Source organism: Asterias rubens, chromosome 1, assembly GCF_902459465.1.
Source record: "Asterias rubens chromosome 1, eAstRub1.3, whole genome shotgun sequence".
Classification (NCBI taxonomy): Eukaryota; Metazoa; Echinodermata; class Asteroidea; order Forcipulatida; family Asteriidae; genus Asterias; species Asterias rubens.
The window spans coordinates 28,978,918-29,085,960 of NC_047062.1; the positions used below are offsets into that span (position 1 = coordinate 28,978,918).

General features: G+C 39.3%; 2 protein-coding genes across 4 annotated transcripts; both read left to right on the forward strand.

The window, feature by feature from the left end:
- The first annotated feature begins 444 nt into the window (after positions 1–444).
- On the forward strand, positions 445–16,763 carry LOC117306942 (L-lactate dehydrogenase-like). 3 transcript variants are annotated; one of them, XM_033791529.1, is made up of 10 exons: positions 445–755; positions 3,143–3,293; positions 4,307–4,424; positions 5,092–5,202; positions 6,091–6,327; positions 8,120–8,237; positions 8,990–9,022; positions 13,157–13,228; positions 15,150–15,273; positions 15,882–16,763. In XM_033791529.1, the coding sequence occupies exons 2-10, from the start codon at positions 3,162–3,164 to the stop codon at positions 16,062–16,064; spliced, it is 1,128 nt and encodes a 375-aa protein (XP_033647420.1). In that variant the 5' UTR covers positions 445–755; positions 3,143–3,161; the 3' UTR covers positions 16,065–16,763. The 3 variants fall into 3 exon arrangements, with proteins under 3 accessions (XP_033647420.1, XP_033647438.1, XP_033647429.1); XM_033791538.1 differs by lacking the exon at positions 8,990–9,022 and having other exon boundaries at positions 446–755; XM_033791547.1 differs by lacking the exons at positions 8,990–9,022; positions 13,157–13,228.
- Positions 16,764–21,287: 4,524 nt separating this feature from the next.
- On the forward strand, positions 21,288–101,763 carry LOC117306956 (microtubule-associated protein futsch-like). Its single transcript, XM_033791559.1, has 34 exons — positions 21,288–21,403; positions 22,240–22,309; positions 23,819–23,929; positions 41,858–41,974; positions 42,769–42,860; positions 43,165–43,274; positions 46,191–46,333; positions 48,754–48,821; positions 49,174–49,271; positions 51,051–51,074; positions 55,294–55,467; positions 55,956–56,053; positions 56,934–57,011; positions 58,082–58,210; positions 59,276–59,395; positions 59,629–59,680; positions 66,702–66,839; positions 67,351–67,433; positions 69,223–69,261; positions 71,767–71,811; positions 79,708–79,850; positions 80,211–80,264; positions 80,521–80,741; positions 81,646–93,728; positions 94,455–94,759; positions 94,962–95,266; positions 95,914–95,975; positions 97,627–97,691; positions 97,923–97,988; positions 98,345–98,441; positions 99,157–99,279; positions 100,387–100,464; positions 100,886–100,963; positions 101,435–101,763. Exons 1-34 carry the CDS (start codon positions 21,357–21,359, stop codon positions 101,540–101,542), a joined length of 15,624 nt encoding a protein of 5,207 aa, XP_033647450.1. The 5' UTR covers positions 21,288–21,356; the 3' UTR covers positions 101,543–101,763.
- Positions 101,764–107,043: the final 5,280 nt, after the last annotated feature.

The following is a 107,043-nucleotide window of genomic DNA, read 5'->3' on the forward strand; positions in this document are numbered from 1 at the left end:
TACTCCACAAAATCCATTTAACCATCCAATGACCTTTCGGGCTATGGCCTTTATGTCATATTGGAGGACATTATTTATCGTATGATAATATAATTTGCTGAGAATTTTTAGGATGTCTTAGTGCGTCGCCGCACGCACAACAAGTGCCTACGTGCAGTTTTCCGAAGCCCAGTTTTAGACTTTACTCAGGCATACACAGTATTCATACAAAGTGTCCAATAAGTTGGTCGACACTGGTTAAAGCATTTTTCCTCTTGCAACTCACTTTTTTATTCTTAGAAAACATGTATAATATACAATTATTAAATCAACAAAAGTATTATTTTAATTGTTTATTTCGGTCGGCAATTGCAAGAAGGGAAATAGACCATTGAAAGGACTTGCTCAAATTTAGCCGGTGTCACAGTTAAAAAACATAAACAGTGCATACAGTTTAGGTTGGTCTAATTTCACGTTGTGTATGTAGGCTTCATCCAGGGTCTAGGTTTGGCTGATGTGAACAGATGTATGCCCATCCACTGTGACAAGCGTGTGTAGCACCATATGCATTACCACTTTTCATTCGATGGTCCATCGTTCTCATCAAAATTTCACTAAAACTGTGTAGTGGTGGTGGTCAGCTGGCTGGAACATCAATTGTGAATTGCATGCTGCATTCAATTTCAATCCAAGTTCCTATACGAATACGGTGGTTATATTTTGTCAGCTGCCGCAACCTCGGATCGCCTGGTCAAGTTTCATTTGTTAGCTAGTGTGTGAGTATTTATATGTGATTAACTTAATGTCTTTAATGACGAATCATGATGTTAAAGCCATTATCCACTTTCGGTACAGAAACAAAAAAGTTCACAGATTTACAAATAACTTACACTTTACAGGGTTTACAGAAGGTAATGGTGAAAATGAAAGACTTCCCTTGAAATATTGTTCCATGAAATGCTTTACTTTTTGAGAAAACATTAAAACAATATCAATTCTCGATAGCGAGAATTACGAAATTATTTTGAACACATGTCATGACACGAGGAAACGTGCGAAAACAAGGGTGGGTTTTCCCGTTATTTTCTCCCGACTCCGATGACCGATTGAGCCTAAATTTCACTGGTTTGTTATTTTATATAGAAGTTGTGGTACACGAAGTGTGGGCCTTGGACAATACTGTTTACTGAAAGTGTCCAACGGCTTTAACATAGATTGCCACAACAATTTACTGAATAGGTAACAACAGGTGGCAATATTACCACGTGACTTTATCACGGTTGAATAGTTCGCTCCCATCCATAGAGCTGAGCTATAAGGCTCCCCCATGAGGAGCCGGTGCCTTATAGTTTCTAAAAGAAGGTCCCGTGCCGTGCCCCTTTTAATAAGGGAATCAATGTGTGGTGAAGAGGTTTTCAACTGTGGCTTAAACCCGCCGAGGCTTGGTTCTTGATAATTTTACCGAGACGAAGTCGTTGCTCTCGACCAATAGGAATGAAGAAAAGTCTGTCATATAAGCACAGGTGCAAGCTCGCGTGTCACGCCCATGTTTCAACACTTTTTACTGGTGTTATATCATATGTTCAAACACCCCCACGTGATGCCCTTTCGACCATCAGAATGGATCCGATTTGTCTTAGGCATTTATGAATGATGTTCTCATTCAACCAACATTAGTTCTTCAATTGTGCGGTCTGCGCTCCCATCAACATTGACCGGGGGACGAGGGACAGAATGTTTATTGGCAGGGGGGAGGGCACAGGGAGTTTGTTATTGTCATGTTCCGAATGGGTGGCCCAAGCCTTTTAGCCAGTATTTTAGTGCTTAGGCTAGGTTTAGTTTGCATTTAAATCTGAATCCAAATTATACAGTCGGCAAATCATCATATGAAAAATCGCAAGCGTGTGGGAGGATTCTCCCCATAGATATTTTAGGGTAAACATAGTTTTCCCTAAATTGCAGAGTGCGAAAGTTGGGTGCCATCAATGACTAGAGGTGGGAAACAGATCAAGTCTCTGATTGTTCTTTGAAACTGTTATTCATAAATACCCCAGACAGTTTCTCTACTCCTATTGGTGGAGAGCGCGTCACTTGGGGATGTTTAAATGGTTGATAATGACCAGTTTTTATGACCGGCTGGCTTCCGCGTGTCAGGCGCACAAGATTATCACGCGGAACGCAATTCATAGCTATTAGTTACAGAAAGTAATCTATTTCTAAGCGCCCGCGCGTAATCTTGTATGCGCGCGCGCATACACACAACCCACGCGCAACAGACTTTTCACAAAGTTTTTGAAAGAAATTTTTCAAACCTCAAATTTTCAATTGTCAAAGTGTCTGTAATTATTTTGTTTTTATTGACATTTAAAACAAAAAAAAGGCATTTATGAATGGGAATAAAAAAGAGTAGTGACTCGTTCTCAAACGTCCGTTTAAAACCTTGCAGGGTCGTTGCCGTGCGCTAAAGGCCCTCAGCCCTCGCCTTCGGCTAGGGCCTTTATCACACAGCAATTTGACCCTGCCAGCTTTAAATGGCCGTGTAAGAACTGGTCGCTACCCTTTTATTCCCTTATTAAAAACTGTTAACAAAAAATACTAGTTCTGTAGGGCATCTGCACAAGTTGCACGTAGAACAATTACATTTTATTTTAGAAATCAGATATCATTCTACGATTCTGTCGAGAATTTTGTACATTATGATTAGTATGCTGACTTTTCGCCCAGTTTCCAATGTCAGCAATATGGGGACTCTATCTATTGGGAATGGATGCCTCACAAATTAGAATTCACCTTGGAACCCGTATTTAAGGAAGGGAGTTAGAAGTTAACACAGTCTCCACCCAACCCAATCCCTATCCTTTTGAATTGGACTATGAATGACCTTCTCTGCATTGTAGTTTACAGTCAGTTTTGGGAAGGCAAGCCTATACAGTAGATCTATGTGTTACAAGGAAGTAATAGATGTTATCAGCTATGGCAAGATTTAGGAAGTACATGATGGCATCATTGAGAACTCTGTGTACAGTATGCATTCTTTTTGCTAACCTACTGTTTTCACTTTGTGTTAGCACCTTGTATACCTTCCTGAGTTTTGTGCAACAAAATCACAGGCATACTCTGGTGGGATTCTAACCCATGACAAAACTGTCTTTGTCCGTGGTAGATACCATTAAAAAGACAAGATGGCAACCCAGCTAGAGCAGCAGTTGATGCACCCTGTGTGTGAGGAGATGAGTGAGTTCTCCCAGACTAAAGTGACAGTGGTAGGAGTTGGTCAAGTCGGCATGGCTTGTGCCTTCAGCATCCTCACACAGGTAATTCAAACCCAGTCGCCTTCAAATGTTTCAAATCATATTACACCTTTGGTAATTACTCCAAAAATGTATGTAATGACCATAAAAGCTTACTTGGTACAGCACTAGAGACCCTTTGAAATAATGTAGTTTTAGAGGAAGAGGTTATTTTTCACCCCAAAATTTGAATCCGAGGCATCTAAAAGTACACATTACTAAATTTCATCACATTTTCCCTCATATTTTCTTGCATCTTTCAGCTCAAATTTCCCACAGGTTTGTATTTTTTTTTTTTATTTTTTTTTTTTTATAAACTTATACTAGTCTTTGACAAAGTGTATCACCTGCCTTTAACAGTGGTCCAATGACAAAGACATTACAAAATAGGGGATCCAGATGGCTTTTATAGTTGGTTGAGCACTGGTGCATTAATCATGAGGTCACAAGTTCAAATCCCCTCTGCTAAATTTATCTTTGTTCAACCAAAAATATTAGAAAAGGGACTTGAACTTCATTCACCTAAAGCCGTGTTCGCACTGGATTAATATTTTGGGTAACTTAACCATGACGCTGGGTAACATTCCGACGGGTTAACTTTCCCACCGTCCGCACTTGGATTTATTTGACTCTGGTAAACTTATCAAGACTTACCACGAATGACTGCCCAGGTTGTGCACTCCCAAGGGAGCTGAGAAACATTAAAAGGGATGTTATTGGCCCTATGACCAGGGCACCAATGTAAAGCGCATTGGTTATTATAAAATGCGCATAAGAACTGTTATTATTATTTAATATTATTATTTCCGCAAGTGCCCCTTGAGTCTGATTTCCTCAAATGCCCTTTGAGATTGTGTGTTTAAAACCTATTCAAGCTACGTTTCAAGAAATTGTATGTATTGTACCAGTGCAATTCAACCTATCAGTTGCCATACTGTACATTCGTTTCAATGATGTTTTTTATGAAAAAAACCCAATAAATTTACAGTCAAACAGCTGATAAAACCAAACTTGTTTTTATGATGTTACTTTCTCAGCATGTAGCCAGTGAGCTTGCCCTTGTGGATGTCGTAGCAGACAAACTACATGGAGAGGTGAAGGATCTGCAACATGGATTAGCTTTCACCAAAGGAATGATTGTCAAAGGTGACACTGGTACGTACCGCCATTAATTCAGCCTGTCAGTGAGTCCGACTACCAGACAGAAATTGCTGACCAAGAATTCTCAGCCTGAGGGACACTAAGTCAATCTCAACCAAATATAGATTATGTATGCAGGGATCTGTATATTTGTCTTGAACTGCTCCTTTGAACTAAGCACTTGGGATATAGGCATTTGCCATGATCCAATTTCTATAGCTGCTTGCAGGCCTGATATTGCACGGAGGCAACAAAGGAGATTGCATCCATTTCCCCTTCGGTGCCCTTGAAATGCTCCAGTATAGATTTTCAGGTTCCTCATAGGGTGCCCTTTACCAAGGAGAAAATGTCTTAGTGACCTTGCCCTTTCAAAACTGAATCATACAGGCCTGTACTCATATATGCTTTTTTTGTACAGTTTCTGCTTAGCAAACACGAGCAGGACACTAGTCACAAATGGTACATGTTATTTAGGTTGGTGACCTTAAGCAACTCCCTTGAACTAAAAATATAACTACAGCCCGAATGGTATCGTCTTCAGATTATTTTTTTGTTGCGACTGGTACCCCACTAATATTTTCTTTAGCAATACATTCTGCTTGGGATTGAATCTACAACCCTTGGCATGGAAAAGAGTCTAATAGTGTTAACAAATATATCTTTTTGGTTGAAATTCTGTTAGATTATAAAGTGTCTGCTGGTTCCAGACTGTGCATTGTGACAGCAGGAGTGAGACAGAGAGAAGGAGAAAGCCGTCTTAATCTGGTCCAGAGGAATGTCGCTATCTTTAAAGGTATTCTTTCTAAAAAATTATAATAATTTGGTGTTGAACAAAGACAAATATACTAGAAATAAGGTTGTCATGGCCGAGTGGTTTTAAAAGAGGGTTTAGTCATCGGATTGTGAGTTCGAATCTCAGTCGTGACTCTTGTGTCCTTGAGCAAAATACTTTATTATTATTGCTTCTCTTCATCTACGGGTATAAATGGGTACCTTTGAGGTTGATGTGTATACAAAAGCCATTGGAGCGCTGCGGTTGCCCAGGTTGTATACTCCCCGGGAGCTGAGAAAGATTTAAGGAATGTTATTGGTCCAATGACCAGGGCACTAATGAAAAGCTCAATGAGACGGTTATTGTGAAATGTGCTATCAATCAAAACAAAAAGTTTATTTATTTCTTATTTATAAAGCTGGATTTGAACAACCAAAACCTCTGCCCAACTGGGCCTTATGTAGGCAGTCAGTTAAGTGTAGCCCTTACCTTGAAGTGGCCGATCCACAACAAACCATTTTGGGTGGGGCACATTCATTATATGGCACTGTTTGGTTTGGGTAAATTTGTCTGTATACTCCCAAACCAAATAGTGCACTCATATAGTGTCCACCAAACCTCAAAAAGGCTAAAGGCCGAGTCACACTGCAGCGATAACGAAAACAATAATGATCACGACGCAAAGAGAACGCATTCTATTGGTTGAATTGCTCCACACAGAATACGCACACGCTCATTCAACCAATTGATATCGCTGCAGTGGGACCGGGCCTTAATGACATCCTTGTTATGTGTGAAAAATAGATCCCATACATTCATGGTTATTTCCTCTAATGGCATTTGAATCTGGCAGCTGATTTCAAATTTTGTAATCCCACTTTGCTTTTGTATTCTCTTTTCACTTCCTAGGGATAATCCCCAACCTTGTTAAGTATAGCCCAAACACCATCATTATGGTAGTCTCCAACCCAGTGGACATTTTGACGTATGTAGCATGGAGGCTAAGCGGTCTGCCAAAGAACAGGGTGTTTGGAAGTGGAACCAACCTGGACACGGCCAGATTCCGCTTCCTTATTGGAGAGAAACTTCAAATAGCCCCCTCTAGTGTCCATGGTTATATCATTGGTGAGCACGGAGATACAAGCGGTAGGTGTTCTTATTAATTTGATTCAATTGAAAGTGAAGGTGTTTAATTTAGTTCATGTCAACTTGTTTTCTTCCTCAAGCATTTGTCCACCATAAAGTATTTAAGTATTTTATTTAAGTGTTTTATTTTGAATTTTAGTTTCGCACAACAATTGTGACATTTGAAGATTTGTTCTCTTTTCAGAGACAACACTCCTCCAATAAAGACACATGATTGTACCCGCAAGTTTACTATAATAATAGATCCCTTTTTTAGGATTTCTTGCTGTTTTGTAGACATTGATTTGTTGGCGCTCTAAAAATGTGAATGAAAATCTTATTGCACAGCGGTCGCAATAGAAAGGTTGTATCAATGTGCAAAAAGGGGTAGGTTGTTAGTTAAACATTAATTAAAATTCCAACTCTGCTTGCTCAATACTGCAGTCGGTAAACAACATCCTTTTTATCCAAGATCATTTTATATTAGTGTTTTTTCATAAGGTCAATGGTAAAAAAATGGTTTGTTTTGCGTCCCTCCAAAAGTGCCATTGTCCTGTAACTATAATAAGCCATGGTTAATTGGTTGAAGAGTGAGATATAAAAACTTTTATTGAAATAATCTACTCCCCGCTGCTCTTCTCTTTTATTTGGGGGCGGTGGGGGTGGGGCAGGGTGGGGTTGTTCAACTGTTTAGACAATTGTTGCATTTCATAGGTAAAATACAGAACATCAAGCAATTTTAAAACTGGGAGGGGAAAGTAAAAGAATAATATTTTTACCTGGCCAAATCAAAACGGATATTTTACATGATAAGATAAGCATACAGACCTGCACGGGGATGTCAATACAAGATCAAGTGCATGGTTGTACTTTGATCCGATGTTGCAGTTTCTGTAACAGCCATTTTTGATAGTCAAAGATATGATTCTAAAGATCCAAAGTGTATACACTTGATTGACAAATGCCACGGATTGTGCAAACAAACTGACATCTAATATTTAATATCATATTAAGACCAAACAAACACCCCAACAAACAAACAATTGACTAGGCTTTTGTTGGTGTAAATTCAATGACTGCTTTGAAAATAATAATATTTATAATAGTAAAAATGAAACACATTTATATAGCGCCAAATCCATTTAAAAAATGCTCCCAGACACTATTACAAAAAGAAATACTGAAATATTTAACCACGAAAAGTAAAAGCTTGAAAAGGTGAAAAATAAGATCCACAAAATGTGACCATTAAAACAATGAAGGTTTTATATAATTTTTGAAATTAAAGGTAGGGTTATAGATTGTTAAAAAATTAATGTCCATAAAACTTACTTGTGTTAAAGACACTGGACACTATTGGTAATTGTCAAAGACTTTCTCAGTTGGTATATCTCAACATATGCATACAATTACAAACCTGTGAAAGTTCGAGCTCAATCGGTCGTCGGAGTTGCGAGATATCAATGAAAGAACAAAAACATCCTTGTCACACGTAGTTGTGTGCTTTCAGATGTTTGATTTCGAGACCTCAAATTCTTAATCTGAGGTCTCGAAATCAAATTCGGGAAAAATTACTTCTTTCACGAAAACTACGTCACTTCAGAGGGAGCTGTTTCTCACAATGTTTTATACTATCAACCTCTCCCCATCATCATAATCAAGAAAGATTTTATGCTAATAAATATTCTGAGTAATTTCCAACAGTGTCCATTGGCTTTAATTAATAGTTTTATTATATCAGTGCAATTGGGGCAATTTGTAGGATTTTAAAACACATATATAAACATTGTATTTTGTACACACTTTCTTGCAGTACCTGTATGGTCTGGCACTAGTATCGCTGGAGTGAGCCTGGTTGGATTGATTCCCCAAATTGGTACCGACAGGGACATGGACGAGTGGAAAGATCTCCATAAAGATGTGGTAGAAAGGTAAGAAATAATATGCAGATTTCAACATGAATATGCATGACGTGGGCGGGACATTGAATCATATAGAATGTCAAACACATGGTTTTTAGGTTACTGTTATTGTTGTTTGTTTTCTTTTAATAATACCAGTGTACAGTTTAATGTTCTGTATTAGTTGGTTGATTTATTGACTAATTTATTGACTGATTGGTGGATTTGTTAATTGCTTGTTTACAATAATATTTTTTATTTTGTCAACACGTGTAGCCTGCAGCCTATTTACCCCAATCTATGTAATGTGGCAGCCTACTACTACTCCTTTATATGTTATTTGTATGTGGTTTATATTTGTGAGTAAACAGTACCCTTTCTGCCACTCTGTGTTGTCTTTAAAAAAAAAATAATATGAACCCCTATTGAGGGATAACCAAAAAAAACATTTGGAAATAATTATTTAACCTTGTCTGATTGGTAAATGAACTCTTTAGCAGTGAAGTTGATGAGAAGTTCCCTCAATTCACTAAGTGAAAGTACACATTCTAGTAGTCTTGGCTTATTTCCTACCTTCGGCCCGGGTAGTAGTTAATAAGTAGGGGCTGACAGTTCTTTTCAGAACGGAGAAGTCTCCTTGGTAGAAACTCAAGACAAATCCTCAAAAGAACACAATCTTCACAGCAAGGTAGATTACCTGTTTATGTTAAATACTCCCTTCTTTAGTTTCCTCCCTTATGTATTATTTATTTTGTATGAATATTCATGGTATTTACTTGTAGCCCAAAGCAAGGCGAAGCAAAGGAGACCAAAGGGTAATTAGTTCTTCTTGATCTGCAGTAATCACCTTAAGAAAATACACCCTTCCAAAGGTTTAGCATTTGAGAAACACCTAGTGTTCTTTTGCTTTGTATTTTGGTGATGACTGCATGCACTGAATTTATTGTTTAGGAAAGTTTTAAAACAAAAAAGCTGTTTTCTTGCCAAAGGGTTGCTGTGGTTGCTGAAAAAGAATTTTTTAGTCTTTATGGTACTTGCTTGTGTGATGACTTTGCTGGTAAACCCGGTTTTCATAAGTAAAAACCCCAGTTTGCTTATTTATTCTCCTTGATTTTGAAGTCTTTGTTTTACAATCAAGTGCAATATTTTATGTCTCCTAATATTCGATGTCTCCTAACTACTCGATTTTGTTCACTATTGATTTGAAAGAAAAGTCACGTTTTTGTTTGTTTTGTTTTTTGGTTTTGTTGGTTTTTAATATGCAAGATATTGTTACCAATAGTTGTGTAAAGTACATGTGTATATGTACATCCAAATCACTTTGCATAATTGTTTTCACTATGGCTGCGTCTGAATTGAATTGACTTTATAGCTTCGGGTACTATTTCATAAAGCTGTATAAAAGCACATAGACTTACTTAGCACAGAAAAGAAAAGTATCTTAGCAAAAAACAGGTAACCTGCCAAAAATGTGATGTGATAGACACTATTTTGTGACTGGTACTCGACCCATTTTTGCTTAGAAAACTAACTTATAACAGCTATATGAAATTGGGCCCTCTGGCTACAGCTGCATAGCCTTTAAAAGCTATCAATTCAGACATAGTCTATAACTAACGTCATTAACTTTGATAATTCAAAGCATGGTTTAGCAAGGAACGATTATTTGACCAATTTTAGTCTTGGTCACATGTAGCTGTGATGAAGCCACATTACTGTATGCAGTGGTTTGGATGTTAATGTGTTTTGTGATAAGTAGGCCACTGGTTTTCTTTGATAACAGAAAATGAACAGAGTTTTCACCTGACTGAAGTTGATCAAAGCATACTGATGGAAACATCAAATTATTTCAACCACTGGTTGTTTTCAGCACCACAATTCTAAGAGAGATTTCACGCACAGATACAATGTTCAGGGTTCTCCACAGCGCCCGGACAAAATTCTGAAAATACCAAATGCGCCCGGACAAAAAATGCCACGCCCGGACAAAATCGTCATGCACCCGGACAAAAATATCGCGCCCGGACAAAAAAATTTGAAAAACACATCACGACGAACTCAAATCACCGTTCGATGCGCTGTATCACTTACCTTTTTGTATATAATAATAGTGTGCAAAGACTGGTACCCAGATCTCGGCTATTTCGTAACGGCATTACGCGTGCATTTTTCTCTGTGTCGCAGGGCATCCTGACTACCATTTGACAACAGCGTGGTACCAAATTTTACCCTGTGGAGAACCATGGATGTTACCACAAACATTAGGCCTATGAGATTGTATCTTCACCATGCAAAGTTTCAAATCCAAAAACTGTAAATAAACACTGGTGTTTATTGACAAGCTATCACTAGCACTTGGTTCACTAATCCTAACCCCCTTGACTATAAAGAATGATACATTTTGATTCCTGTGTCATTAAGAAAACTCCTTTTTAATTGAAAAACAGAATACTATTTGCCAGAAATAAAAAGATATTTGGTGAACAGAAAAATGCACTTTTCTGGAAGAGAAAACCATTGGCTCTACACAGGTTTTGTAGAGAGTAGACTTTTTGGTACATGTACTTTAATGTGGAAGAACTATTTTCACTAATTTTCAGTACCCGTTTAAGTTATTGTGAGTATTAGTTGTGATCACTCAGATGTAGTTAAATATTTGCTGTGTTGTGTTCTGAGCCAACAATTTCATGGCGATCTGCTTACCATAAGTAAAAAATGGGTGGTTATTGATGAAGCATAAGTTGCATGATTATTGTACTAAAACCTCACATGTAGAGTGTAAGCAAGGATGTTTTGCATAGTGCATGTGAGTACATGTACATCACGTTTATAGACATTCTTCGCTAACACAGCTAGCGCTGATAAATTCAGCTCTTAAACTGTAAGCACAGAATTCCACCGTAAGCAGAGCCATGAAATTGAGTCCTTAGATGTTATAGAAAATATTGTGGCATTTAAGATTTGATTAGTCTGTACAATCTAGATGTATTTTTTCCCCACCTTTTTGAAACAACCAACTTGTGTTTGCCTGCATCATAAATTACCACGCCTTGCTTTTTTTTCTTTTGGAAAATTTGCTGCTTGCAGATTTATCAAATTGCACAGCCCAGCAGTTACAATTTTGAAATTTTGCAGTAAGAAAAATTATTGAGCTGGTAAGCTGTTTCCTTCCTCCATGCTTGGAGTAAGCTTATCTGCTCTCAGCAAAATTAACAGGGACCAGTTAAAATCTATTCCACTTCCTAAAATCCCTTTCCACCAAGGACAAAAAAAACGCTAACAATTCTCTTAAGATTTACTGAGGTAGTTTTCTATGCTCTTTACGCGTTTGATGCTAGCTTAACTCTGGCTCTGCACGCACTCTAACCCCACTCAATCATTAAACCTTTCCTTTATTTCTTTTTTTGTGTGTTTACTGCTTTTTTATTTGTTTAATTTTCAAAAAATGGTACTCATCTCCACAAAAATTGTACTGATCTCCAAATATTTCTTTCTGCAAGAGGCAAAATAGTTGCATTCGTCTTTAGTGGTTGTTGGTGATTTCTTTTCACACCTCTCGCTTGAACAAATTGGTGTATCAAATTATCAGCTTTGACAAGCTCTCTCCTGGGCCAGCAAAACTACAATGTCACTTGTAAAAATTGTGACTGGTATCCTGCGTGTTTCTGCTTAGCAGACTATTTTTAAGCAATATTTTCTGCTTTTAAAAGCAGCTCTATGAAATTGGGCCCTGTGCCACCATGTTATCGTGTTTGTCTGTCATATCCTGCAAATTTTACAACTTAAGCTCAATTCATTTCCTAGGGCTTGTAATAATTGTTGGAATATCATAACAATGGAATTGTTCCACTCTTCCACACAAGTTAAAGAATAATATCTCTGCAAAAAAACCCAAAGACAAACAAAAAAGGCATTCTCACACCCTTTTCCAGCATTTTGCTTGTTACATTATTTTGTGTCACAAGAGACAAACAGTTCAGACGTCGATTTCACAAAACTCTTCCTAACTTAGGACTAATCTTAGGACTTAGGACGAGTCCCAACCCTGCACTGTAGCATGCAGACCTTAAGATTAATCCTAAGTTAGGAAGAGTTACTCGTCCTAACTCGAGATAAGACGAGTCCTAACTCTTTGTGAAATCGACGGCAGAATCTAAATCACCAACTTCATGAAGGAAAGTTCAGTGAGGTATCACTTTAGAGTTAATTTATCACTTCAGAGTTATTTGTTGCCGTTTTGGATTGAGCTTTCTGCTTGTTGACTCTCATAAACTCATAGCTGTATTTAAAAAGAAAAGAAAACATCAACAACATTTAGACTACAAAGATTGTGAATTGCAGGCTTGTGTGTGTAGAGAAATTAAACAGAAGTAGTGTAGATTCAAGAAGCATCATTTGTGCAGTCTTTACATGCACTCCTACAAATACAATGTTTAAAGTTAGTGAGTGAAGGACTTCAAAAACGAAAAACAAAAAAGAGATAATGAAATAAAGCTATAGAAGTCTGCGCAATATGTTAAGTTGTATCTGACATTTTAAATGCATATGACGTCGTTTAAGTAGGGCACTCTCGATGCCTATTGGCCAATCCTGTGCCCCGCATGCATTATGTACATTTCTGTTGTTTCACCATCGTTTTACCTCTAAAATGCGACAGTATGGCTTCATTGCATAAAGTTTGCTCCAAAAGCAATTCTGCATGCTCAAAAATATATCTATTTTTTTTCTCTTGAAATGTCATGTTGGGATTGCATAGATGATGTTTGTTGAAACATAATTAACGGATTATTTTGAATTTTGTTTAGCATAGAAAAGTTAAAATCACCTCTAATCAGAACACGCATTAAGCAAAACTGAGCATTATTTTAAGCAACAGGATTCATTTAATTTTATTTACGTGCTTCTCGTCGGTGATCGGCTGCCATCTTTGTTGCCATGGATACCATCAGAATTGGTCTGGAGGGGGAGTCATTGGGGTCTCTTGCTGACTGGAAAACCCTACACAAAAGGGTCGTTGACAGGTCTGTTCTTCTCTCTGTTTTTCTACATGCATGGTTTTGAAGTGTGTCCTTGAACTTGATGTACCCCAATTTAATAATTACGTACATGTACTGGCATTGTGAGCAGCTTCTTGGAGGTGGCAGCAAACTTACTTTTTCAAATACAGCCATTTTCAAACACTTTAGCAGGTTATTTTGCTAATGTGTGTGTTTCTTTTAGAGGACAGATGACATGTCAGCATGCTAATTTGGGTCTGCATACCGGGAGACGTGAATTTTGTATTTTTGTTTCAAATTTGTTAACTGGAACAAAGGCCGTACTATGGAGGGCGGGCACACAGCTCTCATTCACCATTCAACGCTTTGTCTCACCCAAGCAAAGATATTGACAAAATACTAGGTAGGAGACAGGCTTTCAATGAATGCTACTCCTGCAAACCAATGCCAAGTCAAATTAAACAGTAAGTTTGTTGCCACTTATGTATTTTAAGTTGTTTTTCAATGCCAAAGTCTATCAGTAGACAACAAATCTAATTTCCCATTCCAGCTCTACGTTGTAATTTTTGTTTTTGTCCAATGCGAAAATCCCTTTTGGTTACCCAAGTCTGTCGATATACATTTTAACTGTTATTTCTTAACATTCTCTTTCTGATCTGTCATTTACTTTGATAACTACTTCTATACTAAGCTTTGCTTGCTAGTTAACTCTCAAGATGTTATTTGTCTTTTTTTAGTAGAATGCTATAGTTAATATTTGTCTGGAATTATCCATAAACTATTTTGTTCTAAACTTTGTGTAATAATTGTTTGATGTATTGTGAGTAGTTTTTCTTTTTCGTAGTGTGGTACAAAAAACTTGTATTAATTAGACTAGTTTATAACTATTACAGATACACAAAAGCAAAGCAATAGTTAAATGAAGTTAAATTGAATGTCACTTGATTAGATTTGCTTTGTATCGGAAAATGTGTTGAGTATTAAGTGGCCATAAATAACCTTAGTCACGAAAGATACTGATGGTAAAATTTATAAGTTTGAAATTGACTTGTAATAACAGTAGGTTTGTATAAGGTGTTTTTTTATCAAAGCGTCTTAACAATCGCTCCTGTTTATTAGGCTGAAGGTATTTCTGAAATCATCTTAAAAGTATGCCGGCCCGGTGACCAACAAGTCGTGGACATTTACCTAATTTGTTACGACAAGCATCTCTACTCCTGGGTGATGAGAAGTGATTATGGTTCATTGCTAAAAGGACTCTGGTATCATGACTGGTCTGGTCTGTGATCCAACATAGTGATGATGTGGCCACTAGATCTTGAGTCTTCCCACTAGACCATTTGGCTACAGCCGCTTCATTGAGGCATTGAGGAAATTGTTGTCTTATGAGCTTTTTGGGCTCTTATCGTTTAACCCTATAAAGATTCCCTCAGACACTTGATGTCCTGTTAATTTTTCTCTTTAGTCAAGAAAAATGTGTGCAACAAGTAAAACACCCTTTTTTTTCTTTACAGTAGGATCAAGATGATAAAGCAGTAAGAAATTCATTTCAAGTTTCAAACCACAGAATATTAAAAACATTGGAAAAATAGAGAAAATAAAAATAGAATAGACAACATAGACACAGTGATGATTAAAAAAAACCAGAGTCTGCAAGCTGAGGCTTAAAGAGTTTGCCAGTAAACTTTAGAGTTTGTGAATCGTGCAACAAACTTTGTAAAGGGTCAATGAGTGAATAATTTGAAACAAATTGGGCTAAACTCATAAGATCATACGTGTACATGTATTAGTCATTAATTTGTTCCAACTGCTAGACATACATTTTGTGAAGCAAACTGAATGATACGTAAATCTTTCCACTTGCACACCCACTTATCACCATACTCCACCCTGGTTCTTAATGGTTGACTGAGTTATAACACCGGTGTGTAATATTTCTCTTCAGTGCGTATGAGATCATCAGGCTGAAGGGATACACATCATGGGCTATTGGCTTGAGTGTCAGCACGCTGGCACAGTCTGTACTCCGGAACCAGAACGCTGTCTTTGCTCTCACTACACTGGCACAGGTAAATATGAGTTTATCCCTGTGCCCTCTTCCAAGGTTGGAATTAAGGCTAACATTTGGCAGAGGAAGTCATCCTCCCCCTTCCCCTCCCCACCTAAAAAAGATCCTATACTCTTTCCCCTATTCAGTCGTTTCATGGCAAAACAGCCTAAGTCAAAAGATTACACTTTGAGAAAATCAAACACAAAGATCATAGGCTGTTTTGCCTTGAAAACAATTGAGGCGAAAATTTTAAAAGAGGCTAAGATAGGATTATTAAGAACTCACTCTGCTGAAGTGAAGTTTATAACGAGAAGTCCCCCCCCCCCTCGATCCACTAAGCAAAAGTAGTAGTCCTGGCATATTTCCTACGTTCCGCTCTTAATAGTAGTTAATAACCAGGACAGGGTTTTTTCTTCAGAAATAAGAATGCTCCCGTATTCCAACAAATTTACTCCTTGGTAGTAGAATATAATAAAAAGCATGACAAATTCTCAAATGAACATAATCTACCCAGCAAGTAGATATACATGTACACATGGTTTTATTGCAAACCAAATTCACATTATTATTATTATTATACCTAGATGTTCATACTAACATGTGATGCGTTGTCGCTTTTATTTAAAGGGTTACCATGGCATTGAAAAGGATGTGTTTCTGAGTCTCCCATGTGTGCTTGGAGAGCACGGAGTACGTCATGTCATTAAGCAACAACTTAACCCGCAGGAGGTACAGCAACTCAGAAACAGTGCAGAGACATTGGCGGATGTCATCAAGGAGCTTCAACTACCAGCTCCTACCTTGGAGTAAAGCCTAAGCCCTATGGAAATGAAGTGAGAATTAATTAGGGTGGTTCATCTTATTTGAAGGTACAATACTGGTTGTTACTATCGGCCCTTTTTTAATCCAAGGATTCGGCCGGCTCCAGATTCAGCTCAGGCTAGCTTGGCCCTGTGGATGCTTTGACAATGGACCCTTCCCATGAAGTATGCTAATTACATTCATGCATGCATACAGACCCTGTTGGTTGGCAAACGCCATAGAGTTGTGCTCTAAGCAGACGCGCAATCGTGTCTGCGTGACGCACCCGTTACCCGTGTACAAAACACGCAATGTTCCCTCAATTTGCAAACCAAAACGTTAGTGCGCACGCGCTATGTGCAATTTACATATTTTATGGGAAGGGTCTATTGCGCGTTTTCCACAGGCTCAGGGTTTTAGACTAGAGGACAGAGCTTGAAGCCAGAACCAAAGCCAAAGCCGTGGTTTCAAAATATTCTCAGTGCAAATCTACGGAATTATGAATCTGACGGTTGCTTTTAAGGTTTTTTAAATAAGAGATAGCCTTACATCACAGGTGGCTATTTCAAGAAGAGGCAACACTTCATCAAATTGGGCTATGACCCCTATCAACACTGCCAGCAGGGGCATGTTGTCACCTACTCCTGGGGCTGAAACAGGGTTACCCCCTTCACAGTCTATAAAGATGTATGCATGGGTATCATCTACTAGAAACCTGGTTGGTAGAGCAGAATGCTCTAGCTTCCCAACTTTTTACAAGGCAATTTTGGTTAAGTGCCTTGCTCAAGAGCGCAAGTATCATGACCGAGTTTCAAACCAACACTCTGCTGCTAACAACACCAGAGCTTGGGTCCCGTGAACGAAACTGCTCAGCCATGACATTCAATACTGTAGTCATCAATATGAATTTCTGGTAAAGAAAACCTAGAATGTCTGAAAATTCCTTGAATGAATTTCAGTGCTCATAATCTTTCAGAATGCTTTTACATTATTTTTGATTTAAATATTAATAATAAAAAAAATGACTTTTGTGGACAGAGGAAAAATATTTCTCAGGGTAATTAACACCAGTATCAACTTCAAACTGAAAATGATTATTTAAATTTTTGATAATTACCTCTTTTGTATTGTACCTTTAAGTATCTGGAGTGTTCCCAATTAATTTGGACGTCTTCTGTGATTGTGTGGGAAAAATAGTGGTGACCTATACAGAACTGTGTGTTGAGAGTTGCGACATTAAGGGACCAGTTTTCTTTGGTCATGTGGTTGCTGGAAGCCGTTTTGGCGGTCAAAATGTAGCATAGCCCAATAGTGTGCAGTCTAGTCTTGTGTCCTGTGTTGGCAAATGAGTTTTTTGACCGAAATATGGCTTCTGATTGCTAGGTGGGGTAGTTATCACAACCCTCTCAAATACACAGTTGTGGGCTTGATTTGGCGAAGAGTTAATATTGCTCTTGGGACGTGCACTCATCTTAATTGCCCATCAAAGTGTGTTGTCACACTTCAAATCATTGTGGCAATATTGTACAACTCATCTTAAGATGAATCTCAGTGCTTTGTGAAATCGAGTCCAAGGCAGACGTAGTCACTCCATTTTTCTGATTGTGGTTTTAGTTATTTAAGAGCGAAAATGCGTATGCAAGTTATAGTAATGATCAGGGCCCAATTTCATAAAGCTGTTAAGCAGAAAACACTGCTTGACAAATTTCTTTGCTAAGCAAAAATTGAGCTGGGCCCCAGCCACAACAATGCAAACTAAATGTAATTTGGGCTGGTAACCTGATTCTGCTAAGCAGTACTATTCTGTATTTAGCAATTTTTTGTTATTACAGGCTTTATGAAATTTGGTCCAGGTTATCACTGATGGCTTTCGGACTTATTCGTTACAGCACTAGGCCTATGTATTTCCTCATTACCCCCCCCCCCATCTCAATTGACTGCCCCACCCCTTCCTTCTTTTACTACCTATTGATTGAATATGTCTTCAGGTAGAATGTTTAAAGTCTTTCAACAGGACTTAGGAGCAATATGATTGTGGTGCTTGTAGTTTGTGTTTTGAAGTAATAATATTTAAAACAATATATGTTTCTATTCGATTTGCCGTTCTTTTTTTGTGTGTTTAGCATGTCACCAAAAAAGTACTTTGAGAACTAGTATATGAATTGAAGTATCTTCCTTTTATTGATTAAAAAAAAATTATCAACAAATTCAGTGTGGTTTATTCACACTATAAAGAATGTATCAGTTCTATTTTTAGTAAAATACATAGTAATTTTAATAAAGTATAATACAACAATCAACATTTTTCAACTTGTGTAGCCATATATCACAAAATCAAAGTTGTATCATGTATAATTAAAAAATATATAGAAAGTGTTGAATGTGTTCCACAGATGTCAGCTACCTTTTTGTCCTGTAGAGACAAGAGAGTAAAAACATTTCATCGTTGAATTTTACACAAATTGTCAGTATATCTCTAGGTTTAGATAGTTTCATCTTTGTAGACCAATCCATTGCTGATAACTAGAGATTTCCCTCCCTTACTTGGACACAGATAAGTCCAAAGTTTGTTTTCTTTACCATCGATTGATTATGTTGACGCAACAAGACGCAAGCCCGTCGCAAGTCAAATGCAAGCGTAGATAAGTCACAGCAAACAGTGGAACTCACAGGTACTTGGCTTGATTTCACAAAGAATTAGACTAGTCCTAACATAGGACTAGTCCTAACATAGGACTTGTCCTAACTTAGGACTAGTCCTAACTTAGGACTAGTCCTAACTTAGGACTAGTCCTTAGGAGATATTAAAAATTTAGTTAGGACAAGTCATCCTAAATCAACTCATCCTAAATTGAGATAAAACTTACCCTTTGAGAAATCCACACCAGGACAGATTAAATTCACCTCAAATGGATTGGTCGACATAATGTGTATTAGGAATAACTTTTTGATGTAAGCTCTTACACAGAGGAAACAAAGTTACCACCATTTCCTGCCAAGTTAGATCAAACTAAAGCATTTAGCAAACTTATATTAGTTACGTAACTTTTTGTTATGTCAAGATAAATCTATTTAACCAATTGTCATTGCCAAAGTATTTGCATTATTTACCAAAGAATTTATTAGAGTATTGATGTTTCATAATTGTCAGGCAAACAGGAATTAGTGAGCTTATTCAGGGCCTGAAGTTTGGGGAAACATTTAAAAAATAAAATGCAGGCTTGTAGCTCAACATTTTTGCTAGATCAGAAAATTTTTCACAAGACCAGAATCAAAATGAGGAAAAAATATCCACAGTGTTATGACTAAACTGTTTTTCTATGAACAACTTGAGTGCAACTTTCATTTACTGTTATTAAACTCAAAGTAACCATTTTATGATATTGTTTTATTATCCCTGCTAAAATTCAGGGGGGATAGCCTTAATTTAACAATCTTTTAATCCAATATAAATATTTTTTAAAGTTTTTGTTTATGGTTAATTATGTTTAACCCCGTTATTGGTTTTAAACAAAGGAAATATTTGTTTATTACAAATTAATGACAAACCCCTGGATGACAAAAGTGAAACTTTTTAAAGTTATTTTACTAATTATTGTCATTAAATGCACGGATCAGATGTGAAAGGTTTCAGCTTGTGTGTAAATGTTGCTTTGTAAACAAAAGAAAAAAAATTAAGGTTGTATTTATGGCATAGTTTATTTTTATAGTATCGCTTTGCATAGTTTTTAAAGCAGGGTAAGTTGAATTTTATTTGGTTGAAATATGTAGTTTTTTTGGCAGCAAATTTGTTTGTTAAAAATGACATTACTGGCTGGGAGTCAGTCACCATGCAGCTACTGTTTTGCACTATTTTGTTTATGTGTTTTTGCTAAGTGTATCTGATTTTGCTAAATTAGTTTGAGTTTATTAAGCAGGTCTTTGATGTTTTACTCATTATTTTCTATCTAATTTGATTTTTTATTATTTATTACTAATATTTTTTACTCTTTTTCTAAATTCCTTCTGTTTGAATTTTGTTTCAAATTAACTGCAAATGGAAAGCATATTAAAATTAAGTTAATAATTATTACAGACTTTTATTAAATTGAACAGCATTTGCCTGTCTGTATAGTGCTAATTTGAGATCGCTCTATGATTGATTGATTGATTGATTGATTGATTGATTGATTGATTGATTGCTAATTAGATTTAAACAATAAATACTTTTGTACTGGTGATAGAAATAGAGTAAAAGCCAGTGATTTATGAAAACATAAAACCTGTCTGAGTTGGTGTATTTGCTTAATTGATTGATTTTCTGTATTTTATGTAATAACATTTTGCAGCTTTTGGTACGGTTTTAACTCCAATTGTAGGCAACTGGATGTTTGTTCATTTTTCTGGGAAAGTTTCCGACCCCTGCTACCACTCTTTCATCCGTTTTGAAATAAAATTCTATATCATTCACTCATGAGATATTCTTTTTTTTATAAAAGCGAGTTAAAAAGTGGTGTCATGATACGGAAACGTTTTCCGTTTTGTTTCCTAGTTGTGTTGAACATCTTTGGCGTGTAAAAGTTACTTAAGATTGTTCAAACTTGCACTCTTTCTAATAAGAAGATGATACCCATCTCATCCACCGACTAATAGCACTCGAGAAAAACGGAAGGGCGCCCTCTTACTTCGCCACTCTCCCTGCAGTTAGTTGCAACAACGGATTGTCGTCTGCTATGAGTTTTTTGCACATAGTTACTAGAAATAAAAGCCACAATTTTACAAGTGAATTTACAATATTATCAGAAAATACGAATGAAAAAAAGGATTTAAGTCTTTCCATTCAAAATAATTATGACTAATTGTTTCTCAGGTTGTAATGTTCAAGAACTGGGGAAATTCTATAAAAATGAAAGCAAAACCCATCAGCAGAATGATCAAATTGAGAGAATTATACTTAAAATGCTGCATTTCCAACTATTCAAATGAATAACCTAGGTACACCTTTACAACGAGCAAAGCTTTCAGATTTTATTTTCAACTAAAATATTAATAAGCGTACATTTTAAATGGAAAAACGCGAGGGTCGCTTTTTGTATCGTTTGTCTTTTGTCCGTTGCTGTACCACGTGACACCAGGCTAGAAATCCCATACAATTTCAACGAAACCGTCCGTGTGGGTCGTCTGCACACAAAACGCGTGTGTTATTATATCTATCTGAGATGCATTTTACTGTGGAGATGCTATTGTCAACAGTGTCGTGAGAGAATATTCTGTGATTTTTACCACCGAAATGTCTGTAATTACCATTTTGGTGAACCTGCAATGGCGAACGTGAAGGTAGCTGTACGTGTGCGTCCACCCAGCAAAAAGTAAGTTGTATTTAGTGTGATAAATGGGTTGTGTTTTTGTAGTGAAAATGTCCGAGTAGCGGTTAGGTTTGTAAGCGTGTGTCGTGTGTTTGCTCGACCGACCGTGAACAGCCATTCCCAGCCGACTCATCCACAGTTCATACGCTACTCGCTCTCTGAGACATACAATGTATCTTTATATGGCTTGTTTGTGTGGTTATTCGTTTGTGCTCTATGGTTACTGAAGTAGGCTGACAATTAATTTCTCTTTTTAATATGTTTGTGGTAAATAATGAATAGTTAGTATTTTGGTGGAAAGGGTTAATTAAAGTTGGTTGGGTGGTTGGGCCACCTCCACATAAACTAGTTTGCCTGGAGCGGTGTGTGCCAAGAAAATAAACCTTTTGTGTGTACGCATGGGGAGGAAGGAACTAATAAAATAATAATATTTTCTTGGTGACAACAAACAACAGTGCAAAGGGCTCACCTAATTATCCGTAGAAAGACCAGTTGAAATTTGTGTGTGGTAAAAATATTTGTGTATGACCTCTTTCTCTAAAAAAAAAACCTTGATTATTTATATAGTTTGCAAAATCTGACAGTCCTGAAAAAATAGTTGCCGGCTCAACTATACAGACACAGATATTCATGGAGAATGTACAGATGGCCCCTAGACCAAGAATATAAAAAAGGGGAGTAACGTGCCCCAGTAACTGGGTCTAGTTGACCTACTCAATTAGTTTGTAACATTTCAAGTTCAACTTGAAATCATTTCCAACGGGTGCTTGTCAAATGAGCACTTATTGGTTGAAGAACAAATTTGTGAGATTTCTCCTTTTTCTTGTAAACAATTACAGAGAGGTGGACGCAGGAGCTACCAGTATTGTTGATGTCAATGCAGATGTCTTAAGCATTACAAACCTCAAGGTAAATATAAGGCCCTTCTCACCCTGACTTCATCATCTCCACTCCTTCCAAATAATTAATACTTGTATTGCTAAATAAAAAATGAAATTGATAAGCGCTTGATATCTAAAAGGTCAAGACAATGGGACATACCCACGGCACGATTTTGAGGGAAGAATCGAAAAGTAAAACTTTTCTTGGACCAGGATACATGTATTGTGTGCAAGACCAGAATCAAAATTACACTGTTGATTTCAGCAAGCACTTGAAAAATAGAATCTAATTTCTTTGCCTTTTTCGGTCAAGCACTTTGATGTTCAACAGATTGTAAGATATTATCAGACTCAAAATCAACATTTAAAAAAAGAATGTTACTCTTTGAGAAAAACACTTGGACCATTGGCTTACAGTGGTCCTGAGTTTACCGGCCCTATGCTAAAATTACAGGCCTCAAGTCACCAAAATCTTAAAATTTGTAACAAAGCATTTAAACACAAATTGTGAATTTAATGTTTTCTGACAGTTTAGTCTTTTACTTTAAAATTGGTGTACCGTTTCCGCCTCAAATGACCTTCCTTTTTATTTGTTTGCTTTGTGCGCATACAAATATTTATGCAAAATATTAGCACATGTGTGGATGAGTAATTAATAACAACAAAATCAACATCAAAAGTTATTTATAAATTCAATTTATCTGGTTTATTGATAGCAGAACCTTTTAATGTCATGCATGCCTTGTGTGTACTTACTGTGTAAAATACTCTGCATCACTTATTGGTGATTGTTAGTACAGTGTCAAAGAATTTGACTTGTTGGCTTCACTTATTCCCAACAAAGAGAGTGGCCCACTCAGACTGTGACACAAGGCCAAATAAATAAATACAATGGTTCTCATAATACATATTGAACGTATTGACACTACAGTGTACAGTATTTGAACAAAGCACATTGTCTAAAATATTGGGATTCCATGCCAATGTATGAAGTGTTCTTCTGCCTTAAAACATTAAATAATTATTTTGTAATGATTAACCATTAATAACGTAACAAAATAATAAAAACAACACTAGCTCTAATCATGGGTTCAAAGGGGGCCGCAGAGGTGTTGATTTGCCTAAAATTTTACAATTAAAACACACCAATTCCTGATACCAGGTAAAAAAAAAAAGTATCTTCTTGCTGTTGTCCAATTCTCCTAACTGTTTTGCCCAAATTTGGGAGGGCAGCTGCCGCCCCCCCTCCCTGATCGTAGTATAATTAGTATAATTAGTATAATTAGTAAGATATATTATACCTCTGTCCAAAAACGACTTTGGCAGCCACTACGTTTGTTATAAAATTGTTGATTTAACAAATGTTTCTAAATTCAGTTTGTAGAAAATGAGAATGGTAAATAAAAACAATTCTTTCATAAAAGATTGGTTTAAATTATAAATGGAAACCAATCACAAAGAAAGGTCTTTGTATGGTTAGACTTAAAGCAGTAATAAAGAGAGGGTTGCTCTAAATTGTACGTATGGAAATTCTCAGATCCACAGCTCCGAGGGTGACAGAAACAGGGAGCGAGTCAAGAACTACTCGTTTGATCATTGCTATAACTCGGTAGACAGACACTCAGATAACTATGCATCTCAGGAGCTGGTGAGTCATATTTTATATAGTACAGTGTTTTCCCTTTTGTCAGATTGATGCTTTATGTGGTTCTATGTCCAATAAGTTGTAGGCAAACCTATTATACAAACCGTCAAGGAATCATTTACAGAGCTTTTAGTTTCTTGTATAAATTGTTATTGATTACAAAGGCACTGTGCCTGTATCAAATTTGTAAAAGGTTAAGAAATTGGTTGGTTCAGTGCAATTAACATTGTTATACTGTACAAATAAGTCTTAAAATAGGATGGGAGTCAGATAATTATAAATCATTTAAAACCTTAATTGAAGGACATCTATAACCAACTTATCATATTTTGGGAGAGGAACTCTGCTTTGTTCATAGATGGCTTATTAAAAGTTATTTACTTTCTAGGCCTGCGATCAACCAGGCCCCAGGCACCAGTGTACAGTACACCATGAGAATGTGAACATCTTGTTTGCATGCTATCATACATCTCTAAATAGCATAGCTAATTACTGGGATTTACCTTCTGAGCACCGGGGGGGGGGGGGGGGGGGGGGGGGGGGGGGGGGGGGGGGTTTCCATCTTGATATAAGCTATCAGCTGGCATGTCCTGTCATTCAGGTAGTGATGGCATCTAAGGTTGGCTAAGTGCCAGTCTATGGTTTACAACTTCTGATGCCTAGTTCATCATTGTCACCAACCCCTGGTACCCCCTAGGGCTAGACAATTATTGTACCAGTAGATAACTTATAATTTTATTAATGTTGATCAGATGCTTGTACTAATCTAGTTTGTCATCAATACGTAGTGTTGGGAAGTGAGATTCTCATTCTGGAAATTTTAAACAAATATAAGGACTGTGTAGAGTTGTAGTTTTCCCTTTACTGAACTGAATTGCAGAACCCATTGTTCCTGTCGTCTTCATCATAGATCGAAGATGGCAGGCCTGATAACTTCACAGAAATTTTTTGCTAAGGTGCAAGCGTATTTCACAGGTTAGCAGAAAAATTGGGCGGCCATATTGCGCGTTCACTGTGGATTGGCATTGTGACGTCGTGCGGTAAGCGCCGGAAGGTTAGCATGCCTTTTCGTGTGCTTACGGTTAGCAGCGCTATGAAATGGAAATCGTGCAGTAAGTACAAAATCAGCCGCTAAGCAGCGCAATGAAATTGGACCCTGATTGTTTCACAGTGCCAAAATGTTGAATCCTAATCTAGTACCTTTGAGAGGCATGGTTTAAATTAGCCCAGATGTACCCACTTCATGCTAGAATCAACATTTTAGTAAAAAGGAGATAGGGCCTACAATTTCTTGCAACAAAAACATCAATACTGCATCACTTTATTGCTTTATTTCCCAAAGGTAAATTTTTATAAACAAAAAACCAACAGATTCACTGACACTGCATTCTTGAAGCCCATTGTAGCAATCACATTCATAATTTAAAATTCACCTTGATAAAGGGCACTCCATTAAAACAAATTGAAATTGCTGCATTGGGTCATTTAATATGTGTCAGGCAATGCCAGTTTGAAGTTCAAGGACTGTAAATTAAACGATCCCTAAATAAATATATTAGAGACTCTGTGGAGACTAGGGACAACACATGTGTTGCAAATTGGCAATCTTCAGAATACTAAAGAATGGATAACTTGTAATTTGAAAAGCTTAGAGCTGTTGTACGCCCTATGAATTGGTTAATTTTGTTCCTGAAAGTTAGTTCTTGAATGCTCTTATTTATGCAGGCATGATACTCTTCCTACTTTCATCTCACACTGATTCTTTTGCCCTCATACATGTAGATATCAGGTTAATTTTTGTTTTAGAATAAAAATACAAATCTACTATACCAATGTGTACATCTTATAGGCAAGCTCCTTTTCTCAATAAAAATGTTTTTCCTTTTTTCCAAAGGAGGACCAAATATTTTATACCTGTCTATATCTCGTAACTAGGCAATTTAAAGTGCTAAACACAATATGCATGACAATTCTGCACCCATTCAGTGAAATTTGTACAGGTTGTTTTAAAAGTTTTGTTTTGAACACTCTGACTTTTATTTTTACCAATGAAGCTTTGAAAAGAAACCTGGGTATATAACTGTACACATTATTTCAAGAGAAGAGCATGTCACACATGATTCAGCATGTTCTTTATGCATGTAAGCTCAAGATAACCCACTATGTACACATAATTGTTTAGCACTTTGCTAGTATGGTTAGATTCACTTCACTATGAGATTGCAAACAAAGTGTGTACAGTCGCTATGTATCTCTCATTCAGGTCACTGTGTCATTAGTCAATCCAATGTCACGAACCATCACTAACAAAGGTCTAGGTTAAATCCCATGTTTTTATCAGTGTAATCCGTTTGTAACTTCACAGAATCGTGTAGCCCCATGATACCATATGATAGATCAACATTTTATAGCAATGGAGACAAGTATCCAATTAATAGAACCAAAAGCGTGTCAACTATTACAAGCTTATCATTAAGCTGTTTGTTCCGTAACCACAGTAAGCAAGAGATTACTCAATATTTATTAGTTATGTAAATAAGTTAATTGGTTTACAATTGAAGTAGGAGCAGGTTGCTAACATGGGAGCCAATGACAAACCATGGAGGTCTACCGCCATGGACAAACCATGGTTGAAGATTGTATCATTGATGCTAAATTTTGATCTTGTTATAAAGTGCACAAGGCACAAAAATATACTTGGTGGGTTCGATGAACATCAGTATTTTTAAAACAAAATGCATCATTTGACTCTTTTGGGATAGTAGATGATACAATGACACAGTGAACCATTTTATTTCCATAGGCCTATTACCTTCATTTCTGAAAGAATAACATTACCTTCATGCCCCTGGTCATTGCCTCAATGCCCCTTGAAATGTTGCAAAAAAAGAAAGTATCCTCTTTAGAAGTGTCCTTTACTAAGGAAAAACTTACTTGCCCGACAAGAATGCGTATCAGCCCTGAAACTGTTTAATCCCATTTGTGGGAACATACAAATTGAGAAATTAACAGTTAAAAGCGATGGAAAAGGTTGATTCAAATTTATCAAAGATTGTTGAATTATGAAAATAGCACACTTTTGAAGGCCTGATACTTCATTGGGTTTGGGTGGATTTGTCCAGTAGAAATTTACAATTTCCTCATAGGGTGCCTTTTACCAAGGAGAAAATGCCTTGGTGCCCTATTCCCTTTCAAAACCGAAGCAAACATGTACAAGCCTGCTTTTAGTTTTCCCAAGAAGTATCCATTGGTACAATGTACGCTTGCCCTTCTTCCAAGAGCATTATGTATGCAGGGCTGTGTCCAGTCCACACAAAACAAATACTTGACTCTGTTTCAATTGCAAGTGCACACAAGGGTTGTGTAAATTTTGAAGGTCAAGCCCTAACGGTTTAATAGGACTGGACTTTAAATATGACTTGACAAACCAACGTTCAGTACTTGTACAAAAGGGGGCATTTTAAAGAGTGTTTACTGTTGCTATGGGTGCTGCAAAAGTCCTTTACAGAATTGCTGTTCGAAAAATGTTAAGTTTGGCATCTGAATCATTTATTGTCCTCATATTGGCTTGGTGGGGGTTAGCGATGATATTGCCTAAAATTCTTAAAGACTGCTTTTGCTACATCCCTCAAAAAGGATAAATTTTGATATGCTAGGGTGGCATTCTAAATGAGGCCTATGAATTTTAAAATATTTTTTTCTCATACATGTAGTACAATTTTTAAAAGTACATCAAAGGAATTCTAGATTTGAAAACATGAAAGGCCTACATACTGTAAAACCTTTGTGGACTGTGCATTTTGATCAATGAGTATTGTTGTCATTCACAATCTATCTGAAAATAAACACTGACAAAAAGCATCTGCTTCTTATTTATTTATAGTCCATTCATAAATGTTTTGAAATAACTGTGAGGAGCATCAAATTGGCTGGTCCAACCACATTAGAGTGGCCTGTTTCTTTGTTCAGAGAGTGGTAAACAGGCCTCCTGGCCATACATCCTGAATTATGAAGTCTCTATGAAATTCCATATGAATGCCCGGCACCATGCTGTGTTCAATTACATCAAGAGCACACTGGGCGGTCTGGGTCTCATTCCAGACTCCTCTCGTTCAAACAGATGAGAGCGGCGATCCATAGAACAGACACTTTGCCTCTGACAATGAAGATGAGTAGAGACTGGCTCCAGAAATATTACCATGTAGACAAGTCAGCCGTGGAGGAATAAACTTTCACCATGGTTCAACAGTCATTTTACAAATTAATGGCTCATTCACCCTTGAAAGAGATGAAATTATAAGAATTTCTCAGTTTTTCTCAGCAGTAACCCCCGTAAAAGTACTTTCAGAGAGGGCATTTACAAAAGTACATTGCCAAACACAATTCCCATGAGGTTGGCTTACCTACAGGTACCAATAACTCAGCGGTGTGTTGACAGTAACTCGTTAATCTCAGAGTAGCATTGAGTTTGATGGCCTGTATTTACTGTTAGTAAACATCTTCATTTTTTAGACTGTATTTTGCTTTGAGGAACTGTTGTGTGTACTCGCGAAATCAAAACCAGAGAGAGCAAAAACCGTTAACCCTGCAGGTGAATTTAGAAGAATATGGGTGGGTAGTAAGCTTTAACGATTTTAAGCATTTAAGAATGACCAATTGAGAGTGTTGAAGATCCATCCCATAAGCTTTAAATTTTAAAGTCTTTCTCCAGAAGTAGGGGATCTAGTTTGCTTCAGATGGTATCAGTTAAAAATCCCCTCTAAAGACAGCCTAACAGATGTTCAGTGTAGTGAGCGAGTGTGACTGACCGTTTTTTTCTTCTTCTGGGGAGCAGAATGAATCCCCTTGATCCAACCTCACCCTTTAGTTTGTCATCAGGAGTTGCCATTGTCAAAATGCACAGCTTGGAGCAGGCTTAAAAAAGGGGATTAGATTAGGAAGGGAGATAATGCAATTGGGAAAAAGGGAAATTAATTCAAGGTCTTTTAAAGAGTGGGTTTACTCAGATGTGCAAATAATGAGGGAGATGGAGAGTGAACTAATTTCTACCTTTCATATTGCGTCCCATCGCACTAGTCCTGTTCTTCTTGTTTTATTAGGTGTGTTTGCTGTTATTATGTCAGCCAAAACATAATAATAACAGTCACTGCTGTCTGAAAGTCCATGTCAGTGGTTAAGAGTCTCTAAACGCTGGAGGTCAACTGTTATTACTGCACTTACAGCTAATAAATTAAAAGGCTTTTTTTGAATAGTGACAGGTGTTTACGTTGTCATAGTGACAAGGTCAATGCGGTATACAGTTTGTGTGGAAACTAAAAACTGTTGAATAACGGATCCCGAAGCGTGAGTACCAGTACTGTGTGTGTAATTCCGGTTACGTACACACTGCTGTGAGTGGTACACTAACATAAAGGGAGCCGAGTTTTATTGGAGTACAATGCACTGATAAATCCATGGTGTACATATTTTATTAACTAGAGAAAATTCATACTGCAGTCCTTTCCATAGGGCAGCTGTTACATTACTTGACAGTGAAAATGTTAATTATCTTACAAATGTCTCACTCTGCATAGTGCAATAATAAGTGTTTGTGTTGTCGGCACTAGTCAATATGCACCAATCGATATTTCTATACTCAAACTTATTGATATTTGTACCGTTGTCTCCACTAAATGAACCAGGAATGAAGTAAACCCTGCTTATTTGATTGATGTTGATGGTTAGGTGTAGGAGTTATGACATGACAAAATAAGTGCATAAAATACACTATTAAACGCATTAATTTAAATTTATACTTTTGTGTCAATGCCATATAGCATATTATAAAAATCCTTGCTTGATATGGAATGTACCCCTGCACAATGTCAACAATTTCTGCCATTTGGGGAGTCAATTCCTTCGTGGGCATTAACTCCTATTCAGCGGGTTTCAGCCAAACATCAAAAATTTTGGTCCAGAATGGCCAATAGTTTTGATTAAAAAGTTCTTCCTGCTAAAGTCTTCTTTTTGTTGCTTTTATGGCCCTCACAAAAACCAGTAAAATTGTTGTTAAATTAGCCTGGAGAAACTAATTAAGGCTATAATATGTGTTGGCCCTTATGCTCAATACAATTTTGTTCCCAAAGGGTCAATAATGCCTGTTTTTAAATCAACCAATGGCTACCAATAATTAGCTTGACCACTTAGATAATAAAAACTGACCACTTAGAGGCCTGAAATAACAGACTGTGCTGAAGGATGTCACTTCTAAATTTGTGTTCTTAGGAAAACCAGTAATATATTGTCACTAAAGTAATAAATGTTGGCTATGATGATCTACATTGCATTACTTGTTATTATGAGACTGTCACACTTGATCATAAAGCAGTGACTCAAGCCTTTAAAATGCTATTTCTGAAATACAATTAAGAGATTAATATAAATATTGTAACAGGATAACAATTTATGACTGAAAAGCATTAGCCAATTCCATTAGATGGGTTCAGTCACCAGTGAGTGCTTTTCCCCCGATAAAAATATTATAAATTAATGCTCAGTTTATCTTGGATGACTTGACTCATAGTTGAATAGGTACCGGTATGTATTTTCCAATTTCGTTAGAAAAACTTTTTGTTACATTACAACCACGTTCTGACCAAGTATATGTCTAGACGGATTTTTCCTGATTTTCTCATTTCTGGAATTTTCTTGGAGAGCAAACCAAAGTAGTTATTTTTGTGTGTGTGTTTTTTTGTTTTTGTTGTCAATCCTTCAGGAGGCATTGGTTTTTTTCATTTATCAGGTGAAATGTCATGCATTGAAATCGTTTTATGTTATCCTCTTCTGTTTGTATAAAACTAATATCAAATTTAAATCATTATAATAAAATAAAGAATGGGAAGTTATCATGAAGGAATGCTGAAACTTTACCACCAGTTCCAAGTTAACCCCATTCCATCCAAAAATTAAATGCCACACATCTATACCCCTTTAAGCTGAATAACCAAAGTGCATTTGACCTGTGGAAGTACATCAAATCCACTTGTGAATGGTAGTTTGCTCTGTTGCTCTCACAATACGTAGTATTTACACAGATTGGTAATATTTAGTTAAAGAAATGTAGACCAGTAGCAAAAGTCCAAAGGATCAACTTAAATTGTCTTTTTTATCTCAATTTCTCAGATAAAAGCTGTTTCTGCATTTAACATGTATGTCAAATGCACAAAAATGCACACAAATGCATTATGTAACAGAGCAAATACACACCATTTTGGGGTTCACCATGACCCAAAAATCAGAGATTATTTCACCACTGCAGTGCATTTGTTTTTACAAATTCAAATTTGATTTTAAAGCTTTTAAATTCTTAAAAAATTTTGTTACATGACGTATGTGTTACTTTTAAAATTTTTATTTCACAAGCTCATGAATATTTTTGAGACTAACGCATTTTGCTTGATTTTTACCACACAGAACTGTACAAAAACATACCGAATTGTGGAATATGGGACGAGTTACATTGTACATGTAATTCCAGAGAGTACTCTCATAAGAATATTAAATTGAACTATGAAATTGCTGGTTATTATTTGTTATAACGGGTAGATCAGGATGCTTTTAAGATATTTTAAACAGATGGGATGGGAATCATTTTGTGATAATCCCATCGAGATCTAGTGTCATACACACTCCTCTTAGTTTCCTTCTCATCAATACTGTCATGTCATCAAACCCAACCTGGATGAAATCTACCCCCAACCAGTCCTCCTTATGTATAGTTGTTAAATGTCTGTCGCGGTGATAGCGTTTCGAATCTCCCCAGGATTCCCATGCAGTATTCTCGTGAGACTGCTGGCGAGCATAATGCTTCCACAACTACATTCCCATTATTAAAAGTCGGCAACCAACAATTCGCGCGAAGAGCAGTGATCTCGCGAGAGCACCGCCACAACTCGACTATCTCACCGCGGCAGACCATTAACGTCTTGTCCACAAGTCTACCTCATGTAGTAAATTATTTACCATCATGCCTATGCACACAGCTTCCAGGCACCGGGATAGCTCAATTACTTTCTCATCCAACCATCTTTGTGAAAGTTCACCGGATTTGTCATCATCGAGCTTGATGTATCTTCTTGAAAGAGATAAACAGTAGACCTTATTTGGTTGTGGAAGAGGCCCCAGTGTCATCAGTGTTGTCTCTGGTTTGTTTTGACAATGATTTTTTTCCCCAGCAATGAGGGAAATTGATGGAATAAGCCTTTTTGAGATATGGCGGACACAATGCTAGTTGTACAACACTATAAGGTTTGGGTAAATTTGTGTGTATACACCCAAACCAAACAGTGCACTCCTACATTTGTATCACGTCCGCCATACCTCAAAAATGCTTATTAGCTGAATCTTCCTCTGCCATCTGGGAACAAAGAAGGTCCTTGATATTTAAGCTTACTCAAAAAAGTGAAGAAGAATATAAAAAAAAGCCTGATAATCTTAAATACTCCTTTGCAGATTAAAAATGGCATTACCTTTTAAAGGTAAACCCAATTAATTAACTGGAACCCTGAGTGTGGTTTTCAGTTATTTTTTTTAATTTTCACTACATAAAATGTGGTGGTTTTAAAAACCATATATTTGTGGTGTAGCTTGGAAAAACATTTTTGTATACTATGTCTTTTTTTTTACAGTTCAAATAACAATAAAAATGAAAGCTCAAAGTTCTTTGTCTTTAATACTGATCAGTCTGTCATCATTTGGGATTTGAGGGGTGTTTTTATGTAGAACTAACATCCATGATCCGTTTTGAAATATAAATCCTGCTCAAAAAAGCAGGATTTAATTTCAGTGAGTCACAATTTTTCCAGACCTTGAGCTTTGACCGTGTTCATCATGCAATACCAGTCCCAGGCACCACTGTGAGCAGGCCCCATGAATGTTCCCATCAAGCCAGCCCTAGGCCCAAATTTGGAAATGTGAAGAATGAGCAGAGCTACCAATTTGTCCAAAAATGAAAGCTATTTGAAAGGTGTAATCGGTATCTTTTCTTTAATAGGCTCTTCTTGTCTCAATATCGAAGTATCAAAAAATGAAAAGGTTGAACTTGTAAAAGGGCAAAGAAGGAATCTGATACATATGACAGTGAAGCGATGAAGTATTTCAAACTGTCACAGACGGTGGTAATTCTGATTTAACAAGGGCTGATTTGTTTTAATTATTATCCCAAATTTGACTTTTGTACATTCTTGCATGGTGCATTTGGTCATACGCAACTAAGTAGTTTCTTCATGACTGACTTTAGTGAGAGTGAACAATCATTTGTAAACATATGTAATGTAGATGTGGGAGTAATTTGTGAAGTCTGATAGTGATATGCAAAGTGGAATATGGACTGGAATATGTACACAATTCGAAATCTTTGAGCACATTACGAGCTTGGATTTTGAGATGTTTGCTAAATGCCATTGACTAAACAGACAGTATCCTGTTTTTAAGAAGAAGATCCATGATCTTTCCACATGAAGAGTAATGTTTTCACCCATACAACATTATCATTATCAGTTTCCCTTGTGGTTTATATTGATAACATTATCATTAAACGGGAAACTGTAATACTTAGATTCTGAACTGGGGATGACATTTAATGATCAGATAATTTGGCAAAAAATGTTCAAATGGGAGACTTTTGGTCGATCCTTTTTCACAGTTCTCGCAAGTAGTGCACTTACTTGCTCAGAATTACTTGCGCAGCTGCAAAAAGGTCCATTATGCCTGCTGCCGCTAGCGGCTCAAAAGTCTCCTGTTGTGTTGTAACTTGTGTATTAGCGGAATAATTTGAACATCTATCTTGGTCACTTAGCCACCCTCTTCTCTTCAACTTTGATTTGTTCATAAGTTTCCCTTGTGTATATTACTTAATATAAAAAACCCATATAAACAACACATCAAGTTTTAAGTCTATCAGAAAGCACTGAGCATCCTCCTCATATAAACTTTTGTGTTATGTTTCGGCATTGTATACTCTTTGGTTTCACTTAAGTTTCAACAGCTGGTGTTTATACTGTGGTTTCTCACTACTGCTATGGCCTCATCATGTAACTGTATGCGCTACGTTGAGCCAAGTGTATCATCATGGAACATTTTCCCATGTCTAGTGAGAGGCTTTCAAAGCAAATATTAGTTGTGGAAAGACACACCTAAAGCAAATAGAGGGTTCATGTACCGGGTAATATTGCAATGGTAAAAGATTAATTTAAATTTGGCGCAATTCTTGTGTGAAACAATTTTTAACAAATACCTCTACAGCACTGAGAGTAACAATCAGGTGATGATTTGTTTACTTCAAAATCACACTATGGTCAGACAATTCTTAATTACTGATCTTTTTGTACATAGCTGTAAAGAGGAGTAAAATTTTAAAAAGTCCAGTTTAGTCTGTGGGGTGAGACTCTGAGAAGGCTTGAAATTTTAGGCCATTAACAACTTTTGCATTTACACTAAAAGTAATTTTGGTGGTAAGCAGTTTGCTTTGTATCTAATTCTGTTTTTCTTGTAATATTCTCACTAGTCCAATATGTTGGAAACCTTGAACTATGAAGTGTTATGCACATGAGACAGTATTTCTCCAGCAGAGCTTGACAGAAGGGCTCACATTTTCACTGAATAATGGATGCCAGCCTGTTAGTTGAGTCAACTCTCTGTTGTCATTTCACAGAGGTCCATAACCTTACAAGATGTAGTTCATACTTCACCCTACCACCCACTGGAGCCCAGGACCCCAACTTTAAGGTTTATTGATTTGCTGGGGTAATCAGCAGCCTATGAAAGCGCTCACATTGATTTACCTCCTAGGTTTCTACTGGGTAGCAAAAGCCTTTTGTAAAGCACCAACAATGAACGATGAAAGAGTTATATTCAGGACTGGAACAGTTGGTAATAGGTGGTTTAAACAACATTGATCCAGATGAAAACAATTCAAGAAAGGTCTCTGAAACTAGGACAGTCAAAGTCTGTCATCCTGTTTTCTTTATTGTGTTCCTTCTTCTGATGATCAATTGAAATAGAGGGCTAACTGATGAATGTTATTAGGCATGTGTCTTATGTCAGTTATTTGGTTTCCAGTTTCTAACTGTCTAAATGAAATCCAGGCTTGCTGTTTGACAGTACCAATATATGGAAATCACTCTCTCTTGTTGTTGAGAATCAAATATTGTCTTCCTTCATGCCATTAGACCAAGTCCAGGATGACATTTTCTGTCAGCCCTTGTAGGGAAAACTGATCCAAGACGGTTAGAGGTTAAAGGAAGTCAGGAGGAGTCCAACATTGTGTTTATTGTAGAGAAAACTAAATTTCATTTCAAGAGGAAACTTTATTCCAATTATCAATTTTTTTAAGACAATATTATGAAGGACTGGTACAACAATGGTTTTGGGATGAGCACTGTTTATACACTTATCCCAGTTCTTAGTTTTTATGGAATGTGTAAATAAAACTGTTGGGCTGAAATGTCATTAAAATTACTAAGTAGGCAGTACACCAATGGTTTCAGCTTTAGTGAAAAAACAAACCATGCATACATATTAATTGGTATTGTTAGGCACTTCCGTCCGAGCAAATTAAATGGGAATGTAATTTAAAAAAAAGCCTGGTTTCTTTTTTTCGGGTTTCAACAATGTTCTGACTGATATGTATGTATTTCTGGGCGTAATCAAAACAAGTACAAAATGATACGTTCCTTACAAGTAATAAATATTCCTTCGAAATAATTATATTCCTTACATATATTACATATTCCTTCCAATATACATGTGATACATTTTTACCAAATAATATTTTCCTTGCTCCATACCCAGCTAACAGAATGACAAATCTACTTGATATCATTGTTTTGATATCTTCGAAATTGTAATCTACATGTTTTTGAAACTTTTGTGATTCAAGAATTTGTTGAATGTTTACAACAGACAGTTAGAGTATTTAAACTAGTTGCGATAACATAACCCTCCTCGCCGTCGGGAGGAAGGTTACGTTATCGCAACTAATTTAAAACCAGAGAGGATATTTCTCAAGGGTCTGCTGAAGCAATCACATCTGTCGGATGATGCAGCCAAACCCATTCCATCTGTACATGTAGGAATGAGATGCATTTTCTTCATGTCTTATAGTCCTATTGAGGTCCTGCAAAAGATCTTAAAGACTCAAGTTTGAGGAAAACCCAAACGACCGCAGCCCTGATCTTGTGAAACAACATAACATACTCTGATCATTATCAGCGTCAGTATCTGTCCTGAATTTCTGCGCTAGCTGCTAGTGTCACACAATAAACGCTTATAACGATTCTAAGTACGAGGCTAATTGTATTAATCTACAAATACGTTCATTGCACAGTTTATATTTCCCAAATCCCAAATATATTCTCCTTTATAAAAACAAAAACTGCATTGCTTGTTTTGCTACCTTTCCTTGCAGAATAGTGGAGGGGGTAGTGACTATCACTGTTAATTTGCAACGAGTGTTCAAAATTCTGCTTGGCGCCATCAGTAATATGCCTTTCCAACCAGTTCTGCACTGGTAAATTATTTAGCTGTCAGTTGAAGTGATTGGACACTCTGCAAACACATCACTGATGCATGGGTATGGAGGTAAAAAGTGGTGTACAGTTTCAAATACATCTTTTACATGGAGCATCTAAATATCTTGGGGGAGATCAGTTTATGAAAGTTGAAAGTGACACCTTATTACGGAACGCTGTACAGCAACTTCATGTTCTAAAATTTAAAACCGTTGTTCACTAAAATTTGAAAATGTTTGCTTGTCCAGAGTGGCACCCATCAAATTGTCCACTGGTAATTGATTAACCAGTCTACTGAAGAGGCTGGACTGGGCAGAAACACAACTTAAACACATCACAGGTGCATTCTGCGTAGGCAGGTGAAGAAGTTTTTAAAAGTTGAGATACTGGACTGTTTTTTGTTTTGTGTTGAACCAATACTGGAGGATGATGTGCTGTCAGCGAAACAACTAATTGAACATTGAACTTGTATCAAGTAGCTGAACCAGGGTCAGCCTACTTAACACACATGGATTCTTGTATTGTAGGCTCTATTTGCCTTGTCAGGCATTAGCTCTTGGTGTTGTCATGGAGGAAGAATAGACTCTGTTTCAAGTCTGTCCATTGGCATAGAGACTACATGTTTAAGCCACATTAGAGGGCGCAATGCTTTAACGGGCTTGCTTTTAATCTTTTTCCATGTAAACACTACAATCTCCGACTTGGATGTTGGAGAACCAAGATTTTTTTCAAATTACGACTGATGGCCGATATTTTCAGCATTAGTGAGCAAATTAAACCCTATAGTTTGGGGGAATTGTATGGAGGTCCAAACAGAAAAACATGGGTCCACTTGGGGACACTTGGGGCCAACTTCATGAAGCTGCTAAAGCAGAAAACGCTGCTCAGCCATTTTCTTTGCTAATCAAAAGTTTGTTGGAATCTAGTTGAAACAATGAAAACTTTATGGAATTTTGGTCGCTAAACTGTTCCAGCTAAGCAAGATTGTTTCTGTGCTGAGCAAGTTTTTGCCCTTTGTACACGCTTTATGAAGTTGGGCCCTGATGTTTACACAATGAGTTGAAGAGTAGCAATGGCATGGTTAATATTACAAAGTTTTGACTGTACCTCTTCATGCCCAATTGATCAGTGCTTATTATGGGCAATGAGGCAGCAAGCCACCCACTGTACAGTAAAAAGTAACTGAATGAAGTTATACCTGCAGCCTGCACTGTACACATGTCTTACAATTTAACAGTGTGAGCTATTTACAGTGCACCCAAGAGTCAACTTGTCAATGCCTACCTCCATGGTGTCACCATGGAGGTAGAATTACATTAGGCTTCCGTGATGTCACATAAGTTTTACTTGAGTTCATTCACTTGTCAATGAACTAGAAACATGAATGGGCTAGAACTTTTGAGGCTAACTGATGAAATCATCATAGAAAGTGGGAAAGATGTGTCAAGCATTCTGCATCAATGCCTATTTTGCAATCCTTTAATAGTCTGTTAAAATTAAAAAATCATAGTTTGGTGTGGGTGTGTGTCAAGACAAATATATAAAAAAAGGTCAATTGTTTTTATGTTGATTGTTCTGAATGGCCCCTAAGCTGTGAGATGTCCCACTACGGTTACAAAAAGTGTTTTAAAAGCAACATCTACATGTAGATAAATATTTCCCATTTCCCTTATAGAAATGTTGTTCTTCTGAAAAGGACCCTAGAACACCATGTCAACAAATATATGTTTAAAAATGTATATTTAAAGCTAATGTAGGGCATACACTTGTAATTGTACATCATTGGTCTATAGTCCTAATTGGATGTTGAGTGGCTTCCTCCATGATTATTTTGTGATAGAACTATACAGACACTTTAAAGACCCTGAAGGGCCTGTACTCAAACCTTGTGAGACTCCCATTTGCCCAACTTGATACAATTTTCAGGCTTTTTGTGCCTTTTCATCACATACAGTGTAAACCCCTACAGCTATAACATCAAAAGGTCTTCCTGGTTTGTATGGTGAGACCATACGAGACCATGGTGAGACTCTTGAGGATATTTGGGCCAACTGGGAGTGATTATTATGTGATAAGTCCTAGGCTGATGAGCTTTGCCTGTAGGGGACATAGGTTCCTCCTTGTTGGCCTTGGGGTATTGATCTATTAAAACTGCCAAGCAGGTACTACATGTACAGTACACATTACAAATGTACAGTATATCACACCTAACAGTGTATCGGTTTCTCTTATTGTCTGCTTGTTGGAACAGCAACTTGTGGGTGCATATATTGATTTGTTGATATTTATTGCTCTATATGCTTGGTTTGGGTACTTTTGTACCATAAAAAACACAACGTCCACCGATTTACATTAAACTTTGGTTTGGAGATAATGATGATAGAAAGCTTTACTTAAATGCTGAGTTGTTGTAGTTTTCTACAAATGAGTAAAACAATGTCACAAACGTAATCTTTGTAGCAGGAGACAATTTCTTTTAGCATGTTGGCTAACAACGAGTTGAAACTACTCTCCTGATTTTTTTTCCTCAAAACTTGATGACTAATGAAGATGAAATTTCTACAGGTAAATTAAAGCACATCTTCATTCACAGTGAGTAGGGATTCATGTCATGGGAAAAAAGAAAGAAAAAAAGATCTACAAAAGATATCAAAACCTTTTTAGAACTGAAATGTGTTATTGGTAGGAAGGGTAACACCCAGCCACATTTACACATTACTGCCAGGGTTCCAAGAACAGTCCATTGATTTTTATCTTGCTGTTATAAAGGCCTACATTTACTGCATTATTTTTCCACCTTGACTGGGTAGAGCCTACAGGTGTAGACTTATCAAGGCCAACCTTCATACAGTTGTTTTTATGTTAAATCCTTGTGAAAACTTTATAGCTTTACCATGCTTTTACTAAGCAGATGATAGCTTTACCCCCTATATATTCAATTTGCTAGTTGATCATAAAAAAACCCATCAATTGTTTGGATCCACATTACTACTGCCCATTTATTTACTACTGTCTGTAGCCACCGCCTTTTTTATATATTGACCCAATTCACCTGACGTCATCATCAAATGAATCTTGGATGCGCCATTTTGGTGGTCAATGACAATGTGTGTTATTCAGAGTAGTGCGCATTTTAGGCGACGCGGCGTTAATACATAGACCTATTGACCACCAACATGGTGAGCGTGGCATCAGTCGCCGCGTGTGACGCGCGTGCAAGGGGTCAATAGTTGATATCACCACCTCATAAGATTTACCAATGGAATAAGTAACCAATAACTAGAAGCTGTCAACTAAAATACAAGCACTGTAAACTTTGATGTGAAGACAAAATCAATGCACCTTAATTTACTCAGTGCATGGTGAGGTTCCGCTGCTGCATAAACCGTGGCATCAAGGGGGCAGGTGGGTGGGATCCACCTACTTGGAACCCTTGCCCCCCTTGCTCCTCTCCCCCATCTTGCTTGCCCCCTTCTCCCATCTTGCCCTCAAAATTGTTGTTTTAATTGAACAAATGAGTGAATTTATAGGCTACATTAAATAGCCCTGCCTAGTAACATGAGGGGTGCTACCATGACCTACAATTCTTGGGAATTTTGTGCCATCAATAGGAGACTTTCCAACGCTAGGTGGCAGCAGACATACCGGGTAAATTTCCATTGTTTACGTAGTTCTGAACATGCGCATAATTGTGAGAACAATGGATTTACCCGGTAAGTCTGCTGCCCTCTATCGTCCCAGAAAGTCTCCCATTGTTGTGCCATGTTTTCACTGCTCATAGGCCTTTTTTGAAACCTTTGGGTTTGGCTCCAGCTTCGGCCCCTTCAGTAGTTTTGAAAGTGTTTCTTTTCGGTATGGAACTTTGACCTGGCAAATGGTTCCTGAGCCAGAGCCCAAGCCATGGTTTTGAAATGAAGTAGGATCGAGATCAACCGTTTTGTCAACTGCTTTCACTGGATTCTTAATCCTCATAATAAATCAAATGGAGCCCATATAACTGGATTGATATTTATTACACAAAGCTCCTTTTCAATGCAGGAGTTGACTTTTGTTCAGCAGGGGTCTTGCATTTCACTGTCACCCCCATCAGTAACCTTAACAGTTGTCATGACAACTGTATACAATTGTTGATACAACTCTTTCAGGGGGCCAAGTCAACCTAATTTATTTACTGGCAAGCAATGCCGGGACGATGCTGGGGGATGACTGTTATGCAAAGAAATTATCCCACTGTTTTGTACTTTTGTTAAATAAGTAGTGATGTGTAGTATTAGCAGGCACAGCAATGCTTTTTGAGCCTTGGCTTGCCATCCGAATGCAAAAGTAAAATCATTTTTTCCTGCTTCTAATAAATGTGTTGGAGGGTCTTATAACTATATATTGCCCTCAGTAGGCAATGTTTAACATTCTTCTTAAAAACAGATTGAATTAAGACATTTCCAGTGTTCTTTCTTGCCTGTGTTTGTAAAAAACTGAGGGCTGATGTAATTGGTAATCATTCACATTGCATTTGACTGTAATTTATACATTCTCGCAGGAGATCCAGCTAAAATATTTTGATACAACGCATTTACATTGTACATAAACAGTAAGCATTTATTCAAACAGTAAACACATTGTAGAGATAACTGTAAATATTATGCCAGCAGCATCTTGTGAAATCCTCTAAAATCCCAGTATATTGATTATGTTTGACACCCTCATTCCTCCACCATACCCCCAGGGTAATATTGATCAAGCATTCTCTGAATGCACCCTGCCACCATTCCATGTTGACATACCACATGTAGGGTACAAGCAGGTTATAAGAAATCCCTGTTTCTTTTGAGGGGAACATGGTAAAGGAAAGTGTGTGTTTGGTTTTGTCATTAAGAGATGGATTGTGTAGGGAAAGATGGCACTGTATTGACTTTGTGTTTGTGCTATGGAGACTGCCCATGTCATGCTATTGTAAATGTACTGAAGGCCTATCAATTACATCATTTTGTTCCGCTGGCCAAATGTCAGTAAAAAAGCCTGAGGATCAGTAAGAATTCTGTCAAACTTCTGTCCAACTGTTCTGGCCTAACCCTGGGTCCAATTTCATTGAGCAGAATATTTTGCTTCACAATTTTCTGCTTAGCAGAAACATTCTACCTCCATGGTAGAAATGAGCAGGATTCAGTCATAAATTGTACACGTAACATAGTTCGGCTGGTAAACTTGTTATAAATGGTGAGCCTAATTTTGTTGCAACTTTTTGTGCTTTAGCAACTTTATTTAATTCAAGGGCCCTGTTTGGAGAAAAAGGGGTGGGTAAATCATGAACATGGTGTTATAATTATTTTTTTTCTTTGGTACATATGTAATTTTGTATTTGTTTTCTCTTTATTCTATTATACAGATATATCAAGAGCTAGGAACAGAAGTTCTGAATGCGTCTTTTGGTGGATACAATGCCTGCCTGTTTGCTTATGGACAGACAGGGTCTGGGAAGACCTACACAATGATGGGCGATGAGGTACGTACAGTGACGGAAGATCCTTTCACTGTCAATATAAAGGCAGCTCCCGTACAGCTTACAAACATTGAAACCTCGTTTGATATTTGAATTGTGATAATGAGAAAACATAGCTTAGCACTGACCAGTGTTCCTTTATTCCGCAAATACATTTCATTCTAACAGGTATGAGCAGGTGCGTTCCCCCTCCCCTTCCCCAATGACATTGAATAAATGAGCCCTGTTCACACTACTCTATTCCACGGGAATAATGGCCAGTAGATCGCTTTACCCCTGATCTTACCCAGCAAATGGGCACACCCTGGGGAAAAGCTACCCCAGGAATTCAGAAGGGGTTAGTGGTTAAATCCTGGGCATTGCTAATTCTTGGGGAATAACTGCTAGAGAGGGGTTTTTCCATTACCCCTGGTGGACAGTGAAAGGTCAAATGGCAAAAGCTAAGATGAGGTCAAGGGATAAAAGATGCAGTGTAATTTTTTCCTTGGTGGGGGTTGGCACAGGGGAGTGGGAATCAGGAAAAATGCCCCCCCCCCACCTCATAGTTGTTCAGTGCCCAGGCTTTCACTGTTAACAAATCATGATGATGGTGCCCTTTAAAAACACATGGCCCCTGGGATGAACTCCCCCACTTGAATGCAATATCTGCAGTCTACAATTAAACTTCCAAGTACTTGATGGGGGTATACAACTGCAATTGTTAAGGGCACTATTGCGTACTATGACAACAATATGGAACACATGTTTTAATGTGCATTAATTAAATACAATGTTTCATATGGTATTGACAACCACAGGTGGATATAGGACTGATACCCAGGATCTGTGAGGGAATGTGCAGCAGGGTGGATGACCTAGAACACGGTGTTACCTTCAAGATTGAAGTCAGGTAGTGTACATTTATATTGGTTCTTCTTGTGTCTTGTAAGATGGTATCTTGATATGGGGGATGGAAGTTTGATCTTTACTTGGAGGATACAGACAGATTGGGGTCATTGTCCTGGCCCATGAACCTGCAAGCACTAACTATTAAAGGTAGGCTCATATGTGAAAGTTAGATTAAAACAACATAAGAAAAGGTTCACTGAATATAGTGTCTAAAAAATGCTGAGAAAACAGCTAAAAAAAAATGTCACCATATTTGTACAAGATGAATTAATCCATCATGTTTCTTCAACCTTTTTCTGCCACAGCTACTTAGAAATCTACAATGAGAGAGTGCGAGACCTTCTTGCCTTATCCAATACCACCAAGTACACATTGAAGGTTAGAGAACATCCAAAAGATGGTCCTTATGTACAAGGTTAGTATGAAGCATTCATGACAAGTCATATCAGTGTCTTATTAATGGTTTGTTTGACATTTAGCAATTGTGGGTTAAAAAAAAGACAAATTTACTGATTGAGACCTCCAGATAAACGTGCCACGCTCTACCATGCAGTTGAGATAAGTAGCCATATGTTGGTGGTCTCCCTATTTTGTCAAAAGTACTCTGAGAAACAGCATGGTAAGGGGATCACCTTAAAGGGGGGCTGTCATGTTGATAAAATTAGGTCTTTAGCCATACATCTCTAATCTAGAGACTGCACGTCCACACACACTGGCCATAGATATGGCCACTGATATGACCAGTGTGCGGCGTGTGTGCAGTAACTGAGTTCATAACTCAATGTACAGCCGTAGGCCTGCTATGATTACGATTACAGTCCCCCTTTATAAGGAGATGCAACTTTTGTCTTCGATCACCAACTAATATCCCTTGCGGTTTATCACTCACTACTTAACAGTTAAACATTTTGGCTTATACATTGCTCATTCAAATAGCATGTCGGAGCAGATTCAAGCAATTGTATCTCTTACCATTCCAACTGCCCCCCCCCCCTCTACTCCCTCTTAGGGCATCTCAGGGAATGAAATGGTTGTGGAATATGAGAGTGCCACTCGGTTCAAAAAGAAAAGAAAAAAAGATAATGTACCAATACAACTACATTTCGTGCTGCAAAGGCACAAAATTTCTTGGATTTGCTCGCAAATCTTTGTGCCTTCCGGCCAAAATTTAACTCATAATTTTTTATTGGTAACCAGAGTGAGTTATTCCAATCCAAAATATAGACATTCTTCAGCTTTTGAGTGATTTGAGAAAATTCTGTCTGTGGAAAGTCTCAGTTGTTATTGTCAATTTGAAGCAAGCAAGCCATCAGCTCTAATCTGTTAATTTCTAATTGCTAATAATAGATGCGTGAAATGAGGAGGAATTTAAACACATGTCTGAACTTTTGGCAATCATAATAATAATAATAACAACCATTCGTCCACCCTGCAAGAAAAAACCCAGATGTTATAGTCATGAGCCAGTTGCCCTGGATCTTCCCTTTCGGGGCTCAGTCTAGTTTCCATCAAGATAACTTATCAAGGCTTTTGACAAAAAAACTTGGTGTGGCGTAAACAGAATGGTTGGGTGCTCAAGCGTGGTGTGGGATAGATGATGAATTGATGCTGTATTGTTTCTGATGGTAATGACAACCATCTCTGCATGATCTAGCAGAATATAACTGATCGTAATTTGAACTCTATCTGAAAAGGATGGAACTGGAATGAATGTCCCTTGGAAATCAATTTGTCAGATAGTTTTGGGTGCTCTTGTGTCAGAAACATTTGATTGATTGGTCTTTACTTTGTTCAAACTGCGAAATATGTAATAATAATTTAACTTTATTTCAAGCCATTGGACACTTTCGGTAAACAGTATTGTTCAAAGGCCCACACTTCGTGTATCACAACTTATATATAAAATAACAAACCTGTGAAAATTTAGGCTCAATCGGTAATCGGAGGCGGGAGAAAATAACGGGAAAACCCACCCTTGTTTCCTCACGTTTCGCCGTGTCATGACATGTGTTTAAAATAAATCCGTAATTCTCGCTATCGAGAATTGATAATTGTTTTCTCAAAAAGTAAAGCATTTCATGGAATAATACTTAAAGAGAAGTTTTTCACCATTACCTTCTGTAAACCCTGTAAGTTATTTGTAAATCTGTGAACTTTTATTTTTGTCCTGTTCCGAAAGTGTATAATGGCTTTAAATTTATAATGGCCCGGTGTTGCTATCTCTAATTGGTAGTATCTTCCATGTATCAATGGACATGTCATATTTGGGGGAAATAAAAATATGTTGTACCTCCTAAAAAAAAGGAAAAATGATGGAGCTGGAATGAAATTGGAACCAATTTGTCAAAAACAATTTGATTGATTGGTCTTTACAAACAAAGATGTGCAATTATTTCAAAGAAAATAATGTTAGCAAGTTTTAATTTATGATTTGTTTATTATCATTACAAACAAAGTATCACAAGGCATCACATCTCTGAGCTCTGTTCACCATCACCTGTACAATTTGTTTAGATTAATGATTGAAACAGAAACAGTTGTTTATTTATGCATGAACAAGAAATTAATATATTTTAGAATGCAGGTGTCACAGATCTTTGACAGAAGGTGATAATTTTCCAATTGACTGATTGTTCAATGATATCAATGTTGATTTTAAAACTTGGAATTTATTATAATAGCAGTAACTCGTACAGGTACAGTTTTAGAGTTTGGATATGTACAAAGAGCTCCACTTTTCAAAAAACATATCAAGTAAAAAAACAAACTAATGGGTAAAAAAACAAAGTCTAAAAGGGTTTGAACAAAGAACAATTTTGTAGAGTGGGACTTGAACTAAGTCCTCCAGTTTAACGATCCAGTGCTCTACCAACTAAGCTATCCATCGTTACTGTTATGGCTTTTGACTGGCATTCCAAGCAGAGAAATTGACAAAAAAGGGAGACTGCCAACATAGGGCTACATGTAGATAACTCAGTTGGTGGAGCGCTGTCACGTTAAACCAGAGGTTGTTGGTTCAAATCCCGCTATAGTTAATTTTCTTTGGTCAAACCCAAGTTATAAAAAAACAAAAAACATACACACTTTTCTGTGAACATTTCATGGGATCATGGGAAAAAAAGTTTACGATAAAACAGCTTGTTATAAAAGCATGTTTAGTTAAATTGTCTTTTTTGGGGGGAGAGTTAAACAAAATTCCGGCAGGCCAAACTAAATCAAGACAAAGAAGTGTGGATTAAATAAAGAAATTCATGTTTGTTTTCATAATCCAGATGGTTGAATTTTTTCATTCCAAAAATTAAAAGATGACTTCCTTTTTCATTTGTCACAGATCTCACAAAACATATGGTGTCCGACTTCAACTCTGTCATGATGCTGGTAGCGCAGGGCAACCGGAACCGCACTACTGCTGAGACCCATATGCATGAAGCTAGCAGTCGGTCACACGCGATATTCACTCTCAACTTTGTACAGGTACTAAGCAGTATTTAATTAAATCATTCAAAATGATGTGTATTTATAGATCCCAAACAGACCCAGCTACCATGATTGTTATTTTGTGGGGCTCAGTATCTTGTAAAAGCTTGTGACGATACGTGCATCCCACTAAATGCAGAGAAAACAGGGTGTTGGCCTCATTAATAATTTTTAGTCTCTCAAAATTTTCTTTTATAGACAGACTTGAGAGTCCAAGAAAAGTCACCTAGTGTTAAAGTTTTACTCAATTGCGACATTGACGTTGTTGACTTCCAAATGTTGGCTCAATTGGTCATCGAAGTTGTAAGAAAATAATGAAATATACATGTAAAACACCCTTGTTGCATTGTTGCACCCTTGTTGTCCTTTCAGGCCATACATTCAAAACTTTGGGGGAAAAAACCTCTGTCGCTAAAACTATACATTACTTCAAAGAGGCGTTTCTTAATTCTACCAATGCTGTATTATATTAACAGCTCTCCAGTGCTCCAAGTTAGTTTTTATGATCTAATTCACGGAGTAACTACCAAAACCCTTCCCTAAGCTGACTTTGGTATAGTGTTTGTACGGGTACCAATACTGTACTTGATGTTTTTAAATTAACGCACTATGTCAAAAATCAAAAGTGTACCATCACTTTATGAAGATGATGACCAAGACTTGTCATTATTCTTCTGACCTACGTATAACCTGCTGAACAGAATTCAGATATTGAATGTCCGATCGGTTCAGTGGAATCAATATGTATGTAGGTAACATCTGGACCGTTCTACGTGTTAGGAAGTATATGATGAAATGGATGGTTGCTTTGGTAATATCAATTATACAATACAAAACTTATATGGTGTGTATATCCACCTGGATGCAGTCAGGGTTAACATACAAGGTCAGTAGTTGGGGTTCTTATACAAGGACAATAGTCAGGGTTCCAGACAAGGACCATAGTCAGGGTCAAGTTTGCGCAAGGATGGTTAACGAGTGGTTGTTAAGTGACTTATAGAGGGCATGCGCACAGAAGTTGAATTGGAACGACTCTTGTCATGTCTTCCCATGGCGATCGACAACTTAACGCACGTTAACACAACTTAACACAACTGGTCCACTCTGCACTGTTGCATGAAAACGGCTATTTGGGAACCAGCAATGGGACCATGCCTGGTTGGTTGGTTCCAAATAGTCGATTAGCGTAGTCCATTGTTGACTAGACAGAGTTCAGGCAAACTTAGTCAAACTATGGTCAACGATAGTCCTTGCGTGAACTTGGCCCAGGCTTCACATACAAGGATGGTCATTAAGTTTGAAACTTGACTTCTCTTGGCTTATTGGATGTCTCTTCAAACTAGCCCAACAGCCAAATACCTTGGTGTCACACACACTTTACTACATTAATGCTACATGCTGTAATGATATATCTCCTAGCATGTGTCCCCTAAACTGGCGGGGAATTCCAGTACTAATGAAATTAAGGGAGTCAATAGAGGACAGTCTATACATAAAATATGATTTAATTCATGGCTCTGTCTTCATTTGTGCCAACCATGTCGAAGTCTATGTCCTTTATAAGCATAGAATCAAATGGCCAATAACTAGAGGGGATCATGTTGGCATAGTGGTATCTTGCTTTGCCTTTTACTCCTCAGATCCTAGTCTGAATCCCAGCTTAGACAGCATGGCATGTGGATTGAATTTCGGTCTAATTCAGACATTGCCTTATAGGCACACACACTTTTACTGTTGTTATTCCTTCAAGGAACAAAAAGCAAGGAATCTTCAAAGGTGACTATTATAACACGGAATTAGTCTGGCTCTGAAGAGAGGACTTGATGAGTTAAGGCCCGGTCACACAGGCCTCGATAACGAGAATGAAAACGAGAATGTTAACAATACATGCCCTGAATAAGCTTGGGCATATTCTGCGTGAAGCCATTTAAAAATAGAATAGCTCTTTGTGTCGTGATTGTTATCGTTTTTCGTTATCGCTGCAGTGTGACTCGTTCTTAAGCAGGGAGTTTTAGATATTAGGGTTTCCCCTTCCCATATCTGAAACTGACTGTTTATCCGTCACTACATTTATGACTGCAATGTAAAGGCTATCCTGTTATTGATGTTATTGACAAAGTTTTTCTTTTGATGGTTTATGAAAAGAAAGTTAACAATTAGACTTGGCTTTTGTATACTATCTTCAAGTCTACATATTGAAAAGGTTCATTCATAAGAACTGCTTTTGAACATTGAAATGAGTGATTTTTGTTCAAATTACACGCAAACGTATGCCAGATTGGAAGTAAAGCTGGAAGTAGCGAAACCTTTGGGCCTGCAGACGATACGCATGGGTGTGCTGCAATGACTTACCAATAGGATAAACTTAATCAAAGCAAACCCTCCATTCTCCGTATCTGTACACATTCTATTTGCAGGCCAAGATGGTGAACAACTTGCCAAGTGAGATCGTTAGCAAAATTAACCTGGTGGACTTAGCTGGAAGGTATGAAAGTTCATTGTCATCTATTACTCAATGTCTTTTATCAAGCAATACACCACATGGGAGACTGACTGGGTAAATTTTAAACTAATGTTTTTTTTGTTGAATGAAAGAAACTATACTTGAGCGGGACATCTTATTTTAATCAATTTGTTTGAGTGACACAGGGTTAAAGTGTGGGTTTTGTCACTGTTATGAATCATAACGTCATTAAAAAACAAGTTCTCAAAGTAATACTTTAATATGATTGATGAGTCTAAAAGGGTATCAAAATACTTCAATATTTCAAGCATTTTTCTAAAAATAGTTGTGAATTTGTCAAAATATTTCCATACATTTTCTTTCCTCCACCCAGTGAGCGAGCCAATCTGAACTACAGCAAGGGTAGACTACAAGAAGGAGCCAACATTAATAAGTCACTTGTCACTCTGGGAAACTGCATCTCAGCACTAGGTTAGTAGTCTTGTTGCTTCCAAATTGTTTCCTTCATCTGGCCATATTTGAGTAGTAGAATTTCACGATCCTTCACCACATGATTTGGCAATCTCATTTACTAGAACAGCATTTTTTGGGGTCATTTGGAGTTGTTAAAGCATATACTCAAAAATTCCATTGAAAATAATCAATGGGATTAAATGGGATCCCATTGAAAATTTGAATGGGATTAATGGGATTCAATGGAATTGGTGTGGAATTTGGGACATATTCAATGGGATCCAATGGGATCCATGGAAGATCCCATTGAATCCCATTGAATCCCATTAAAACAATGGGATCTCATTGAATCCCATTCAAAATAATAATGGGACTCCAATGGGATTCAATGGGAATTTTTTCCTGAGCTAGATTGCATCTCTGACTGGTAGCAGTACATGCCTAGGCCCATCCAGCACTCACTACTGCATTACAATAAACAATAATTATTTACTGCCTTGCAAATGAACATACTCATCAAACGTTATACCATTGGAAAGAGTATATTGTTGTCTTTAATGTTCTGCCATGTTTCCCATCTCATGTCACTAGTAATGAGATTGTTAAGAAAGACACTTATAAGTGTGTCTTTTTCATATATGGATTTTCCTGTAGCACTAACAGTGTTTATGTGTTCTCCGAGAAACCCTGTATAACAGGGATCATCTTAGTTTTCATAAGAAAAAGTCATGAAGAATTTTTTTATTTCACAACAAAAATGATCAAAATCCATTGGGAGACAGAAATACACGGGGTGGATCCGGGATAGGGGACAAAATATGCATGGTGAAAAAGTAACAATAGACCGTATTGAATAACCCTTTTTTTGCGTTGAAAGCCATCATCTTGTAGGGCAAACCGTATGCGCGTCTTAATGCGTACATCAATGAGGCACGCAGCACGCAGCAGTCCCAGTTTGATTTCTACATGGCACATGTACGCACACCCTCATGCACACGCTCACAGACGCCATGTTGTAGGTCAGATTTGAATAGTGACGTCATATTCAATACGGTCTATAGCTCCTCCACTAACTACCACACTGTGCATTATAGGCTGGTAAACTGCTCAAAACAGTTTTAGACTGGAGATGTGGAAGGGGGTTAATTGCTGCTATTCGTCCCATGGATCTGCCTAAGAATGGTGATAGGCCATTATGAAGAAGATAGTAAAAGCCTATTATGAAGAGGGTCAACATTTTCAGTAGTTCCAGAAGGACGCCTGTAATGGTATCTTTTTGGACTTCATATAAGAAATGAATGAGTCTCACTCACCTTTGCTTCCCCCCAGAAATGTTGCTAACTTTGGAGAGTCCCTTCCCACATTCTCATCTAGGGCCAATTTCATAGAGCTGCATAACATATTGCTTAACAATTTTCTGCTGAGAAAAAATGAGCGGAACACCAGTCACAGATGGTAAGGGTGAAATGGTATTTTGGCTGGTTACTTTTACAAATTCTGGTAAGCATAACTTGTTGTGCTTGTCTACTTTTTATGCATTGGATAATTTTTCATTCGGACACGACCTTTACTTTGACCTCTTTATTTGAATGGAAGTAGGTCAAACCTTGGGCCGTTTGGGCCACTAAGGTCAATTTGCGGCCGTTTGTGGCCATCATGGTCTCTAAAGGGTGAAGCAGCTCTATGATATTTGGCCCTGACTCCATGGGGATATACAGTAGTGCTTCCGGCTTGAGAGCATGTGGTTGTGACTAACATGCATTGTGTGTCTTTGTTTCTGCTTGTAATTTTTGAAAGGCATGCCAGAAGAGGATGACGACGGTAAGACATGATATCAAAATCCATCCCTTGCATTGTTTGATTCATTCATCATGCATGCTGCGTTGTGTATGCTGGCTTAATATTAACTCATGTTGTGCTAACTATGAATGTATGTTCTTAAACTGACTCACCAAACCTGGTTTAGTTCTACCAATTCATCCCCAATAAAAAACAACAACATTTGAATGAATGTGATTGCGAAGCTAATTACGAAATCCTATGAGTGGTTGGTATCTAAAGGACAAAGTAAGCATTGTATGAAACATTTGATCTTTTTAAGAAGTTTGTTTTGACACACCCACCCAACCACCCTGAATTAGTTTAAACAATTATTAACATACTGTAAAATATTCAATTAGAATTTCATCCAACTGAAGAACAAAGTAATGCCTCAAGTTAACCAGATGTTTTAGAACAATGTTGTCCATGCTCAGTGTTTGCAATGCTTTTGCAATTGTTTGTCTTATCTGGCAAGCTGTATTTCAAACATGCTGTATGGCAGATATTTGATCTATAATGGAATGGTGCTAAATCAAGAAGGAAATTCATACTTTCTTTTCAAATGTATGATCGGAATTTTTTATCAAATCATTGACTTTATGCAAGCATTTTGTGCAGTAATCCCACTTTTACAACCTGATTGCTCAGCACCCCTCCATCGTCAGATATCCCTCGGCCTTGGTTCTCGAATCAAAGATTCTTGCCTTACTCCAGAAACAGACAATTTACCATGTCCCCAAGGAGGACTCGAACCGAGGGATTTGTCTCTCCTTTGTGCGCTTGGGCTGATCGGATGGGATTGGCATAGGCTGAGGGAGTTATGACGATGGTGGGGTGCTGTGTAAGCGTAGGTTTTACAGGGACTCCCAAATTACCTTTGATTTGGGGTAGTTTGTTAGAGATATTTCCATGGCGCTTACAAGCACAAGCACAAGTGCAACCTCCTCTCTTGGTCCGCAGCCTCACATCTTCTCTCAGAATGAGATATAGAGGGCACTCTTCATGCAAGCCATAGCTCGTCCAAATACTCTAGTGAAAAAATGTTTATAGCTTGTTTTGATGGCTTTTTCTAGCTGCACTTTTGCCATAGTAAACTGCGTTGCCTGATAATGTTCTCTTTGCTATTTCGTAACATAATGTAACTCACACCAAGATCATTTATGATGATGGAACATACATCATGTTGCACCGGTCTTAACAATAAACTGAACTAATAGTTTTGTATTGAACTCGACTCTAACAATAACAAATATAGAGTGCCTTTATTGTTCAATCAGAGGAATCTTACAGATGTTTAAAGGCACTGGACACTATTGGTAATTACTCAAAATAATTATTAGCATAAAACATTACTTGGTAACGAGTAATGGGGAGAGGTTGATAGTATATCATATTGTGAGAAACGGCTCCCTCTGAAGAAATGTAGTTTTTGAGAAAGAAGTAATTTTCCACGAATTTGATTTTGAGACCTCAGATTTAGAATTTGAGGTCTCGAAATCAAGCATCATCAACTTCATGTGACAAGGGTGTTTTTTCTTTCATAGTTATCTCCCAACTTGACGACCGATTGAGCTGAAATTTTCATAGGGTTGTTATTTTATGCACATGTTGAGATACACCAAGTGAGAAGACTGGTCTTTGACAATTACCAATTGTGTCCACTGTCTTTAAGTAGAAAAGTTTTACATTTATTCAAGCCCCATCAAAACAGGCTTGCTCCTCAAGCTTGGTGGTTCGTGTACAGAGAACCTGTGATGAAATTGTAAAACTTCAGAAAGCTAGAAAGTGTGTGTCAAAAGAAATGGTACAAACTGTATACTCATGAAGTCCTACGTAACAAAATGGGATGATGATTACATACCCACGTAAAAATACAATGTAGATGAGAACTCACTGAGTCATCCGCCAGAATTGAGTTTTATGCATACATTTTCCTTAGTTATGATAGGTGAAAATCACCCTTAATTAGGGATGTATTACTTTCACACAATGCTAAACTGATAAATTTCTTTGCATACTTCATATTTCTTTGCGTACTTTGTTATTATATTATCTTTCCATGTCAAAGCTTTTGTGTATTGATTTGAAATTTTCTTTTGTAAAGTAGATACACTTATCTTTGACTAAAGTGTTGTAATTTTAGTGAACTTTTTTACAACTATTTTTTACAGATAAGTTAAAAAGTATTTTAGTTTTCTCTATAGACAGATTATGTACATTTTTGTGTCACTGTTAATCATATCACTCATCCTTTCAGCTTTTGCACCAAGCACAGTCAATCTCTGTTTACAGATTATAAGGGTATAGGGGCATACTTTGGAAACGAAACGATCCTGCAAACAAATTATGTTTATCCGAAAAAATTTACTTGTTATTTTGATAGTAAGCATTGTTTGAAATTACTTCATCTGAAATGCTCTCACTGATCGATTAGAAATCAGTACAAATATTTGAATCTGAGAAAAAGTTCATGCATGAATTGTTTCTCAGATGTCTGAGGGTTGGTGCCTATCTGCACCCAGAGATGCAGTTTGTACACACTGTCACCTCGTTAAAGACACTGGACACTATTGGTAATTACTAAAAAATAATTTTTAGCATAAAACCTTACTTGGTAACGAGTAATGGGGAGAGGTTGATAGTATAAAACATTGTGAGAAACGACTCCTTCTGAAGTATTGTCATTTTCGAGAAAGAAGTAATTTTCGACGAATATGATTTTGAGACCTCAGAATTAGATTTTGAGGTTCCAAAATCAAGCATCTGAAAGCACACAACTTGTACAACAAGGGTGTTTTTTCTTCCATTATTATCTCGCAACTTCGGCGACCAATTGAGTTCAAATTTCACAGGTTTGTTATTTTGTGCATATGTTGAGATACACCAAGTGAGAAGACTGGTCTTTGACAATTACCAAAGGTGTCAAGGTCTTTAAACATGGTTGAATTATGCATTCATGTGGAAAAACCATGACAGTTGTTTTTGCTGTTTTCTTTTCAACACTGTATTCAGCTGAATTTTTCAAAGGATACTTTTATTGCATCTTTACTGATAATTTGCCCAACAAATCACCATTCTGTTGACTGAAACCAATCTATGACCCTACATTAAACAAAACATGTTTCATTTAAAACAGTTGTGCTTTTTTTTTAGTTCGGTAACACATCATTACCTCTGAAGTATTAACATTCTTAGGTCTTTACTGCATTGACACTTTGCTTTACTTTAGATAAGAATGGGCTTATGTGACCACAAGAGGGCAGCAGCTTGGGGTGTCTACTTTTAAATTTACTGATCTTGTTTTTAGGCATAATATAGTGTGATACATAAACTAATTAATTGTCTTACTTTAAAGGATGTCTTAACCTGGTTCAAAAGTGTTCAAACATTTTATCTTCCTTTTAACAATACTACTTGATTTTTTTTAACTGTAATGGAATAACAAGTTATTATCCCTGAATGTCTCTAATTTATTCTCCTTCTATCAGAAAATAATATCTAATAAAAATGGTGGAACCCTCAGCCCTTGACCAAGTCCCGTTCAGTTGAAAAAGAGTGTTGGAATTACCTTGGGTGTCCATTGCTACTTGCGGTTGTGTCCAATGCTGTTGCTGTGATGCCCAGTTCTAATGCCTAGGTGCCCTATGTCTTTGCCATGGTGCCCAATGCCATTGCTGTGGTACTCAGTTCTTGATGCCCAATGCCTTTGCCATGGTGCCAAGTGCTATTGGTGTTGTGCCTGTTGCTATTGCCTAGGTGCCCAATGCTACAGTCGTGATATGCCCTTTCCTAAGGTGCCCACCATGTGTTACTCAACACATTGTTGTGGTGCCCAACACTATTGCCATGGAGCCCTTTGTAAAGTTTCAACTGAAATGTATGCTCATTCATAAAAATGCCTTTTTACTTTGTAACTGTTGCTTTGGCCCTTCTGGAATGAAGCTCAAAACCCCTTTTAAAATCTGCTTTTATATTGTCCTTACGTTTTTAGGTAAAATCTGTGTTTTTATCAGAAATATTGCAAAATGGGGAATATCAGAAAAGTATTGTCTTTGGGATATGAAGGATACAACATTACAGTTCGGTGTGTGTAAATTGTGAACAAAGTGTATCTTTCCTTGTATTTCTTGTGTAGAAATAATGAACACTGTGCACTGTGAACAAAAGTCAGAACCATTGATCTATGTTTTCAAATGTTTCTTTCTCTTGGATTTAACAGCGGAGAGTTCAATGATGCTATCAGCAGCCAGTCTAGAAAGTTTAGCAATGAGTGAAGACGGAGAGGTATCAAGCCCCAAACGACGCCCTGGCTTTATTCCATATCGGAACTCGGTGCTTACGTGGCTCCTTAAAGACAGCTTGGGAGGGAACTCCAGGACTATTATGATTGCAAGTAAGACATCAATGCTGGGGGATGGCGTTAGTCTGGGTGACGCCAGATTTACAAAAATCAAAGAGGTTTTCTTGTAATTCTTGAGGGGTCTTTTGGAAGGAGTGCTGGCTCTGAGAAGTGCATTTCAGTTTAAGTGCCAAGGTTGTACATGCTTCTTGTACAATTTATTTTTTGTATTCTGAAAGCACCGTTATTGATATGTATGATCTCTTTTATGTACTCAAAAAGTGTCATCAATGACCCATAATGTACAAGTTATCACGAGAGGGCATTATCACTCAGAAATACTATTGACTTTGGGATGCACCAAGGCAACATAAATCAGCAAGATACATTTTGTTTGGTGAGAGAGACTTTTTAAAAACATTTTATATATAGCATTTTTAAGAGCCTAAAAAAGCTGGGCAATTTAAATAGCCTGTAAATCGTGGAAGGACTGCTGAAAAGCTTCTTTAGATATCAAATCTTGGCCCCTTTCTTCTTCACAGCAATATCTCCATCCAGTATCTACTTCAATGAAACAATGAGTACCCTCCGCTATGCCAGACGGGCGAAGAGAATCATCAACCAGCCTTTCATTAATGAGGTACGGTAGTAACAACTAGACTTTGAGCATATAAATTTTGGTTTTACCCTTGCACCGATGTGTTAGCACTGTATACTCAGTACTTTCCCAAGTTCTGTGAAAAAAGATCACAGGCATATTACTCGGGTGGGATTCAAACCCACAACCTTTGCAATTCTAGAGTAGTGTCTTACCAACTAGATCACCGAGATTGCCTGGTAGCTAGAGGCAGTTTGAGTCTTATGTTTTAGCAGTGGGTACCGCAACGATTTAATAGATGTTAGACTTTGAGCATAGTAGTTGAAAGAAATTATATTTTGGGTAGTGAAAGCTTTGAAAGGTTCATTTACAGAAAAATTACCACAATCTTATGATGATTTTACCCTGGCATGACTTTGTGCGTTGTAGATGAAGGGAGTAAAAGAATTGAAAGGTCCAGTTGCAGTAAAATTATCACAAGCTAGCGACTATTTTATCTTGTCTGGTTGTGACCTTTTTTTAGACCTTAAAGCATAAATATTTATCTCAGGGAACCAGTATGAATCTATTAGAGCCAATTCCTTCCTTTGCAGAACCAATGCGTCAGGTTTCTTTCCTCGCCTTCCACCTCTACGACCCCAGTTAGAATCACTACTTGGATTGGGTTTTCAGTCCCTACCTGACGGCGTGGGTTTTCCTTGGAACATTTCTCTGGGTTTTTTCTCCCAACTGAAACTACTTTCCTTGTCTTCTCTCCATTGGGTTCTTGGCTAGTACAATCATTAAGTTCGCTTTTCTAAGAGTCCTTGGCTTCACAACCAGAATAAATAAAATGAAATGTTTTTAATTGCTTGTGTACTATTGGTATTGTTTCGGTGTTTCTGCCTTTCATCATAATTTTGAATGTCTTTCCTTTCTCTAGGACCCTAACGTTAGACTTATTCGAGACCTACGGGCAGAGATTAATCGTCTCAGGGTTCTACTTCAGTCGGCTAGTCTTGTGAGTTAAAACTGTCTTGAATTTTAAAATATACAGTAATAAAGTGTAAAGTGAAATGTGGCGAGAGAGAGAGAGAGAGAAAGAGAGAGATGTTTTTGTTTTGGCGTGTCATGGCTGAGCGGATAAGATCACCAGACAAGCTCTGGTGTTTCTGAACAGAGTTTGGGATTCTAGTCCAGTCCCGGTCTTGACACTTGTGTCCTTAAACCATTATTGCTCCTAGTTGTTTTGTAATGCATGTAAAAGAACCCAGAACACTTATCGAAAGGAGAAGTGGTTTGTAGCTGAGCGGATAAGAGCACCAGAATCATGCTCTGTTGTTTCTGATCAGTAGAGTGTGGGTTCCAGTCCCGGTCTCGACACTTGTGTCCTCAAGCAAGACACTTAACCATTATTGCTTCGGATGGGATGTATTAAAAGCTGTAGGTCGTAGGTGATGTGTAATGCATAGTCAAAGAACCCAGTACACTTGTGGCAAAGAGAAGGGGGTTTGCCCCGGTGCTTTGTTCATAGCCAGGGCCCAACTTCATAATGCCTGTTAGCACAAAAATTTGCTAAGCACAGAAAAGTATCGCTTATCAGAAACAGGTTACCAACCAAAATTAATTAAGTTTACACTGTTGTGTCTAGTGCCCAACTACATTTTTGCTTAGCAAAGAATCTTTTCAAGCAGTATTTTCTGCTTAAACAGCTTAATAACAATTTGGCCCTGTCAGCAATATGCACCACCTCACCCTGTATCCCTTTCAAGGTGTTGTATTATGGTTGCTTAGTCTCAGAGTGTAAATCTTTAACATTCTCCACCAGATTTCATAATTCGGGGCTAGGAGTGTCATTTATGACAGACACATTATAAATGTACATTATTGTATTTACTTTTTGAGACTACGTCTGCCTGAGTATGCTGAATGTGTACATGAAATACCATTGTGTTATAAAGTAAAGACAATGGTTGGTTGAGGTATGTTCTACTTTATTATGCAAGATAAAGACTCCAAGAACTACATTAGCAATATCACATGAATTAGCTAGAATTGTATTTGACATATTGTATCTGCTTGATGTTTCAGTCAAGTTCCCAGGCCTCGCTGGTGCAAGACGTTACCCTGAGTAAGATGCTAGCTGAGAATGAGCAGAAGGTGGATCAACTGACTGAAGCCTGGGTGGATAAATGGAGGGAAGCCGCTCGAATCATGCAGGTAAAACCCATAGTCAAAACACAAACATTTAAAGGAACGTTACAGAATTGGTAAGACACAAAAATTGTGAAGATCACAGATTTTCCTTAAATTTACATGAGCTAATGATGATAGAAGAAAACATCCCTTGAAATATTTCTGTCTGAAATGTCATATTTTATGAGAAATAAATAATCTAATTTCGCGCTCCATGTTTATCGCTCAGTGAGCGTTTTATTCATTTTTGATTTGGCATCGATGCAATGCAAACCTTGTAATCATTTTTTTACTGTTCTCTCATGACCCAGATGGCCGATTGATCACGAACTTCTACACGTTTGTCAGTTTATGTGTATGGTGGATTACATAAAGTGCTTACACTGCTAGCAAAACCAATTATGGAATATGTTCCTTTAAAAAGAGATAAAAGTATTGTACAGAATTGGTGAATGATAAAAAAAATTGTTAAATGTTAGTCTGGAAGCTTACTGATTATAAAGATCACATTAGAACCATTCTCCTTCGGCGAAACCAAGACCCTCTGAAATTAAGTTGTATTTTTTTAATAGGTTTTCAGATAAAGTTTTCTCAAATTTGAGAAAACTTTATCTGAAAACCTATTAAAAATATTCATCGGCTGATTTCGGTCATTGCAAACTAAATTAAGGACATGGTGTTTACAACATGCTGAAATGAGGTACTTTTACTTAGGGGAAAAACTGCCTTGCTCAAACAAGAACAAAGCAATCGACCATTGCAAGCCCAACAAAATCTCATTCAACTCTTGCAGTATTGTGTCCTAATTTGACCCCACTATTAACAATGTCAAAATAAATGTTTCTTAGGGTTTAAGTGCATTGTGTTTTTGTGTAGTTTAGATTTTGAGAAAAAAAGAATTAGCCGTTGCAAACTGCTTACCAACCAAAAGGACACATGGTATAAATTTAAAAAATATTAAGTGGCCTGATGTTTCAACCCTAGCAGAGTCTTTCTCGAAGGCTAAACAAACAAAAGTATATGTTTAAAGATAACTTTTAGATGCTGACCAGTGCTATAATGATGCATATGATTTGATACCTTTACTAGGAGTGCAATGTAGGAATCCGTCGTGAGAGTATGGGCGTCATTGTTGAATCTGAACTTCCTCATCTGATTTGTATGGATGATGATCTACTCAGTACTGGGATTATCCTGTATCATCTAATGGTAAGTCATTCTCTGTCTCCCATTCCTCCTCAAGCTACCTCAAGCACAACCTCTTAACTATCTTAAGCTATGTTATCATCATGTGTCGCTGCATGATTCTGTTGCACCTTATTGTGCATTTGCCTGTGTGTCTCTGAAAGAAAATTTCGTATTGGACTTTACGGTAGCTCACACAACTCATTAAGTTTATTCTCAGTAAACCAAACAAACGCTTTTGGTATTTTATCTCACAGGAGGGTAAAACAGCCATTGGAAGGGAAGATGCTGAGAAAGAGCAAGACATTGGTAAGTCTTTTAAATGTTTCAATAAATTATTAAAACCTGATCATGGCTTGAATAACTTATTCCTGTGACTTTTCTAAAGGCAGTGGACACTATTGGTACTTACTCAAAATAGGTATTAACATAAAACCTTTCTTGGTAACAAGCAATGGAGAGCTGTTGATAATAGTGTAAAACATTGTGAGAAACGGCTCCCTCTGAAGTACCGTATTTTTCGAGAAAGAAGTAATTTTCCATGACCTCAGAATTAGATTTCGAGGTCTCGAAATCAAGCATCTGAAAGCACACAACATTGTGTGACAAGGATGTTTTTTCTTTCATTATTATCTCGCAACTTGGACGACCAATTTTGAAAATCCTTTTATTTTGTTTTATGTCAGTCCTCTAGTTTAAAAAAGGAAACAAATTTATAAAATTCATATTTTGTTAAACGAATTGCCACTTAACAGTCTTTAGCATGTAGGATGTTTTGTTGTAACGTTTGCAGTAAAGAATTTGCTTTTTTTGTTTTTGCTCATTTTGGAAATTTAAAAGGGTACCTTGAAGTTAATTGTAAAGTGTGTTTTTGTTTGTGGAGTCATAAGAAGCAGTGTTCTATAGACATCAGCTTATTTGTCTGAAAAGTTAGCTATTTAATTAGGACAGATGTGTGTTTTCTGAACAACAAATTGTCTTCAAAAAGTCATTCTTCTGAAAATCGTTTTGGCCAGCATCAAAAGTGTTCTCTTGATTTATTTGTTTCTATAACAATATTGAAGCACCGTGTTAATAAGCTCTGCACATCTAGCACCTTTGGCCAAGTGCTGCTTATTCCGATGCTTCATAGAATAAATGACAGTATAACACAGGGTGTTTGTATCTGTGCCTGTGTGGTTTCTTTGTGTATTTACCCACACAAGCATCAGACCCTCATTATAACAGAAACACGATTCTGAACCCCACGTTCCAACCCCTCTTCACTTTGGATTGAATTGGACCAAGAAGAAGTCCTATCCAGTGGAGTATGTTGACTCAGCATTGTCAGCTACTGTGGTAATTATCTACCATCAAGAGTCAATCATTAACGATGAGTCGCCGCCGAGTATGACAGAGAAGAGAGGTTCTGGTCTCAATCCAACCTTGGGTGGGATCTCTGGTGTTGACTTAAGGCTTTAGAGTTGCTGTGAAGCCGGCCGTTGGTAACTCTAACCGATGCAGTGAGACTGAGTTCGTGTATGTTTCAAAATGGTCACTCTTTTGTGTTGCTTTGGCTACTACATCTTTTAAATCTCCAGCAATTGAGTCACTTGGATGAAATTTACATACTGGTAGGTGACAGCTCATAATTATATTTGAAAGTTTGACCGCTCATGATTTTGGGGAGACCTTGTTGTATTTTCTACTGGTTGATTGTGCATCAATGTGCCATAAGTTGCTGCATTTTCACGGATTAACTTAATCTCTCGGATTAAATCTTCACTGTTATCTGTTGATAGTTATACAATAAGGATAATCTGGAGATGTATGTTTACGGTGAGGACATTTCGATCAGTATTCAAATATTGTTTAATCTAGGGACTGATACTGGAAGGTTTTTTTTCTGGTTGGGTTTGCACAGTGTCATTTTGTGGTTGTTGGTTATGGTGTGTAACAATGATGGATGTATCAGAATTGCAACTTTTTCACTGGTCAACTGAATTCCTTGTTTTTTTATTTCTCAGCTGTGCAATTACACATTGAAAAACACAGTTTAACTATAAAGTGCCTCCTTGTTTTTCACAAACTGCAATTGTATGTATATTGCATTGATAAAGTTGATTTCAGCAGAGTTTTCAGCATCTACTCATTTATCATATTGGCAAGTAGTATGCTTTTGTTTTAGTAGTATGCTTAATTTTTTTGTTTCACTTGAGGCTCGTGCATTCTTGTTTCACAATTGAGGTTTGTGTATTGTCATTGCTCTTGATCCAACCATCATTATCACGTAATATTTGAAGAAGAACAAAAGTTCTAGGCATATCTTTGCATGAAGATATAAAGCTTCTATAGCTGTTTGTGTTGGCAGGTGTAGTTTCATATTATGTTATGTTCGTCGCTGCTTACTGAGTCCAGTGGTTTTTTTGGTAAAGTAATTTATGCCAGGGACTCACAAATAAGTACATTTTAAGTATTATGGCAGAATTTGTAAACCAACTGCTAGTAAAAACAATATTGAAGTTGACATTTTACAATCGATACAGGGCAATAGATAACACGTCCTCATATTTATGGTTTATGTTAAAAAAGCTAACGTAATTATCAAACACTTTTGATGAAGTTTCCAAACCAAAACCTTCTTGAAAAAGTTTTGTCTGTTTTAATGCCCCGCGACGAAGCCGAAGGGGCATATAGTGTTTGCCTTGTTAATTTAATTTTCTGAGGTCCCTGGACTTTTCATCACACCAATTAATAAATCAAATACTCCTTGAAAGACTTCATTTCTGTATAACAAAATCACAACATGAGCAGACATGCAATATTTTTAATTTTTTAAATAAATTTCTGTCAGTAAAAATGTCAACAAAAGTAAGATAAAACAGAATGTGTGTTTTGTTTTTAGAAATTGGGATACTAGGTTTTAGCATTGCAAACATTGGTAAATAACTTTTGGGCGTGAACTTTACTTTGACTTGTTTTGGTCAATAGAAGTAGTTCACATCTTGCAGCCAATAGACCGATCCATTAGGCTCCGCCCACGATGCACGTGTGAGCAAGAACACTTGAGCCTCTCAAATGCCTTTCTGCACAACTCTGCCGCGCACACCAAGCACACGTGCACGCATGTCGGACCTTATTTGTTGTACCTTCGTTGCGTTGTGATTGGTCAACACGCAATGGGGCGGAGCTTAATGGATCGGTCTATTGCGTCAGCTCTATGGTACTTGTGACTGCTATGGTCTAAGGTGTATGTTTTGTTTTTAGCATCATGATGTTGCACAACTGTACATAAATTAAAAAATAATCATATCCCTGTGCTTAAATGCATTCATGTTTTTTTACTTCCGGATTTGGATTAAATGATTTGGTTTCAAAGATGACGAATAATCGGACCAAACAGAGTTATCTATTTATGTATTTATTTTAGTAAAAAAACACACACACAAAAACCAAATAACATGGTCTGTCGTATCACAAGGTAGTGCTAAAAATTACAAAGACAATCAACAGCTAAATATTTGTGTCATTTCCATACATACAGTGTGGGGTAAAATATAAAATGATCCCGTACTGCTAATTTTATGTGTCGTGGACCTTAAGTTCAATTGTCATACGTACTTTTGATAGGTTTGACTGTAATTCCTTGTTATCGTCATGAAATATGAACTTGTATGAACAAATTGTATGGACCCCCTGACGTCTGTTGGCAGATTTTCACCTGTGCGTTTAATGTCAGTATCTAAAGCACAGAGGGTGACCCATTCAGCAGCTTTTCCTGTTCACAACCCACCTTGGCTATTGTCTCTGATGTTGTGGGCAATTTGTTGCCTGGTGATGGCGTGTGTTAATTGTCACTAGTCCCACCTGCTTGTGATGAAGAAGATGGCATGTGATTGTCATTGCTCGGTATTGATTCCACAGTCTTCTGCGGTGATTTGAAATAAAATATGGCATGGGTGGAGAAGATGAGTCAACCAGGGAGAGTCAACCATGTTGCAGTACATGCCATTGGTGCTTGCCTAATGGGTATGTGTTGACATACACAATGTGGCCTCCATGTTTGCAGACAGTCTGTGATCTACATAGTGAGGGCAGTGGATGTTATTGAAGAACAGTCAGTTTACACTGAGCATTGAGGAGGTACATTCATCTGCTTGAGATGTGATACATGAGACTATTTTGATACATGTACCGCCCATTGATGATGTTGATCCATGATTTGGTATTTATACTTATAAGTTTGTATGTCTCTATAGTAATTTATAGTTGTATTGTTACTAGATGGAAATTTGCATCAGGGAAAAAGATTTTTTGTTCACCCATATACACCGATGTGTGTTAGTACTGTATTATTATTCAGTACATTTATTTCAATGCTGTCATACAAAACAATAATACAATAATGTACAATTAGGTCGAAATTAAACAAGCAATATAGTATGAGGTATGATTGGGTACACAATACTTAAAAAATACGAGCAGCAGTTTAAAGACAACGTTTAGGTGTAAGGTTAAGCGAAATGATTTTGTGCCCTTACCTATTGACAGACAGACCTGATACAACAAAGGAACACAAACAAAGACAAAGACAAGGGACAACACGGACAGGCGAATACATATCTATGGTGTATGTAGGCCTATAGGCCTACCAACAACACAAAAGCGAGTCGTCATTAAGTTGACTCGTACTATTATTAAAGTCATGAATTATAAGGTTATAATAAATATGCATTTGAGTAGTAGTACTGTATACTCAGTACTTACCCGAGCTCCTGTGGGATTCAAACCCACGACCTTTGCAATTCTAGTGTCTTACCAACTAGACCACTGAGATTGCCTGGTAGCTATAGTGGCAGTTTGAATCCTATATTTTAGCAGCGGGTACCGCAACGATTTAATAGATGGAAATTGTAACTATTTAAACTTTAATATTGCTGTACCTCATACAAATTTATTACCACATGCCATATGCTATTTTATTGCTGTGTTGAAAGGGTGTGCGCAAACATTCATGTGCAGGTTAATTACGGTTGCATGATAGATTATCGTTTGTGCAACAGTCATGTATCTTGTAAATACACATGCCTAATAGACTATTGTATGCACACTAGTCCACTGTGCATGCGCTTCACAAAGTGTTTGTGGAACTGTCGCACAGGTGATTGAAGTACATACCTGCAAACATCACCCTAGCTAAAGATAGCGGCCACACGCGAATTTAAACTCGTGTTTTCCTGAGATCAGTGATGCCAAACTAGAGGAGCCTATGAGGTACAGTGTAGTTTATTTTGGATGGACATTTGATTTTAGCTCCCCTCGATATTAGAAGTCGACATACAGGTTCCGTGGTTCCGCCTCTGGAACTAGTTTGAACTTTCAATATATTGTGGAGCTATTATCAACTGTCAACCTCCAAACCATAATATATTTGTATAGTATTTTAACAAGAGAATTATCTCAGAAGATTTCTGATATAGGCCTAGAGGCACAGTTACTTTTGGGAATTCTTCTCACATGTAAATTTATCATAATTAATATGACCTTCTCTTTACAATCACCAACACAATTCCATGTCCATCCAAAGAATTAGCCCCAGTGTAGAAACCATGGACACTCCACTTGACACCAATTACATTGGATGTCAAGTAAACCAATTCAGTCCATCAGAAAATCAATAGTAGATCAACAAAACCACTTTGTCCCTGCTTAACCTAAAGATACCTAAGACTCCATTGAAATCGTATTGGACTTTGGATTCTTTCATTGATTTATTTGGTCTGTTCAACATTCTTAGCTCAGTATGATAAGTTTTTGATATTCATCTACATTGATTTAGTCGGCCAAATAATGATGAACTACTATCTCCGTGCTTTTCCCTGTTTTTCCGAAGATGTGTAAGACCGTACTCCAATAAAATCGTATTTGACTTTAGCTTCTTCTAATTTTGTTTTTGATCTTCATCTACATTGATTTAGCTTGCAAAATCTCTGTCACTCATCTCACTAACTTAAGCGTTGGATGAGCATAACATTTATAATTTTTCTTAGACTGGACAGAAGTGTCATACAGTATTTCAGAATGTATACGTATGAGTTTGTTGGTGTTGGTTATTAATAATAATAAATATAATACTGGATTGTTATACAGTGCGCATATCCGTCACTCAGTGGTGTATATAGGATGTTTAACATACAGTATTTTTTGGCAATGTATGTGGGCTGGGACTAAGTTTTAATTATGAGATCTACTCCTTTTACATACACGTAGCAACATGTAAATTGTTTATAAGGTGCTGTGGCACAAAATGTTTTGCATCCTTGATTGGTGTCGAGACTAAATGAGAGAACAATTTTGGCTGGAAAAAGCGGTTTCCAAACATGATTGCATGAGTCATGAATTCAAATGTGTATTTGTCATTCAGGTTTCTATACTGCCAGCCCTGTTAAAATATTCAGGCAACCAAAAAAGCCATGCCTTAAACACCACTGCCAATCATAATTAACATGTTTCATTTCAAGAGACACTTTATTGTTATCTTCAAGGGTACCCCTGAAAAGAACCCCTTTGTGTGTTTGAAGAGACGCATTCTGTTAATTCATTTACTGTGGAGATTATCACGGAAAATCAATGTGCTATGAGATGCACTATGCAGTGGTTGTGTGCGTGATACAGCATAGGGCAAGAACCATGGTTAAAGGTATCATACAGGATAGGTAGAGCTGATTAAATAGTCGCAGACAGTGTTCATGTTTTGTGTGATCAACCATTACGAAAAAACAAACCTGTGGAAATTTGGGCTTTTAAAACAGGTGTGTGAGTCAGGAGAAATAGTAAAAAGCATGCAGTAAATGTCAATTTGTGTTTTCCCGATCGCACAGTGCTGCCAAATTCAGTGTGTAACGGTGTATAATGTTTGTGTGATCAAACCATGTGAAAAACAAACTTGTGTTTTCGAGGAGTCAGGAGAAAATAGCGAAAGAGCCAAGCAAAATGTTCAGCATGTAAACACATTGACCTTAATTTGGGTTGTAACAGCAAAATCAGCTGCTGTACTCATTTAAGGTTTTCAGATACAGGAAAAAAAAAAAAATAATAATAACATCACTTCTATAAGATGCAGATTTCTCAAATGTGACCTTATTAGGCGCGTTTTCTGAAGGTTGTAGGTTCAAGTCCTGCTCGAGTAAATTGTTGCTTTGTTCATATCAAATGTAGTGAAAACTTACCCAGTCAGTTTCTCTTGTGTTTTATTACTATATTATTAGTTTGTTGTTGTAGACTCTTCTTGACTTGATTTTGGTTTCAGAAATACTTGATTGATTAACTTTTATTTTGTGTTTGCTTTCAGTGCTTTGGGGACCAGGGGTGGAGTGTCAACACGCAGTGATTGTTAACCAATCAGGGAAAGTTACATTACATCCAGTAGGACCAGCAGCTTGTGCAGTCAATGGTAATGATGTCCATGAACCAACTCCACTTAGCCAAGGTAAGATCTCAACTAGTTGAACAACCCTACTTTAACTTATTAAATGAATTTTCTACACAACACAGCAGCCAATACTCATGTAATTTTGACGTTTTGACTTGTATCACTAGTCATCCTCAGAATGATTCACCACCAGTCGGTTGGTGGCACCGTTTCTTGCTACGGCCACTGGATGGTGGTTTGGCCTATTGTGTCCTTCCCCTGGGTGGAACTTTGGGTATGAGGGGGGTCCCATATGTGTGAGAGTGTGCATCGTTCTGAGGATGACTAATGATACCAGTCGAAACGTAAACGAAAATTACATGAGGTATTGGCTGTGTTTTGTAGAGAGTTCATTTAATAAGTTGATGTTTTACCAGCCTGATGAACTTCTTTCATGAAACCCTACTTTAGTTGACTAAAAACCTCAACTGCTATCTGTTGTATACAAAATTGACATAAAAAGGGTTTATATGATGTGGCTGTGCACTACATTCACAATATTGCTTTTGTGTTTGTCTTTGGTGTTCAGGTGCTGTCATTCTTCTTGGGAAGACCAACATGTTCCGTTTCAATAACCCTGCAGAGGCAGCTAGACTGAGGGAAAAACGAGCCGTGAGTAGATTTCTATCTAATCACAATCAGTGTGTCTCATTTCACCATCTGTTATTTAAGTTAACAACTTAATTTTTCATCAATAACCTTTTGCCAGTTGTAATATCATTCGATCATGTCGTTTTGATTTAACAGTCATTCAAAATGGACTGCTGGAGAAGCAATGTTTCTTTTATTCTTAACCACTTTGAGACCATAAGTGGCCGTCGGCCAAAATGCCCAAAAGCAGCCACAAATGGTGACCACAAATGGAGGCCATAAATGGAGGCCACAAATGGAGGCAACAAATGGCCACATGATTTACTTACTTCCATTCAACCAAGAAGTTTGTAGTAAAACTACCAGTCTTGTCTGGGTGTATGGTGATAATTATACAGGAGTGAAATGTCTCAAAAGGGTTTAAAATAGTTTTGGGAACTGTTGATGATGTCCAACTCAAAAGCATTCTTGGGTATTTTCAAAACCTCGGCTTAGGCTCCATTTATGGCTCCAGGCTTCACTTGATGTTGGAAACACCATACACAAATGTTCACTGCTCCAAAATTGATAATGGAGCCCAAAGCCTGAGCTGTAGAACAAACCGCTGTTTGGAAAAGGCCCTGTGATTTCAGATTTTCTTTCATTTTCTTCTTTCCACATAAAAATATCCCATGTCATTCTACAATTACCAAATATTTTGCCTATATAGACATTATAGACTTCCTAAATCCAATTTAAACAATCTTTCTTCTCAATATTTACAAAGATATCTTTCACACAATAGTTGACCAAAAAAACTGCATGTACATGTAGATGCTAAAATGCAAAAGTAGCATTAACAAAAATTGACTTGATTCTCTGTCCCCACTATTTACAAAGGTATTTTCCCCAAAATAGTTGATCGAAGAAGTTGCATGTATATGCCAAAATGCAAAAGTAGCACAAACGAATTAATTTTTAGTTTGCCAATTAAAACTGACTTGCACAGAAGCTAATCTAATGACAGCTGAGGTTAAATGCATTTCACTTTACCATTTTACAAAAAATAGCTCAGTGCTTGAGATTTTTGTGCTCCCTTTTTAATATTTAATATTGGACTGCATCACCAGCTGGTGAGCCCTCCATAATGGATTGATCACTCTCTACATAGTACACTGAAGTATTCAGTCAACACTAGTAAGAGTGTAGTCAACTCTTTATAGATAATAGATGAAGGCAAATCCATGGTTAGATGTATACCCAGTGAAAGTGTTTAATTAACAACTGATGTTATCAGATTGCACTTTCATATTTGAACACATATATCGCATAGGCCAAACTCTTTACAAGATTATAATTTGACACTACAATTTTTCAGTAATTTATCAATATCATCTTTGCAATCAATCATTGGATTTTAATAGAGTCTTCATATCAGTTTTGAAAAGAAGAAATCATTATTTGACTTACGGAAAAAGCATTGTTTAACAGCTAACAATAAATGAAAATGAAATGTTTTTTGTTTTGGGGACAAATTTGAAGAAAAAAACCAGTGTGTAACTCTTATCATTACTCTATTTTATCTCTCCCCCTATTCACACTTTATCTGATTTATGTGAAAATGTCCTCATTGATAGAGACATTCTATACTACTACTATTTTCACTGGAAAATCTAACCTCAAATGTCAAACAATCTCAATATTGAAAAAGCACTAAGTCAGAAAAACTGCACCTAACACTCTGTCTGTTAAATGTTGGTTGATTTTAACTCAACTTAGGAGAGCTAATTTGGTTGTAAACTTTTTTCAACTGATTATATTTTGTTTCCAGTCTTCGATCAAACCCACGGATGTGGAGGAAATAAGACGTGTGAGTAATTAATGAATAATGATTACAAATAATTAAACATTTGTATTCATAACTTTTGGAGTGCCTGCTATTTTGAAAATGATTGACAGTTGTCTGATAAAAAGTTTGTCTGCACGAGACAAAATTACTATTGAGTGAGCATTGAATGTGTCATGTACATGTATGTGCCTGTTACAAAACAATTTGCTTAAGCATAACACATTGATTACCCGAAACTTAAAACTAGGGTGAGATTTTGAGATTTGTTTGAAAGAGAGCCCAAGTAACAGAATGCAGTTTCCACAATGGCTTTGTGTATTAAGAAATCCAGCATTGTTTGATTGGCAACAATGTGCGCTGCTGTGCTTTGTAAAATATCATAACATCTACAGAGAAAACTTTCACAATTCGGTGAAAAACTGTGAGGAAAACTAAAACCAATTATTTCAGCGGGAACAAAAAGTGATATAGAAAGCTCCTTCCTTTGAGCATGACTGTTGAGTGGCGAAACTTAAGATTTTAGACTTAGCATGAAGGATAATGGATTTTGGTTCAGGGGTACATCATGTTGGTATGGTAGTGTTTATCTGATCTAGTTCATCGTAGGAACTGCACTGTATTGAATATATAGACCTAATGGTAATGTAAAGTATTTAGATCTTCATTGTACAAAAAGTATATTGTAGTCTTTTTCATTTCTTTCCACCTCATAATGCAGAGTGTGCTAAACATGGTGTACATGTACCCCAAACCAAAACCCATTATATGAATGATATGTTGTCATCAGAGTGTATTTGACAAACTTTTTTTTTGGGACAGAATATTGCAGTGGTAGAATCATAGAATTATTCAGAATAGAGCACCAATGAATATAGACTATGCACTAGACTCATGTTTACATTCATAGCAATAGACCATGTACCCTGCGACATCACGTATTTACAAACGAGCCTCAGAGCCTGGACTTTCTGCAGGCATGATTTGTTCAAAGCTCAAGGACAAAAACATAAAAGCTTATATTATTTTACGGAGATTGCACTATCTGGTTTAACTTTTGATATACAGAAAGGGGACATAATATATAAAAACTTGTTCAGCTGTTACTTTTGTAACTCTTGAGAAATTGTGACACAAAATGTAACATTTCCCATCGGAACAGTAAAGTATTTTGCCTGCCAGGCAAGGCCATGGAGTGTACAGGGTCACTCTATTTATAAACAAAGATTACATGGTCATATAGATTAAAACTAGTCTGCACTAGTTTGAGAACATTAATCAATCCAATATTTCCATTCATCACAAAGAGTTTCACTGAAAAGTTTTGCAAAGTAGTTTCAAAGAAACACAACAAAACATTCAGCAAGCCTGACAGAAGGCAAACATCACGGTTCATGATTTCAGTTTCCACTATTAGTGTCAAGTCATGCATTGTGTCAATGTTTTGATAACACGTAGAGTGCAACAAGGCTTTCATCAAAATCACCAAAGCAGACATTATTACCTCAGATACCAAACAACTCGTTGCTCCTACGGTGTGCCTAAAAATACTTTGTCATAATAAAGACTATGAAAGTGAATATTTGCTTACCAAAATGTTGGCATCACACACCTTTATGTGGGAAGCCAACTGATTTGGGTGGATGGGTTGGCTTAGTGATATCTTTCCCCGCCTTCCACTTCTAGGACCTCAGATCAAATCACACTGGGGGCACTATGTGGATTGGGTTTTCAGTCCCTACCTGACTGTGTGGGTTTTCCCTGGAATAATCCCTCCCATATCTACATGTAAAACAGAAACTTCCTTCCTGTTCTGAGAGTCCACTATTGCTTGTTGAAACTCTCAAGATATTATAAATTTACTCACTTTTTATAATAGATTTTGTTGAGATTTCTTTGTAAACTTGGTTAAGTTGGCAAAATTTTAAAAAATTAGTGTTAGTTTCTCAGTTGTGTTGTTGAGGTTGTTGATTATTTAAGAAAGTTGTGCCTGTGTCTTGCAACCAAAAGGATTTGGTTGTTCTGTTTATATGTCTCTTTAAACTTGTGGGTGGTTCGTATACCCTTTTATGCAAATATTTTAAAGTAATGGACCACTATTCCTAATTCCAACTCTGTCCAGCGGCCATCTATTCCCACAACAACTGCTACTGTTTCCCCACAACCCAGTATCAACCCGTCCTCCTTTCATTAATTTCTCTGCATCAACTTTTGTTCTCTCATACCTAATGGTACATGTACCTACCCCCACCTGCAACCCTAAACCCCAATCTGCCACCCTACCCTGCGACACCTTTCCTATCCCCAACTACCACTCCCTCAGACCCTCCCTGCACTCAGCACTACATGTATTACCCCTAATCCCACCCTGGATCTACCGAACCCACACTGGACCCTCCGAATGCCCCCATCTGGACAGTCTCAGACCAGGTTTAACACATATGTTTACTACTGTATGTTTCCCTGTGCTCAAACAGCATGTTACTAATGCATGCTGTACTAAGGAACCTGTTTTCCCTTCTTACACAGCCTCGGAAGAACAGTGTAACACTCCGAGTTCATAATAACATCACTGTAAGTTGCACGCAGCTATCGGGCTAAATAAAGAAACAAATTGGTTAGCATCCTTAACAAAGAAAATAAATCCACAGGGTTCTTCAGCAGTGTCAATGGCTGTATTTCACCATAGAGCAAAGAGTTTGACACTTGATGGGTGTTCAAATTGCAGCCAAAATAAAGTTTTAGAAACCAGCTTGGAACTTGTGTATGACTTGTCTGCAGTCATTGATGATACATGTAGAGTCTACTTCACTCTACTTACCTGTAGAGCGAATACTACAATTGCATTGTTCCCTATGCCGGCAGGCAAATAGCTAAGAGTTTTACACACAATAGCGCCCTCAAGAGTCCCATCCCCAACGCCCTGTGACATGCGCAACACGTCGGCGTCCTCTTTTTCTCTTAGCCGGCAAAGACAGCGGACGTGAGTACGTGAATTGTCCGTATTGAGGTAGATTCTTTGCCCCTTTTAGCTTATAAGAGTGTAATTTAGACAGATATCCGATAGAAAATAAAGGATAGTCTGTAAGAGAATTTCTTGTAGAGTTGTGTGAATTTCTTGAAGTGAGTTAATTATGAGTTATAAGAAATCGGGGAGGACAGGGTTTGTCGTTGAAGGTGGGACCTACATCCCTCCGAGACAGCCCGAGTCCTCGGGGGATTGCGGCGGTGACATTACGTCGCCGCCAAAGCAATCTCCCAGTCAGCCCCCTCAGCCACAGCCGGCTGCCGGGGCTGACGGATCTGTAACCGGCCGAGCGGGGGACCTTACGGTCTCGCCGTCTCCGCCGGGATCCGCCCGACAGAAGGGGAAACGCCCCGGTAAGGCCAAAAAATCGCTCAGTACCGGGGCGACACCCAAAAAGGGACGAGTTGGTAAGCGGGACTCCACTACGGGGCCCGCCCCATCGATCCCAGGCCAGCCAGCGGGGCACGCACAGCCGGAGGGGGTACCCCTCCACGGCTCGGTGCACCCAGGGCTGGGTACAGGGCATGCACAGCCGGAGAAATTACCTCTCCACGGCTCAGTGCACCCGGCCCCCCACAGTGCACACGCAAGTACCGCGGTGCCCAGGGATGGCCTTTTATACCGCCGCCCCGACCAGGCAGCCTGCGCTATCGGGCTTGGGGCAATGGCGGTCGCCAAAGAGATTGGCAACGGGGTACAGACCCCTTGGGGCCCCGTCGGAACGCTACGTTCCGAAGGGTCGCCCTCTACTTCAGGGTTTACCCGCTGCTCGGGTATTCCCGCCCCGCAGCCGACCTCCGACACTACAACGGAGTCTGCTCGGGGACGCCCCTCCAAAAAGGGCAAGAAAGCCCGCCCTCGTAGCCCCAGCTCGAGCGGCTCCACCTCTGGTCGCCCCCACCGTGACAAACGTCACAAGGGCGGGGACCCGATCTCGAGGGAGGAATTTTTGGAAGCTTTTCACACCCTCGCGGCCTCAATTACGGGTCGTCGCGAGGGTGGTGGACAAGGCCCCTCTGACTTGGCCACCGAACCGGTGCCCCACAGTCAGCACGGCCATGGGTGGCTTGCGCCGGGCCAACGGGGACTCCCCCACACGGCTAGCCGTGCGCCGGATTCCCCCCCGGGTTTGCCACAACTGCCCGCTAACCCATACGTTCAGGGGCGGCTGGCTACCACCCAATGGGGACCCCCTCAGGGAGGCCCGCCATGCATCAGCCTGCACCCGTCGGCGGCCTTTGAATCCGACCATGGGCGCCGTGATGATGCCGGTTCGGAATCCCGTTCTTCGATGACATCTCGTCCCTCCGACTCGGCCGACTCGGCCAATGAGGAGGACGAGTTGGTCACCTCCATTCAACGATTGTCAGTCTCCGAGACCGAGCTACGCTTGGTTCAGAGAGATATGATAAGAGTTATGAATCTCCCCTGTGAGCCGGAACCCCCCTCCGACGAACGCCAATCGTTCAAAAAGAGGGCGGGCCCCGCAACGGGCGCAGCTAAACCCTTCCCGGTGATGCCCTTGGATCGGGTGTGCAGCGACAGGATGGATGGGGTAATGGGAACAAAAAAATGGACCCCGTACTCCAAACGTACGGAGCCGTATTACCGTTTCCCTCCAGCGGATTTTCAGAAATATTTCGCCACTCCCGTTCTGCCAGACTCAGCCTCCGACAAGCTGATCGCGGACAGGGGATCATCATCTTCCAAGCTTCCGTTTGCGGACAAGATCCGCGGCAAATTGGAGGACGTCGCCCGGAAAATGGATTCTTCGGCACGCATGGGTATGCGCACAACATCCTTTCTCCTGCTCCTATCAGAATATCTGGAGCAGGGGTGCGACGAGGAAAACATGGTGCCGGCGGACATGATGATTGCGGCCCTTCATTGTTTGGACAACGGTCTTTGTTCCATCCTCGACCAGTTCACTAAGATCACGACCCTGGCGACGACGTCACGCCGCGCCAATGTGCTAGATGCACTTTTCCTACCATCAGCCGGGGCGCGTAAACGCCTCGACGATCTACCACTCACCGGCGTCGACTTATTTTCTGGGCAGTTTCAGACGTCCATGGAGGCTGAAGCGAAGCGCCTCAAAGCCACGGACAAAATCAATCTGAAAAAGCCCAACGCCCCGCCTAAAGCCGTGGGTAACAAGGCGAAGAAACAACCTTCATTCGTCATCCCCCGCCGCCGCCAACAAAAGGCGACCCGTGGCAGTTTTCGTGGCCGCGCCGATAACACGGCGGGCGCACGTTACCCACAGACTCAACCTGGCCAACCACGCACCCAGTCGGGTCGTGGTTTCCGAGCGCCCGCCCCCCGTTATACCGGGGCGTGGCGCAAGTGACTTGACAAACTCCGCGCGGCCTCCCACCGACGGACCCGTGGGGGGCCGCCTCCGGAACTTTCTGGGGTCCTGGGGGCAAGTGACCTCCGACCGGTGGGTCCTCGAAACAATCGGCCGCGGTTACGCGCTCGAGTTTACGAGGACCCCCCCGTCGGACATGCTCAGCCGGCCGACACCCGTGCCGTCCGACTTGGCAAAGCGCCGCTCCCTCGAGGGGGAAATAAACGCCCTCCTCCTCAAGGGGGCGGTGCGTATCGTCCCCCGTTCTGGGACTCAGACGGGCTTCATGTCAACCTTCTTCTTGACTCCCAAGAAGGAGGCTGGCGTGTGGCGCCCGATTTTGAACTTAAAACCCCTCAACAAGTTCATCCGTCCGAAGCGTTTCCGTATGGAGACGCTCAGGACTATACTGAGTTCCATAGTGCCACCCGCATGGGCGGCGAGTATCGACCTGAAGGACGCATACCTACACGTCCCAGTCAGGCCGGAGCACCACAAATTCCTACGTTTCCTATACAACGATACCCTGTACGAATTTGTGGTGCTCCCATTCGGACTCTCCACCGCACCGCGGGTGTTCACCCGCATTGCAAAGACAATCGGGGCGGCACTGCGGAGGCGGGGCATCATGATATTTATATATCTGGACGACTGGCTGGTCGTGGGCCCTTCTCGGGAGGAGACGGAGGCAGCGCTCCAATATACCTGGCGCCTGACCTCCGACCTCGGATTTATAATCAATACCGAGAAATCCCACCTTATCCCCTCGCAGGTTCCCACCTTTCTGGGTGCGTCTCTCGACCTGCGCAGGGGATTGGCCCGCCCTTCGGAGGAACGCCTACTGAACCTTCGGCAGTGCGTTTCTCTCTTCCTCCCAGCAGTGGTGGCCCCAGCGCTGGCCTGGCTCAGACTGTTGGGCCTTATGGCCAGCATGGTGGATTTGGTGGACTTCTGCAGGTTGAGGATGAGGCCCATCCAACTTCACCTGCTCTCCTTTTACAGGCCCATCCGTCACCAAATCCACCACCTGGTGCCGACAACGCCCTGGCTAGTCCCCCACCTTCGCTGGTGGCTAGCCGATGCGAACATCTCGCAGGGCCGGGCCTTTCGTCCGCCCCCGCCGTCGGTGACCGTCACGACCGACGCGTCACTCCTCGGCTGGGGGGCAACCCTCCACCCGCGTCAAATCGCAGGCGTGTGGGGTTCCGAACACCGATCGGCCCACATCAATGTCCTGGAAATGTTGGCAGTCTCCAACGCACTACGGCATTTCCAGTCGGATGTCAGGGACCGTGCGGTTCTGGTGAGATGCGACAACGCCACAGTCGTGGCCTACATCAATCACCAGGGGGGCACCCGGTCGGGTCGCCTGTGTGCACTGGCCTGGGACCTCATCCACTGGTGCACACAGCGGGGAACAGCACTATCAGCAGTGTACATTCCGGGCGTAGAGAACGTCACAGCCGACGCTCTCTCAAGGGGCTGGATTGCCCCCACGGAGTGGTCCCTTCTCCCACAGGTGGCTCGGTCGCTCTTCCACTTGATCGACCGACCACACGTGGACCTGTTCGCCTCCCATGCGAACCACCAGTTGCCGATCTACTGCGCAAGGGGCCCAGACCCCAACGCATGGAAGATCGACGCTCTATCAGTAGAGTGGGACGGCCTACTGGCTTATGCATTCCCACCCATCTCGCTCGTCTCTCGGGTTCTGACCAAGATCGAGCAAGAGGATTGCCGGGTCCTTCTCATAGCCCCGTTCTGGCCCCGGCAACCGTGGTTCCCACGACTCATCAGGTTACTGGTCCACCGTCCGGTGATCCTACCAGGGCGAGCGGATCTCCTGTACCAGCCCAGTTCGGGGATGGCCCATTCGGCTCCGGGGGATCTTCACCTGACGTGCTGGGTGCTGTCACGCGATCCCTCCGCTCAGCAGGCCTTTCGCAACGGGCTGCAACAATCGCAGCCCAGTCACGACGGGCCTCCACCAGGAAGGTATACAACAGCCGACTACGCCATTTCTTTAAATGGTGTGGCCGGGAATCCCTCCATCCTACCAATACTTCTGTAGGGGAGGTGGGGGACTTCCTGGTGTATCTCCTAGATAGCGGCCTGACGACTGGTACGGTCAAAAATTACAGATCAGCCGTCGCCGCGATCCACCCCGGATTCCCAGACGGTTCCACCGTCTCAGACAACGGGGCCCTTAGCCAGTTGATCAAGGGGATGTTTGTCACCCGTCCCCCAGAACGCAAACTCGTCCCGTCTTGGGATCTGTTTGACGTTCTGTCAACCTTGGCAGGGCCTCCTTACGAGCCTATGGATTGCTCCACACTCCTACAGCTCTCAGTCAAGTTGGCGTTTCTCCTGGCCGTCGCTACTTCGCGACGGCGCAGTGAGCTGCACGCCCTGTCGGTAGAGACCGGACATATCCGATGGGAACCAGGCGGAGTCCGCCTGGTCCCCACGACCGGCTTTTTAACAAAGAACCAGTCAAGTTCCTTCACGCCCCCGGACATTTTTGTCCCGGACATCAAGTCCTTTTCATCAGAGGCGAAGGACAAACTGTGGTGCCCCGTCCGGGCACTTAAGTGGTACTTGAATCGTACGAAGTCACTTCGTACGGACCATAAAAAGCTGTTTGTGACGACAACACCGCCCTTTCGGCCGGCGTCACAGTGCACCATCTCACGATGGATCGTGACTGCCATCCGCTCCGTGCCGGGCGGCTGGCCGGCGACCGAGAATACGGTTCGGGCGCATGATGTTAGGGGGGTATCCGCCTCTTGGGCCTTCTTTAAAGGGGTTCCCTTAGCAGATATCACCAAGGCGGCCTGCTGGAAGTGTCCTAACACCTTCAGCGACCTCTACCTGAAGGATGTCCTCCAGACAGACGGCAGAGCCGGGAGAGAAGTGCTGAAGACGGCCAGTCAAGCTTCCCAGAAACACTAACTGGTGAGTCCACTTTCCTCTCTTATACATGTAATAATTTATATATTACCTATGTGCATTGGACATTTAACGAGGTGTACCTATTATGTTTTTACCCCATAATGGCGATACCCCCCTAAGGTCTTGCGCACGATTCGCGGGCCCCCAGGGCCGCGCGCGTCGTTCTCGCGGTTCCACGCGCTTGGACCGACCTGTTAACCCTGGTCCGGCCCTCTGTTGCGTAGCCCGTCTCTGGCCCCTTGGCGCCCGCTTACCGGCGGGCAGTCTAGGGCCCTCCTTGGGGTTCTTAGGCACGCCCCGTGTCCTACGCCCCTGTAGACATACGATAGCCTGCGTATACCCACCGCCTACTCGGTGCGAGTCTATGCAATTGTAGTATTCGCTCTACAGGTAAGTAGAGTGAAGTAGACCCCCACCCCACAGTAGTGTGGGTGGGTCTACGAGCGAATACTTACCTGTAGAGCACCCTCCCTCCTACCCCACTATACGAGTGGTTCTTGAGTACTTAGGCGCGTATCGCTTGACGAAAAAGAGGACGCCGACGTGTTGCGCATGTCACAGGGCGTTGGGGATGGGACTCTTGAGGGCGCTATTGTGTGTAAAACTCTTAGCTATTTGCCTGCCGGCATAGGGAACAATGCAATTGTAGTATTCGCTCTACAGGTAAGTATTCGCTCGTAGACCCACCCACACTACTGTGGGGTGGGGATTTAAAGGGGAAAAATGTAATTGACGGCTTTAAATGCATGGCATTGCACATATTTAATACAGGTCAATGCTAGGACTTAAGCCCTTTCCCATTATTCATCTCTTGTGATGTGTTTAAAATAATAAAATAAAAAACCAAGGAAACCTTTGGACTGACATTCTTTTTACGGTTATATAGTTAGGATGCTAGCCAACTCCTTTTTTATATGTCCTCATCATGCTTGCAAAAGCACAGCGTCATTCTTATTTATTTACATGTACAATGTACTAAGGATTATAATGTACTACATGTGCTTGAGACCTCAAATTGAAGTCTGTTGTTCACATGATTTTGTGATATGGTTTCAAGATAAGCTTTATTTTACTGTTTGTAACATTTGCTTTACACTTTTTAAATATTGCATCTCACATGGTTGTGTGCTTTATGTTAATTGCCGTTGGCTTGTATACTTGTTTACTAACACTGCTTTGGCACTGCATATTGTTTACTAAACGCACTTTACTAAACTTGCATACATTAATCCATGCATGCTTAATGCCTGTCTTCTGCACTATTAAAAAAATTCTGTTTCTATAAAAAAAAAATTTTAATTGAATATATAACAAATCCGTTTTACAGGTATGTTTTATTTGTAATTTCACATATAATGTGTTTATTTGTGGATAAGACAAAAACAAAATAGGTTTTCTTCAAAGGACATCTGTGTTTTAATTTGCTCAAACATAATTTTTTCTGAATCATGCTTTTCATCTTTACTGCGCCGATAGAAGCTGTAGTACATTTTCAGTTGTTTATCATTTTGTAAACAAAACTGCTGAAAATGTTTCTGTTGAAAAGATTTGAGCTCCTTCATCATGATGCTTCTGTTACTTTTGCAGCTACTGGTGTGTTGCGCCTATATTGGTGCAATAGAGCTTAGATTTAAACCAGTCTCATTCTTATAGATTGCATTCATTGAGTTTTACTTTGATGTTACTTAGAAGTAGTTGCTACATCTTGGGTGTAAAAAGCAAAAACTGTTGTCAAGAAATGGTACAATATTGGTACCAAATATATCTCCTTTTTTGTTGAAAACTTTTACATGAACATCCTTAAAAAGTTGTTGTCCTCCCACTGGTTGCTTTCTCCACCAACTTTAACAAGAAAACAGACTTCGCCTGAAGACACCTAAAGTTAAATATACAGTTTCCTTAGTTTAAGAAGACTAAGTATGCAACATTCTGGTTTCCCTTCCATAAAGGAAGAATTCCGTCATTAAAATGTTATAAATGCACAATTATTTTTACTGCAGTTTGTGAAAAGAAAAACAGGTAAAATGAGACTGGTTTAATAAAATGCTGTAATTTTTGTACGCTCGCTTCTGAATTTGAAAGCACCGAAATGATGCACATGTTCTGTTGATTTAACTATGAAAACAATGTTTTTTGTTAGGCTGTCATGGAGGAAGGCTCCAGACTACACACATTATCCTTGAGTAGAGAGTGTCCGCCTGAGAGCAGGGATAGTCCCACAGTGAGAGGAAGAAGTCTGGATACCGCACCAGAAGTGTCGGCAATTATGATGTACAATCCAGGGTGAGTAGATTTATGTGCGAGTCACCTTATCAAGCCAATAGAACCTCCAGAAGCGACTGGTTGGGTTATTAATTTAGGCCACACTAATATCAATGGGATAATTTTGACAGCTAGATGGCAGCAGACTTACCAGGTAAATTTCCATTGTTTACGTAATCCGCACAATGGTTTTACCTGGTAATTATGCCGCCACCTAGCGTCCCAAAGTTCCCCCATTGTTTGCGTGTCAAAGCATTTACCTTCTCAAGCCATTTCAAATGATTTTTGAGAAAATATACGTAAAAAATAAACCAATGCTTCTGAAAACCTATTCCTTCAATATCTGAAATAAATATTAATGTTGCTTGGAATTTTTTACAGGCTTGAACTGGAGAGACAACACAAGATAAAAGCTGACAAAGTAGAAAGCACCAGGTAAGTTCTATAAGAATTCTTCTCAGAAGAAGACATAACACTAACCCTTCAGAGAACAATCATTTCTGTATCATCAGCTATTGGCATTTAGGTACAAGCAGCTCGTGGCCGCTTGATATCCACTGGGTAGTTACTCACATTTTTCCCCTGCTTGAGCAGCTCTATGAATTGGAACCTGGTTATTTCACAATCAGCAATGAGAAACAGTTAGTAGCATCACACATCATTGACGTACGACTTTTTTATCTCTCCTTAGGAAACGTCTGAAGGAGCTTGAGGACAAGGAACGTGTGGTTGAAGCAGCTCATAAGAAGGAGGAGGAGAGAATGAAAGTAGCTTATGAGGAGCAGCAGAGGATGATACAAGAGCAGCAAGACCTCTTGGAGAGATTGCGAGAGGAGCATGAGAAAGTGAAGAAGGATACGGAGCAAGACTTGGAGGAAATGAGAGAAACGCTGAAGAGGGAGAAGGAGGAAGGTGAGGATCTAACAAATCTGTTGATTTTGGTTTTCTTTGGGAATTTGATAATGGGTATATTTTTTCAGAAACATGTAGATCACAGGTGATCAGTCAAAAAGGGGAGGGTGAAATTCATTAGTGATGAATGCAAAATTGAACATAGCTTAACTCCTGGTTTTTTAAAGGTATTTTTTTTGGTGGGGGGGGGGTAACCTTGAGCGCTTGTTTAATTCTGCATTCATAAATTCCCTCAGACAGTTTCGCTTTTCCCATTGGTGGAGAGCGCGTCACGTGGGTGAGTATAAACCTTTGTTTATGACCGGTAAAAAGTGTTAATTCATGGGCGTGACACGCGACCTTGCACCTGTTCTTATAAGACAGTTTCTTCATTCCAATTGGTCGAGAGCAACAGCTGAAACAGTTGTGCCACATCACGTGCGACGCCCACAGCATTCCCTTATAAGGAGTTTTTGCATTTATTTTACTTTTTGACCAAAAAGTGATGATGTTTTTAACCGAAAAGGTATTTATGAATGGGAATCAAAGTGTGTTGAATCTGTTTTCAACTACTTGTTTAAACCCGCCGAGGCCTTGTTCTTTATAATTTACCTCGACTTCGTCTCGGTAAAAATATCAAGACCAGGCCTCGTTGGGATTAAACCAGAGTTGAAAACCTCTTCACCACACATTGATTCCCTTATTTATACCCTAGGATAGCAGGCATGCAACTTTTCCTCGGATCAGATGATTTCCTCTTTTTTCAATCTTAGTTTTACCATTCAAAATTGAAAAATACTTTATAAAATCCTTGAAATTTTGTATTTCCTCTGTTTTGGTGAAGTTACAGTTGCCTGCCTGGGTAATGGAGGAGTAAACATGTTGAAAGAAATAAAATAAAAATTCTGTTCTCTTTTTATACAAGGTCAAAAGCAGCTGGAAGAGGAGTGTCAGTCCCTGAGAAAAGATCAAACAAGGAAAGCTTCAGTTTCAGCAGCACTCTCACCGGTCATCTGCCAAGAAACAGAGGAGACGACAGACCTATCATTGCTGGACGTTGACCGCAAGAGATTGACCCAGATGGAGTTAGTCCAGAGACAATCGCAGAGGAAAGCTGAAGCAGTGTTAGAGCGCAGGCAAGCAGCTTTTGAGAGACAGCGTTCAGCATCCCTGAGACTCATTGAGCAAGAGGAGAGAAGACTCCATGAGATTGAGTGCCTTCCGTCTTTCAGTGATCGATACGCGAGTGCCTCTAATGATTCACTGGATTCCTCGTTGAAGTGGGAAGATGACACCAACAATGGGGTTAACGGCAAGGATGATGAGATTAGAGACATGATTGGCTGGGGCAGAGTGAGCCCTATTGGGGGTCGGAGTGATACTGACAGTGCCAGCAGTAAAGCTGCATCAAACTCATCAGATAAGGAAGATGGTACTCCTCGAACTACACAGACAGTGTGTCCTCCTCAAAACAAAACGAGCTCACAGGAATCCCTACCTCATAGAACTACAAAATCATCTCAAAGTAAAAATGTGAACACTCCCTCTGTGCCCAGTAAAACCCAAGTGAGAACACCTCAACCAAAAGCAAAACCGAACTCAAACTCTGTGTTTTCAAGACTGTATCAAAAACCAGCACCGAAATTTGATTTCTTGCATCGTAAGCAACAGCAGGCCTACCTGGATGGTCAAACTTCCGGGGAAAGAACTAAGCAAGATGTCAAAGATCCCCAGAGGAGACAAAGATCTTTAACAGATGGAGCTCAAAATGTGAGTGCCAGGAGAAACCAATCTAATGGCCAGCTTGCACATTCCAAACCTCAGAAGGCTGACGGCACACTGCCTTTGTCTCGCAGCCCATCAAGAGACTCCAAGTCAAAACTGAGAACTAAAAGTGTTAGTCCTAGACTTGCAGGTGACAAATTTCTTCATAATAGTAAGAATTTGAGTATTACCCCTGCCATGAGGAAGCAAGATGTTGTGAAGAAGGAGAATGGTTCTCCATCAACTTCAAGAGCAGAAAGCAAAAGTCCTGTCAAACCACAAACTCAGAGAAAAAGAGATTCTCAATCCCCAAGTAAAAATCCACCGTCCAAAACTAAAACTGATACAAAATTAAGTGCAAAAGACCAACCAAAGACGTCAAGTGAACAGACCAGAAGACCTAGACGGACTAAAACCCCATCATCAGAAAGTGCAATAGAAAAATCAAAGAGACGAAAACCAGAAAATGTTAAAGACCAAAAGAAGAAAGAAAAACATTTGCCAAAATCCCTTCCCAATATAATGAAACCCATTGCTAAAGCTGTTGAGAAACTGAAATCAAAATCCACCGAAAATGCAGTGTCTTTTTTTGTTGGTGTAGGCGATGAAACTGAGAATGTACAAACAGAGCCATTTCATCAGACTAAGGACTCTAAAGAAGTGATTCCATTGGATGTTGGTAGCATTCTACAGGAGCATGAACAAGGGCCTTTGATTGAGCGGCAACCTGCCATTGGCTGCTCAGAGCCATCAGAGGACCTTGTTACAATTCCTGCAGCCGTCTTAGACATTGATGTTACCTCACCGGATAGTTTCTCAAGAGAACTTGAAGAGATCTTGTCAGACTCTGACGAGTCTTACCCAGATTCCTTGGAGGGGTGCCGTCCTGATAGTCTTGAAGATGACTCCAGTCTCAAGGATGAGGAATTGCCTCAAAGGAGAAGGAAGCAAGGCTTTTCCGTGGATAAGAAAAACCTTGATGACAATCGTTTGGAAATGGACATACTTCTTAAGCCAGAATTACAGCTCAACTTGCTGAATACTTGTGGAGATAATGTTGCCAAACATAACTCAGATTCAGAGATTGGGACATCAGATATCCTTGCTAAAGAAGACCCTAGCACAGTAACCCCATACAAGTACATGCAAACTCCAAGTGGATATGTCTCTGATCATTCCAATGAAAAGGATGTTGACAATTGCCGTGACGATCAGGTAGTTCCAGTGGAGTTGCATCCAGATCAGTTCACTGCCAATGAAAATAATCATGTCAAAGAGATTAAGTCCAGACCAGTTGAAGACACTGCGTCATCATGTGCATCCATGGAATTAACAGTTTGTGACTCTGGTGTGTCAACAGATGACAACAGTGTGTCTTCAGACCAGCCTCTGAACGGCAGCATTCTTGATACCAGGCCAACTGTATTAACACCCGACCTGGATAAAAACTTTGATGTGTGGTTGCAGCAAGAAATGAACGACGATAACAGCCAAACACCTGTGGAATTCATCGACAACAACAAAACAAACTCCAGGAAGGAAAGAACAAGATCCTGCCAAACAACTCCAGTGGAAATAGGATTGGATGAAGTGACTTCATTTGAGGCACCACTATCGGAACATGTGACTACAACACCCAGTCCAAGTGAAAACAACGTCAGAGAACAACAGCAGAAGGAATATGCTGTTATTTCTGCTGGTAGTGATTCCAACATTCAGACAGATGTTGAAGTGCCTGAGACATTGCATCCGTTGAACATAGAGCAATCTGATGTTGATGCGAAAACTTTAAAAACGGATCCCCTACCTGATTTGGAAATGGAATATGCACCTAGAACCATACCCTTAACAGAACACAAATCCCAAACTGCAAAGAAAGACATTGAATCAAAACAAGATAACAACAATAGCACGGCTGTCAAATTTCCTGAGGAATCTGTCGCTGATGAACTTAATGCAGAAAAATTATTCCCTGTTCGAGTTAAAAGCAGTGGGTTAGATAAATCAAACTGCTCGTCAAATCCTGCTATGACCATGGAAGAAGCTCAGCCCAAAGACATTGCACCTTGTGATCAGAAGGCTTTTATTGCAAAAGATGCACCCCCGGTTCGCTCTACAGTTTGGCAGAAAACAAAGAGGGCCTCAAGGAAACCAGATGTATTAAAGGAGCATTCACCTCCAGCTAAAAAATCTGGCAAGAAACCTAAAAAACGAAGAACACCTGTGAAGTTCAAAAAGGATAAAAGACCACAAAATTTCAGCAAAGCTCCTTCAGGAGGAGATTTTGAGAATGCTATTTCTATTTATCCTTTAAGAGAATCTAAAGATGAAGTTGTCGAACCAAGAGGCCAGACCAGCCCTTTCTCAAGTTCTCTTTCAAGTTCAAGTGCAACAGGTGACTTTTCCTGTTCAGAATCTTTACATTCCAGAAGCCCTGATGATGAGGTTGCCCTGATCAGTGACGGAGTAAGTGATCCTCCAGATCTGTCGGATAAACCTGCTACGCCAACAGACTTAATTCTTAAGCCTTTACCAAGCCCCAAGGAACTGGTAGAGTCAGTCTTTTGGGGCTCTTTAAGTAACACAAGCGATTCCAATGAAGATGATAATGAAGGGATATTCATTGATGGTGGCGAAAGTCTCATTGAGCCACTCGAGATCCTGGAGAATGAATTTGGCCAGAGTTCAGAGTTGAGTCTTTTTGAAGACGATGAAGAAGCAGGTGATGAACATATGGCAGAGTCAGGTAACCTTACATTCAAAGAGATATCAAATGACCAACTTGATGAAACTCTCCAGATGAATCAGACAGCAACTATGCAGAACTCGGCAGAGCTACTTGGAATAACGCCCAGAGACAGCTTTGAGGGCAAGAGTAAAGAAGGTAGCTCGCCCATTCAGATGGTTGAATCAAACGTTCCCATCTCAAACGTGGAAATTGTTCCTAAGAGAGACTCCTTAGCAGAGGATGTGAATCACTTCATTAAACAAAATGAAAACAAAGACGATGATAGTGGTTTGGTGTTCGCATCTGACTCGAATGAAGTCGACAAGAAAGGCAGTAAGATGCCTTCATTAGCCTGCAATTCTAAGAAAGCAAACGAGATAGAAAGCGAGCCAGAACTTCATCCTCATACTCTTTCATCTACTGTTGAGGACGGTGAACCATGTACAAGTCAACACAAAGCAGAAATTATCAAGAAAGGTCTCATTTCTACAGGTCCACTTGAAGTAGCCTCACTGGAAGCAGTCACCCTGCCATTGACAAGTATGCAGACTCATCTACCTGAGGAAAGAGAAGAGAAGCAAGTAGATAGGACAAGCTCTTCAATAAACTCTGGCTGTAGCCACTTATCACAAGAGGCTGTACTTCAAATAACGAGCCCACCGACATGTCATTCTGATATACCATTAGATGGCAGTTTGTTTTCGAAAGGCATTAAGAAGAGCGAATCGCCAGTTTCTTATAATGCGACAACATGGCAAAGTCCAGATGATAGCATTGACAGTTCACTGCATGCACAGACATTGTTGACTACACCTAATGGGACTGATGACTCTAAACCCAACAAGGATAGTCAGTTGCCCTTTAAAATCTTAAAAGATTCCGAAGTATCCAATCTGGAAAAGCCAAATCTCCAGGATGCACAAGTTGTTTCTGATGTCATTGAAATTACAGCAGAGAACCCTGAAACTATTCAGGCCGTACAGCCAGAGATATTTTCAGACCATTCCTTGGGTTGTCCAATAGTCATGGATATGCTGGTTCCTGAAACAAGTTTAACCGGTGAAAATGTATTTAACGCAGAGGCTCCTGGTGTATCTATTAAAACCAACACATTAGAACCAAGAGAAGATATGGTACCAGATGGTGCCATAGTGGAATCAAAAGCAGACGAAACTCAGAATTTAGTCTTGAAACGAGGACAAATTGCAACTGAAGTGAATACCCCACTAATGCAAGAAGAGTTACTCAAACTCCGCATTCTGCTAAACGCTTTCATCGTCAAACCATCTGCATTAGAAATAGAGGACTTGTACCAAAAGTCAGAATTAGAAAAAAACTCTCCACCTTCAAAGAAAAACAGTCCAAGGTTTCGCGAAACTCTAAGAGAAAGATCTCTGAATAGTGACAGCCCAGATAGTAGCACCGAGGAACTGACGATTATTGAACAGCTTAGATGTTTGTCAGAGAAGCTTGGCTCTTCACTTCCTGGACAAGATACACCTTTGATAATTGAGAGAGCACGTTCACTTTCAAATCACTTAGAGAAAGCTCACTCTAGTGTTTATTCCCCGTCATTATTAGAAGAGCTTAAAGAACTCTCCAGTCAGCTAGATGCAACGCATTTTCTAACAATTGAACAGTTTGATGAACGGGTGCTGTCTTTGGATCAAATAAATCAAGGAAGTGATGAGGATACAGGATCTTTTCAGAGTGCCCAGGATTTGACACTGTACCAGACTGCATTGGAGATCAGGCAGGAATGCATCCAACCAACTCCTCTCAATAGTCTGTTGATACCTTCTGCTGCTACCAGGCAGAGCACGCCATTCAGAGTTGACATTGATCTCCTAGAGCAAAGCCACACCAAGGTTATGAGCCCATTGGTGAGCCCTTTGTTATTCCAGAGCATCGATGACCAACCAGATGAGCTTGATGCAGTGTTTCATGAGAAGTTACACTCTGGAAAATCAACCCCTGATCTTGATGAGGTTGAGAGCGAATCCGATGACCAGAAATCACCTGTAGATGATGCCATGGATACAGCTGAGCGCGTGATGTCGGAGATGACATCATTCAAAATGCAACTAGACATGCTCAGTGGTAGTGACGCAGCTGATGATGACGACGTTGATGATGATATCGATTATGATTATTTTATCGATAATGAGAGCTCTAGTGATGATAGTGATGAGGACACCTATAAAAACCATGAGAACAAGAATGACACCTCTCCCAAGAACAGGCAAAGTCTAAGTTCCCGCAGCTCCATGGAATGTATGCTGCCTACCATTTCTGAGGAGTGTTTGTCATCATCAGATGTTGATGAACCTGAAGTAAAGGTTACCATAAAAAGCCCACCGGAAAAAACAAAGCTGGATATTTTTCTTGAGGCTAATGAACCTTTTGATGAAAACACAGATCTTGATCAGGCAGTAGAATCTCTCCATACTGACAGCATCATTTCACATACTGCAGATGTAAACTTGAACAGTGAACTTTCTGATGAGCCACCTGTGAGCTTGGCAAAGCTCAGGACAGCCACTGTTCAGAATTTACCTGAAGAGGAGCAGAGATGGGTTGAATCGCTGCATACCTCTCCCCAAGAAGTCCACTTAGCGCAGAGCCAGCACCTGCAGACAGATTCTGCATCTGTAGCTGAACCATTGCAGCCACTGACTGGCAAAGAGTACACTGCCACAAAGGCTAAGTTAAACATGCTTGTCCGCATCTTGGGTGGCAACTGGGAATCATTCGGTGAGACATCATCAGAAGGATCAGGGCCGTCATCTCCTGTCAACTCAGAGCCCTTCCTACTCATGCCTTCTAAGGATCAGATACAAGATGCGCATGATGAGGTCGATGTTGGCTCCGAAAGTGACAAACTCGTGGAGTATTACAGTGAGGAAGAATCATCAGGGATCATTACATATGATGAGTCGACACAAACAGATCTCCTAACTGAAGAGGACATTGATAGTCTTGTGGAAATTTCAGAAATTTCATCCGGGACTGACTCCCACGGTGCTCTTCCCACTTCACTCACTGGAGGATCTTTGGCGAACACAGTTACTCAGACAGCTTTGACGTATAAAAATAGTTCATTGAAGAGACCAGCTTGTACTTCTGAAGCTGTCACGCTGCCTAAAGGTCAACTGTCTTCTGATGAGGATGATGATAACCAAAAAGCAACGTTTTCCCCGTCTTCAAGTTATCGACCCAAGCTGCCCGAAAGCCAACTTGTCTTTCCACAACTTTTATCAAGCATTACACTTGACAACGATTTCCTACGAACAAAACTGTCTCTGGAAAATCTTCCTGAGATCTTTGAGGACCATACTGACAGAGTAACTGAAGAGAGAAGCAAAGTGGATGATGAATCCATGTTGTTGCCTTTGACTATGTTGCAAACGGAGACTATTGTGAATAGAACGGCAGTCATTCTAAACCAAGAAGATGTAGACTTCCCTTCAAATTTGGCTGAAATCTCTGTGATACCAGCAGTGGATGGTCTAGGGGTGGATGATATTGTAGTTCAGAGCAGTCCTACTTATAAGCAGTCAAATGTTGAACAGGATCTTTATTCTGAGAGTCACGTTGTTGATCCAGTTATATCTGAAGTGGCAATGCTGCTACCGGTCATTGAAATTGTCCAGAAAACAGCAAAAGTTCTCTCAGATGAGCCAATTAATTTGTCTATTTTGGAAAAGACTGATGAGGTACAGCCCCACATTAATAATGAGAACGAAAATGAAGAAAGAGAAGAAAGTGAAACAGTTGTGCCTCTAGCTCATTTGATTGAACCATGTCATGGAGCCGATAGACTGTCGCCTTCGACGGAAGGAGAACTGTTGGTTATTCAAAATGGAGACACTGTTAAATCATTTGTTGATAGTGTTGCTTGTCCAGATCAGACCAGTCTGCCGAGTGACATTCCGGAAATCTGTTTGCTTGAACCTCATGAAGATCACTTGACAAAAACAGCTGCATTACACAATGATAAACCAATCACCTGGCCAGCATTGAAAGAAAATCTCTCCAGCAACCCTTCCAGGACAAGCTCCTTGTTTCAGCCAATAAGAGAGGAGAGTAATTCTGCAAGCTCCAATCCGAATCCATCAGCAGAGAAGTTGCTCGATCCTGATGAATCAGCCAAGGCCCCTGAACATGGACAGACGCTCCAGGTTATAGGTGAACACGCTGCTGGTGATACAAGCTTGAGTGATTTGAAACAGTTATCCACGGTGATGGGCCTCTCCCCTCAGAGGTCTTACAGCACAGACGAGGAACTCATACAGATCTTCTCAAAAGGGGTAGCACATTTCAGAAGTCTCAAACAAGATGCTGTCAAGCCGAGACTGGTTACTGCATCCACCAATACATCTCCAGTGGAAGCCATTGTAGACCAGCAGGCTTGTAAAGTAGATGCAGCAGTTATGACTGATGTTGCCAGTGAAAAAGCTAATGCATACACAAGTATGTCACCAGACATAGAACAAGAACCACATGTGGATGAAGTAGATACTGTTCGAGAATGTATCACACCATTAGCTCAATTGACTGCCTCTCAGTTGCTAACTAAAATTGTTGAAACCACTCCAAAACAATCAAAAGCACAGCAGACGAGCAATGTCACTTTTATGGAAGAGGATGAACCCATCTTTCACCAACAAAAGGATACACAGACTAACAACAACATAAGCAATGCTGGCAGCAGTATTAATGACAAAACTGATTCCACTGTCAGTCGCCAAAATGCCATATCGCCAAAGCTGCATCCAGAGGAAACTGTTGTATCTGTTCGCTTAACAGATAACAAAGGAGACCAGTCAGACTCGACTGAAATAAATGACTACCCAAACAAACAATCCCAGAAAGCAGAGACACTTCCTGCCTCTAGAGGAATCCAAAGGTTAGGGAAAAGTGACGTAAATGCAACTCCATCGCAACCGGAGTCCCAATTAAAGAATCCTACTGTCATCTCTCCTGTTCATCCTGACTCCACAAATAAACCACAGGAGAACGAGTCTTGTCTTGAGTTTGATGATGAGGAGAAGATATTGCTGGAAGAGTTGAGGAGGAGAACTCTCAAGTCTCAGCAGGCAGCTAAGAGGGCAATGGACTGCGCTCTTCGGCTCCGTCAAAGAAACCAGAGTGAAAAGTCTGACGGTTTAGGACATTCTCCCAAGGAGCTCAGTGTTACCCCTCAGTTCAATGAGAATCGTCTCATCATTACCCAAGGTGAGGATGCTAGTCAGGCTGACCCTGTTCAGACGGGTAGTGCCTCTTCTGATAGTGAAAATGACAGAAATGCCTTCCCAGAGACTCTGCAGTTTGTCAATGAGTTGGTGAATAAGGAATGCACATATAATATGGAATCTCAGGAATTTGCAAGTAAAGTGTCACAGCTTGTGCAAGACACTAAAGACAATCAAGGATCACCATCCAGAAGAAAGACCTCTTATGTAAACATTATCTTACAACAGCCATCTCCTATTCCAAATTTTGATGAGACCTCATCGTATGACACTATAGAGTCACCCAGGCTCTCCCCATCATCTCAAACTGTTAAAGAGGAAGTTGCGGACATGAAATCATCAGATCAAAGCCCCCTTTCGGAATCATTTGTGCCCTCAGTTTTTGAAAGCATCCAGAGAGAGGCAATTTGCTGTGCAGATTCAGACCCGTTAGCTTTTAGGTTTGCAAAGCTGCAAGATGAATCCACTTCAAAAGTAAAAATCAATAATTTCAAAGCACAGCAAGACCTTGCCCAACAGGAGAATGATAAGCTTCAGGGTCAGTTGCCATCAATGTCTGTTTTGGTTGGCCACCGATCAAAATCTTTTGCAGGTCCTGAGAACTCAATGAGAACTGATTGGCAAGCATTTGAGAAACCCAGCCCTAGTGTACGTACAGTTCATGAGATTTTATCCCCGACTGAGCTTGTACTGAAGGAGAAAAAGCATCTTGGTCCAATCTCAGACGAAATCAAAAACACGCTGTCAAAAATGGAAGAGGAAAGTGAATCAGAGATTAATATGGCTGAAGAAACTGAGAAAAATGAAGAAACCAATTGTGGGGAAAATACAGACAAGGAAGCCAGACAAGAAGAGCATGATAACGTGAAACATGAGAGGCCTTTATTTCCAACCTTCTCTGACATCAGCTTCGATTTGGAGAACAGTGACGATGAAGACTTGCAAGCTCTCAAGAAAACCAATGAGAACATTGACCGTGTCATTGCTGAAACATCAAGCATCGAGTCGGACTTTGAAGATGACACAGAACCTGAATTAGCAGCACTCGTTGATGATGAGATCGATAGTTTCATTCTTCCAGGATCTTCAGCAGATGAAGTTCCCTCTTCTGGATCCATTTCGAAAGAACCCCCAAAAGCAATCTCAGCACCTGCTTCTTGTATACCTGCTGCAGTAGAAGTTGATGATCAAGTAGAGGTAGAAGAAGACATGGATGAACCAAATGAGCAAATGTCTTGCTTTTGCTTAAGGGGTATACTCATTTCACCAGACAAGCTGGAGGGGCTTCTCGCAGACTCTGAGTCTGGGAGCAGCAGCACAAGTTCATCTCCGAAAGAAACAGAGGATTCTCAAAAAGAACTTGAAGAGTCGGAAATGAAATCTAATGGAATGATTCCTGTTGATGATGAAGGATTGGAGGCAGTAGGAGAGAAGGTGTCCATCAATAAACATCCCGAGTCTATGCTGAGCTCTCTACAAAATAATACCGCTAAGCAGCAAGTTCAATCAACTAATACATACCCTAACTCAGAAAGCTCCTTGGCCGATCCTAAACAGCCAGATAATTCAAATCAATGTCGACCATTCGAGAAGTTCCATTATGAACCGCCAACAACTAAACAAGGTATTTTCCTGCCAGATTCTAAAGTCAGTTTTGAGCCAGTCACAGAGGTACAAGACCCATTCCTTCCTGATAGTATGGAGAATGACATCTTGTCAAAGCCACAACATTATACTTGGCCTTTGAGTTTTGGGAACAAGCCATTAGAAGCCGATTTATCTGAAAAGCCAGGAGAGAGTTTGGCAAGATTGAAGAATCTCGGGAATGGTATTCCAGGTGGATGGGAACAATCCATTGATGTTCAAGCCTACCCAATAATTAATTATGAAGAGGTCATCAAAGAGCAAAAGCTTGTAGACGAAGACATCATTGATGCCAGCAAAGAAGGTGCAGAGATGCTTAATCAGAGTTTAACCCAAAGCAGTGGTATATTTAGTGCAAGCCCAAGAGAGAACCAAGAATTCTCCTTCATTGAGGACAGAGGGAATGGGGCAGAGAAAGATGATGCTGTATGCTCTGAAACTGATGAGGCAGACCTGAGCAGGGTTCACCAAGAGTACAGGAACATCTTGGAAGACAGTCACGAGTCAGAGACGCAGACCACACCCACCAATGTCTTCACTCAGACTGATGAAAAGACTGCATCACCAAGCAGTACCATCAATGATGACAGTGGAGAGAGGGATGAATCACCTGAGGAAGCTCAGAGACTTGGAGCATCTTGGCCTCTTAGAGAATCCATTCGAGGAATAAACACTAGAGTAGGAGACAGGAGAGACATAGCAGTGGAGCTGATGGAGGCCAGTCTGATGCACGGCATGGGAGAAACGGATGCTTTCTTGAAGTTTCTGGACGGTGACTTGCCGATAGAGCAGTGGAAGTCTCCTGAAACAACAATGAGGCATCGTCGAAGTAGAAGTCATGGTGAGCCACTGTTGAATGACCTGGATGCTAGTCGGCATGAACCAAGCCCAAGTAAACACAAGCCTCGAAAGGTTACAAATATTACTCCTTCACCATCTGTTAAGGAATCTGAATCGGTTCTCCCAACCCTTCCAGTGAGATCTTCTCCAGAGATACCCAGCTCAACAACCCCATCACCAACATGCCGACCCAGTGAGCGGCGAAAGTTTCTCCAACATTTACGAGGCACCATCATATCGGCTACCTCCACTCAGAGGCCAGAGAGAGCCAAGATTGATGCACTGCTGCAGGATTCATGGCTGGGGACAGATTCAACAAGACTAGTCACTCCAGGATCCAAAGAGAAGGCACAATTACCCAAGGACACCACTAAACCAAAGACAGATGATATTGAAGCACTTCTTGAAGAGTCGAGACTCATGAGGGAGAAGTCTAGAGCGGAGATTGCAAAAGCAGAGCAAAATTTAAGCTACCAAAGACCACGCTCAAGGTTTGACCCAAAGGAGGGTAGAAACATCCCCAGTGCTCCTCAAAGAGCGTCTACATCTCCAAGAGATACTTCATCACCAGCAGGTTGTGCCAACCCACTTGGAGATCCGGCAATGAGCCTGGGTGCCAGACCCAAATCGGTGGATGCTCTTTTGAAAGACAGGCAGAGACTGAGAGGAGTTGGAGGGAAGGAATATACTAATGGTCATCATGGAAACCCAGAAGACACGAGCAGATATGGAAGACCGCACAGTGCCCATGGCTCCCTGGATATGTACAACTGCACGGTAAGTGTTAACAATGGTTTCTGGGTTGAACCTTATACATTGTTGGTGTACCTACTTTTGAGCCAAGTGTTTCTAGTTCTGGGGGTTAAAAGTAGTCCTTAGTTAGGAAGTTTTGTGAAATCCACCCCCGGAGATCAATCAATTTAGACCGAGTGGTCAGTTGGTGGTCAGTGGAAACATTTAGTTAATGGTGTAAAACTGTTTTAATATACAAAATATAGCATTTTGTGTGTTGACAATTATTACTTGGGTGGCTGGTGCATATGTTAAGTGCTCACCTCTCACCAATGTGGCCCTGGCTTGATTCCAAGTTAAGGCAATATTTGAGAAGAGTTGTGCATTACTTCTCTTTGCCAGGAGGGATTTCCATGGGCCCTCCAGTTTTCCTACTTGTGTAAAAATCACACACTTTTTTTTAAAATTTTTCAAAGGGCACTTTCAGTTGCAAGTGTTAAAGCCTATGGGAAAGTTTTGAAGGAGCAACATGGCAAAGACAAGTGACAACATCAGCCATGGCCTTTGGGTAATGGTAGACTTTTTGTAGTCCTTTTTAACAGTTCTCACCAGTAGTGCGCACAATAAGCATGTGCATGTACGCTGCAGCTGTGAACGGAAAGTAGGGATTGTTGTGTCTGCTGCCGCTCAAGTCTCCCATTGAAGGCTTGGTATTGTTAACTGGCCTTCAAAAGTAGATGCACCTAAACCAGGTTTCCTTTCTTTTGACAGGATGCTATTGAAAGAGAAATCCAGTGCCTTCGTGCAGCTTCAGCTGCCATGAGCTCCCACCCCTTGACTACCTCCTCCCCAGACCTCCCTACATGGAGAGGAAGTAGATCACTCCCACATACACCGTGCTACACTCCCCCTCCCGTACAACCTCCTACACACCCATCCCCACCCCAGCCTCAGAGATATCTGGCATCTTATGATCGAGCTTCACCATCATATCACTCGACACCACCAAGAAGGGACGAGTCGTTTCATCCAGACAGCCCGAAGCAGAGTCAAGGCACTACATCTTCATATGGAAGGTATTGTTTGTTGTAGGGATTCATTTGGGTCACATACTGTTGGTGTAATATTTGAATAAAGCCACATTTTTTATAAAGACCAAATTAGACACAATTTTGCACTTTTTTGACATCAGATTGCACTTTTTGGTTTGCTCTCTTCTCACCTGCTATCATTTTGTGTTACTTCTCCTGAAAGTCATCTTCTTCCTTTCCTCGTCAGGCTACCGCATCCTCACACTCTCATCATCCCAGTCATTGCATTACACCCACCTTCCCCTGAGGAGCTAGACCCAACTTCTATCCCTGTCATCGCTCGTGCCAACAAGGTTCTCCAGGCCAGCTACCGCAGCCATGATGACCCATCATCCACCGAGGTTCCAGACCGATCGACTCAAGGAAGGGTAGACTCTCCTAGTGCAGCCAGGAGCAAAGATGCCTCGCCTAGACGATCTGGACGAAGCAGTCGACGAGGAAGTGGGGAGAGGAGGACCCCTGAGTTGCCCCCGATTATTGAAACCCCTCTTGGTGAGTTTGCAATGCTTCTAGCTTTAATCATTGATATCACCTCATTAGCCGTTTTGATATATAGTGGACACTATAGGAGTGCTCTGTTTAATTTGGACAGATTAACCCTAATAGTGCTGTAGTATTGTGTCCGCCATTCTTCAAATTGGCTCATTCTGACCTGTGGTCTTTGGTAACTTGGGCTTCAAATTTTCTCAACCTCATGTGCAAAAAGCTAATGCAAAGGCACTTTTTTTAAAGAATGTGTTCCTGCAAAACAAGCGGCATCCGTTATGGTTCCTTCTGAAGGTTTGAAAGTATGGAGACTTTAAACCCCTCACTCATTCTATGTTTACATCAAACTTAATGACTCCTCGGACTAAAAGAGCATTGGCCTCTCAAACTCCTACACACAGCCAAGTATCGTCATTCACTCATTTTGACCCCTTGCACTGATATCACTTGAAGCTACTGCACTCGGTGTACCATTTTGGGAGTCAAAACACATGTGAAGATATGGCACTTTTCTCTTTTACAAATTATGTTTGCATAGTTTAAATGAACAATGTAACGAAATGGAAGCTGACTCCCAAACTGGCTAGTTTACTATTTTAGTCACTTTTGTTGATATACTTTGTTCTCGCCGTCTTGTCCCCCCATGGATACAGTCACATTGGACACTCTGTATCACCTAGTGGCTGATCAGGCCATGGAGTTTGTGATCCGAGAGGTAACTACCACCACTCCATTTATGACTGCCAGGAATCCAATCCATGCCTGACTAATCTTAAAACTGAAACCCTTGTTAGTGGTGAAGCATGTTGCTTGGTTATTACTCCCTCCCCTCCCCCCAAATAAATAAGGGAGAATGTTACTTCCTTACTCCCGTCGTTGTTTTACCCCCTCCCTCCAGTCCTTCCCATCCTCTTTTCGGTTGTAATAATAACAATAATATAATAATAACTAGTTAATGTACAGCGCTTTATCTACTGCCGTCTTAAATCTCTTATCATTATACCGCCAACATACAATGTAATGTAAGACTCAGTTGGTAGAGTGCCGGCACGTTAATCCGGATGTCATTTGTTTCGAGTCCCACTCTAATAAATTTTCCTTGTTCATCAGCCCCAAATCATTATTTATTTCCAGACACCTTGTAAGGGTTTACAGGGAACTGTGACCGTTACTCAGCAGCCACTGCATGCAAGAAACACCAGGCAAACCCGTTCTGGTTATACTGGGTTTCTTTATGTGCATTACACGTACCATTCCTAATAAGACACTGACATAATGCATCTTCAAATGTAATATGGATTGTGATGTGTAACAAAATGAATAAATGTAGTTCTGGTGATGGAAAATCTTAGAGCAAGTACACATTGTTTTCATTATCTGTGGCTTTTCTTCTGGTATGACTTTTGTAAACTGCCACATCCTTATAATCCTTAAAACATTAATTTACATGACTTTTTTGAAGACATAAAAGGATTCTGAAGGAAGCAATTTTTTTCTTCAGGTAACAACTACAAATGTCCATTTAGTCGGAAAAAATGCCCACCCCATTCTCTCTACGAATAGTACAACATATGTTTAATGGGTAAAATCTGCGACGATTTGTAATTAATGTTTTGGAGTGAGTATAATTTGGTTTCTCAGTTGTTTGACAGTGTTTATTATGGTATGATGCATGATGAAGTTTAAAGAGTTGAAGTCATTGCCGGCATCGCTGATGTCAAACAATGGAATATTGCATTGGCGCACATGTGCAACGCTTTGACTCTCATCCTTTAACCTCGGTGAGGGCACTGTTTGAGCCTGCCATGCTACATGCAAGGGATCAATCCATTGAACATACCAGCAGCCTCTATACCTTATCCCTAGTCTTGGTGCCTCTCCACCTCATGGCATGTGTTGTTTCCCCTCTGCATGATAGGTACATTCTACATGTATGTTGAAGCTGATGGAGTTGCTTGCATATGTTCATACAAAACCGTTGAATCTCATCAGGGCCCGACACCATGTGCTAAGCAATTTTTTTGTGCTGAACAGGTTTATGATATTAGGCCCCATCAGGCCCAATCAGGGCCCAATTTCATAATGTTGTAATTTCTTTGCTAAGCAAGATAACCTATTTCTGCTGAGCAAGATTTTTCTGTGCTTAATGTCAATATCAAACTGGGCCCGGATCAGGATTCTCTGCTTTAGAGTTACCCATCCACTTAGTGACTGATATCTTTGCTAGCTGTGCGTGAAGAAACAAACTGCAAGTGAGTGCATGCCACAATTCCCTCACTAGACAGCATCATGCTTTTCCAAATCAATCCAAATCTAAATTGGACAGATTTACTAATTGTAGGAAATTGTTTCTTTCAATTTTTCAGATGACTTTGACTGGTAGAATAAATCTTAACAAAAGCAAGCAGCCTAACGACTTTAATGGCTGGAGGTAAGTTTTTCAAAGTACAGTTCTGTGAGTAACATGCAATAAAGAACATGCGTTGAACATTTCAGAAAGAGAATTTAAAGATTCTTGTTGGCATTGGATTACTGGTTTATTTCAAATAGAGTGAACTTGAGAAACAACCAGTAACTTTGATGCCTTTTACTTGTGATAGATATGGAAACAAAATGGAAGTTCATTCTGATTTTTACTGTTTTACTTCTTCATCATTTTCAGGTATCAAGGGAAAGAGAACAACATTCTTTTATGGCAAAAAAACAATAGATGTTGCCCATATAACAGGTAAGATCTGCATTTCATCAGGATGACTATGGAAATTACGTCTCGGGCCATGCCACGCGCGACACTTTACAGGCAACCATTTTGGGGGAATCATGTGGGAAGTCGCTGATGCTCCGAGAGATTTCAAGGTGGGAATTTTCTTGCCAGTCAATGTAGACATAAAAACAATATTTTGATGACAACAATTTGGTTTGACCCTACACTGTATAAAGTGATGTCCAGAGGCATTCTACTCGGTTGGGATTCAAACCCATGACCCCTATATCTTAACCATTACACCACTAAGCCAGTCTGTTGACGAAAGGCCAGTTTGATTAAACCTTAACTAGTTGCTTTAAATCTTCTCTTGATTGCAGTTTTTTAGGTCTTAGTCTAATTAAAGCACCTGCTAGTTCCGTCTTCAATCTTCTCTCAACTACGTCTGATTACAGCTGTCTACATAAAGCTATCAAAGTAAGTTCACCTTTCTGGTTTCCTATAGAGAATGAAACCCAGGGAGTGGCTAGTACTTCATTTGCCTGGTTTTACCTTGTGGTGGAGTTTTCTTTTTAAGAACACAAACTTTACTTTGAAGTTGTTGCTTCTATGGAACTTGTGTTTTAAGAAACAGAGAGTATTCTGTACAGTGTACCTGTCAGACATGCCCTGCCCCTCCATTGTGGTTTCCAACCTCCGTGGCCCTTTTGGAAAACGTATGCTTTCCTTATGGGGATCAACCAGGTGGACAGAGCCCAAGCTAAGGCTTGGAGCCCAAACTAATACTATGTGTCTATTGTGGTGTAATAAAATAAAATAATTGTTGGTTTATAACTTGATTATATGTTTAGAACTTGATTAGATTGTATAAGCACTATTTTCAGTGTATTTTACTTGGAGTTTTTATAGTTAATGATATTAGTTTCCTTTTAGTTGGTAATATTTGTTGCTGTTTTTCTTCCTGGTTTTTATTGCTACAATTTTGTTTATGCTCTGCTGCTACAGGTTTGTTGTTTAATTTAAATTGTACCTTTTGTTTTGTGCTTTTCACATAAGGCACTCTATAAACTGCCCTTTTATTGTTCTTATCAATTTACCATCTGCCGTATCTTGATCCTGTTAGAACAACTGTCAATGCCTGACTATTAACGATTGAAAATCTTTTGTAATATTGGTTTTCCTTCATTTCTAGAATGTCAAGTTACTACACAGGATTAACAGCACACTGAAGGTTGTACACATTACATGTGATATGGATCATTGTTCGCTGCATAAACAGAGAGACTTCTGCTGCGTCATCAAACACACCCAACAGGTAAACTTGCTTAAAGATCAGCTTAGCATACTAATCAACCTTAGAAACTTGTTCTCACTGGCTTTCATCTCAATGGACCCAGTTCGAATCCCTCTTGGGAACGGATCTTGCATGTGGACTGGGTTTTCAGTCTTAACATTATTATGAGGATTTTCCTCAGTTTAAGGCAGTGGACACTATTGGTAATTACTAAAAATAATTGTTAGCATAAAACCTTTCTTGGTAACAAGTAATGGGGAGAGGTTGATAGTATAAAACATTGTGAGAAACGGCTCCCTCTGAAGTAATGTAGTTTTCGAGAAAGAAGCAGTTTTCCACAAATTTGATTTCGAGACCTCAGATTTAGAATTTGAAGTCTCAAAATCAAGCATCTGAAAGCACACAACTTCATGTTACAAGGGCAGTTTTTTCTTTCATTTTTATCTCGCAACTTCGATGACCGATTGAGCTCAAATTTTCACAGGTTTGTTATTTTATGCATATGTTGAGATACACCAACTGTGAAGACAATAGTCTTTGACAATTACCAATAGTGTCCAGTGTCTTTAATGTTTTCCTCCCACATCCAAAACAGAGATTTCTTCATCATCTTCTCTTCACAGGTATCTTCAGTCCTACGGGTCACAGTGCAAGATTCTTGTTAGGGTTCCTTGGTTTCATGACCAGGAAGATATAATATAACAGACCTTTAGCAGGCTGCGACCATGTTCCCTGTATCCAGTAACAGTATAATGGATGCTAATATTTATTATACAAAAAGGAACCAGACTATGACTATTTCTGCTTCCAGCCTCGGTTTAATTGAAATTTAGTTGAATGGGAGAAAATCAAAATGGTCGCACTATGATAAAGGTCTCTAATAAAGTTTGGAGTTGTTATAACCATGTCTTGTGGTACTGCAAAGCAGATTTTATTTGTATTCCTTCATACAAAATATAAAATCCTATCACTCATGTTCTGTATACACCCTACAAACGTGATACTATAAACAAGTTTGTACCATATTTTGTGGACTGCTGTTTGTATGTTAGTTTGACCAGTTTCTAGGTCATCTATTTGCAAAGTTGTATAATGACATTGATCATCTTTGTGTTCTTGTTTCTTCAGCATGGTAAATGGTTCATCGTGGTTTCATCAGTACAGCATCCTATGTGTCCTTCAGGTCAATCTGCAGTTAGAGGACAGGTACGTATCAACCATTGTCGGTGTAGTTCATTTACAGGTTGCACATGGGTAAACGTTTTCCATTGTCTTTATGTTCTTAGTTGTATAGAGGAAGCATTTGATGCTGGATATGAGGCGTGGTGAAACCCCCTCTTATTGTGTATTCATTGTATTTATGAAATCTCAGTAATTTTTGTTGCCTTTTTAGGGGGTTACGTCTGTACAAGAGGAAAAGGATGTGATGAAGTGAGGGAACCTTTATTTTATTTATTTTTTTTTTTGGGGGGGGGGACACTCTCTGCCACATGTTTTTTTTTAAGGTAGATTTTCAGGGTATCTTCTATGTATCTATTATGTTTCTTTAAGAAGATAAATGGTTGATTTTTTAGTTGATGTAATGTATTGTTGAGCAGATCTAATGTCTGTATTTTCTTCTATGTAGATATTGTGTTGTGGTATTTCCATGGAGCCAGTATCTACTGCTGATGGAGAACATTGCAGGGTATCCTATTTATCACAGGTAGGTCAGGAAAGACACATTATTAGAAGCAAAGTCCTTTGTTTGATCACTTCATTTGTTTTATGATTTTTTTTCTTCAATTATTTGTTTAACTGCTGTAATAGTTGCATCAAATTATAGAAATGGTAACTGAAGTTCTTTCAATTAAGAACTCACTCCTCGGTAGTGATGTTAAAAACAAGAATCTCCTTAATCAACCAAGCTGAAGGAGTAGTCCCAGCCGATTTTCTACCTTCCGTCCAGGTAGTAGTTAATAAGCAGGACATTTCTTTAGTCTTCCGAGTTCCGGAAAAAATCCACTCAGTGGCAGCTGAATACATGTATATAACAAGACAAGTTTAACATAATCTACCCAGCAAGTACATTGTAGATACACACATGGTGTTACCGCAAACTAAATATACATTGATACCTCACCATGCAATGCCTCAAGTCCCACATATGAAATTCTTTGTTTTTGTGTTTGTTTAGATTGACCTGAAGGGTGACCTGAAGCCAACCTTAGTCAACCATCTGACCAGCAGACTTCCACTGTGTATTGCTCATCTTAGGGACTGCATTGAAATCGGCCATCTGTGATAACAGAGACAACTTGAACTAGTCTCCTTGGCCTCATTTCACCAAGAGTTAGGACTAGTCCTAACTTAGGACTAGTCCTAACTTAGGACTAGTCCTAACTTAGGACTAGTCCTAACTTAGGACTAGTTCTAGGAGATATTAAAAATGTAAGGCTAGTCCAAAGTAAGGACGAGTGAACTCATCCTAACACTTTGTGAAATTCCACCAAGGGCCAAGTTTCATAGAGCTGCATAAAAGAGTTGCTAAGCACAACAGAATTATGCTTACCAGAATAAGGTTACCAGCTCAAATACCATTTTACATGTACAAAATGTGTCAGGTATCCTGCGTATTTTCGCTTAGCAGAAAATTGCTGAGCATAATCCTTTGATTTAAGCAGCTCTATGAAATTGGGCTCAGATGAGATAACTCAGTCAATACACCCAGTCCACATGCTCAATAATAGCTGGAGTACTGTTCAATACATGTCAATCAGCGGAGTGCCTGACATCATCTACCAAAGGATTTGACTGAGTACAGATAACTTCATTCAACTCCATTAACCAACCAAAGTCAACCAGCCAGCAATTCCTTGCCCCTTTGTCAACTTAACTCTTTGTCCAGGGATGTAGCAAAGAAATATCCTGTTGCAGTGTGTACTGCAGTATTTGCAAACTGTGTTTTTTCTTCTTTTAATTATTTATACTTTTGGGGGGAGGGGGGAGAATTTGTTCGGCCGAATCTCAGTGACCACAAATATTATCCACTTTTCCTAGTTAGGCTATCAGGCCCAGCTTACTAGATTCGATTCAAATTTGACACAAAAAAAAAAACATTTGAAGGAACATTACAGAATTGGTTTTTGTCAACAAAACAGTTGCTGGCAGTGTAAGCACTTTATTTAATCCACCACATACATAAACTGACAAACCTCGATCGGCCGTCTGGGTCACGAGAGAATAGTGAAAAACTTATTACAAATTTTGCATTGCCTCGATGCCAAAATAAAAATGAATAAAACGCTCACTGAGCGATAAACTCCAAATGCGACATTAGATTATTTATTTTTGATCAAATTTGAAATTTCAGACGGAAATATTTCAAGGGTAGTTTTCTACTATCATCTTCATTAGATCGTGTAAGTTTTATGAAAATCTGTCATCTTCTCGATTTTTGTTTCTTACCAGTTCTGTAACGTTCCTTTAAAGAAAAAATACTGACTTTTGGTCTGCAAAATTACTGAATGTCATTGTCCTACGTGATGTAGTTCCTCATTTTTAAAGTGGGGTTGAAATCAATATGGGTGGGAGGGTTGAAGGGTGTCACATCACCCGGTAGCTACATCCCTGTCTGTGTCTACCAATCATGTTTTGCATACCAATTATCTTTCCATACCCTCCAAGATTTGTTCAACTGTCTCAAAGAGTATCCTATCTGGAATAACTGCTGAAATTATACTGATCAGAAATTTAAAATACTTTGTGAAATCATGTGATTGAAATTATGATAATCAGTATTTTTTTATAACATGGAGGTACAAATATTGTCTAGCTGTTTTGTAAATCGTTACCATTATTGGACGTAGACTTGCTTCCATGACTGCCTTTTTCTCCAAGTCAATAGAGACACCGCCAACAAAGGTTAAATAGCTCAGTTGGTAGATGTGCTGGCACGTTAACCGGAGTTCGTTGGTTCAAATCCCGCTCTAGTCAATCTTTCTTTGATGACTAGATTTTAAATTAACCCAGTCAGTTTCCCTTGTGGTTTATAACTTGATATTTAAAAATCGAATTGGTACTTTGTTTTTGAAATGATGAGTACTTATTAATACATAATCACCTTGACTCTAATGGGCTCCTTGCTGAATCCCGTCATAGAGAACATTCCGTTTTGTACTGTGAATTTACAATCTTTTCCAACACATTTTAGCTATTTATTTAAAAAACCCAAGGCACTGAACACTATTGGTAATGACTCAAAGTAACTGTTAGCATAAAAACTTACTTGGTTACGAGCAATGGAGAGCTGTTGATAGTACAAAACATTGTGAGAAATGGCTCAATGTGAAGTAACGTAGTATTTGAGAGAGAGAGGTAATTTCCCACTTAAATACTAAAAGACCAGGCATGAAGCCTTAAATTTGGCATGGGTGGTTTCTTTCATTATTCTCTTGCAACTTCGATGACCATTTGAGCCCAAATTTTCACAGGTTTGTTATTTTATGGATACACCAAGTGAGAATACTGGTCTGTGACAATTACCAAAGGTGTCCAGTGCCTTTAAAGGAACACGTTGCCTTGGATCGGATGAGATGGTCTAAAGAGAGCGTTTGAACCCGTTTGTTATAAAATGCATATAGTTGGAAAGATGTTTTAAAAGTAGAATACAATGATCCACACAAATTTGCCTCGAAATTGCGTGTTTTCCTTTTGCTTTGCGAACTAACACAGTCGGCCATTTATGGGAGTAAAAAATTTGACTCCCAAAAATGGCCGAAGGAAAACCATGCGTTTTCGAGGCACATTTGTGTGGATCATTGTACTCTACTTTTAAAACATCTTTCCAACCATATGTATTTTATAACAAACGGTTACAAACGCTTTTCAAATACCAACTCGACTGGTCCAAGGCAACGTGTTCCTTTAAGTAGTAACTCCTTTGTAGGAAGAACTATGCATGTCATTTGTAATGCGCCTTGGTTTTGACCGCGCGAGGGCGCTATAAAAAGTATTTTTATCACTTCCGGGGGTGTACGCGCTGCACAAATCAATAGGCGTTCTGTCACTTTTGTTGCGCCGTAGTTTCAATTTGCTTTAGAGGTGGATTATAACGGCTACTTTAAAAGTCTGATTGTCTGTGATGGATTAGATGTCTGTGGTGGTAATGTGTTCCAATCTTTAATAACTGTTTTGGGTATGAATGAATATAACCCCAGAAGTGATTGAGAGCGCCCTCACGCGGTCAAAAATATGGCCCATTGACATTCAGCTGATTTTGTAGATTTCAACCTGGCCTTTTAAAATTATTTAGTGGTATCGATTCCGTCCTAACAATCCGTGCCTACATGTTAAATCATGATATAAGTTATGCATAAGTTTTTCTATGTTTACTAGTTGAAGTTATGAATATGACAAGTGGCTTAGATTTAAATTATCGAAAGAATAAATCATGCATTAACTATAAACTGAAACCCACTTCTGCCAAATATATAGGAAAATAATCATTTTGCGATACTTAAATATTGGGCTTTACAGTCAGAGAAATCATAGAATGTTGACTAAAAGAGAGAACCAAATGTTATAATCAGTGAAAAAATAATTAAGTTTTAAAAGGGAATACAAGCAAATGCCACCTAATGTAATCCTTGTGAATAATGAAACAAGGCACTGTATTCTGCTAAGTAAATATTCCTCCAAAGTTACATACATTGATACAGTTAACATGGAGTCAAATTAAACATCCGTTTTTCAGCTTTATAGTATTCAGGTATTTCAGGAAACTTGTCCTTCAAATAATCTGTGACGATTACACTCAAAATTTTAAATCATATGCTTGCTTGGAAAAGATCCAATTCAGCCAACAATTTAAGATGTGTTTCAAACATATTTCTTTAGTTGGAAGTTGTGTGCATGTACAGGCTGGTCGTTATTCCCCTGGGGCTACCTTAGGGAATTGAGTAGTGTGAAATGGGCTAAAGACTGGCTTGTAGTAGCTTGCTCATTTACCACAACAAAACAAAAATCATTGCAGGCCATTAAAACCATGCAGGGCCCAAGAAGTAGCTAAGCACAACAACATTATGCTTACTAAAATAAGGCCATCAGCCAAACCTTCATGCCACTTGTACAATTTGTGACTGGTATCCTGCTCATTTCTGCTAAGCAGGTAATTGTTATGCAATGTTTCCTGCTTAAGCAGCTCTATGAAATTCGCCCCTTATCCCCCAAGTCAATTACAGTGATCATTCAGAGACAACAAAATATTAAGCACAACAAAATTATGCTAACTAAAATAAGGCTACCAGCCAAACCTCCATGCCACTTGTACAATTTGTGACTGGTATCCTGCTTATTTCTGCTTAGCAGACAATTGTTAAGCAAGTGCCCCCCCCCCCCCCCAATGAGCCAATTACTGTAATAATTCAGAGACAGGTGCCTGGTGCCAACACTCCTCATTGGATTACATCTATTTTATTGACTGAGCTTCCTGTTTGTCTGTGGTAGTCATTGATTCTATCAATGCTGCACTCTGGCTCTAAACTAATTTGTGATGTGTTATTGAAAGAGGGGAGACTAAAAGGGAGAGGTGAGATTATAAATCTAGGGGGATATAAAACATAACAGGATTCAGAAGTAGGAAGCTATGCAATGGTATATAACACATTGGAATTATGTTATAAATTTGACTTTTGAAACAGTGCAAAATGAGTTGAATTTGTTAACATTTGTGATTATCACTATTACAAATTTGTTGATATAAGTATAAGTATTTACATTTTTCAAATATTTCACTTAAAGAAATGATATAAAGGCTTAATAGTCATAAAATTAAGTTACAATCTAAATTGCCTTCATTTTTGAGAAATATTTATTATGTTGGAACCCACATTTGCTTACATTTTCTAGAAAGCATGTAAGTAAAGGAACATATTAGTCTTAACAAAAAGTCAAAAATACTTTTTGCTTTTCCGCAGCAATGTATGTACCTTCTTCAATGAATTTTCCATGAATTACTTTTAAGATGCTTCTTGGAATGATACGGATGAATTGGAAACTTCCTCAAAAAGGGGGTTAAACATGTTCACCACATGCTCCAAAGTTGGATTCAGTGTTGTTTAATAGGACTCCGTCTACTGGGAAAACGAGTGCGTCACAAATTTGACTCTTGAGAGTGCCTCTTTAACATTTGCATCATTAGATTAGCATTTGGGGTGCCAAATCTTGTCTTAGGCTAAGGTTTTTAGGAAAACTGGATCAGCTTTAGGGGAATAAATCTAGCAATGTAATTGAACCTCCATTCACTTGAAAAACTTGTATATATTGTACATATGAAAACACTGAAACGGGTAGACATTGTATATTTGGTTTGAGTTGGATGGGTACGTTCAAATTTTCTTTGAATCTCAGCATTTTTTGTATGCATGAAAAACTTGTTTTCCTGTAGGTTTTGTAATTATTTCTGTACAAAGGTGTTTTTATAATAACTTAATATTGTTTTCTGATTGTGTGCGTTCTAGTTTGATCGTCCATGCGAGAATTTTGTCATTTTGTTTGTGATGGAAGTCAAATGTTATACATTGTTTATGTTTTTGTTTGTTAAGAGAGCAATAATTTATTGAGAGAAAGTAGTTTTATTAGAACTTTACAATTTTGGAATGGAGTTTTTCGTCCAACGTTTTAATTTATTTACCGGTAATACTTTGGTTGTGTTGTTTATTTTGTGTGGAATCTGATATCTATTAACTACCCCTTCTTTGTTTTTGTTTTCTGAACGATTCCAATACAGTCCTTAGTTTTGTTGTG

What these genes read in the sequence shown, in the direction of transcription:
- LOC117306942 (XM_033791529.1), top strand. Translation starts at nt 3,162, where the DNA reads ATGGCAACCCAGCTAGAGCAGCAGTTGATGCACCCTGTGTGTGAGGAG. An exon ending in CCTTCAGCATCCTCACACAG is followed by an intron (nt 3,294 to 4,306) that starts GTAATTCAAACC and finishes TTACTTTCTCAG; the next exon opens with CATGTAGCCAGTGAGCTTGC. An exon ending in TGAGCACGGAGATACAAGCG is followed by an intron (nt 6,328 to 8,119) that starts GTAGGTGTTCTT and finishes ACTTTCTTGCAG; the next exon opens with TACCTGTATGGTCTGGCACT.
- LOC117306956 (XM_033791559.1), top strand. Translation starts at nt 21,357, where the DNA reads ATGGCGAACGTGAAGGTAGCTGTACGTGTGCGTCCACCCAGCAAAAA. An exon ending in ACCAGCCTTTCATTAATGAG is followed by an intron (nt 56,054 to 56,933) that starts GTACGGTAGTAA and finishes TCCTTTCTCTAG; the next exon opens with GACCCTAACGTTAGACTTAT. An exon ending in TGGAGTTTGTGATCCGAGAG is followed by an intron (nt 95,976 to 97,626) that starts GTAACTACCACC and finishes TCAATTTTTCAG; the next exon opens with ATGACTTTGACTGGTAGAAT.